The 142,138-nt window shown below is 39.1% G+C and overlaps 14 protein-coding genes across 14 annotated transcripts; 6 read left to right on the top strand and 8 right to left on the bottom strand.

Annotated features, from left to right (window-relative positions):
* The first annotated feature begins 29,872 nt into the window (after positions 1-29,872).
* On the top strand, positions 29,873-43,462 carry LOC149952718 (uncharacterized). Its single transcript, XM_090169797.1, has 12 exons — positions 29,873-29,905; positions 29,973-30,342; positions 34,031-34,198; positions 35,316-35,393; positions 35,584-35,825; positions 36,623-36,814; positions 37,458-37,595; positions 37,661-37,753; positions 37,921-38,117; positions 38,185-38,314; positions 42,417-42,599; positions 43,427-43,462. Exons 1-12 carry the CDS (start codon positions 29,873-29,875, stop codon positions 43,460-43,462), a joined length of 1,860 nt encoding a protein of 619 aa, XP_090025923.1.
* Positions 43,463-46,011: 2,549 nt separating this feature from the next.
* Positions 46,012-50,112, bottom strand: LOC149952716 (zinc finger Y-chromosomal protein-like). The gene is made up of 2 exons (XM_090168758.1): positions 49,967-50,112; positions 46,012-47,113 (listed from the first exon to the last, which is right to left on the bottom strand). The coding sequence occupies exon 2, from the start codon at positions 47,070-47,072 to the stop codon at positions 46,143-46,145; it is 930 nt and encodes a 309-aa protein (XP_090024884.1). The 5' UTR covers positions 47,073-47,113; positions 49,967-50,112; the 3' UTR covers positions 46,012-46,142.
* On the bottom strand, positions 47,122-49,955 carry LOC149952717 (uncharacterized). Its single transcript, XM_090168757.1, has one exon. The coding sequence runs from the start codon at positions 49,942-49,944 to the stop codon at positions 47,155-47,157; it is 2,790 nt and encodes a 929-aa protein (XP_090024883.1). The 5' UTR covers positions 49,945-49,955; the 3' UTR covers positions 47,122-47,154.
* A 376-nt stretch (positions 50,113-50,488) lies between the features above and the next one.
* On the bottom strand, positions 50,489-55,950 carry LOC149952715 (uncharacterized). The gene has a single exon (XM_090168756.1). The coding sequence runs from the start codon at positions 55,877-55,879 to the stop codon at positions 50,621-50,623; it is 5,259 nt and encodes a 1,752-aa protein (XP_090024882.1). The 5' UTR covers positions 55,880-55,950; the 3' UTR covers positions 50,489-50,620.
* A 14,923-nt stretch (positions 55,951-70,873) lies between these two features.
* Positions 70,874-76,733, bottom strand: LOC149952714 (uncharacterized). Its single transcript, XM_090168755.1, has one exon. The coding sequence runs from the start codon at positions 76,564-76,566 to the stop codon at positions 70,933-70,935; it is 5,634 nt and encodes a 1,877-aa protein (XP_090024881.1). The 5' UTR covers positions 76,567-76,733; the 3' UTR covers positions 70,874-70,932.
* An 11,285-nt stretch (positions 76,734-88,018) lies between these two features.
* On the top strand, positions 88,019-90,852 carry LOC149952713 (uncharacterized). The gene is made up of 3 exons (XM_090169796.1): positions 88,019-88,117; positions 88,197-90,778; positions 90,820-90,852. Coding segments are annotated over exons 1-3 (2,616 nt in total). The 5' UTR covers positions 88,019-88,116.
* A 4-nt stretch (positions 90,853-90,856) lies between these two features.
* Positions 90,857-97,300, bottom strand: LOC149952712 (uncharacterized). The gene is made up of 3 exons (XM_090168754.1): positions 96,979-97,300; positions 95,647-96,917; positions 90,857-95,585 (listed from the first exon to the last, which is right to left on the bottom strand). Exons 1-3 carry the CDS (start codon positions 97,063-97,065, stop codon positions 91,100-91,102), a joined length of 5,844 nt encoding a protein of 1,947 aa, XP_090024880.1. The 5' UTR covers positions 97,066-97,300; the 3' UTR covers positions 90,857-91,099.
* An 81-nt stretch (positions 97,301-97,381) lies between these two features.
* On the bottom strand, positions 97,382-100,925 carry LOC149952711 (uncharacterized). The gene is made up of 6 exons (XM_090168750.1): positions 100,424-100,925; positions 99,033-100,363; positions 98,450-98,965; positions 98,179-98,376; positions 97,977-98,121; positions 97,382-97,743 (listed from the first exon to the last, which is right to left on the bottom strand). The coding sequence occupies exons 1-6, from the start codon at positions 100,587-100,589 to the stop codon at positions 97,427-97,429; spliced, it is 2,673 nt and encodes an 890-aa protein (XP_090024876.1). The 5' UTR covers positions 100,590-100,925; the 3' UTR covers positions 97,382-97,426.
* Positions 100,926-101,824: 899 nt separating this feature from the next.
* On the top strand, positions 101,825-102,458 carry LOC149952710 (dynein axonemal heavy chain 2-like). Its single transcript, XM_090169795.1, has 3 exons — positions 101,825-101,946; positions 102,003-102,156; positions 102,219-102,458. The coding sequence occupies exons 1-3, from the start codon at positions 101,825-101,827 to the stop codon at positions 102,456-102,458; spliced, it is 516 nt and encodes a 171-aa protein (XP_090025921.1).
* A 139-nt stretch (positions 102,459-102,597) lies between these two features.
* Positions 102,598-103,483, top strand: LOC149952709 (uncharacterized). The gene is made up of 4 exons (XM_090168753.1): positions 102,598-102,736; positions 102,803-102,907; positions 102,975-103,117; positions 103,174-103,483. Exons 1-4 carry the CDS (start codon positions 102,614-102,616, stop codon positions 103,328-103,330), a joined length of 528 nt encoding a protein of 175 aa, XP_090024879.1. The 5' UTR covers positions 102,598-102,613; the 3' UTR covers positions 103,331-103,483.
* LOC149952708 (uncharacterized) lies at positions 103,078-106,338 on the bottom strand. The gene is made up of 5 exons (XM_090168752.1): positions 106,042-106,338; positions 105,755-105,886; positions 104,646-104,871; positions 103,879-103,962; positions 103,078-103,809 (listed from the first exon to the last, which is right to left on the bottom strand). The coding sequence occupies exons 1-5, from the start codon at positions 106,224-106,226 to the stop codon at positions 103,645-103,647; spliced, it is 792 nt and encodes a 263-aa protein (XP_090024878.1). The 5' UTR covers positions 106,227-106,338; the 3' UTR covers positions 103,078-103,644.
* Positions 106,339-106,619: 281 nt separating this feature from the next.
* Positions 106,620-114,140, top strand: Polr2A (RNA polymerase II subunit RpII215). The gene is made up of 13 exons (XM_090168748.1): positions 106,620-107,012; positions 107,081-107,350; positions 107,421-107,588; positions 107,650-108,093; positions 108,160-108,380; positions 108,561-108,818; positions 108,895-109,105; positions 109,286-109,495; positions 109,665-109,876; positions 109,937-110,192; positions 110,260-110,482; positions 110,545-111,631; positions 111,694-114,140. Exons 1-13 carry the CDS (start codon positions 106,926-106,928, stop codon positions 113,855-113,857), a joined length of 5,811 nt encoding a protein of 1,936 aa, XP_090024874.1. The 5' UTR covers positions 106,620-106,925; the 3' UTR covers positions 113,858-114,140.
* Positions 114,141-114,236: 96 nt separating this feature from the next.
* Positions 114,237-115,293, bottom strand: LOC149952706 (uncharacterized). Its single transcript, XM_090168749.1, has 5 exons — positions 115,154-115,293; positions 114,835-114,990; positions 114,679-114,760; positions 114,423-114,607; positions 114,237-114,367 (listed from the first exon to the last, which is right to left on the bottom strand). Exons 1-5 carry the CDS (start codon positions 115,154-115,156, stop codon positions 114,278-114,280), a joined length of 516 nt encoding a protein of 171 aa, XP_090024875.1. The 5' UTR covers positions 115,157-115,293; the 3' UTR covers positions 114,237-114,277.
* Positions 115,294-116,994: 1,701 nt separating this feature from the next.
* Positions 116,995-120,309, top strand: LOC149952705 (uncharacterized). The gene has a single exon (XM_090169794.1). The coding sequence runs from the start codon at positions 116,995-116,997 to the stop codon at positions 120,307-120,309; it is 3,315 nt and encodes a 1,104-aa protein (XP_090025920.1).
* Positions 120,310-142,138: the final 21,829 nt, after the last annotated feature.

Raw genomic sequence — 142,138 nt, 5'->3', positions numbered from 1 at the left:
CGCATGTATAAAAAATGGGACTAAAAATTTATGAAAAATTATGGCACAATATAAACTAATAAAATTATCAGATTAAAATTTGTAACAAAAAAAAACAGCCATACTCGAGAATTCTTTAAAAATATCAGATTTTAATTTCCTAAAAAAAAGTCCGATTTTAATTTTCTAAAAAAAAGTAAAATTTTAATTTTCTAAAAAAAAGTAAAATTTTAATTTTCTATAAAAAAAGGCAGTTTTTAATATTCTAAAATAAGTCAGATTATAGTTTTCTTAAAAAAAGTAAGATTTTACTTTTCTACAAATAAAGGTCACTGCAGTTATCAATTTCCTAAAAAAAAGTTAGATTTTAATTTTCTAAAAAAAAGTTAGATTTTAATTTTCTAAAAGAGAGTTAGATTTTAATTTTCTAAAAAAAGTAAGATTTTAATTTTCTAAGAAAGACAGATTTTAATTTTCTAAAAAGTTAGATTTTAATTTTCTAAAAGAGAGTTAGATTTTAATTTTCTAAAAAAAGTTAGATTTTAATTTTCTAAAAGAGAGTTAGATTTTAATTTTCTAAAAAAAGTAAGATTTTAATTTTCTAAGAAAGACAGATTTTAATTTTCTAAAAAGTTAGATTTTAATTTTCTAAAAGAGAGTTAGATTTTAATTTTCTAAAAAAAGTTAGATTTTAATTTTCAAAGAAAGACAGATTTTTATTTTTTTAAAAAGGCAGATTTTAATTTTCAAAAACAAAGTCTGAATCAATTTTTTTTAAAAAGTCCGGCTCAGAAAAATACATAAAAAATCAGTCTCAGAAATGATTATAAAATTATCGGACCAGAAAATTCGTAAAATGATCAGACTCGAACACTTTACTGAATAACGAATATGAAATATATCTGATGTCTACAAAACGTGGATCGAACAAAAATCGATCAGCGAGCTTTAGGTTCAAACTGCAATCAAACTTTCAAAATGGTTCCCTTCGACTTCATCCAATAAAAAGTATTTTTATGAAGTAAAAGTTCAAACAAAACGCTTCCGAAATTCCCGCGAGAAAAATTAGGTTTTGGACAGGAGACAAAATACTCCTTCGGAATACTAAAAACCAACCGCGGTGGCCCTTCGAAATTTCTGAGAAATTTGGCGACGCGAAAAAAATGACCCAAAAGAAATTTTTCCAGGAAAACTCTGGGGTTATCGCGCGCCTCCAAGCGTCCAAAAAGAGGTCCACTCTATACAAGGGTACACTGCAATGAAAAAGTTAGTCTTTTTTTAGTTACCACACACCATCTTTGAAAGACAATTATTGTACAATTAAATAATTTTAGCTACGAATTTTGGTCGTACCATAATTTTACCAGTGTGCCATTTTTTCCGCCTTTTTGCAATAATTTTAAGAGACCATACCATATTTTCAATAACTCTAATAGGACGTAGTTTATTTTCAATAATTTTCGAACACACTAACATTTTTCTCTCTTGTTCAGCCCGAAAAGGTTGCTTTTGTTTAAAATAAATCTTGACGTCGACAATGGCAATTTTTGCTCGATTTTTGGTCATTTAATCTTTAATATTAACTTTTATTTTTTTAAACTCACCAAATTCTGGAAACAAGCCTACATAATGATAGTTTTGCGAGGAATATAATAATTTGGCAGTTTGTATACCATAATTTCCATTTTTACATCTGGCAACGCTGCTACAGTTGGTCGATACCTGGCTCCATATTAATTGAAAAGACTAATTGTATTCGGCAATATAGGTTTGTATGTTGCTTAAAATTGGGTTTTTATAACAAACAAAATAGCTGATTGATATTTTTCAAGTGTTGTCAAAATGATTAAGTGCTTTAAATTTTTTTTTAATTCAGGTAAAAGTAGAGGGCAAAAGTAAGATCAAACTCGCACCTAAATATTTATAAGACTATTGACTAGTTTTTCTGAAAACTAGTACAAGCTTCAAAGTGTGTTGTAACTAATTTATATATAAATATAAAGGGGGTGTGCTAAAAATTGAACCAGGGCGAATATCTCTAAATCTGTTTTAGGTACGAATTTGAAATTTCCAGGTCGCATAGAGTGTTTAGGGGGAACACCTACTATGAAAATGTCGATGACCTTGAACCATGTCTTCATGGTCATACAAAAATTATCTCGAGAAAACCGAATTTTTTTACTAAGGGGAAAATTGCGAAAACATGTCGTGTTACATTATTGAAATTTGCTAGACAAACTCATCATGGTGGGAGTCTTTAAAGGTTGTAAAATTGGATGACCTTGAAAAGGGATCTTCTCCCTTGTACTAGTCCTACATTCTAAAAATGTTACGATAGGGGGAAACTAAATCATCCCTTCTCTAGCCTCTGGATACAGCACTGAAATGTGAATAACTGACATTTAATCATAACCTTAATTTATTTTCTAATAAAAAAAATTAGTCTGATAAACAATCGACCTTTCGTATGGGGAAAATACGCTAGTAATTAAAAATCTTAATTGGTTATTAATTAGTTCTACGGATAAGCATGATGAAAAAATACCGTTATTAGTATCTACACCACCTGATTCGGAAAATCTGGTCTTCTCTTTAATAAAAATATTTAGTTAAAAGAAAAAAGCCATCCCCTTAAGCCGTCTTTAATTATCCCAGAAACTTGGTCGCGAACGAAAAATGTCGAGTCTCTCAAAAAAAATTGTATCTAATATTGGAATTCTATCGACGGACGCTGATCCATCCCTTGATCCCATGTAGCATCTTTTTCTTTTCATCGAAGCATCTCCCTCTCTATCTAGGATGAGGGGGAGCTCCGTCGCTCCAATGAACTCAAACGGGCAAGAGGAATCTTCGGAAAAAACCTCCCAACTTCAGCCTCATCTTCGTAAAAGTGGATCAGCCGATAATGAGCAATTTAAAGGAGAGCGGCCGATCCCTCGAGTCATATTTCGCGAGTTTCGGCGTGTGAATATGGATTTATCTGATAGTTTATTTAATGATTAAGGAAAGGGGTACGGTGTGTGACTACGAAAGGCCACTTCGACTGTAAAGTGAGGTTCGAAGGTCTTTTTCAAATATTTTTCAAGAAAGATCTTTCAATAACACTTTACAAGAAGTTTGAATATTATTAAATTATATTAACTTTATGCCCTTCAACCTAACGTTTTTTTACTTCCTGTAAAAGTAAATGTTATAAAGCTCAAATATAAGTAACTTTTTACGAAACTTTAACTTGAGGTATTTTAATATAGTAACTTTTTTATACTTTTTTGATGGTGGGTGAATTGAGCTGCCGTTAAATCGCGAATATGTTTAACAGGAGTGAAGCCGACTTGAAATCCCGAAGAGTTTTAACGGCATTGAAGCTGCCCTAAATCCTGAAGAGTTGGAACAGGAGTGAAGCTGCCCAGATGTCCTAAATATTGAATAGTTTGAACAGGAGTGAAGCCGCCTTGAACTCCCGAATAGTTGGAACAGGAGTGAAGCTGCCCAGATGTCCTAAATATTGAATAGTTTGAACAGTAGTGAAGCCTCCTTGAAATCCCGAAGAGTTGGAACAGGAGTGAAGCCATCGAAAAGTCCCGAACAGTTTGAACAGGAGATAAATCATTGTGAGACCCCGAACAGTTGCACCAGAAGTGCAATCGTCGTGAGATCCAGAATAATTTTAACAGAAGTGAATCAGAATCCATCATGAGATTCCGAAGTTAATAAAACTAGGGTTGACCTCGAATGATAATGAACCCAAAATGGCAATGAACCCCAAACGGTACAAATTCTAGTATTTAATTGATAATCAAAACAACTCTTTCAAGACAAATTAATCCGGCAGCTAATTACATTTAAAAGGAAAGGCTAAAGATATAGGTCACGAAAATGGTAACAAAGTTAAAAAAGGAATTTTGCTCGAGCATTAGTTTTAAATCCTCTTTTTGGTTTTTTTAGCGAAACATTGAAATGAGCTTTATCTTCGGGAAATTTCCGCGTTAAGCCCCTGGATTTGATTAATCCTAGCGCCAGGAAGATATTTACTTAAGAAAAGAGGAATCGAAAAGATGGGCCCTACCAGAGACTTACAGCCATCAAAATAACGAAGCGGCTAATTAAAAATACAAAGAAAAGAAACGACCGAAAGGGGGCGCGGGCGTCGAAAAAGAAGTTAAAAAAAAATACCTAACAAGGTGCATTGGGAAAATTACATTAGCGGTTCGCCTACACTCGACAAACTACGTCCGCACCACCGAGTAGACGGAACTAAATTAAAAGGTACTAGTACAACCATCAGCTCTTAGCTCCGGGACAGGCGAGGAGAGGCTAAACCAAAGGTCTAACCACAATCCTCGCCTTTAACTCAATTGTGAACTGCTATATTGAAAAGAAGAACATGTTTGCGAAAATAATTCGAAGCAGCCATTTCGTGCTGAGGTTTACCAACGCAAATCTAATTTGAGTTATAAATGGAACGCTAATTAAATTAATTAGGTAATTAGGGCGTTAGGCCACTGTTGTCGCTCTTATGAAAAATATTTATTTTGATTAATTAACGCATATATTAGTTAATAAAATATAGTGGGTGAAATACGTATAATCTAGAATGTTTAACAGATGATATGTGTCCGCAACTATCACCTTTGCTATCCGGAGAGAGAGCAACCTAAGCCACGTTCACACTAGAGCCTAAAACCCAGTTTAGGTCAGTTTGAATGCCAGTTTTGACCGCCGACGATAATTCTTCGTTCACACGTGCAAAATCGCTTCACCCCGGTTCGCTTATAGCCAAGGCTTAATGCCATTTCAAATTATGGCTAGAATTTTGAAAATACTAAAATGTATCCCAAAACAATTAGTTAATCATGTTTACTATACATACTGTAATAAAATTTGACATTATTTAGAATTTTATTCCCATTATTTTGGAAATTACGAGAAATTTTACTTGCCCGCCTTGTCGTTTTGAAAGCGATTCTAAGCGAACCGACTTGGACGAGTTGCTTCCCGAACCAACACGAAGCGATTTTTCACGCTGGTTTTAGATAATCTCGACGCGACCGTGTGTTTGGGCGACATCCCTTTTTGTACTGTTAAAGGTAGGAGCTGCCGCTCCCTATCTAAATTCTCTCTGTCTAAACGAAGCGATTTTAGGGGTAAGTGTGAACGTGGCTCTAGTAACCCGGCCACCTGTTTAAAGGCATTAATAGTCACTGGATGACTTGGGCCTAGGGTAGTGCCTTGGGTATTAACCTAACTGATTATTATTATTATTATTATTTTTTATTATTGTTATTAAAGTCGGAAATACATTATGTATTAATTGGGGTAGCGGAGTGGTTAGCACTTTCACCTCGCAGCAAGAGTAGCTGGGTTCGATCCCAGTTTGTGGTGCTGGGTGAAAACTTGGAACTACTCCTGCGTTGAGTTTGAAGGTTATCTCCCCACTGGTTACAGGGGTTTTCCCACTGGTTACAGGGGTTTTCCCTCGAGTTTAGATTTTCCATTAAAACTTGTAGAGGTAATAGTGAGTGTAGGGAGCTGTTGGCTCGCGTGGCGTTGAGGGCTTTCCACCACCCTCCTACGCATTGTAACCCAACCACCTGTTTAAAGGCATTATAAGTCGCTTGGGCCTAATTAATTAAAATTAAACCAAAGCAGTGTTGCCAGACGTACGATAATTATCGTGCACGTCGATAATTTCGAGCAAATTTTTTGTGTTTTTTTTAAATTAATGTTTGTCACTAAGGGATCAAATACGGAAATAGTGAAATACATCGGTCGAAAGGTCTTGTTAGGGGCTACTTTGCAATGGAAATTTAAAAAAATTCAAGTTAGGCGATTTTTGCTATAAGCTTGAGAATTGTAACCCCCGACAGACGTTTTTCCCAACGTATGGGTCTATACTTCAAGATGTAAATGCGTTACACCAATTTTGAGTAGCTTAACGTCTTTGTCACCCCATATTGAGTATTATAGGCCATTTTGTTTGAATTCTAAAAGAAAATAAGCTGTCTACTAGACATTTTTCTGGGGGTACCAAAATGAACTTTCAAGGGTACGATTTTTCTTGTGTATAAGAAAATTCGAAATAAAACATTAACCACCAATTTTTTGATAATTCACTTTATAAGCAGTGTTTGTATACACTCTTTTTCGCGGTCTTTTCGACCCCTCTTTTTGGCCACCGGCTAGTCGGCCATTACCTGGAACCACCGGTGGGGGGTCTAGGCTCCGGTCTTTGGTCTCAGGATATGGAGAATGGGGGTTAAGGGGGGTAAACGCAACATGAACGCGCCCAGCAAAATTCCCAAAAAAAGAGTGTATAGACTCTTAAACGCGCCTTCCCAATCGACCGCCATTACCTTACAGTCTACGGGTAGGGGGATGAATAAACTGGTTTTGGGGGGATGAAATTTCTGCGGTAGAGGGCTGGCTCGTTGGTTGTCTGTACGATAATGGCAGCGCCCAGTAAACGTTTCTAAAAAGAGTGTATTGGAAAAGTATCATTTATGCCAATTGTCTTTGAAATCTGTGGAGCCATGGTAAACTAGTTGACCGATTCTGTGTGGAATGACCCTCGTACGTAAATGTAAGAAATGGCTTAAATGGTGTATTTTTTTAAACAAAAGGATATTTTATTCATCCAAATGCGTAATATTTACAAGTGGGGTTCTATGTTACTCCGTTAGCCGCGATAGAGGTTTCGGCACGATGGGCCATCTTCGGAAACGAGCGTGCAATCATATCAGGAATGAGAAGTCCGAAGGCTGCAATGATTCGTTGTCGTAGGTCTTCGATGCTCGCCTCAGGCGTATCGTCAACTCGTTCTTTGATGAAACCCACAAGAAAAAGTGCTTCAGCGTTAGGTCTGGCATGGGCCAAATAATGATAAATCCAGGACATGACTCTATGCGAAAAACCCGTCCAACAGCGCTAACACCCGACCACTATTGCCCCCTATTGAGAAAAATGTGCGATCGCGGACCTACGTCATTTTGGGGGCAACTTTTTTAGGGGCAGTTTTCAAAAATAATACACGTGGTCGTCGTAGTAAATATCCTGGAATATTTATTCACATTTATCATATCTAGTGTGGTTATTAATGTAAGTACTTTTTTTACGTACTAGGTTCATAATTAGTATAATATATATAATTATATAATAGTAAACATATACTTTCCTAGAATCGTTAATATTAATCTAAAAATGAGGGGCCAATATGGCAGGATTTTCGAATTACAACCGCCACTTATTTCCGAATTTCGACTTAGTCAACACAAGATGGCGTTCGGGAAACCGGAAATTTCTGCTTGATTTTGCTCCCAATTTTTTTTTATTTGCACCTTTTCCCCGCCTACTAAAATGGCCGCCCGTTACTTTTGGTGGATGACCGATTTAGTACGTGTGAAGGTACCAGAGGCATGTCCTGGATTTATCATTATTTGGCCCATGGGTCTGGAGACCTCGGAGGCTATTGAACGGAACCAATCCAGCGCTGAGGGAACTCGTTGTTCAGAGGCTCCACAACACATCGCCGTTGATGGGGTGGCGCACCGTCATGTTGGTACCATAGTCGTCTGTAAGTGACCAGCGGAACGTTGTCTAACGCGCCTGTTTTGTGCATTTGGATGATTAAAAATATCCTTTTGCTTAAAAAAATTAACCATTTAAGCCATTTCGTACATTTATGGACATAACTAAAAAAACTATGGTTTTTTTCAAAACCCCGTATCTCCGTGAAAAATTAGTATTTTTCTATGAAACCAACTTTATTGTACATTTTCGATAATTCGTTACAACATTTTCATTGAAGGCTTTCTTCTAGCACTTTCCCGCCAAAAAAATGAATATTTGAAAAAAGTGAAAATATTTTTAGATTTTTCTGAAATTTTTAATGTAAAGCGTTCCCATATTAAAAATTATAGTTGTAAGTAGGAAACCTTTCCGTATTTTTCCGAAAAAAAAAGTTTTCATTCAATATATTGTTTGCAAATTTTTTCGAATCTGAAAGTAAAACTAAACCTCTAGACTAGTTTAAACTGATTAACAATGTAACACTATTAATGTTTTGTAGTATTTTTACTGTTATTAGACATTTTATTTCGATAAAAAGTTTAAAACATTAGAAACCCTTAAAAAGTAATTTATGTTTCAATTTTTTACTTTTCCGCAATTCGGAAAATTTTCTGGAAATTTTTGGGGTAGGTACATTTGATCGAATTTCAATCGTCCGAACGGTGGAACAAATGTTCAAATTTCATTCGTCCGAACCACCGAAATAACAATTGTTTCAATTGTTCGAATTGGACAACTTGTTTGTTTCATTCGTCCGAATCGGTAGCATCACTTGTCTGAATTCTGTCGCTAATTAGTATTTCTTATTGCTGTTTTTATTTGGTCCGGATTTTTTTTAGTGCAAGAATTAAAAATAAAAAACAACATTGTAAATATAGTTGTTTGTTAGATTAGGTTAGGTTAGGTTAGGTTCACGTTAATGTTACTATTTTCTTATATTAACAATATTTAAAAAAACAACCAATTTCTAATGTTCGAAAAAACGGACAAACGATTATTCGAACAAATGAAATTCGCCAGTAAAGTTAACATAAATTGAACGACTAAATCACCAACAAAAGTTGTGATAAATTTTTCGGGCAAATGAAATACGTTTTCAGACATACGATCCTGTTTTCCGGCATTCGGACAAACGATCATTCGGACATTTGTACCACCGTTCGGACGAATGAAATTCGAACAAATGTACCCAAATCAAATTTTTCCGCATTTTATTTTTCCGGAAAAACAACAACTCTAAATTATACCCTAAAAATTTGGCAACTCTAACTCTTGTAGCTTTTGAGAAAAATGACCAGTCAGAGCAATTCCGGACACCCTGTATAGAAAAATGGGAGAAGTGGAGCAGTGTTGCAGAAATGATGCGGAAAATTGAAGCCAAATGACCGGGGGTCGAAAATAATTGTAACGGCCAAAGAGAGAAATAAAGCTCGGCTGGTCTTAGGGTCAGAAAGGGCGCCTTAGCTATCCTAGGGATATCGAGAAAATCTTAGCTAAGACCCGGGAGAAAAGATTTTGCCAAGCGAGGCTTAACCATCTTGCCCTCCCTTAAATTTATGTCGAAGCCTAAGTTTTCCTAATACCATAAGTTTAGCTCCCAATAAGTTGGAATTCGTCATTGATCTAACGTTAAGAGCGATTTATCCCATAAAATTAGAACCGGTATAAATGACTCCCTGTGACGATTTTTGGCCCTATCTTTTTAAATTCTTCAACTTCCGTTGGTAGCGGAAACGGCTATCTCCATGGAAACGAAATGAACAGAACCGCGCGAAGTGAGCACGTTGAGTGAAGCTAGCCCTAAAAACGATTTTTTATTTTTAAATTATAAGGGTGGTTATGAGTTTGTTGGCTGGCGAAATCGTTGATTTGGGGGAAATTTAAACGAAACAACTAATGTGTCAACATTTTGGAAGAATATTTTATTAATTTCAATATGAATAGTTATTGCCCTAGAATATTCGTAGTTTAAGGGGGGCGAATACAGTAAAAGCCTCTTTTTCGTTCAAGCTGAACGTTTCTGTTTTAACAATTACATAATTGAATTATATTTTTCTTATTAGGCTGAACCTTCCTCTAGTGCTTAAAATAATTTTGATAATTCTAATATTAATAGTTAAAGAGCTATAAGGTCCTAACTAAAGGGTAGTTTGGGCGCTTGCCCAACTTGTTTAGCTCCGGGGGTCCGAATTAAAACGTAATACCTTAACTACTTTTAAATTTAAAATTGTAAAAATTTAATTTTTACAATAAACTTCTTAAAAATTTAATTCCAATTAATTTTTTAAGCTTTGAAATGCGATTCTTTCTTTATTAAGCACTATTTGCCATTATTTTTGTCACTAAACAAGAGGCTGTTCTACACTTAAATATTAATTTTATAAGTTAAAATACAAAATTTAAAGAGTTCAGCTTGAAATAGTACAAAAGTAGACAATAGCCACTGTAGTCTTCCCCTTATAGCTTATCTCTTATCAACAACTCGCGCTAGGCTAAACGTTGAAACAAAACCGGATTTAGATTTTTCGCTATCTGCAGATGGCGACTTCAACGTCTTTGGAGAAATCGCTGTTAACGCACAGCCTTTTTACGATTCTAACTTATAGGGAGCTAGTATATTATAAACTTATGGTATTTCAGAAGACCGCTTCATTTCGGAGGAAGAAAAGGTCTGAGAAGATGAAGAGGATTCGGAGGAAGCCTTAGCGAAGGAAGCTACGAATTTATTTCAATGAGGACGCGACACAAACAAAGTCAATTAATTTCAAAAATTGAAACTTTAATAGAAAATTCTGTCCTCGAAAACAAATTCTAATTGCATTTTTGTGGGATAAATATATATTTATAAACATTGTATTCCTCAGTATTTTGAAGTTTATTTATTAAGACTTCGGCTTGAAAAGGAGCCACGGCTCGAAAGCTTGCCGTTATTGTAAATACAAATAAACCTTTTTAATCAGTCATGAAGTATCGTGTCTCTTTTATACAATTTTAATTATAATTTCACCATGACTTTTAAATCCTTCAAAATCAAAGATTATTTGGAGTCCATTCAAATCTTTTACTGAATTGATTTGAGCTGTAATTAAAAACTGTTTACCAGCTAATAAACCAATTTCACCCTGTCATGGCTACAAGCGTAAGCAGCCTTAACCGTAACGCCATCTTTAGAATCGTTGCTGAACTATCAACCCAGGCAATGGGTACGAATCTTGAGATGACGGTAGTGTATTTACAAAATGTAGTCTGCTATGAAAGGTTCGAGTGCTCTAAACATTTTAGAAATCTTCGATTGGATTTGCTTAATCATATAAACACTAAAATGAAAAATAGCTGTGTAATATAAACATAAGTAACATAAAAAAAGAAGTATGACATCACCAATTTTCCCTACGCCAATTTTTTAATTGATAGACTGTTTCGCCAATGACCATCTAAATCAATACGTGGCTAAGGACTGGGAACTCTCCGCGAGCTGTTAGCAGTTTTTGGAAGTGCCAGGTAACGGTGCCTTGGGTATTAGCCTAGCTGATTATTTTTATTATTATTATTATTATTAAATGACCGCCATCAACTTATTTCAAGGAACAGTCAAGACTTATCGAAAATTTTAACTCTTTCAACGGTAAAAATAACGTTTCTGATGGTAGTTATTCTCAACAATTAAAATAAATTATATTATTATATATTATTATTTTCGAATTTGAGACCTATACACGTTTTCAGTCGTATTTTTCGTAATTACACTAACATGGTAATAATTTTTCCAACGAAGAAAGTAGGCTATGAGAATTTATTATTGTTATTACGCGGGAATTAATGCAATTAGAAGTTTCATTTAATACGCAGAGGTATTCCTTGGTTTAAATGAAACTTCTAAAAGTAAGCTATGATGACTTTACTCAGATGAAACTTCCAATTACTCAATCATTCCGTGACAATGTAACTACCATTACCCAAAATCGTGTCATACTTATTGGTAATTACGTTACTTATGATATAAATTAAATATCCATGTGAACTAACAAGGAGACATCTCGAGGTGTTTTTCCTCGATATGTTTCAAACTCAGGGGTTAATTACAACGGTGTCTCGATCGAGAAACGGTTTGAAAGAATTTTTGGATTGCCTCCAAAATTCGTCCGTTGCTGACGTCACCCAGATGAGATCCCATTGATTTTCAATAGGATCTCATCTCAGTGACGTCACGATGTTCGTTAGCAACGAAGTTACCAACCTTAGCCCTTAGCAACCACAGCGTATCGAGGCAACCTTTTATAGCCTAAAATTTACTAACCTTGGGTTAAGTAGACGGTCATGTACCTTGAAAGCTCCTAAATCAAAAAGTTTCAATGGCCATTAGTTTTGTCATGGCAACCAAAATGTTTTTATCTCCTTGTAAGAGTACAAAATAGAAAGAAAAAAATATAGAAATATGGAAATTGAGTAGTGTTACAAAGTTGGTGATCCTTTCTAACCGTGTTTACAAAATTTGGTCTACAAGGCGGCGTTGAAAATGACTATGAAAAACCCCTAAAAAATGTTTCTAAGAAACGCCGAACATACTCTCTGGCATTTATATAAAAATGATTACCCCTGAGGGTTGGCTTCCGAATATAAGGTTTCCCCGGATAGCCAGCTTTCCAGGAAACCATCACGCAATCTAACAAACCGCTTCAGTTTAAACCCGCGAGGCTAAAAAATAATGAAAAACACCGTAGGTGTATTAAAATTTTAAAGTCCTCGTAATGAAAACGGATGCTAAATGTCAAAGTCAAATAAAACCTTGGCATTAAACCTTTAAAAAGTCTTTTAATATTATCAGGATTTTGTTTTACAACACGATAACTCCCAATCCAATTTCTTAAGCAAAACTAACCGCTTAAATATTTTATTCTTATTTTATTTTATCCAAGTATAATATACCTCTTATTGTATTACGTGTTTATAAGGAAAGAGCTAAAGTTCTAAGGCGATATGGAAAAGCTTTTGAGGAGCGAACTCCGTTGAGAAATGTACGTTTCGTTCTGACGTTACTCTAGAATAAATAAATAAAAGAAACGGTGTACGATTTGATTAAAAAAATGTTTTCTATTTACATATGACGTACGCAATCTCTGGTTATTTTCGAAAGGTAGCTTCCGGCATCTTTTATATTAAACATTATCTAGAATCTTTGTATTTGCCATTGATGACACACCAATTTGTTTTCGTAAAACTCGTATCGTTCTTCAGTCGTTAAACTTTTATTAGCCGTATGTATTTTATATCAGAAGTAAATATTTTACATCAAAAGTATATATTTTATATCAGAAGTATATATTTTATATCAGAAGTAAATATTTTATATCAGAAGTATATATTTTATATCAGAAGTATATATTTCTTATCAAAAGTATATAATTTATATCAAAAGTATATATTTTATATCATAAGTATATATTTAATACCAGAAGTATATATTTTATACCAGAAGTATATATTTTATATCAGAAGTATATATTTTATACCAGAGGTATATATTTTAAATCAGAAGTATATATTTTACATCAGAAGTATATATATTATATTTATTACAATATTCATGCCTCTATACTATTTTAATGTCACTCGCTTGAAACATGTGCCTTTGTAGGTCTCGTTCATTTTTCCAAACATATTTCAGTAGAAAATACTGCGCTACAAAATACATCTAATTATGACTATTTCAAAAAAATATATAATTTACAAATTAGTAAATATCCTTAGGCAGCGTAATTTTTACATTTTACATTTTCAGGCGAAGTTAAAGAGGATAAAAATTTCCAACCGTGATGTAGTTTATGCATCCGCGATTTGGCAGGAAATTCACTCTCATTGGAAAGTGCCTTGAGCAGGCGAAGGTGAATGTATAAACCTATTTTAATATTAAATTAGTATTACAGAATATTATAAAATAACGAATTGGTTAGGGTTGGCCGATATCGTAATTTAACCGATTCCGATACCGATACCGATACCGATTTCATGTTTCAACCGATACCGATTTTTTTTACCGATATATGGCAAATCGGTACCGATTTTTACCGATTTCCACCGATACCAATTTTTTACCGATTTCCACCGATACCGATTTTTTACCGATTTCCATGGATACCGATTTCTTACCGATTTCCACCGATACCGATTTTTTACCGATTTCCACCGATACCGATTATTTACCGATTTCCACCGATACCGATTTTTTACCGATTTCCACCGATAACGATTTTTTACCGATTTAAACCGATACCGATTTTTTACCGATTTCCACCGATACCGATTTTTTACCGATTTCCACCGATACCGATTATTTACCGATTTCCACCGATACCGATTTTTTACCGATTTCCACCGATAACGATTTTTTACCGATTTAAACCGATACCGATTTTTTACCGATTTCCACCGATACCGATTTTTTACCGATTTCCACCGATACCAATTTTTTACCGATTTCCACCGATACCGATTTTTTACCGATTTCCATGGATACCGATTTCTTACCGATTTCCACCGATACCGATTTTTTACCGATTTCCACCGATACCGATTATTTACCGATTTCCACCGATACCGATTTTTTACCGATTTCCACCGATAACGATTTTTTACCGATTTAAACCGATACCGATTTTTTACCGATTTCCACCGATACCGATTTTTTACCGATTTCCACCGATACCGATTATTTACCGATTTCCACCGATACCGATTATTTACCGATTTCCACCGATACCGATTTTTTACCGATTTAAACCGATACCGATTTTTTACCGATTTCCACCGATACCGATTTTTTACCGATTTCCACCGATAACGATTTTTTACCGATTTAAACCGATACCGATTTTTTACCGATTTCCACCGATACCGATTTTTTTGCCGATGTCCACTAATACCGATTTTTTACTGATACCGATTTTACAATTCATTATCAATGGTCCAATACTAATGTTAGCGATTTAAAACAGCGTCTCTTCCTCACCACCCCCATTTCACCATGCCGCAACTGAAGTTTGAACTTCAAACGGTCAAGGTTAGTGGCGCCATCTACCAGGACTTTAAGAAAATCGGTTTTAAATAATCGGAAAAAAATCGGGTAAAATCGGTATCGGAAGGTTTTTTTTTGATAATCGGGTAAAATCGGTATTTTAGACGCGAACCGATTAATCGGGAAAATCGCGATATCGGTGACCGATACCACGGGGAGGGGGAATTCGGGGGCGATTCCCCCTCAAAAATAAATGTTGCCTCCTCAAATGTAATTTTTATTTGCCCCCATCTGCCCCCTCAATTTAATCCATTCCCCCTCAAAGAATATTATCTGCCCCTTCATCTTAATTAGTTTTTTTAACTTCTATTCGTTGAAATTTTCCTTTTGTTGAACACCAAAAACATTTCACTTATGTTAAATTTCAAAATTAGATAACGAAAAAAATGTGCCCCCTCAGAAAAAGCTACTGCCCCCTTAACGAAATTTTTCTGGCTACGGGCCTGGCAGTCTGTCTTGTGAATAGCTCTCAGTAAAACTTTTGCATGTGAATAATAGGAAGTGTCACACTTATGTAAAAATATTATACACTTATGGTATAACTCATCCAGCATTTTTTGGATAAGTTCTAATTTTTCCAGCAAGTATACCATTAGACTATGTACTGGAATTTACTACTAACTCGAAATTTTGAAAATTGGCGTTTACTAGGTTTTGCCATTAAACAGCCGAAAGAATGCTTATGGACTATAGCCGAGGTGCAGGTCACTTCCATTTTAGGTGCGTCTTAATCATAGTAAAATGATTAAATCAGGGTAATCAAGATTAAAAAATCTAATCAAGATTAGAAAATCTAATCACGATTAGAAAATCTAATCACGATTAGAAAATCTAATCACGATTAGAAAATCTAATCACGATTTAAACGAGATTTAATCATTCTAATCATGATCTAATCTTTTTAATTAGATTTAATCATTTTAATCACGATTTAATCATTTTAATCACGATTTAATCAAAATAATCGGTTGAATCGAGAATTTATCATTAAAATCAAAACTAAAGTACGATTTAATCATACTAATCACGATATAATTTTTTAATCAGGATTTAATCATTTTAAGATTTTATCATTTTAATCATGATTAAACGTGATTTAATCAACTTAATCGTGATTTAATCAACTTAAACGTGATTTAATCAACTTAATCGTGATTTAATCAACTTAAACGTGATTTAATCAACTTAAACGTGATTTAATCAACTTAAACGTGATTTAATCAACTTAAACGTGATTTAATCAACTTAAACGGTATTTAATCAACTTAAACGTGATTTAATCAACTTAATCGTGATTAACTTGAATTTAATCCAAATAATCCCGATTAAATCGGATTTAATCTTTTGAGGGGTGCGTCGTTAATCAAGGAAGTGACCTGCCCCTCGACTATAGCTTCAGATCACCCAGAATAATCAATTTCAAAAACCACGTATTGATCGGGTTTCGACGCGAATAAGATTTATTTCAAACCCGAAACGCGCCCGAATCAGGCATGACGGAGCTATAGACGTGTACAAAGTATGGACAGTATCGCGTGACGTATGACACGGACAAAGCCCGTACACCAGCGGGGGCAAAAACTAGATGAGGAGGGCAATTTCTTTTCGTCCGGACTCCCCAAGATGGCGGGCTGAAAGCGGTTATTCTGATCATTCTCTCTCCGCGACGATACGGGGGCTTAGATAAGGACGAAGATGGACGCGTGGCCAGGCCATTTCTCATTTTTCACCTTTAATAGACTTCTTCCAGGAGGCGCCTTATACCTTCTGGGACGCCAACCCCATTCTCCCGTCACTTCGGAGAAAAAATGTCCTCTGAATAGTCGCCAGGACGGTGTCATTCCGTACCAGTACAGACGGAATTGTAACCCCAGGGAAGTATCAGAGGCGTTTTAGGATCGTGCCTGCGAACCCGACGTACCATCACGGAATAATAATAACTATTATCACAAGTATATAATATCTTTTATAAATGAAACACGGAGCTTCGTAGGCTCGAATTTGTTACCAAACCGCTGATATCATGGCTTAACATTTACCGCGTGTATTACAATGCCTGACGATTTAATATTTAAAATTTACAATGCCTGAAGCAGGAAACTATAGAGGTATACACTTGGAATGTCTAAAGTTCCATTGGGAGAAAAAGGCGGGGCTTAACTACGTCAAGTGTAAGACGTAAAGCGATATTTCAAATTCATTGGCTCGAGGTTTGACGATAAAATAATGCGTCGTCATGGTAACAAATAGGTGATCTTCCCGCGCAAAATAGACTTATAAAACGATGGATTTAAATACCTCAAATTGTTATCGTACTTAATATTTTGAAGTAATTATATTGTTCTTCGCGAAAGAAGTGTAGTGATACCTAATTTCAGGTATCTGTATGGTTATAAAAGAGATAATCAATTAAGCTAATAATATAATAACCATGACTAGGCTTAATGACGAGTTTTCGTCGAATGAGGGTAGCGAGGCGCGAGACTTTTTCTCGTGAGTTTTCCCGCTTTAAGACACGCCCGTTTCTACGAACCGTAAAAATCTTCCTTGGACATTCCAAGTGTATACCCATACCCATACAGTTTCCTGCCTGAAGTGATGTAGAAATTTTATGCACTTACGATAGTTTTTAACCATATTTTCCACATTTAATTGTTTTAAAAAGTTACGGTAATAATGAATTTCGCTCCGATTATTTTAGTACCTACTCATTTAAAATTGTCCTCTTGAGCCAAGGCCCAACAGAATATATGCGCTTTTTTTGTTTGGATTTCTTAGATGAATTTTATGCGGCAAAGAATTCTTGGTAAAAGAAATGCGTCTATTTCGAATCTTACGCTAAGCATTTTTCTGACTCAGAAAAAAAAACTGTTTTGAAAAGGTTGCCATGGAAACGAACTCACTGAATCATGAAGAACAAGCTAAACTTTAAATTTCAAAATTTGGTCGCTTTTACATTTGACTTTATTATTATTATTATTATTGAGTGGGGTGGCAAGCCAAACACTTCGACCTAAGGTCCATTGTGCATCCCCAAACTAGGTGACTTAAATAAGTCCTATTGCCGACACAAAGTTTAAAATCTGCCTGGTCGAGATGTTAGAGACGTCATACGTCTCCAACCGATGCATACCCAAATGCTCAAACCTCTGGGCTGCATAGAAATCGCAGCTACAGAGTACATGTGAGGCAGTTTCCTCCTCAGCTAGACAAGCTCTGCAAATCGGGTCATCACTGACCCCAATAAGCGTTAAATGTCTGTTTAGATGGCAGTGGCCAGTAAGTAGGCCAGTCACAATCCTAATACTGGACCTAGAGAGCGAGAGTAATTCTTTGGCTCTCTCCCTAGAAGGGCCAAGAGTGAACTCTTTGGCCTGCCTTTGACCCTCAATTTCAGACCATTGTCTGAGTTGACGATCTGACATAAACTTGGAGATCAAGCCGCGTACAAGTCCTCGGGAGATGGGGAGAGCAGGTTCTGGACCAATGAACCCAGCCCTCGCACCTTCCTTGGCCAAGGCGTCGGCCCTTTCGTTCCCAAGATGCCCCTTATGCCCAGGTACCCAACAAAGTTGAACTTTATTGTGCAACCCAAGAGTGCAGAGGAGATCTAAGCAGCTAAAAACCAGTTTAGAAAGAATACTATACTGGCTGAGAGCTCTAAGAGCGGTCTGGCTATCTGAATAAATCTGGATAACCTTCCCATGATACCCCTGATGTAAACAGTGAGCAACACAGGAGCAAATGGCAAAAATTTCAGCCTGGAATACACTAGTGTGTATCCCTAGGCTTTCATAAAAGCCAAAATTATTAGTAAGGCAATACATCCCCGCACCAGTGCCATAGTGGGTCTTAGACCCATCAGTGAACCAGACGATCTCTCCTCTGGTACCGAGGGTCAAGTGACTCCACTCCGCACGGCTAGGGAAGTTGACCTCAAAAGGTTTACTAAAGTGGAGTTTAGTAACCATCAGATCAGAACCCATTGTTAAAATCGGCATCTGATTGGAAATATCTCGAAAGAGCTTGGTGTGGCTATGCTCCCAATTATTAGCCTTCCACCAGCCATTTTGGTTAAGCCTATAGGCACCTAAAAGGGCAGCTTCCTCAATAAAAAGGTGGAGAGGAAGCATATTCAGGAGTATTTCCAGAGAAGCGCTTGGGGCTGTTCTCATGGCTCCTGTAATGCCGACACAAGCCAGCCTTTGCAGAGTGCGCAGATCAAACTGCACAGTCCTTAAAGTAACCCTTGGCCACCAGACCACAGCTGCATAAGACAGGATAGGTCTGATGATCATGGTGTACAGCCAGTACACAGCCCTGGGGCTTAAGCCCCAGGTTTTACTAACTGCACTTCTAGTTCTCCAAAATAACATTTTGCCCCTCTTGACTATGTAGTCAAGGTGTGGTTTCCATGTTAGTTTGGTATCCAGGATGACCCCGAGGTACTTCACCTCGGTGCTCTCCACTAGGTCCTTTCCAAATAAGGAAATACCCTCAAACATACCTTTTATCCTTCTACGAGTAAAAGGAACCAAGACAGTTTTATTGGGATTAACCATGAGGTTGACCTCCCTGCACCAGCTCTCAGCTGATGCTAGGGCCCTCCTCATTACGTCCTTCACTGTTACCGGGAATTTCCCAGTAATGATGATAGCAATATCATCGGCGTAACCGAAACAGCGGCATCCTCCCCTGTTCAACCTCCGAACGAGTTCATCCACCACCAGGCACCACAGAAGGGGAGAAAGAACGCCCCCCTGTGGGCAACCACGACTGGTGGAGACCATAAGGGAGTCACCCAGCAAGGAGGATGTCACTTTCTGGTCAGTTAACATAGATTTGATCCAAAGGCACAATGTGTCATTGATACCAAACCTTTTCGCAGCCTTAAGTATAACTGCGCTGGAGACCTTATCAAAGGCTCCCTCAATATCAAGAAAAACTGCTAACGCAATTTCCTTGTGCTCAATTGCTTTTTCCAGGCAGCTGCTGATACCATGCAGGGCGGTCTCAGTAGACCTGCCCTTCTGGTAGGCATGCTGCGCAGCCGACAGAGGAGAGTTTCAAAGAACCTCCTCTCTAATATAGTTGTCCACCATTTTCTCCAGAATTTTTAGGAGAAAAGAGGTAAGACTAATTGGCCTAAATGCCTTAGCTTCCAGGTAATCAGATTTACGAGGCTTAGGTATGAAGATTGCTTGAGAAAGCTTCCTGGTGCTAGGTAAATGCCCTAGAGCAATACAAGCCCTGTAGATTCTCAGCAGCATAGGGCATAGAATATCAACGCCCTCCTGTAAGAGGATAGGAAAAATCCCATCCGGTCCCGGGGACTTATAGGGTTTAAATGACTTTACAGCCCATATAAGTCTGGAATGCGTGACGACCTTATTCGCCACTGCCCAATCTTCCCTTTTGGTTCGATTGATCCTCAAAGGGCGAGTGTCAGTGTTACCATTGCTAGTGAGCTTAGAGTCCGGAAAGTGTACATCTAACATATGTGTCAGAGTGTCCTTACCGGACGTGGAAAACTACCATCTTTCAACTTAATGGTGTCAAGATGCTTAGTATTATCGTGTGCCAAAATTTTCATTAATTTGGCCGTACTGGGAACATCCGCTATGTTCTCACAGAAGTCTCTCCATGAAGCCTTCTTGTGGTAGGTGGTGAGGGTGCGTTTATAGGCATCCCAATCACCCCCCTTCTTTGCCCTATTAAAGAGCCTACGAGCTTCTTTGCGCAGCCTGCCAATCTCGTTGTTCCACCAAGGCACCAGCCTTGGCCGGTTGGCAGGCTTTGCCGGACAGTTGCGGTGATAGGAGTCGATAATGGACTGTTGAACGCGTTCAACAGCTAAATCGAAATCACCCTTCAGGAAGAAATTTAAGTCTTCCCTGAAACGGGACCAATCTGTGCCCCTAGGGTTACGAATAGCTTTACAAGCCCATACAGGTTTGACCAGAATATTAAAGCAAATGTGTCTGTGATCCGACAAAGACGGTTCGTTAGACACATGCCAGTTCTTGATTTTATCTGTGACATTTACTGTACACAGTGTGAGATCAATGACCTCACTTCTGTTAGAAGTAACAAAAGTTGGTACATTGTTCCTATTCAAAATGTGAAGTCTGGTACTAATCAGATATTCCATTAAGTCGTTACCACGCTGGTTGCAGTCTGAGCTGCGCCAGATTTCGTGGTGCGCATTAGCATCACAACCGATGACCAGCCTCCTCCCCGAACTCTCACAGTAGTTGACCAATCTGGTCACCCCCTGCGAGGGAGGGGGGAGAGCATCGTCGTATGGTAGGTATGCCGATGCCATAGTAACCTCCCCACCATCCGTGATGAGCTTTACCGTGGCAATATCCCTGGAGGTGTGCATCGAGAGCGGAAGGGCATTTGACTTTACTAACTTCCATGTCCCATCGATGGCGCGTTTTGGTCACCGTCACAGAGTTGGAAGTGAGGTAATTTACGTCACATCCCGTGAGCAAGGTTTTATTTATAAAATAATTTTATATCATACTTATAGTGATTATGTTACATATGATTGTACTAACTGAAGGTACAAACTTAACCCTATAGTAGCCCTTTAAGCCAATATCATAGTTTAATCATAATTAAGTTTAAAATCAATTTTCGCATAAGTGTGTCGACTTCACAATTATTTATTAGTTTTAATATCATATAGAAGAGAATTAACAACTCTATATTTAACAAGTCATTAAAATATATTTCGAAATTGTAAGCCTAGGGGTTTCCGCGGAGTACTTCCGTACAGTACTTATTTCAATTACCGAAAGTGAATTATCTTAAAGTACCCTCCGAGACCGATCTCTTAAATTAGACTTAAAGGTATGACACTACCGTTTTACATATTGCATTGTAGTAGTTACCCAATATTTCAGTTATTTTTAAATATTTTAAATATTTAACATTAAAAAATTAAATACTGGCTAGTTTTTTATTTTTTTTTCAAAAATAATAAATAAATAAATACTTAATTAAATAAATAAATAAATAAATAAAGAAACAGCCTTTGTTGAACACTATCTTAAAATAACAAATTTATTTGGTTTAAGTTATGATGTTCTTGGTTACCCGGGTTAGGAACTGTAATACGATTTCCTCTCACAATATTACATTACACTTTTTGACTTTTGGAAAACTGCACCTATACGTCTAAAAAGACCATCCAATATTAACTCTGTTTTAAAATCACCTATATTGTATAACCCTTTTTTAAAGTTAGATTTGTATCATCCAAAGTGGAAAACCCCGAACTATAGATTTATTGGCGACATTTTTAATCAAAACGAATTTAATTTTACAAATCCATTTTTAAATAAAGGTTTAGGGCGAGCTTTAACCCATCAGTATCATAAAATTGTAATGTTATGTAAACAAGAGTTCGATTTTAACAAAGACAATTTTCTTTCAAATACAGAATAATTTTACCTTATTATTAGAAATTAACTTACCTGAAAAACCTTTTAAGTTACAAAAAATTAGTCCAAATAATTTTAAAAAATATGTGCTTTCTCCAACGTCAATTTAAAAAAATAGAATATTAAAGGAATTTGAGGACCATGAAACTGTAAATTATTATTTAAATTTGGTGTGGTATTCTGGTTTCTTTGCCAAATAAAATTATGTTTTATGGAAAATACTAACAAAAAGTGTTACTACATCAATTTTAGCATCAACTTTTTTTTATTTAAGTTCGGTTTGTCCACTTTGTGAAAATGCCAGAGGCGATTTTAAACATTTATTTTTTAATTGTGTAATAATTCAAGTATTTTTAGAAAGTATTGATTTATTTATACAAAATTTTATTCCCAATTTTTCTTTTAATGAATTTGCATATTGGTATTATGGGAGAAAACAAGGTAGTTGTAATTTTAATGGTTATAGAGAAACTAGCAATATATTTTACATATCAAGTCAGAATGAATGTTAAAGACGAAATTACCATAAACATCTTAAAAGCGTAATTTAATAAAAAAAAACTTTATGAAAAAATGAAATAGAAATGTTCAACCAAATTTTTGAATCTGGCGTATGCGTGGTGGAGGGCGAAAACATTGTTATGAAACTGATGTTATAAAAAACGGTTCATTTGATATTTTGAATAAACGCTAACCCCGTTTGATGGGTTGGTTTAAAAAATAAAAATTAATAAATAAATAAGTAACTAAGTAAATAATTAAATAAATAAATAAATAAATAAATAAATAAATAAATAAATAAATAAATAAATAAATAAATAAATAAATAAATAAATAAATAAATAGATAAATAGATAAATATATAAATAATTAAATAAATAAATAATTACCAAAACTTAATGAATTTAAGTCATATTTTAATAAGAAACTGTTATGGTCTGCTTAACCGAATTGAATTTCTACCAGAAAAATGAAAAAGTGGTGTTTAAAGAACTTTTAAATAGCGGCGTTTGTAGCCTAGAGGTCAAAAATGTGATTTTGAATTTTCCAATGTGATATACATACAAAAAAGAGGAAACATTGTATTTGAAATGTAGTTTGTATTTGTTTTCAAATTTGGTTCAACATTTATTGTTTGTTATTTTCCGGTTTTTGTAAAGTAAGAGTTTAAATAAAAAAATAAAAAAATAGATAAATAAATAAATAAATTAATTAATTAAAGAATAAATTAAATAACTAAATAAGTAATAAGATATAGCGGTTAATACAACGGAAATTTGTAGAGCAAAAACCAGGAGAGTTTCCTCGAGTCTTTAGATTAGACATATGCCGACCTCTTTGCGTCCACGGCAGTCGAGTAAATACGGTCGGACACGTCGCCTGAAATCGGAACGTAATGGCCCGCCACCTCATTGACACTGCAGTGACGTCAGCCGGAAACGCCGGCTAATTACCCCAATCAGTGAGACCCCGGAAGAAATGGAGACCAGGCTAACAACGGATTTGGCGAAAGCGCTTCGATCAACCGCGGCGGCGATTCAACTGGGAACTAAGCAGCCATATGTTTCGCGTCTCGCTTTGTTTAAACACTGTCGCCCTATAGCTTGAAAAGCCTTAGTTAATTTAATCTTAGGTTGTCGCTTTGTATCAATGTATACAATGAAAAAATAGCGCCACCTGCTATTACACCTGACAACTACATTTGAGAGGAAATAGCAGATAATTTTGGGATTTAAATGTTTCTAAGATTAAATTTTCGGTATTTATACAAGGAGAGGATTGTTTGAGCGGACAGTTTTTAACTGTAAGAACACATAGCGCCACCTATTTCTTTATAGATTTTAATACCTACACATTTCGATAGATGGCGCTTTAGTTTGCTTTTCGCAAAATTATTTCACTTTTAAATTAGAATAGACGCATTCACATATTGCCTACGCATTCCCATATTGCCTACAGGGAAATATGCAAAAAGGGGCGAAATCCATCCGAGGTACCTTCCTATTTAATAATGTTTGAGGTAGATGGCGACACTATAAAGTTTATGAAAAATAAACTTTTTTAAAAAGTTATTAATTAATTACTAAATTATAGTACTTTAATTTCTATTAAAAATGTATAATTTTTGTAATTTAAATTAACGATTAATTTTAACAATAGTTAGCACTCTCCGCCATAGATGGCACTATAATACAATTTTAAACTATCCAATCAGGGAAGATAATTTTGTATTTTAAATCTCGACAAAACCGTTCTCCACTAAAAACTAAAAACTTTCAACCAATCGTTGAAAATCAAAATTATGACGTCATGTTGCTATCAGAGCGTCATCTACTAACAAATAACGCCATCACCACGTTACCTCAGATGAATTTTACCCCTTTAAAGTCGTCTTTGCCCGTCAAAAATTGTAAATCGATCTAAAGATATGGTCCATATTTTGGTAAAATTGAATATCTACGTCTCAAAAGTAAAATTTAGTAAATTATTGGAAACCTAATTTAATTGCGACCTTTTCAAAAGTCGTTTATCTCCTCCAGTGGCGTAGACAAGGGGCGGGGTTTCCGGGTCCAGACCCCCCCCCCTCTGGCTTACCTTTGACTTTACTAAATTTCTACCCCTTCTTGACCCCCTCTTTACATTCACATATTTCGTCCCCCCTAGAGGAATATCTGGCTACGCCACTGATCTCCTCGGTAGCGAAATTACAAAAATATCGTCCACTATGATAAGAACTTACAATATGTTGAATCTTTAATCTATTTTTAGTGTTTATTAAGCAATTAATTTTACGAATCAACTGCTTTATTTGGTTTGTCCAAATGGTTCCAAAATTAAACTAATTTCATTTGCTCTTTTTGATATTGAAATATTTCCAATTTAGTATTTAATACCATAATAGAGTCAAATCACTATAAAATACCACTGAAAATTTGCTGAAATTATGCAGTAAAGGTAACTTTGTAAAAAAAAATTGATGCGTCACTGTGATAACAGAGGGAGGCAAGGAGTTGACCAAAAAAAGGGTTTGACAGCCACAGTCTCTTTGAGTCATAACTTTGTCTGACGCGCGATAAAAGACCCAGTGTTTATCCCCGTTTTTGTTAGCCCTCATTCATCCGCTTCTAATTAAATTATATATTAAAATGGTTTTAAAATACGACTCCTTTGTTTTCCTCCATTCCGAAATTTTAAAAATTAAAATTTTCTTAAAGGGGAACGGCCAAGCTTTTCCAAATATGGCCTTATTTCCGTATCAAAAGATTAACAAGACGTTCAATATACTAACACGTACCTTTTTTGTCTTGAAAACATAGCTTTTGGCCCAAAAAGTTGAAACGAAAAATAACGCCAGGTGTTTGGGTTTGAATTTTCTCCGCCATCTTAGGGGCTGCCGCCAGCGCCCCTAACCCCGTATGAGCGATTTGCGAACTATCCTAACTTTTGAAATCGCGCAATTTAGGCTTAGGTCTCTTATAACTGGAACGCGCCGCGCGTTTACGTTGTTTTTCAGTTTCACCGATTTCTCACCAGGTGTCGCGGCGGACGCGTGGTTTTCGATTTCCCGAAATTTCTTTATTTTATTAAAAATTAACCACTCAATATATTTTGATGCGGTTTTCGCCATAAATTTTAGTTTTTAATGGGCTATAGGGATATCTAACCGGTTAAAGCTTGACCATTCCCCTTTAACAAGTTCAAGAAGTTCGTCAAATTTGAACAGTCTATCAAATATGAGCTTCAGGTATCATCCGATAGGGAAAGTTGGTAAATTCCGCTTTAGAGCTCGCGCAGTTCGAGATGGGTGGGCATTTAAGTAGATGCGATGGAACTTGGCAGTGATGGGTAAATAAGTGCGCGAAGCACAGGAGCAGATCGAGCCGTCCAAACATTAGCTAAGTACTATTCTCCGCGTATAAGCTTTTAACACAGTCATCCGAATACGCAGCCGTTAATTCGCTGATCACATCAATAATAAGGGCGAAGCTATCTCGGCATTATAGTGAAAGCCGAATTCAAATGCTAGACTCGAAATTAACCAGAGTATTATCTTAATTGTCCTAAATTGGGCACGAAATCCAACTTACGATATTACTGTTATTTAAACGCGAGTATTAATCGTTTCCAAAGTGCGAACACTATCTTTCATATTCATTACTAACGTTCGTGTTAGTATTCGCGTTTTGATGGCAGCTCTACGAACACGATGAATATAACGCATTCAAATTACATAAGGTCTAATGGAGAGATTGACCGTTCGACGTCACGAACGTCAAGCCAAATTTCCAGTGCTGTTAAAGCATTCTTAAGTTCATAAGTCTATCTGTTAGTCAAAATTGAGAAAATATAAGTTAATTTAAAGGGATTAGAAACGAAATAGATTAAATCGTGATTAAAATGAAATAATCGTGATCAAAATAATTTAATCATCATACAAATTTTAATCATTTAATCATGATTACTAGGCCACTCTAAAGCTTAGTGATCTGCCCCTCGTTCTAACGTCACTAGCGCCAATCGACTTCAGCTTCTTTAATAGCTGGCGGCGGAATAGTGAAATTATCCCTTTAATGGCACCCAATTTCATTGGCTGTGAATATTTAAGTCGGTTGCTAGGCCTAGTTTTTCACAGTTTTTTGCTTAATTTAGACTAATTAGTTTATGGATAAGATTATAATATAGGCGTATCTCTTTCGAGAGAAGTAAACGTATAAACCATTACTTCGCAGGCTCGAATCAGATTCCGTTGGGTGTTAATTTCCCGCCAAATCGCGGATATGTACAACCATAAGTGTATAATATTCTTACAAAAGTGTGACACTTATTATTCTTCACATGCAACAGTTTTACTGAGAGCTATTCACAAGACAGACTGCATTACCGGCTTCGTCGCCGTTTGGCGTCCGCTTGCTAACGCGGCCTTTGACCGCACCTCGCTAGGGGGAGATTTTCTTCACAGTCACTTCATTATTAGCTTTCAGTAAAATATTCCACAAAGTGACAAACTTATGAAACTATATTATAGACTTATGGTAACAAGAGATGTTTGCAAATCTTCATAATCATTCAGCTGTAACCAAACCATTTAAAAATGTTCAATTTCCAACAGACGGAAGTTTAGGCGTAAATGGTTACACCATAAGTCTTTACTGTAATTATGTTCCAACAAGCGTGTCAACTATAGTCGAAGTGGCTACTGATAGTTGGAATTACCGAAAACAATTCCATGGCTCAAACTCTCAATAACGACTAAATTATCAAACAAACACGTGTATTATTCCGCCTAGAGATGTAAAATGGTAAAATAACTTTAGAAAGATATTTAGATTAATACTTCTATCGTCAAACATACCCATTATTTGAGTGCTTTTATTTTATTTTATTTTATTTTATTTTATTTCTTTTAATTATTGTGCTTCTGGTTTTTACACACAATCCTAAGGATTTGTGTGTATTAGTCTCACGTACAGTGTAGCCGTTGCCGATGCCGCCGATGCCGCCGTGTCGCGCATACCTCTTCAACGGTTATAACTAGAAGAGTCAATGATATCTCGTTCGAATGTACAAACATCGCCATTGATAGTCTTTCATAAAGTTTTCAAATCGGAGCCCGAGAAGTTGGGCATTTGCCCAATTTACTATTTTCGGTGATTTCCTTTATGTGGTAGATATTTTCTTTAAAATTAAGTCCGATAACGTTAAAAAAAATATTATTGGATAGGTTAGGATTCACTTGAAATACAACTTCGGTTATATCAGTAAATATTAAATTTAAGTATAGTTTTCGGGGTTATTTACCGGACCCCAATGTTCGTGGTTTTATATTTCCGCCTGAAAGTCGACATAACGTTCCTTAATTTAAGTCCGATTTTCATGAAAGTTATATTTTTGAATAGCTGTGGTTTACACTTAACCTAGAATTGCAAATACGTTCCTTAAATTTAATTCTAAGTAAGGTTTTTTGGGCAGCGTATACAGACCCCCGCAATTTCCAACATTGTAAATCCGCGTGTTTATAGAGGTGTACGCGCCCGTTTCCCTCTGGCGTTTTTCAAGGCCGTTCAGAGTGGGCCGCACTTTCAACGTATGAGCAGAAGTAACAATTAAGTATGACACTGATCGGCCTAGTCTTCGGCGTATGACCAGAAGTAACAAATAAGTGTGATCAAAAGTAACTAATAAATGTGATCAGAAGTAACTAATAAGTTACTAGAAAAAATAAGTGTGATCAGAAGTAACTAATAAGTTACTAGAAGAAATAAGTGTGACACTCAACGGCTGACTAGTAGTAACAAATAAGTGTGATCAGAAGTAAAAAATAAAAGTGACACTGATCGAAGAAATTTTCGATGCTTTCCTAGTATGACTAGAAGTAACAAATAAGTGTAAATATGTTTATATGTGTGACCGTGGATATATTTTGGTTGCGATACCGGCGTTGCAGGTTGCTGTGAATAGCTCAAACAAACTTAACACATTAGAAGGATTGTGTGTATTCCGACCGTCGTACGTCTTGTTGACTTTATGACCATTTTTACTTTTGGGGCAATGTCTACTACGTATAATCTTTTGTTTACTGTATCGGATTTTTGTTTACTGTATTGAAATAATTTTTTGTTTACTGTATCGGATTCTGACTTAATTCATTTCCGGAAATAAAACTCTATTATATTCTATTTTATGGTAAAATTAGCGAGCTTTTTAGTAAGTTTTTAAATTTCTTCAAATTTGTTTAGGGTTTAGCTTTATTATCCCTTTTCATATTGGACTAATCTACTTATTCGCTAAATTTATCATCCTTTACAGTGCAGTCCATAGCCGTGGTTCCTTTTAACTTATTAAAGTAAAAAGCTGCATAAAATTCAGCTTTAGAAAAAAATTTCATTTTAAATATTTGTACCGAAATTAATCAATCAATTAAAACTAATTTCGTCAAAATATAATTCAATTTACTTCGAAAACACCCAGTATTTTCTAAAGTCTTATTTCTTTTTAAATTTTCGGTCCAACAAAGTTTCGTGGAGGAAATGAAGATTATTAATTTATTCCGGAATCTGAAATTTAAGTCTCTCATAAACTATCCCCCGAAAATTATTTAAAGAAAAATTAAGCGAAACTGTCAACGTTAAACCAAACTACGAGAAGGTACGAGAAAAAAATAATTAAATTAAAACGAAACGCAATTTTTTAGCAGCGCCTGTAGCCGTTAAAGTGAAAAATGATTTACTTACTTCCACTTTTCTTCATCTCGTAAAAACCAGTGCCTGGGTGGGAAAAAACAGTCCTAAGAAATTAAGTCATAAATAAACTTTCTCCGGAAGAGAAGAAATTTAAGGTGGAGAAAACACGCCCCGCTCAACAAAGAAATATTCAGCTATAAATGGTTTATTTCAACCATTAGTTTATACTTTATTTTATTCACCGAAATCAATTTTAATAAGTTTCGGAGTGAAACAGACAGTAAATTGGCGACCTAAAAAACCAATTTGTTTTTCAAGCGGCATATAAGTTGCATTAATATTGATCAGAAAGCTTTTTGCATAGCGCCTTGTAACGTAATTATAAAATAATTGCGTTAAATATAAATAATTATGAAGCGTTCAAATTTAATTTAAATTTCGAAAGCGTATATAATACGATAAAATTTCTAATTGATGATAGATGGCGGTACGTAGTGTTTAACAGTAGGCGGAGAAAATTCGATAAAACGACTTTTCTCTCATCCCGGAATCCGTCGCTATAGTAACCATTAGAGACGCGTTCGCGCTTATAAAAATACAAAATTGTCAACGAAAAAATAATAATGGAAGATAACGACGAGCAAGAAAATAATCTAGTGGGTTTGATTATTAATTTAAACGACATTAGATATAATTGTAATTAATTGACAATCCAATTTCCAGTTGCGTTTGTTAATGAACAGGATAGTTCTGAGTGGTTTGGAAACGAGGCATTGGAGCAGGGCTTTAAAAATTAAACTGGAAGCTTTCCTAGATAACCCGACGTTGGACATTCTAATCGCCTTCGTTCGGGACGATAAACTGCACGTGGATTACGAGTTCCGGGTCGAAGATGGACACGAAGAAGGGATGACATTGCCGGACGAGATGTTCTACCTCATAAAAAGCCCCCACCCTCGAGACATATCTATGACGAACGTAAACGATTGTCTGGTAAGCGGAAACATCAAAGCTCCGTATGTGGATTCCCTTTGCAATTTGCTCCACTTCGTCTACGGACCCGCACTCCTCCAAGACAAGCTCCTGCCCAAGTGTGAGTTCCAGAACTTAAATACGGAATAGGCGCCTCAATAAAACCGATTTGACGATTCGCTAAGGATTATTAGTACACTGCACCTGAACGTGCAAGCTTGGACGAATAATTACTGGACTCGAAAGCTAAGCAAAATCCCCGGTTCCACATTTTGCATCGCCCGTCAGCGCTCCTACCGAGAAAATCGCGAAATATTTCTATTCAAATACAAAACACGTGCGCAAAAATGTCGACTGCTCTGCTGTTTTTAATAGAAGTGAGGCTTTTGGAATTTTAATGGGCTTTAGATTATTCAATAATAATTATATTGGAATAAAAATGAAAGGGTAATGATTTAATTAATTTAAATAGGAAGTTCGCTTTACAGCTATTGCATATATAGTTTGTGCGAAGGTTTAAAAAGATTATAAATTTAAAAATGCCTAGTCAAAATGAAAAAAAGGTGTAAGCTTTGACGACAGTGACGAGGTACGCTAGGCCTAACATCATCCGCTAATATTGGGCACGTGTTTAGTATTTGGATAGAAATCTTTCCAATACTTAACACTATGGCGCTACAAGCGGCGCTGCCGTAAAAGCTCCAAGCGCACCATTTCGATTCGGGTCCAGTAATTATTCGTCCAAGGTGCAAGCTGATCTTTATATGGTCCTTGCTGCTTCGGCTTAAAGCGGTGCCAGATATAAGGACTGGGTTTTAAAAAGGGGAAAATATCGGCGTGGAAGAAAGATAAGGAGAGCTAACTTAACCAATTTCAAAAAAGTGGCTGGTAGCACTGCTAAAATAATTTTATCCGCGAGACAACGCGATGGCGCTGTGAATTTATAATAAATTTATAATAAAAAAGAATAGTGACGTCATCAGTTATTGAACGGGACGCTCCAGGGTTGAGAACATTGAATTGGGAATAGTACCGCTAGAATGACAAAGGCGCGTTCGGGAGTCGTGGTTTCGCGAAACAAATTCTGAAATTTCGAGTCGGCGCACTCAGCCGTCAACTCTATCATAATACGGGTGGCGCCATCTATCACTTTCAAAGTACCTTAGTACTTTTAATTCAATTGCATAAGATATAGTTCCCGCTGCTAACAGCGGATGGCGCCACCGACAAATGATAGAGCTCTGAATTTCGAAAAATTTGTTTCGCGGAAGGCAGATTGAAATTGTCATTCTAGCGGTACTATTCCCAATTCAATGGTTGAGAATCGTGGCGTTTAAATTTTTGACAGACGACAAAACCCAAATGAAAATCAAGCTCAACGCTCTTTCAACGCTTCACTGCGACGTTGAATTTGTTGAGCAACCGTTGAGAATCATGACGTCAATACTGCAGTAGAAAAAGTCGTTCAACAACTTTCAACGGTTCAACTCTAACTCCGTTGACTAGTTACTGAACGTACGACCCGAGTTGTATCTTCTTATCTTGTAAAGGCTAACGCGAAAAAAATTGTGTAAGGCCTAACGTAGTTTTTTTTGCGTCTTCGCACACCGTTTTTTATACTTTAGAAAAGTTAAAATCAGATTTAAAAGGAGTAGAAACAAAATAAGAAATAATGTGCTAACACACTCTTATGTAATTAGAGCTTAATGTAATTAGCCCCAATCACTCCAGCTGCTGGTGACGGGAATAGTAAATTCGCAGATCCACCACCAAAGTTAATAATAATAATAATAATAACCGGGTAGGCTAATACCCAAGGCACCACCTTAGGCCTAAGTCATCGAGCGACTTTTAAAGCCATTAGTTCAGGTGGCCGGGTTACAACGCGTAGGAGGGTGGTGGCAAGCCCTTCATGTGACGCGAGCCAACAGCTCCCTACACTCACTATTACCGTTAACCTCAGCAAGTTTTTATGGAAGGGGAAACCCCTTAAACCAGTGGGGAGAGAACTTGCAAACTCAACGCAAAAGGAGTTGTTCCGAGTTTTCACCCATAAAAGTTCGTACTCCCGTTTAAAGAAAGCTTCTGTCTATAAAGAATGAATGTATTAATTTTAACAATGAATATCGAACTAGGTATCATTACCCTACCATCTTGGGCTAGGGTCGGAGGGGCCTTTCCGCGTTTTACTTAATCAGTTAAGTCAATCAGGGAGACAGGCGTTGGTCGTTGACGCGATCCACAAAACGTTTTCGGAATCGCGAGTTTCAAACGGCCAAGATAATTATTTGTAATTCTAGATATTTTCGTTTAAGGAAAAGATTGGTATTCAAATTTAACAAATGAAATTTTGCACTAAGCCTTGGTAGTTTTCCTTCCAAATCGAACAACACTCTATAATTTGGAGCAATTTCTGTCTACTTTGTCGCGTTTCGAAGTTGAATATTTCCTCAACAGGAATTTCATCGGTACATTTCTCGATTATAACGTGCGTTACCTGCCAACATTTATGAAGTTGCGTTGAATAGATTATATTAAGTTTATAATATATATCCAAGTTTCTAACAATTTTTGAGTGGCGGCTATTGACTGACGTCATGATAGCTAAGCCCCTCCCATCCTAGCGACTGACAAGGAGACATCCCGAAGTGTAACCCACCGATTTTGTTCAAACTCGGGGGATTGGTAGACCTTCATGTATCATGAAAAATGCTAAAGGGAATTTATTCAATGGTCAACCGTTTTGCCATGGCAACGAAACATATTTTTGACAACAAAAAATTTAAATTTTCCCATTCAAAAGTTCAAAAATGCCAAAAATAGAAAAAATAGATAAAAATTGACAAAAAACATTAAAACTGATCAACTTTTGATCAATTTGAGGTCAAAATCCCATGTTATTTTCAATGGGAAAATTTAATATTTTGTGTTGTCAAAAACATTTTTCGTTGCCATGGCAAAACGGTTGCCAATTGAATAAATTCCCTTTAGGATTTTTCATGATACATGAAGGGCTACCAATCCCCCGAGTTTGAACAAAATCGGTGGGTTACATTTCGGGATGTCTCCTTGTGAGTGCAGACTGCCTAATGCAGTTCGATTTTCATGGTTGAAATGAATACATTCATGTACTACGTTCATGTCTAGTCTAGTTGGTAATATAGACCTCATACCCTAGATTCAAAATAACTACCTTGAGCGTTTACCCACTTGTTGCCGGAATAGTTACCACGGTAACCAACTATAGATAACACCACGGCCAACGTTGATGACGCGCTGTTCGCCGTGATAGGAAATCATAGGACTATGGCAGCGACTGATGGAGGCAGATTTTTCGGAGGTTACGTGTTAAGTGGGTACAGCGCCGGCCCTAGGGTAGAGCAAGCGGAGCGGTCGCTCTAGGCGCCAGGACAGCGGCCAGGTGGAAAGGGGTGCCAGGACAGCGGCCAGGTGGAAAGGGGCGCCAAAATTCCCTTTGGAGGCGCGGGGCGGCGTGGCAACAATCGAAAAACAATCTCGCTCTACCCTGACCAAGGGCTAGGGCCGGCGCTGAGTGGGTAAACGCTTCGATACAAAACCGTTCGAAGTTCTATATTATCTTTGGTTTTACTCAACTATGAACTGTAGTTAGTTTCTTTTGTTAACCAGGATAATCCGGTAAACGGCCAACTGAAAATATTTCATTCAATTATCCCAACTTTGCTACAAAGGGGTGGAACTAAACTAAACTAAAAGAACGAGGGTTTTATTGAAGCGACTATTACCAGGGAAAAAAATTCAAAAAACATATTGTAATTTTTGTTTCACAGATACGACCAGCAAATTATCAATCAAGCTGCACAGGTTTATGGCCAAAATGACGGGTCTGAGTCAAAAACTGAACAACTACGATTTCCATTTGTACGTTCCCAACGAATGTCAACAAATCGACGTTGAAAAAGCCGCTGCTGATAAGGAAACTGTTCTGAAGTTCGAGGGTATATGAGCGATAAAATAAGTCTGGTTTTAACAAGTGCCACAAGACCGCGACTGCGAGCGTCGACCCAAAAAAAAAGTGTATTAGGCCTAAGACCTGGAACACATACCTAAAAATAAAATTAATAAGTTAATGTTTACGTTTCATGGTTTGACACGCACTTCAAAACGTAAATATTTTCTTAAATTATGTTTCAACTTCTATTCGTGACCGAAACGAATCTAGATGGCGTAACGGCGCTAGCTTCTTCGAGGTAGCGCCTATGATTTTGCGTCTGCTACAGACAAATTAAAAGTCATACGAACGTTTATTCTTAAATAAACTTATCAAAATATAAGCAAACGATGCAAAAATTATATTAATATGCAAGCATCATTATTTTTTAAGTCAAATTGACGAATAACGATGAAGAAAAACTAAAAGCGTCTGCTTTAGCCACCACCAATGAAATTTTACCGCAGCGCCATCTCAAAGTCAGACTTGAAAGTAGAGAATCTTAATACAGAAAAATAAAAGATGGCGCCTAAAAAAATATTTGCCTACAATGCGGACTGTCAATAGGCCCTTCAATAAAACATCTTCAAGGAAATCACCAAGAAGTAATATATCAGAGATCCAGGACCTACAAGTTACTATTTACTTGGTGCTTGTTGAAATAATGAAAACTTTTCACCCGTACGGTATTCAACAAGTGTATTCTTTTAACCAGGTAGCTTTTTTTGACATAATGAAGCTTAGCAAAAACGGGACGTTCTGTTTAAAGGTGAAAAGTTTCCATTATTTCAACAAGCACCAAATAAACAGTAACTTGCACGTCCTGGCTCTTGGATATATTACTTCTTGGCGATTTCCTTGAAGATGTTTTATTGAAACGCATATTGGCTAACGGTGAACGTAGGATATTTTTCAACGAAAAAGTTCAAAACTTTGCACATTTACGAAAATATTTTTACGTTTACGTTTCATTTTCCATGACATTTTTACGGATGTGTGCTCCAGGCTTTATTATTATTATTATTATTATTATTTCGTTGTTGCTAGACGTTGAGACGTTTTTTTTTCTATGATGAAAAACCGAGGGGTAAGACACTTATGATTTTTGTGTACACCGGGAGCAGAGTTCTCGAGAGTTCTCGAGAGTTCACGGGAGTTCAAAGAGTTCACGGGAGTTCGTGAGAGTTCTAAAGAGTTCAAGGGTGAGTTCCAGAGAGTTCATTGGTGAGTTCTTGAGAGTTCTCGGGAGTTCTCTAGAGTTCAGTGGAGTTCTCTAGAGTTCAGGGGAGTTCATAAGAGTTCCAATAGCAAATGTACACCTGAGTTCTTGAGTGTCTTACCCCGGCCAGTATTAACCAAATACCAACACTATTAAAAAAACACTCCTTACAGGAGTCCTCTTGGAATGGGAGGAGCAAATACGGAAGATCTTGAGTCAGACGTACGTCAACGAGGGCAAAGAGACCAATCAAAGTCTTTCGGATGAAATACGGAAATGGAAGCGATACCGGGCCACCTTGACCGCCATACAGATTCAATTCGAGCCCAAAGGGGTCCAAAACCTGTGCGTCGTTTTGAAAATGGCCAAATCCGTTTACATTGATGGTTTCACCAAAGTTTTAGACGAAGTTGCCGTGAGTGTTTTAATTACCAGTAGCGTCACTAGGGTGGTGTCAGAGATCCTGCGCTTATAGAGATATGAAACTACCAATACCCCAGCGACCCTCTATTTTTTGACGACGGTGGCGCCCCTCGACGTCTGGGAGAAAGCTATTGCGATGCCATAAGCGAAAAATGGGTTTTCTCCCGGCCGAGTGGCGGCGTTGATGCTGGAATTTTTCTTGACGCGTTTTCTTGAGAGTTTCATATCTCTATAAGCGCAGCGACTAGCAGGATATCTTCACGTTATCGGATTTTTTTTCGTGTTTATTATTTTTTTTTATGATAGTAAGAGATTTAATATTCTTCATATGCAAAACGTTTAAGTCCGCTCGCTCTCGCTAGGAGGCGATTTTTGATCTGTGATGACGTCACTCTGTGAATTGGTTTCTGTAAAATGTTTCCCAAAGATATACAAAATATGAATGTAAACTTATGGTAACGATTAAAGGGAGTATGAACTTCCATTTTTATGGTGGACCAACAAATTTCACAGTTCTGCCACCAGGTTTAATATAAGCTAGGGATGATTGTCGATAGTTATTTTGACAAGTCGTAGCGAGTGTTAGCAGATGATTTTTCAATTTAGTTCATACTCCCATTATGTTCCTTTGTGAAGGATGGTACAAAAGATCGACACAATGAGTTACCACTCCGGGTACCACCGCCCATAGTAACGCCACTGTTAATGACATATCTTCCATCGATAAGGTTATGGTGACGTTAGCTACCATAACAACCATATTAACGCTGTGATTTTTACGCCAAATAGAAGAAAATGAATTTGGCCGGCCAAAATTACAAGTCACTGAACGTCCTAGAAGAGCCGTGTTCCAAGGCGACGAAGACATCACTGGCAGATCTTCATCTAGATTTCCCCACTCTCTTGCGACTTGTGTCCCAAATTATAGATGGATCCGACAATTACGCAAACCCCAAAGAAGTTGTACAACTCTTGCAAAAGGCGAGTTGTACAACGTAATCATAATCACTTAAGTGTGTCAGTTAAACTTTTCCAAAATTCTAGAATTTGTGTTTTTGGTAAACTTCAGAATTAGTCATTGGGCGAATGATCATTTGTATTTGGTTGCGTACTTTGGTCGCTAGAGGCGCTTATATTTTAGGGGATGACGTCAATAGACGCTTCAATAAAACATCTTCAAGGAAATTGCCAAGAAGTAATATTTCCAAAAGCCATGACCTGCAAGTTACTGTTTATACGGTGCTTATTGAGGTAATTGAAACTTTTCATATGTAAACAGAACTTCGGGTTTTCGCTAATCCTAAATATGTAAAAAAAGCTACCTGGTTAAAAGGCAAGGTTAGTAAAAAATGCTTCTCGCACTATAGGTTAAAAGGGAACACTTGTTGCATACCGTACACCTGAAAAATTTCCATTAATTCAACAAGCACTATACAAATAGTAACTTGCAGGTCCTGGCTCTGGGAAATATTACTTCTTGGCGATTTCCTTGAAAATGTTTTATTGAAGCGGCTATTTAACGACACTCTATACAAAAACTGTATTTCGACCAACTGACACACTAATGGAAAAAAATTATAAACTTAATATAATCTATTCAACGCAACTTCATAAATGTTGGCAGGTAACGCACGTTATAATCGAGAAATGTACCGATGAAATTCCTGTTGAGGAAATATTCAACTTCGAAACGCGACAAAGTAGACAGAAATTGCTCCAAATTATAGAGTGTTGTTCGATTTGGAAGGAAAACTACCAAAATGTTAGTTCAATCCATCGTTAACCAACACATGACATAGATCAATTCTACTTGCGTTTATTTTTCAGGATGAATTCCTAAGCTCAAAAGCTGGTGTCGATCCGCAAGACGTATTCGTCTACATCAATTGCCTGATAGAACATTGTCAAGACCTGATCGAAGTAAATTACGATTAAGGTATCTTTTCCCTGAACACTGGTGTATTGCGGAGCAAACCTATCTGCAGACGGAAATAGGCCAATTTTAGACCAAATAAAATTTTTATTTTATTATTATATATTATATTATTATTATTAATAAAAATTATCAAAATTTCGAATTTTTATAGGTTTGTAATGGCGTCGATCACTTCATACGTCAAACGTCCATTATTCCGTCTGAGATGCAAAGCACCAGGTCAATTAAAATTAATGAAGAATTGAAATCGTTTGAAAATGATTTCATACGATACTCGAGTACTTTAAAGAGTAATAAAGATTACGCGTTGGATGTTTATACCAATAAATGGTTCGAACATATTCAAAGGTAAAATAGCCAAAATAAATAAGTGAGTAAAGAAATAAATATTCCTTAAAAATAATAAAATTAACAGATTCAAAATGGATATTGTCAACTTAGAAATGAGGATTGAGAATTTGATAAGATACCACTTCACCGAAATGGTATGCGTTGAAGAAGCTATCGATTCTCTGAATCTTTTCAAACATTTTCTGAATCGTCCGGTAATTATTATCAAGAATGTATACAGGTTAGCAGAGAATATGCAGCCGCCACTATATTCCCTGAAGACATTATCTGTCTACACGGAGAGAAAGGGGGAGGGGCATTGATTTTCTTCTGCGATTCACGACCCACTAGCCTTACTCGGAAAAGGAGGGATAAACACGAGGAAAAACGGAGGGGCGTGGTTTTTCTTCTTGAACTCACGGCCTCTCTCATAGAAGAAAGGGTGATAAATTGAACGGGGAAAAACGGCACAGGGCGTGGCTTTTCTTCTGGGACTACAGACCCCCCCTTACCCGGAGGAGGTGGGATAATTTACACGAGGAAAGACGGAGGGGTGTAGCTTTTCTTCTGGGACTACAGACCCCGCCTTACCCGGAGGAGGAGGGATAAATGACACGAGGAAAGACGGAGGGGTGTAGCTTTTCTTCTGGGACTACAGACCCCGCCTTACCCGGAGGAGGTGGGATAATTGACACGAGGAAAGACGGAGGGGTGTGGCTTTTCTTCTGGGACTACAGACCCCGCCTTACCCGGAGGAGGTGGGATAATTGACACGAGGAAAGACGGAGGGATGTGGCTTTTCTTCTGGGACTACAGACCCCGCCTTACCCGGAGGAGGTGGGATAATTGACACGAGGAAAGACGGAGGGATGTGGCTTTTCTTCTGGGACTACAGACCCCGCCTTACCCGGAGGAGGTGGGATAATTGACACGAGGAAAGACGGAGGGGTGTGGCTTTTCTTCTGGGACTACAGACCCCGCCTTACCCGGAGGAGGTGGGATAATTGACACGAGGAAAGACGGAGGGGTGTGGCTTTTCTTCTGGGACTACAGACCCCGCCTTACCCGGAGGAGGAGGGATAATTGACACGAGGAAAGACGGAGGGGTGTGGCTTTTCTTCTGGGACTACAGACCCCGCCTTACCCGGAGGAGGTGGGATAATTGACACGAGGAAAGACGGAGGGGTGTGGCTTTTCTTCTGGGACTACAGACCCCGCCTTACCCGGAGGAGGTGGGATAATTGACACGAGGAAAGACGGAGGGGTGTGGCTTTTCTTCTGGGACTACAGACCCCGCCTTACCCGGAGGAGGTGGGATAATTGACACGAGGAAAGACGGAGGGGTGTGGCTTTTCTTCTGGGACTACAGACCCCGCCTTACCCGGAGGAGGTGGGATAATTGACACGAGGAAAGACGGAGGGATGTGGCTTTTCTTCTGGGACTACAGACCCCGCCTTACCCGGAGGAGGTGGGATAATTGACACGAGGAAAGACGGAGGGGTGTGGCTTTTCTTCTGGGACTACAGACCCCGCCTTACCCGGAGGAGGTGGGATAATTGACACGAGGAAAGACGGAGGGGTGTGGCTTTTCTTCTGGGACTACAGACCCCGCCTTACCCGGAGGAGGTGGGATAATTGACACGAGGAAAGACGGAGGGATGTGGCTTTTCTTCTGGGACTACAGACCCCGCCTTACCCGGAGGAGGTGGGATAATTGACACGAGGAAAGACGGAGGGGTGTGGCTTTTCTTCTGGGACTACAGACCCCGCCTTACCCGGAGGAGGTGGGATAATTGACACGAGGAAAGACGGAGGGGTGTGGCTTTTCTTCTGGGACTACAGACCCCGCCTTTCCCGGAGGAGGAGGGATAATTGACACGAGGAAAGACGGAGGGGTGTGGCTTTTCTTCTGGGACTACAGACCCCGCCTTACCCGGAGGAGGTGGGATAATTGACACGAGGAAAGACGGAGGGGTGTGGCTTTTCTTCTGGGACTACAGACCCCGCCTTACCCGGAGGAGGTGGGATAATTGACACGAGGAAAGACGGAGGGGTGTGGCTTTTCTTCTGGGACTACAGACCCCGCCTTACCCGGAGGAGGTGGGATAATTGACACGAGGAAAGACGGAGGGGTGTGGCTTTTCTTCTGGGACTACAGACCCCGCCTTACCCGGAGGAGGTGGGATAATTGACACGAGGAAAGACGGAGGGGTGTGGCTTTTCTTCTGGGACTACAGACCCCGCCTTACCCGGAGGAGGTGGGATAATTGACACGAGGAAAGATGGAGGGATGTGGCTTTTCTTCTGGGACTACAGACCCCGCCTTACCCGGAGGAGGTGGGATAATTGACACGAGGAAAGACGGAGGGGTGTGGCTTTTCTTCTGGGACTACAGACCCCGCCTTACCCGGAGGAGGTGGGATAATTGACACGAGGAAAGACGGAGGGGTGTGGCTTTTCTTCTGGGACTACAGACCCCGCCTTACCCGGAGGAGGAGGGATAAATGACACGAGGAAAGACGGAGGGGTGTGGCTTTTCTTCTGGGACTACAGACCCCGCCTTACCCGGAGGAGGAGGGATAAATGACACGAGGAAAGACGGAGGGGTGTGGCTTTTCTTCTGGGACTACAGACCCCGCCTTACCCGGAGGAGGAGGGATAAATGACACGAGGAAAGACGGAGGGGTGTGGCTTTTCTTCTGGGACTACAGACCCTGCCTTACCCGGAGGAGGAGGGATAATTGACACGAGGAAAGACGGAGGGGTGTGGCTTTTCTTCTGGGACTACAGACCCTGCCTTACCCGGAGGAGGAGGGATAAATGACACGAGGAAAGACGGAGGGGTGTGGCTTTTCTTCTGGGACTACAGACCCTGCCTTACCCGGAGGAGGAGGGATAAATGACACGAGGAAAGACGGAGGGGTGTGGCTTTTCTTCTGGGACTACAGACCCCGCCTTACCCGGAGGAGGAGGGATAAATGACACGAGGAAAGACGGAGGGGTGTGGCTTTTCTTCTGGGACTACAGACCCTGCCTTACCCGGAGGAGGAGGGATAATTGACACGAGGAAAGACGGAGGGGTGTGGCTTTTCTTCTGGGACTACAGACCCTGCCTTACCCGGAGGAGGAGGGATAATTGACACGAGGAAAGACGGAGGGGTGTGGCTTTTCTTCTGGGACTACAGACCCTGCCTTACCCGGAGGAGGAGGGATAATTGACACGAGGAAAGACGGAGGGGTGTGGCTTTTCTTCTGGGACTACAGACCCTGCCTTACCCGGAGGAGGAGGGATAATTGACACGAGGAAAGACGGAGGGGTGTGGCTTTTCTTCTGGGACTACAGACCCTGCCTTACCCGGAGGAGGAGGGATAATTGACACGAGGAAAGACGGAGGGGTGTGGCTTTTCTTCTGGGACTACAGACCCTGCCTTACCCGGAGGAGGAGGGATAAATGACACGAGGAAAGACGGAGGGGTGTGGCTTTTCTTCTGGGACTACAGACCCTGCCTTACCCAGAGGAGGAGGGATAATTGACACGAGGAAAGACGGAGGGGTGTGGCTTTTCTTCTGGGACTACAGACCCTGCCTTACCCGGAGGAGGAGGGATAATTGACACGAGGAAAGACGGAGGGGTGTGGCTTTTCTTCTGGGACTACAGACCCTGCCTTACCCGGAGGAGCAGGGATAAATGACACGAGGAAAGACGGAGGGGTGTGGCTTTTCTTCTGGGACTACAGACCCTGCCTTACCCGGAGGAGGAGGGATAATTGACACGAGGAAAGACGGAGGGGTGTGGCTTTTCTTCTGGGACTACAGACCCCGCCTTACCCGGAGGAGGAGGGATAAATGACACGAGGAAAGACGGAGGGGTGTGGCTTTTCTTCTGGGACTACAGACCCCGCCTTACCCGGAGGAGGAGGGATAAATGACACGAGGAAAGACGGAGGGGTGTGGCTTTTCTTCTGGGACTACAGACCCTGCCTTACCCGGAGGAGGAGGGATAAATGACACGAGGAAAGACGGAGGGGTGTGGCTTTTCTTCTGGGACTACAGACCCCCCTTACCCGGAGGAGGTGGGATAAATGACACGAGGAAAGACGGAGGGGTGTGGCTTTCTTCTAGGACTATGGACCCCCTCCCCCTTACTGACAGAAGGAGGGATAAATGACACGAGGAAAGACGGAGGGGTGTAGTTTTTCTTTCGGGAATCACGAACACATATTCTGTTCCCCTGAAAACATTTTTGTTATTGTTAAGCCACCGGTGGTTGTGACTAGTTTAATCATATATTTAATTTGAGTAATTACGATTTTAGTTAATCGCCAATCTGCTAACCGTCAAGGTGGCGGAAATGTACCGTCATTTCGAATTCGAATTGGAAGAAGCGAAGATAATGATCGGCAAAGATCAGAACGATATTCGTGGAGATAGACCCAAATATTCTGGTACCGTTATGTGGCTTGATTTCACCGTCTTACGACTAAGCCGGAAGTGGGAGGTAAGGGTTAGTTCGTTAACCTTAAAGACACTTTACGCCTTTTTCAAACCTAAATCAACTATCGAACATAACGCCTCAAGCGAACTTGGTGCTGTGTGTAGCTTCCAGGTGATGAGGAATCTTCTGCGCCAGCTAATGAGACCAGTAGCGGCGCTAAGGTTTTTTCACAGGTGGGCTAATTATTTTGTGGCCCCTTAGAATTTTGTAGCCCTTAGCGGGAACCTTGGATTGACCATATTTCGCAAAAATGGTGAAATCTAAAAAACCCCAGATTTTGCAGGAAGCGAGAAGAGCAAGGTCGTTTTATTGTTGCGGCTCTCGTCGCGTTTTCTGGACCCCCTACTGACCTTGTATACGACCTGGAGGGGACACGTGCATGCCTGGGATATTTCCTTTAATTCCCTTAAGCCCTTTTCTTTTCAACTTTCTCTATTTCCGCTCCCTACTATCTTTTTGAGTAAACGAATTGATTTTGAAAGATGTTTTTCCAGAAAAACGTTTCTTGGCAATAAAACAAATTTCTAGAGATAAAGAAAATTCTTAAATTAAAATATGTGGCCTCTTAATTATGTGGCCCTTTTAATATAAATATGTGGCCCATCTCAAAAATGCAGGGGGGCTAAAGCCCACTTCAGCCCACCCTTAGCGACGCTACTGAATGAGACCAAGGCCTATTGAAAATTAAAACGCTTTCCTAATGAAAATTACCGCTTAGTTCAACGAAATAATGACCAAATTACTGCAGCAGAATATAATATTGCCAGTTGTAAAAACTCTGAAGGAATTTACTATGAAGTAATATATTGAAAACGCGTTTTCTTTGGTAGCTTGGTTATCAAAAAGATATAGTAGCTGAAGTATAGCGTTTCACCATGAATGTATTCATTTCAACCATGAATATCGAACTGCATTAGGTAGTTTGACCTCAGTCGCTAGGATGGGAGGGGCTTAGCGCAATCCCGGAAAAGTTTTGTAGATCGAGTCAATGACAATCACCTGCCTCCTGATTGGCTCAAGAGATTACATAAAGCATATGATAAAACGCAGAAAGGAACCGCCCATCTTAGCCCCAGATGGTAGAAAGGGTAATGATATAGTTCGATATTCATGGTTGAAATTAATACATTCATGGTTTCACTTAATTATTCGAGGTGAATTTAAGAAACCATGTATTTAATAAGTCGATTTCTAAAGTCAGTGCGCGAAAATTTGCCCATCTTCTGAAAACTTACTTCCCCCAAACTCCAAAACTAAAGGGAACAGAAGACGAGTAGTGAGTCTTCACAAGATTGGGGAACAACGTTTCACCCGGATTTACATATGTATACACTTGGAACACAAGGAGAACGCAGCTAGCCTTTAAACACGCTAACGAAGGGTTGTGTACGAATTTCATTGGACGAGCATCACGAGCCTTTACGCTGAACGTTTTACGGGCGGGGGGGAAGACAATATCCGAATTTTTCCCTTCCGACGGCAGCAGGCGCTAAAGTGTCTAGCCAATGAAAAACGTACACAAGAAAATCCACGAATTTTGACGGGTTGCGTTCTCCTTGGGTGGGGTGCTGTGTTTGTTGCTCCTAGGTTCAAGTATCCATTCAATTTCCATTGCCTCCGTGCGTTTTTCAGATTCTAAGAAGCGACGCAGCGTAAATAAAATAAGGTCACTCACTTGGAAAATAGACTTACCAGAAAACTTTAAGAAACCCCGATTAGCTCATACACTGATGATCTTGGATAATTTGTCATATTATTCGTGAATCTGCTCTAGCTCTGTTTAAAAACGCGTATTTAGAGCAAAAGGCTTAATGTCGACTGGGAGCCGGGTCTAGCTTAGCGAAATCTCCGCCATAAACCGCGCGCATCCCCCTGATAATCTTTACATTCCAAAGGTGTTTCTATACAGTTTCCTGGTTTCACCCACTGACTTTCTAAATCTTCTATTTGACGTATCATTTTCAGAAATTGACGAGCGCGCGTGGGCTCGAAATCGACGAAATTCAGACGGGGATCGAGCTTAAATTTAAAGAGTTTAAGAGAGAAATTGAAGAGGCCAAAAACGAAGTTCACCGGCAATGGATATGGGCCACAGAAAAAGTAAAAACCACCACAAAGCGAAGTAACGCGCACGAATATTTAATAATTAATCCTTCCCTCATTTGCATATCGAAGACGATCCCTTTTAAAATGGACATCGTAGTTCTAAATAGAAGTTTAATCCTATCAGGACTGATCGAAGTTAACATCGATAGGTAAGTACACGGTTTAATTCTATATCGAAAGGTAACCATTGAGCTAAGCATACTAGTAGAAGAATCAGTCTATATTTATGATCAGTTGATCGAAATAATTAGATAGCTATGTGTGAGTGACGTAGAAATGACGTCATATCCAAAAGGATAAAAGCCTCTAGCGATAAAAATACGCAACTTCCATGTTTCTAGTGGATCAACAAATTTTACATTTCTTCCACCAGGTTTAACAGAAATTAAGGTTGATGGGCGCTAGTTACGTTAAAAAGAAGTCGTAGCGAGTGTTTTAGCAGAAGATTTTTCAATTTAGTTCACACTCCCTTTAAGCAAAAGCGACAGCCTGCACGTGCTCACATGTGATAACGATGCGAAAGCACTTATTACGGCCAATCACTGATTAATCTACCTAAACATTCGGAAAATGTATATCATATAGGGAACTGGCACACTTCTGTGAAACATCATTATAAACTTTTGGTCCGAGTTAGTGATTTAAAGGAAGTATGAACTTCATAATTCCGCCACCAAGTTTATCTGTAGCTAGTAGATGATTTTTCGATTTAGTTCATACTCCCTTAAAGGGAATATAACCTCTGGTATTTCTGTCGCCCTCCGAGGGTTCCAATATTTTCCGCTGCCTCCCATGGCTTTTCACACTTGCGGCGCTGATAATCGTTGATTGTGAAGGGAATAAAGGAAATTGATGGGGTCTTCCATAAAGAACGCGTTGGAGGTTCTATTCCCTTTAAAATGGCAAATGAAAAAAAATCGACATTACCATGTTTAACGCCAGGGCATAGTGTTTTAAATTAGAAATGGAGACTCTCCATGAACAAGTAAATGTAGAAATATAATCAGAAGAAAATTCTTAACTTCTGATATGATGCGTAGCTGATTCTTTACTTCTGGAAAGTCAGGGCCACACAGGGGTTTAACTAGGTTCCAGCTCCAGAAGCAGCGCAGGAAAAATTATCACCAAATGATTGGCCAGATCTACAATCATAACTTCATAAGGTAAGGAAAAGGAGGAGCCACTCTTTTTTAACCCAGATTTTCCACCTCTGGTGTGGCCCTTTAAATATACTATACTTTCTGCAAGATCAGAGTTAAGTAAATTAAGCTTATAAAATTATACTTGAAAGAAAAAGTCAAAATTCGTGTAAAAATAATTGTATTCGAAATCTGAAAAACGTACGAAAAACAATATACATAAACATCATACAAGGTCAAACACGAAATAACATCAAAAGTAAATAACAATTGAATTCGTCAAAGTAAAACGCTATCAGATCTACTGGGGTACTACGTGATTGCGAAGATGGGCTTTTAAAGTACTTTTATGAGTGAACATCTTATTGCAAATTAAACAGGGGTATTGAGATTGGGCACCACCTTGTTCCTTGTTCTTCTGCATGAGTTGATGTCCTTTGCTATTGAGATGCACTTGCATTAGACGAGGCAGTTTGAACGTTTTGCTACAAACATCGCATTTTAAATCAGAAAAGATGGCAGAATGGGTCGAGGAGTGTTTGAAAAGTTGGTCTTTATCTCGAAATTCCTTATTGCAAATGGCGCATTCGTAGCATTCAGCCATGGGCGAAATTTTTCCCAATTCCTTCATCTTCATTCGCTCATGATCCATGGTTCTCAAATGCTTCCGCAGAGCGATATGCTCCCTAAAAGTAACTTTGCAAGTGTTGCAGGAAAAGAGTTCGTTCTTCTTGGCGAAATGAACTTGAACGTGGACTGACAAATTGAATCGATTCTTGAAAGATTTATCACATAAATGACAACTATAAGCTTTTTTCTTATCGGCATTTTTTGAGGTATTCAAACTGGGGCTATCCAAGGTTCTGTCATTCCCCAACAGGGTTACATCCAACATGGAATAGTCCTGTCCATAGTCTAAAAGTTGGTTTTTTTTCTCATTTCGGGCGTGAGATTCAAAGTGGATTTTTAACGAAGGTAGAGCGGTAAAAGTTAGCCCACAGACATTGCAGGGCCACGGTTTATCTGACATTTTTGGGCATTTTCCATCGGTGGTATGATTTGTTAGATCTCTCTTTTGGTGAAAAATCGAGTTACAAATTTTACAAACGTTACTTTGAGTTTTAAGTTTATTATGGATTCGGCTATGGGACCGCAAACCAAAGGCAGATTTAAATTTGCGGTCGCAAGTTTGGCATGCAAATTGATTTCCATCCCAAATATTATCACCCATTTTCAGTTTGAATTTTTAATAAAAGTTTTCAAGAATTTTTCCTGTAAAATAAAGAAAAAGCTAAATGAATAAGTATTTCTTGTTAATCGTTAAATTCGGAATCACTGAAATATACAATATTGCTTGTGTCGCGATTTCTAAGAGAGCGTCTGGTAAAAACATTAGATTTATGATTGGAGTTTTGTTGGGAATTAGTTTGATTATTTAAAGGTTTAGATGCGGTTTTTCGCGTAGATTTGGCACTATCGGATTTTGCTATTTTCATGTCACTTTCTTTGGGATATTCTTCTTCCGTTTCTGAAGAATTGCAGTCGGTTTTGTCACGTTTACTTTTCGTTTTACCACGTTGTCTATTCGCGGTGTGATCATGATCCTTTATCGATGGTTTGGAGCAAATGTCGTTATTGATGTGAGTTCGGTATCCGCCATAGCTTTTAAATTTACGTTCGCATTTGGCGCAAGCGAACTTCTTCTCTTGGGAATGGGTAAATTGGTGGGTTTTGTAGTGGCTTTTGTCGTTGAAACTTTTCCCGCAAGCATCACAGGTGAAGGGCCGTTCTCCAGTGTGCGTCCGTTCGTGTCTCTTGAGGCTGCTGGTGCGACTGAAACCTCGGTTGCATTTGGAACAGAAGAACCTCTTCATATTGTACTTGTTAAAAGGCTTCTCGATTCCATCCTTCGGTTTGCGAGAACTGTCGATGAAAACCGGGTTGTCGCTTAAGTCATCCATATCCGAGGACTCTGCGCTGTGGTCGACCAGAGATACGTCAACCTGACTTACATTTTTCAAAGATTCGATAACCTCCGCTGGTCGATCGGTGTAAGATCTCATGGTAACAACGTACAAGGAAGCTGAGGAATTAGCTTCAGCTACAGCTTCTTCCGTAGGTGGTTGGAGCGCCTCTACCCCTTTGCTCCTTGAAAGATTTGAATTCGAAACAGTACTTTCCACCATAGTTATTGACAAAGGAAATTCATTTTGTTGGTATGGAGCTTCTACAATTTCTAACCGTTTATCATTAACTCGCTGTATATTGCACATATTAGGACCAGGAACATTAAAATCGTTCTGAAATATTTGGTTATGAACGATATTTTCATTTTGACCAATTAATGGGGTCTGTTGGATATTATTGGTGCAGAAAGGGCCCACGGAGATAAAGGTGTGTCTAGAGACGGGTTCTTCGCTGTAGCTGCACGCCTGTTGGCTAGGAGGAACTGGAATGGCTATGGAGGGATTCGGAGGTTCAGTAAAAGTAGAGTGCGCCAAAGGGTAGAATGCTGGGTCACGATGGTTGTTCGTTTCATTCCTCATTATCACGGGTATGGCTTGCGGGTTGGGCTCTATTTCGTTTCCTTCTTCTTTTTCAACTTCTGTATCTGAATCTATCTCAACTGGGGGTTCATCGGGACAATCTGCATCGGAATCTTGGCTAATCTGAGTAATTGGTTCTTTCTGTTTGGACTCTTCTTCGTCGCTACTGTATTGGGGATGATTGTACAAAATATGTTTCTTTAATCGACTCTTCACATTGTAGGCTTTGGGACATTTCTTGCACTTGAATTTCAATTCATTCGCGTGCATTCTCATGTGATCTTTGAAGTGACTGCGTTGATTAAAGCCTCGGTTACATTCGACGCAGTTGAATGGTTTATCTTTGGAATGTCCGATGCTATGAATTCTTAGACTACGATTTGTCATGAAGGATTTATCACACTCTGTACATTGAAAAAGCCTAGGTCTGTCCTTCTCGTGAGTTTTTTCATGCGTGTTTAGATTTGCCTTAGCTGAAAATGCTCGAGAACAAGTTTTGCATTTATAAGGCTTTGCCCCTGTGTGTAAATTCAAATGCCATTTTAGTGTGTTTGATTTATTGAAAGACTTTGCGCAATAAGTGCAAACATAGGGTTTCTTGTTTTCGTGTATGAAAAGATGTTTCTTCAGATCACCACTAAAATAGAAAGATTTCTCACAAATTTCGCATTTGAAATTTTTTAAAACTATAGTCTGTCCTTTTTCATCTATGTAGATACCATTTATAGAGTGTTCACGTAGAATGTGCACTTTCAAACCTCTCTTGGTGAAGAAGCTACAACTGCGGGAATATCGTACTTGGCATATCAGACATAGAAAGGGTTTTTCACCGGTATGCCGTCTCTGATGAGAAAGTAATTCAGCTTTAGTTTTGTAGCTTTTATCACAATTTTCTAGACCACAAACGAATGTTTTTTCTTTTATATTAGTTGTTCTGTTTGATTTTACAGCAGGTGCTCTTCTTTTTGGGCATTCGTTTCCGCTCTTATTTGTATGTTTTCTCCATCCATTGTAAGATTTAAAAGTCATTCCACAGCCTCGCTCACACCGATATTTATTTTCTATCGAATGAGAGTCCATATGACGCTTAAAATAGCCATTATCTCGGAATCCTTGATTGCATATCTGGCAAGTAATAATTCTCTCCCCAGTATGTTTTCTCTCATGACGTTTAAGATATGGTGTTCTGCTGAAAGTCTGAGGGCAAAAACGACAAGGGAAACGTTTTTCATTCTGGTTGATGGTTACCCTTCCAGTATCTGGCAATGGTTTTTGAAAAATGTCAGATTTGTGATACGCATCGTGTTTGGTACTTGGAAGAAAGTTATTCGCGAAACTGATATTAGCAGAATGAGGATGGCTGGGTTGAGAATGAATGTGGGAATGAGTTACAGGTACAGTTGGATGTTGGATTTGTGCTGCTTGGTTGTTAATATGGTTAGGAATAGGAGGATTTTGGTTTGGATGAGAATTGCCACAAGGAATTGAACCCAGTTGACCATATTCATACGGTTTAAGTCCACCAATTAAAACGCTTTGGTCACTTGTATCCCACATTTCTAATTTGTATTTTACTTACTAATTACTGGTATATAGTGTAAACGCAAACAACCCAAAAACAATAGAACAGTATAATAGTAACAACTTTATTTTAAATGCCTTTGGCAGTAACAGGCTTAACTTAGAGCCGACGAATTTACGAAAACAGAGATCGTGCTGCCATCTAACACAATTTATTAAAAATATCCCAAAAATAAAATAACTGTGGCGTCATCTAGTGATAAAGAAATCAATTATTTCTACGCACGAAAATTTGAAAGAGTGATTCTCAGATATGCAACGTAGCGAATTCATATTAACCCAAATCCCGAAGATTTTTCAACTTAGATTTTAGAGAGTAATTCTTCCAAAATTTTGCACATGCAAGACCCAAAACGCTAACACGTTGAATTTACTAAAATGTATGTTGTACTCAAGTTTTTAATGTCTGAAGTTTATCTTGGACCTCTAAAAATGGCCAACAAGGATCGTTTTAAAATTTTCTGCATGAATAAGACTTGTCTCAATCTGCATAGGTTTATGGATACAACACAACAACATATTTCGCATAAGTTATTTATTCAAAAAACAAGCTATTACCATTCATAAAATTAATATGCACTGTAAGCAATACTTAACCCGTTATTATAGGAATTAGATTAAAACAATTACAGCTATCAATCGGTGCCACCCTTCAATCTGATTCTCTGAGATTTTCCGGTTTACAAGCTCTAGATGGCCTAGTTTTTGTGATTCGCTTCGTAATTTGTTCATTATTATCACTGTCCTCGCCACTACCAATACTAATTTTCGTTTCATTGTTCAAATCACCATTGTCTTCCGAACTACTACAGCTACTAACTTCTTCACGAGATTTAACGATTTTTCTCGTCTTTCGAACAGGAGTTATTTTTTTAGTTGAGTTCAATCCTTTCTTCGCAGATTTTACGTTGCTCCTTTTCTTTCGAACCGCTGGTCTTTTTTTAGTTGATTTGGAGCCTTTCTGGGCGTCATTCTCTACCAGCTTTTTCAAGGTTTCAATTTTATCCAAGCATTGGGAATGGTTATTTTCGTAATGGGTAAGGAGTTGTTGCCGATTGAAATAAAAAATGGTACACTCTTGGCAAGAGTAGGCCGATTTTCGTTTTTCGCTATTAGCGGTCTTGGGTTTTGGTTTAGCACCCTTAATGTATCTCTGAATTTGTATTCTTTTAACCCCTTCGTGAACTTGTTTCATATGCTTTCGCAGCCCTCTGGGGTATTTGGTACTAAAGAAACACAAATGGCACTGTTCCGGTTTAGAGTCCAAATGGGTAAACATCTTGTGCTGTTTTAAGGCGCCCTTCATTTTAAAGGTCATCGTACATTCGTCGCAAGCGAACGGTCTTAAACATTCGTGAACGGCACGTACGTGTCGCATCAAACTGTAGTTGCAATCGAACGTTCTCTTGCACTGATCGCAAGTTTTGTTTGTATCAATACTTAACTCCTCGATTTTATCGGTACGAGAAGGGTGCTCTTTCTTGTAATGTTTCAATAGGAACATTTTACCCTTGTAGTAAGTCGGGCATTCGTCGCAAAAAACCACTTCGCGTTTAGCCCTTTCAATCGCTCTCCTTTTAGCTTCATCGCTAATTTTAGGTATAGTTTTTTGCTCCGTTTTTGATGAAATTAGGATAGGTTTAGAGGTATCGTTAAATTTTGGAACAACTGGGTCATCTTCACCAATAATGGATTCATTTGGTTTATCCACGATAGTAGCTTTCTTAGCGTGCGAATAATCCGTGACGGTACTTTTCTTAGCGTTTGAAATATCCGTGAAAGTTTTCTTACTAACCGACACCGGATCGTCTATCGAACTGTCCGAATCAACGAAATTGCAATCGGGAATACCAAAAGAACCACCGTCCTCAGAATCGCTTTTTTCATTCGCGTCATTGACGGCATTGACGATATTTCGTGTATGGTTTTCGTAAGGAACAGGGGGGTTAACGTGATAATTTTGGTAAGCACCTATGAATCCGAAATTATTAGGAGCGGGAGGGTGTTGAATAGGTGGTTGGTTGTTAACGTGGCTAGCGACGTTTTGCACCGGAGTCGGGACAAAATTAGACAAACCCAACGGAGCGAAATTGGTGGACATCGAGGGGTTTGGGTTGAAATTTAACGGTCCAGCGTTTGCATTTGAGTAGTTTTGGGGAGGAGGAACGGTTTGGGAGAAACCAGAGGGGACGTAATTATGGGCGTTGTGTAAATGGTTATAATTGCCTTGGGTAGAAGGACCGTTGCAAAATCTATCGTATTCCGATAAGTGTGTGGTATGGTAAACAGGATTCGCGGGTTGAGCGCCGAAAGCTAGACTGTTGACGTGAACTTCTCGGGGTAAATTCTCGAAAAAGCGGGGACAGTCGACGCAGGGGTTTGAAAAATGGTGTTCCGCGTGTGTGGCGTAACAGGAGTTATTTTTATGGTTGACATTTTGGCTCTGCACAAATATATTTTCCGTTTGGAAATGTCCTACGGTGGGTGAATTATTTAAACATCTAACATCCTCGTGCCTAGCCCTAGAAGGTGCTCCCAAATCATGTACGGCGTTGGAATTATTTTGACTGCTACTTAAACTACTCAAAGCGTCGTCTAAAATATCGTTGGCAGTTTCCATGGCGTGTTTGCTGGGTTGATGATACTTCTGTTTGGAAGAAGGTTCAGAGAGACCCGAGATTATCGAGCTATCAGTGGTTTTCGACTCGATGGTTTTAGACGGATCTTTTATACCGTAAACTTTACGGGCGAATTCGGGATCCGGGAGTTTCGGAAGGATAGACTTTTCGACTAATTTTGGAAGAACGGAAGGAATAGGAAGCCCAAGAGAATCTGGAAAAATGTACGCCGACGGACGAACGGCGAGATCGCTATCGTCAGATTTAAAACGTGGGAGCGTACATTTTGGTATTTCTTCCCGGGGGAAAATTTCGTAGTAGTCTGGATGAAGTTTGGATATATGCGACTCTAAACCGACATACGTAAAATAAACCATTTTGCAAGCTTTACAGACGAACGTTTGTGGCGATTCTTTTTCGTTGCTCACATTTTCAGCAATTTCGCTAGAAGGTTCTTTAAGATCGCCTTCTTTAGATAAATTAACTTTTTCTTCATTAACAATCTTCGGTGGACTTATTGTCGCGTTCTCTTTGGGTTTGCATTTTAAATTTTTAGATTTAACATTTTCTTCCATACCACTTTCGACATCTGTGGGATTATATTCTTCGTCAGATTCCCTATTGGAAGAATAATTCTTTCTTTTTTTATGCTTTTTCGTTGTGTGCTCTTCGAGTTCTTCTAACGATCCGAAAATCGTTTTCTTTTTCACATTGTTGCAGAAAGCGCAACTATAGAAATCGGGTAAGGGTCCTCTGAAATTCTTTATATACTTTTCGGTTTCATTATCATCATCTTCGGAACTGTCTTCTAGATTAAATGACGTATCGAGGATTCTTACGCGTTTTGGACGCGTTTTCTTCACTTCCAGAGTGAGGAGATCTGGATCGTTAACTATCATACGCAGTTCGTCGTCTTTGTACCACTCGTCGGAGCTACTAGATTCGTCCGAAATATCCAAGTCGCTGGATGGAATCGACAAGGCGTTGCCCTCCGAGAAAGTTTCTTCGACGTCCAAGAGATTGTCTCGATATTCTTCAACAAAGCGGTGGTGTCTCTCGGTAATGTGTCTTTCGTAGAAGATTCTTAGGGCGAATGGAACGACGCATATTTTGCAGATAAATCCAGCTTTCTTGAACATGCTGTCATTTTGAGAAAAGAATTCGTCCGTAACTTGGTATTTCCGCTCCTCATCTTTCTTATTCAGACAATACAGAACTTCTTCTGGTATGCATATACAATCGCATTCCAAACTCATATGAGCATATACGCGGCTTATTTCGGACGTTACGAAAAAACACCGTTTACAAACAAATTCTTGCATTACAGTTACTTCCTCCAAGGACTTATTTGTCAAATTGTTATCCTCATCACCTTCCAGCGACGGCGGATCGTCGAAGTAAGAAGGATGAAATCTTAACATGTGGGAATCAAAAGAATGTTTCGAGTGATAAGGAGTGTGACATACTCCGCAAAAAAATGGCTCATTATTCAGCTTGGAGGTGGATATTTGAGTGAAGTAGGGGTCTTTGCATCCGTATGTTCGTCCTTCTGTTTTGGTGTTTACGCAAAGGAGAGTTTCGTCCAGAAGATTAACATTAAAGTGTTCTTTTGAAAAGTGCCTGATTAAATCAATATTCCCGTTGAAGATGAAGGAGCAGATTTTGCAAACGTATTCGTAAATTAAAGTCTCGTGCGCGATTTTATTGAAACTGACGACGCCATTATTTTCTTTCTTTTCGGATGATGTTTTTGATTTTGACGTACATTTTTCGACGTGTCTAAGCAATGAATGCCGAAAAACGAATCGTTTGGTGCAAAGCTCGCATCTGAATTTCTTCTCCGTGTCCGGGGTTTTGTACCGATGACTCTTCTTCAAGTGACTTTGATATTTGGTTTCATTATCAAATCCTAAGTAACATTGTCCACACATGAACGGATGTTTACCGACGTGAACTTCTAAAGCGTGGCTTTCGAATTTATCTTTGGTACAAAACAACTTACGGCAAGCTCGACAATATAGTGGATTATGGTAGTAATGAGCCGACCGTATGTGACAATTCAAATTAGATCGAGCAGTCACCCTTACTGGACACATTGGGCATTTGTATTGGCGGTTTCCAGTGTGAGAATTAATATGAGCTATATAATTGGGTTTTCCGCGAATACCTTTACTGCAAAAAGGGCAAATTCTCTTTTGAAGTTTACCACGGGAAACATTTGGGGCAATATTAGCACCATGCTCCTTATACTTATGGTATCTTAAATGATTACTTCTTGTAAATTCTTTCAAACATATTGTACACATAATTTTGCCATCTTCAGATCTCTTGTGAGGCGGATTACTTTTTTTGATAGTACGATCTTCGGGAGGATCGCAATTATGCACCAATTTAAGATGGTCAACAAACTGTTTATCGTAATGGCATCTCTTATGGCAAATGTGGCACTGCAACCGATTGCTATGCTGATAATCTAAATGTCTACTCAGTCCGTAAGAAGTAGTAAAATTTGATGTACACAAATGACAAAGAAAATTCTTCTGCGGCTCCTGTTGGGAAGAGAGGGTACGGAAACGCTGTCCCTTAAGGGTCCCATCGCAAGTCTTTGAGTGCTCAGTCATTTTTGCTTTTCTCTGGTAATGTTTCCCACATTTTTCGCAATCATAGCCAGGGGAACTTACATGCTTATCTCTAATGTGACGAGATATGCTCTTCTTTCTTAAAAACATTTTCCCGCATATTTTACAAGGATGGCCCTTGATAGTTTCAGATGATTTGTTATGCACCTCTGATACATGCTGGTCTAGTAAATATTTTCTATTGAAAGATAGCCCACATATATCACACGTTAAAACTTTCAGATTTTCACCATGCACGTATTTCATATGATCCTTCAATGACTTTGCATTTTTTAACAATTTCTCGCATATATTACAAGTTGAAGCTCCCGTATGAGTTTTTAAATGACCGAGTAGAGTGTTTCTTCTTTTAAAGGTTTTTCCACAAGTTTCACACTCGTGATTTTGGCCATCTCCATCATGCGTTATTAAATGCTGGGCCAGAAGGTGTTTATTCTTAAAAGATTTATCGCATTTCTCACATTGTAACTCTGGGTGGCATTTAAAGTGTGCGTTTAACTGTTCCTTGGTATGAAAATTGGCAAGGCATCGTTTACACTGAAAAGCGTATTCCTCCCTTTGCTCGATGGAAGGTTCCCAAGTAGGATCATCAATGTCGAAGTTCTCTAAGGGACGTTTACCGTTCATTTGTATTAAATAATTAGAAATAGACATTTTGTCTATCAGCAAAGCTACATAGAGCTAATTACAAACGCTGTTCCGCTAATAGGCCTTAGATTTATGGATTTATGCTCCCAGGACGTTTTGTTTTGGTCAATATTGACGTTTATCGTTCACAGATAGCGTTAGTAGTAGGCAACGGCGCGAATTTTAAACAAGTTTTGACATTAATACCGTCTTTCGTAAAAGCCAAGTAGATAATTTTACCCAAATTTTATAATTGAGAATAGTTCGAGTTGGTGTAGCATAGCTGGGGTAAATAAAAACAATTTATTTATTCAATCTAATCAGTTACGGACCGCAAAGCTAGAGCAAGCTGTGCTGTCTTTCTTGGAACATTACTAAACAAAATTATAAGGAAATAAGATATAAATTGAAAAAAAAAACACAAAAAGTACATGACAGCAAACTATGATCATAATACTAAAGTAACGACAACGAAAAGGTACCAAGTAAAAACTGTAATCTCAAATCGCAATCTAAATTCCCAACGAATTTTCCTTGGAGATGACTTAAAATTCCAACCATATTCGTTCACACGGGTAGGACCAAATACACGAAGATAAAAGTGGTTACCGGTTTCAATGCGATACAGATCTGTAGATGAAGCTTATTGTCGATCATTGTATCAATTTATTATGGAGGGGAAACGCACCGGCGTAGGAACGGGGGGGGGCAGGGGGGGGGACGAATACCAGCATCTTTCAAAGCTGATTCAATAAAACATCTTAAATTGCCAAGAAATAATATTTCCGCGAGCCAGGACCTGCAAGACTCTGTTTATATTGTGCTTGTTGAACTAATCGAAAATTTGCATCTGTAAATAGAACGTGGTGTTTTTGTTAAGCCTTTACGTCAAAAAGCTACCCGGTTAAACGGAAACACTTTTTGCATACCGCAGTAACCGCACAAGTAACTTGCAGGTCCGGGCTCTCGGAAATATTACTTCTTGGCATTTTCCTTGGAGAGGTTTTATTAAAGGGAATATAACCTCAGGTATTTGGTGTGGAACACCAACGCTTGCAGCTTTGGCCGCTCTTTCCTTTGGCTTTAAAAATTTTTGGCGCCACTGTACAGGGAAATTTCAAAAATTGAAGGGGTCTTCCATAAAGATTGCTTTGAAGGTTATATTCCCTTTAAAGCGTCTATTGGTCCCTGGTGTGATATGGTATGAAATGCCTTGCTGAGATAAAGATAGATGGCCCCTTTTTTCTGATTTTTTCTTTCGCGCTTCGTATTAAAACGTAGATAGATGGCGGTAGCATTTCCATGGAGTGCTAAAAAATCAATAAGCCTGCAAGCCTCCTCCGTGGCTTCCTTAGTTCTCGAAGCTCTCACCAGGCGACACTGTTTCTAATTTTGACCCTCATTCCCTCCCACCTTTTACTTCGCGCGTAACATTCATTTCAAAAACGATTAGATTGACATACTTTGGGTAATAGGGACTTGGCAGTATGACTTATATAATACGCCACCCATGCTTTTTCCAATTGGGAAAAAAAGATTACCAGCATGGCTTCCATAGCCAAAGGTACGACGTGACGTCATGTTACCAAGTATATTTTGATAAAGAGACGGTATTTACATAGTTCTCAAAGCCAGTCGGCTCGCAAGCTGTCTGATAATAAGAGGTCCCGGCGTGTCGGCTTTAATGCACCACTGTTAGTGGCCATCATGAAATTGGAGTACAAGATCTTATGGATAGTAAACCATGCCGTGAAGGATGAGGGATGTAAGAAATCGTTCTTAGTTAGTAAGAATAGGCGTGGTTCAGGCGCTGTTCTAGCAGTGGTGTAGCCAGGATTTTGATTCGGGGGGGGGGACCATTGAAAAAGTAAAAGAATAAAAATATTTGTACGTACGACCATACGTTTCGGTGGGGGGCATGTGTCTCCTCCTGGCTACGCCACTGGGTTCTAGGGAGTGAACTAACCGGCCAGTGCACACCCAAAAATTTCTTATTTATGTAAACTTCCGTTCCATTTCCTCCCTCACCCCTATTATTTCCTGGCCCACGTAAAAACAATTTTCGTTCGCTGACTCTAGTGACCTGGATGTATAGACAGTTGCACTGTATTGTGAGGGTCATTGTGCATTCAAGCCTTGAATGGGAGTAATTTTTTCGAATTTCTGATGCTAACGTTTTACCATGAATATATCTAGCTATGAATATACAATAGCAATAGCCTCTCTAACCTCCCGCTAAAATTTGGGTTGGGCTTATCTAGTCACGTGATCGATCACATCTGCTCCGACCAAGTGAGGAGCATGCCGTCATTTCCTTCACTCTCCTGATTGGCTGAAAACGCTTCACCGGTCTCGAAAGTTGTCACCCAAATCAAATCGTCATGATAGAAGGGCTATATCGTAGGGTTGGATATTCATAGCTAGATATATTCATGGTTTTACTTTATTTTCTGCCTGTTCTGGAACTAAACGTGTTCACATATTTTCTCTATATTAAACTATTATCTTTCTACGTCATTTGAACAGCTCCTAACAGTTAATTAGTCTGCAGAGGCGGGCAGAGTCAACCGTAAATTTCGTACTTTACTGACTTTACACACATTTTGCCATCAAACTTTGGAGCCCCTTTAAATATCGAAAGTCCTTCATATATTTCAGATACGTCTCGATAATTATATTTATTTATCTCTAGCCCAAAGCGAAATTGTTTGTTTGAAATTAAATAACAACCCCTTAATCAATACGAATTTATAAAATCTTTATTTAACTATATGGTCTATTGTCAGATGAAATAATCGTGACTTAAACGTATTCAACGGGCACCATCAATCATCAGCTTCTTTAAGATTTTTAGGTTTACAAGCTCTCGACAGTCTGCTTCTCGGGATCGGATTGCTAATTTGTTTTTTCACATTGTCACTTTTATCATAACTAGCAGTTTTGTGTCCCGTTTCGCTGACCGAGTCTGAACCGCTTTCCGAGCAACTTATAACTGGGAGAGATTTCACGTTTTTTCTTTTCTTCGGAATCGGAGCGCGACGTAATTGTTTGGAAGATTCGGGCCCATTTCCATGAATATTAACAACGTGGTTTTCTAAATCTGCCCGGGTAGGAAAGCCCTCGTTACAAACGGAGCCAAGATTCTTGGCGTCATCCTCCACCTGCTTCTTTAGGGTTTTAATTTTATCTAAGCACTGAGAATGGCTCTTTTCATAATGAGTAAGGAGAAATTCTCGATTGTAATAATAAGTGTTGCACTCTTCGCAAGAAAAGGGCTTTTTGGTCTTTCCGTCAGGTTTCTCAATTTTACAAGCTCCCTTTTTGGCTCTGCCCTTTTTTTGGGTGCTAGGGTTCTCATGTACCTTTCTCTTATGTTCTAATAAAGCGTAGCTCTTTTTGCAACTATAAGTACACAAATCGCATTTCTCGGGGTTCAAATTCAAATGGGTTAACTTGTGTTTTTTCAAACCGTTCTTGTCTTTGAATGACTGCGTGCATTCGTCACAACTAAAGGGTCTTACATTCAGATGGGTAAACTTGTGTTTTTTCAAGGCGTCTTTCTCTTTAAATGACAACGGGCATTCGTCGCATTTCCAAGGTCTTAGATTTTCGTGGACGCCATTGACGTGACGCTTCAAAGCTGCATTGGAATCGAAGGGCTTATTACAAATATAGCAATACTTATCCTTTATGTTAATTTTAACTTGTTCGGTCTTCTCCTCAAGAGCTTTAATTTTATCGGTACACGTAGGATGTAATTTCCTGTAATGTTTCAGTATAAGAGGTTTAAACTTATAGTAAGAAGGGCATTCGTCGCAAAAGAACACTTTGCTTCTAGCCTCTTCTAATATTTTCTTGTTAGTTTCTACGCGAATCTCTTTCTCGGGTTTTTCCTCCGAAGACGGGTAATTCTGAGTAGGTTTGGGTGTGGTGGAATTGGGACTGCTGGTAGACGTAACTTTTGGATCATCGGGACCATCAACAAAATTAACAACCCTAAAATCATTTGGTATACCAGTATCCGCAACAGAACCGTTTTTAGCGTGTGAAATATCCATATAGGTTTTTTGACCATCCGTCACAGGGTCATCCACGGAGCTGTCTGAATCCGCGAAATTGCAATCGGGGATACCAAAAGAACCGCCGTCCTCAGAATAGCTTTTTTCGTTGGAACCATTGGCATTATTTGGAGGATGGTTTTCATAATTAACAGGGTAGTTTACGTAATTGTTTTGGTTAGCATTAATGAACCCGAAACTACTAGGAACAACAGTTGTATTTGGAAACGCGTTAACGTCATTAGCTACGTTTTGCATCGGAGTGGAGACAAAATTGGACATCGAAGGCTTTGGATCGAAATTTATCGTTCCAGCATTTGGTGTGGCGTGATTTTGAGGAGGAGGAGGAACGGTTTGGGAGAAACGTGAGACAGTGTAATTTTTAGCATTTTCTAAATTGGTATAATGTTTTGAATTATCCGCGTTACAAAACTTTTCGTATTCCGACAAATGCCTATTTTGATACACGCGCACTTGATTAGGTTGCTGGGCACCGACTGTAAAATTATTCATATTAAATTCTCTGGGGAGATTCTCGAAAAAACGTGGGCACTCCATGCATGGGTTTGAAAAATTACGAGCAGCGTGAGTGGGGTAACATTCTGTATGTTTTGCATTGACATTTTGTCCTTGTGCGATTTTATTTACTGGTTGAAAATTTCCTATGGTAGTTGAAGTATTTAAACACCTAACATCATCCCCAGTAACCCTGGAAAGTTCAACCAGCTCATGCTGAGCGTTGGAGTTAGTCTGACTATTGCTAAGACTGCTCAAAACTTCGTCTAAAATGTCGATGGAAGCTTCCAATTCCATGGAGTGTTTCCCCGGACGAGCCGGCGGCACCTGTTTGGAAGACTGTTCAAGGTGGATTGCACTATCGGTGGGTTTTGAGCTAATGCCGTCATTTTCAGCCGGCGTTTGGCCAGATTTTTTGGGGGGTTCTCTTATGCCGAATATTTTACGAACCAATTCGGGATTGGGAAGTTTCGGAAGTACGGGCTCCGCGACATCGGGCGGTTCTAAAGGCAACACCGCGATGCCGTCATCGTTTCTTTTGAAAAGCGGGTAACTGAATTTTGGAAATTCTACCCGCGGAAAAACGTCGTAGTAGTCGGGATGTGTTTTAGAGATATGATTCTCTAGATGTTTCGGAAAGAAGTAAGCAATCTGGCAAACTTTACAGGCGAAAGTGAGTGGCTCTTTTTTCAAAGTCTTCTCCGCTACTACCGGCGCTGTTTCTTTAAGATCTGCTTCGTCAACGGATGTCGGTGATTGCTTTGACACATCTTCGGAATTTCGTTCATTATTTACAGCAGCTTCGGTGATTTCCTCAACTTTTGACTTTTCTTCGCTTTCTTTAACTTTCGGTTTATTTGACTTTATTGGGATAATTTTCAGGTTGGGATTTCTTTTCGTATTTTTTGACCAAGTGCCGTCATCGCTAGGGACGTATTCCTCGGAATTTTCATCTAGGTCGCTTTCAGTTTCAGGTTCGTAGTCAGAATCACTACGGTTGTTTGAACCTTCCTTTAGTTTGGAATGCTGTTTCAAATAATGTTTTTTCAGTTTCTCAAGAGAATTGCAAACCGTTTCCTTTTTAAGCCTTTTGCAAAACGCGCAAGTGAAAAAATCTGGCAACGGTCCATTACAATTTTCTGTAACGGTTGTGTTGGATTTTGATCTAGAACGTAAATTTATTCTTCGACCTGTCTGCGGGCTTTCATCTTCTGAGCTATCATCTTCTTGAGATAATGTAACGACACTTTTCCCTCGATTTCGTTTGTAATTCCAGTGCGAATTCTTTACTTCCTGTATAAATTTATGTTTATCCTTCAGTATCGTATCGAGTTCTTCGTCTTCGCACCCGTCGTCGGAGCTACTAGATTCGTCCGAAATATCCAAATCGCTGGATGGAATCGACAAGGAGTTGCCCCCTGAGAAGGTTTCTTCGACATCCAAGAGATTGTCTTGATATTCTTCAACAAACCGCGGGTGTTTCGTAGTTATGTGCCGGTCGTAGAAGATTCTGAAGGTGAATGGAGCTACGCATATTTTGCAGATAAAACTAGCTTTCTTGAACATGTTGTCATTTCGGGAGAAAAATTCGTCCACAATTTCGTATTTCCGTTCGTCATCTTTCCTGTTCAGGCAATAGAGAACTTCGTCTTCTTCGCATAGGATGTCGCATTCTAATCTCATATGGGCATACTGGTTGGTAATTTCGCACGATACAAAGAAGCAACGTTTACAAGTGTATTCTTGGACTAGGGTGACCTCTTCCATGTAAATCTCTGTAAAATTATCAGCCTCATCGCCTTCCAGTGTCGGGGGGTTGTCGACGTACGACGGATGAACCTTTTCCATGTGATAGTTAAATCCATTCTGTGAGTGATACGGCCTGTAGCACACCTTGCAAAAAAATGGCGCTTTGCCATGCAGCAAATTGAACCTCGGAGTGTGATAGGGGTCTTTGCATCCGTATTGCCGCCCTTCTCTCTTGTAATTCATGCAAAGAATCGTCTCGTCGGAAGGGTTGGCTTTGGAGTGTTCTTTTGAAAAGTGCCTGATTAAATCTTTATTTCCGTTGAAGACGAAATAGCAGATTTTGCAAACGTACTCGTAAATCAACGCATCGGATGTAGTTTTATTCAAATTTGTCATAGAGAGAGGTTGTTCCAATAGCGTCGACGATTGAGTTTTATCCGAAGAACTTTGCGGGTTTGAATGGCATTTTTTAATATGTTTCTTACACGATTTTGGATCGACGAATCGTTTGGGGCAAAACTTGCAAGAGTATTTCTTGTCTTCGTCGGGTATGTCATAGGGATGCCCCCTCAAGATATGGCTTTTATATTTGGCTTCGTCATTAAATCCTAATAAACATTTGGGGCACGTAAAAGGGTGTTTATTATCGTGAACCTCTTGACGATGTGCTTCGAATTTCTCTTTGGTACAAAACAAAATGTTGCAACCTCGGCAGTAAAGCGGATTTTTGTTGTAATGACTTTTCATGTGCAGATTCAAGTTAGATTTGGCCGTCACTGCAACGGGACACAAGGGGCACTTAAATTGACGATACCCAGTGTGTGAGTTAACATGGGCAACGTAGCCTTGTTTGGAAGTGAACCCTTTGCTGCAAAATGGACAAATTCGTTTTTTCCGCTTGTATTTAGACGTTTGTCCTAGGTGCGCCTTATCCTTGTGATATTTCAAACGATTATAATTGTCAAATTCCTTTGAACATATCGGACAAACTAGTTTGCCATCAGCCGAAGTCGTGGCTTTCTTGCAGATTCTATTCTGAAGATCTTCGGGGGGGTCGCAATTGTGTTTCTTTTTGAGATGGTCAACGAGCATTTTAGGGTTCTGAAAACTTTTCTTGCCACAAAGGTGGCACAAGAGACGTTGTTTCTCGGATTTATCCCAGTGAATGTTTTCCAAATGTCTTTTCAATGAATGAGAATTAGAAAAACCATTGGAACATAAATGGCATAAATAACGTTTGTTGGGTTGTTCGGAGTGAATATTATCCAAATGTCTATTCAACGAATGAGAATTAGAGAAACCATTTGAACATAAATGGCAGAGATAAGGCTTGACTTTCTCTACAGGCGTCTGCCCATCACAAATTTTAATGTGATTATTAAAATGATCTTTCCTTTTGATATTTTTACAGCATTTTTCACAATCGTAACCAGGGAAATCTTGGTGATAAAGTTGTATATGTCGGGCTAACAGTTTCTCCGTTTTCAATGTTTTGCCACATGTATCGCAACGATACCCAGTAGTATTTTCTGGATTTTCAGACCTAGTTCCCTCAGGTGTATGGTTTAGACAATTTTTCCCATGGCAAACTTGAACATGTCTATTAAGATGGTTTTTCCTTTTGAAATTTTTAGGGCATTTTTCGCAATTGTATCTTCTAAAATTAAGATGTACATTAGATAGATGCCTTTTTAAATGTACTTTTCCTTTGAATGTAGTCCCGCATATCTCACAAGGATGTAACTCGGGATTATCATTATGCAGTAATTTCATATGTTCTTTGATATAAAATCTATTCTTTAACATTCTACCACATATCTTGCAAGGGTATGATGGTCGATTTTTAGTATGTAATTTCCCATGCTGAAATAAGGCATCTTTTCGCTTGAACAATTTACCACACTTCTCACATTTAAAATTGGGATTGTCTTTGGAGTGTACTAGTAAATGCTGGGCAAGATAATGTTTATTCTTGAATATTTTCCCACATTGCTTGCAAGGGAAGTCAGGATGGCATTTCATGTGGTCTTTTAGAAGCTCTTTCGTATGAAACTTGTATCGGCATTCGTGACATTCAAAAGAGTTTTCTTCCCTTTGCTCTTTGCCAGGATCATCTACGTCAAAGCTTTCGTTGGGATGTTTACCGTTCATTTGTAATAAATAATTAGGAATCGACATTTTGTCTATCGGAAAAGACAAGAATTTATTTATAATCGTGGTTCTACTTCTAAGCCTAAGACTGTCTCTCACTTTGTTTTGTTTTGGTTAATAGCACATTTACGTTTATGGTTCACAGATAGCGTTAGTAGTTGCTAACGGCGCGAGTTTTAAACAAGGATTGAAACTAAAACGAGTTTTACAGTCCTCTGTAGAAGGCTGGGACGTTCTTTTTGGTTTTTTTCAGTCGCAAAAATTAAAAATTCACAATTTTTTTACAATGCAGATCGTAAAAATTATTTTTGCCTCCAATCTGCGTACCGCGATAAATGTCGTAATATTACACAGAAAGATTGTAAATTTTCAACATATAGTTTCGGAACTATACTTAAATAAGACGATTGAAATTCGGTATAATTAAATAAATCGCTGAATTTACGGTGAAATTTTGGTGCGAACGGTAATTAATGGTTGGTTGAGCTATATTAAGATTTTAATACTTTAATCTTCTGATATTCTGGTTCCCGAATCGAGACTGACACCAGCTCATGTAGTTTTATCCTCATTTTATTATGTAAATACAGGGCCGGCTCAAGAAATTTTTTTCACCCGGGCAAGGGGGATTTTTGGCGCCCTCTCATTTTGAGGCTAAATTAAACTACCCCCCCCCCCCCGTAAAAACATTACCGTGTCCATGTTATAAATTTACCGTTTTCATAACAATAAATAATCTCTTTCTAAATACTTTGTGTAAACATATTTAATACCTTCTTTATGGTACATGGTCATTTTACATGGAGTTTGAAACACTAGGTAAGGTGGCAAGACTAGTATACCTTAAGTACTTTACTTATAATGTCCATGCTGAATAGGATTATCATTAATATATAGGTTGTCCTAATTTGATCGGCCCAGGCGTTTATAAGAAAGGACCCTTTTCTTTTGGAATTTTCAGAAAAATCGTTAAATTTTTCACCGTTTTGAAATTTTTATTTTTTGAACGATAATTATAATTATTATTGAGAGGGGGCGGGGAGGCATGAATGCCCAACCATGCACTTCGACCCTAGGTCCATTGTTCTCCCCTGACCTATGACTTAGAAAAGTCCTATCTCCGACACAAACCTTAAGATACTTTTGGCTGGCATATTAAAGAAGTCGTTAGTTTCCAATTGATGCATCCCAAGATGCTCTAGCCTTTGAGCCGCATAAAAATCGCAGCTACAGAGAACGTGAGAGGCACTCTCCTCCTCGGCCTTGCAGGCCCTACATAGTGGGTCATCGCTGATACCAATAAGATTTAAATGTCTGTTGAGCTGGCAGTGACCTGTAAGCAGGCCAGTAACCCACCTTATACTAGATTTTGAGAGCGAAAGCAGTTCTTTCGCCCTTTGCCTAGAGGGGCCAGGAATAAACTCCTTAGCCTGTCTTTGGCCATCCATCTCGAGCCAGAGCTCAAGTTGATGGTTAGTCATGTACTTGGAGACCAGGCTGCGTATCAAGCCACGGGGGATAGGGACAGCAGGTTCTGGCCCACAGAACCCAGCCGTCGCACCCTCCCTGGCCAAGATGTCAGCCTTTTCATTCCCATGATACCCCTTATGTCCTGGGACCCAATAAAGTTGAACCTTATTAAGCGTACCGAGATTGGAAAGGAGATCCAAGCAGCTAAGAACCAGTCTGGAAGAAACACTAGACTGGTTTAGAGCTTTTAAAGCAGCCTGGCTATCCGAACAAATTTGGATAACTTTCCCGCGATAGTTCTTCTTAAGACAGAAGCCAACACAGAAGCAGATAGCAGAAATCTCTGCCTTAAAGACACTTGCATAAATCCCAAGGCTCTCGTAGAAGCCGTATTTGGTCGTTAGGCAGTTCATCCCTGCGCCCGCACCTAAATGGGTTTTAGACCCATCGGTGAAATAGACAACTTCCCCTCTGGTACCGAGGGTAACATTTGACCATTCTGTGCGGCTAGGGAAGTTCACGCCGAAAGGCTTACTAAAACGAAGTTTAGCAGCCATGTTATCAGAACCCATTGAAAGAACAGGTAACCGACTGGAAATATCCCTAAAAAGCGTAGTGTGGCTCTTTTACCAACTATTGGCCATCCACCACCCGTTTTGGTTTAGCCTATAGGCACCAAAAGTAGCAGCTTCCTCTATAAACAAATGTAGAGGAAGAATATTCAGTAGAATTTCTAGAGAAGCAGTTGAGGCTGTTCTCATAGCTCCTGTTTTGCCAACGCAAGCTAGCATTTATAGCAATTATATTTAATGGGTAACTTATTTACAGTAAATAAGTTACCCATTAAATATAATTTTCATGAGTATAAATGTGATTCAGTTATAACAAAGATAATTTTAACTCGTACCCTAGAGTTTTTAGCTAAATATTCTTAGTAGTTATTGAAATACGCCCTAACAACCATTAGCCCCAGTTTTTCATGTGGCGCGTTTACGTAATTCGCCCCCCTTGAATAAAAGTTGAATATCTTTCTATCTAACCATTAGAAATCAATGCGAATTTAGTTACTAGGGTAAATTGAGGTACAGAACGCAGTAGTCGTGTTAATATTTTTGTAGATTGAAAAATGTTTGAGTTAAAGGCGAAAAAGTAGAAAATATTGTAGTTTTCAGGGGTAACGTACAAAACACTATAAGATGATGTGGAAATGTGATAAGTTAACATTTTAAGAAATACCTAGAGAGATTACGTACGGAGCTTTCCAGTGATACCAAAAAACATAAACTTATTGGATTTTGACGTAATTTTCCAAAAGAAATACCGATTTTTGATATTTGGGCATTCCATGTGAAATCAACACACTCAAAAACCTCACCATCTCGGATTTTAATGAAATTTTGGATATAGATAGTGCCTAGGGATATCAAGGAAAATGTTAAGTGTTATTGAATTATATCAAACGGTTTTCAAATTACGGCTGTTTAAAATGTTCATAAAATGGCAAAAATGACATGACTGGTATATTCTCTAACCCCCATAGCAGCTGTTCTAATTAAGCTACAGAGTTGCTAATACACCATATAATTTTTTTTAAATATATTTTTCAAATTATTTTTTAATTTGTTTTTTTTTAAAAGTGTGTCATCAAAATTAACAAAAATACAGTGAATAGTTTGTATCAACGTTAAATGATTGGCCGAAGTGGGAAGGGAGGTTCATGGGTTCATAGTGAAACATTATTTAAAAAACAATAGGTTTTTAAAAATATAAATATTCATATATAATAAATACATATATTCATATATAATAAATACATATATTCATATATAATAAATACATATATTCATATATAATAAATACATATATTCATATATAATAAATACTTATATTCATATATAATAAATACATATATTCATATATAATAAATACTTATATTCATATATAATAAATACATATATTCATATATAATAAATACATATATTCATATATAATAAATACATATATTCATATATAATAAATACATATATTCATATATAATAAATACATATATTCATATATAATAAATACATATATTCATATATAATAAATAAATATATTCATATATAATAAATACATATATTCATATATAATAAATACATATATTCATATATAATAAATACATATATTCATATATAATAAATACATATATTCATATATAATAAATAAATATATTCATATATAATAAATACATATATTCATATATAATAAATACATATATTCATATATAATAAATACATATATTCATATATAATAAATACATATATTCATATATAATAAATACATATATTCATATATAATAAATACATATATTCATATATAATAAATACATATATTCATATATAATAAATACATATATTCATATATAATAAATACATATATTCATATATAATAAATCCATATATTCATATATAATAAATACATATATTCATATATAATAAATACATATATTCATATATAATAAATACATATATTCATATATAATAAATACATATATTCATATATATAAATATTATGTGTACATATCATGTTTACATATATGCATATATTTACTTACATTATAATCTATACATATATGACCCAGAGTAAATAATTGAAAAGCTATTTTTCCTAGGTATTTGATATTTTTAGATCGCATAGTACGCGCAGGGGGTCATGTTAATTTGTTAATAGGAAGCTAAGAAAACTAACACCAAAAACTAGAAGATCACGAATACAAATGTTCAATGACTAATTGGAAACATTAAAATTTATTTAAATTAAGCTTAGATTAGGTAGGTTAAAAAAATTTCGATCTAAAAATGTAAATTTGTTAATAGGATGCTAAGAAAACTAACAACAAAAACTAGAATATCAAGAATACAAATTTTCAATGACTAATTGACAATATTAAAATTTATTTAAATTAAGCTTATATAGATTAGGTCGGTTAAAATAAATTTCGATCTAGAAAGTGATGGCGAACACTTTTCGAATCGGAACCAACCTTCCAAACCTAAAGGTTTTCGAGATACATTTTGAATGACCTTGAAGACATAGTTCAATCTAAACTGAATTTTAATTACATTTTATTTTACTTGAGTGAATTTGTCCTCAAAATGTTGATAACGTAGCACAAGTATTTTCTAAATGATTAACACCTAATTGTGATCTCTTGTAGATTTTTATTTAGGGCCTGCTTGTTTTTTGATGTTTATTTCCTTGGGTTCCTATTGAGCAATTTACATCAGTTCAGAGTCCTTTGGGCATAAAATGCGAGGGCGCACACCTTTCTATTTGGAACTGAGTCTCTTAACCCAATGGTTCTCAAGACAAATTTGGTTTCATCTAATGGTCCCTGCGCGTGCTATGCGATCTAAAAATATCAAATAGTGGATATTCTGTATAAATTATATACATATATGTATAGATTATATTGTAAGTAAATATATGCATATATGTAAACATGATATATGTACACATGCGTATATGTATATATAATATTTATATATATGAATATATGTAGTTATTAAATATGAATATATGTATTTATTATATATGAATATATGTATTTATTATATATGAATATATGCATTTATTATATATGAATATATGTATGTATTATATATGAATATATGTATTTATTATATATGTATATATATGTATTTATTATATATGAATATAAATATTTTTAAAAACCTATTGTTTTTTAAATAATGTTTCACTATGAACCCATGAACCTCCCCTCTCAGTTCAGCCAATCATTTAATGTTGAAACAAACTATTCACTGTATTTTTTTTAATTTGATGACACCCTTAAAAAAATCAAATTAAAAAAATAATTTATATGGTGTATATCATTGGGAAGGGCATACATAGCTGAGTAAAATGACACCATTAGCAACTCTGTAGCTTAATTAGAACAGCTGCTATGGGGATTAGAGAATATACCAGTCATGTCATTTTTGCCATTTTATGAACATTTTAAACAGCCGTAATTTTAAAACCGTTTGATATAATTCAATAACACTTAACATTTTCCTTGATATCCCTAGGCACTATCTATATCCAAAATTTCATTAAAATCCGAGATGGTGAGGTTTTTGAGTGTGTTGATTTCACATGGAATGCCCAAATATCAAAAATCGGTATTTCTTTTGGAAAATTACGTCAAAATCCAATAGGTTTATGTTTTTTGGTATCACTGGAAAGCTCCGCACGTAATCTCTCTAGGTATTTCTTAAAATGTTAACTTATCACATTTCCACATCATCTTATAGTGTTTTGTACGTTACCCCTGAAAACTACAATATTTTCTACTTTTTCGCCTTTAACTCAAACATTTTTCAATCTACAAAAATATTAACACGACTACTGCGTTCTGTACCCCAATTTACCCTAGTAACTAAATTCGCATTGATTTCTAATGGTTAGATAGAAAGATATTCAACTTTTATTCAAGGGGGGCGAATTACGTAAACGCGCCACATGAAAAACTGGGGCTAATGGTTGTTAGGGCGTATTTCAATAACTACTAAGAATATTTAGCTAAAAACTCAGACTTAGTCGTTTCTAATAATGACCAAACCGTGTGCAAAATTTTACAAAAATCGCTTGACCCATGGTAACATCATTGGGTGAATGAACTCCAATATTAATTCCCAAAAGTTGATAATTTTGTCTAGTAGCCACCGCCGTATTCGGCCATTGGCTAATTACGTTCCTTTGAGGCCCAAGGAGCAATTATGTGTTTTTATTTATTTTTTATACGTAGTTTGTGAGACGACAATTCAATACAATCAATCGATTCAGGGGCATGTTTCCCTGTACATAACACCCATTGGAAAATGCCTCCAGCCTATGAAAGAACATATATAATTTCTATAACTGTATACTACTTGCAAAGATGTCTACTATTTCCTTCTGATAAAATTAATGTATCTCTTCCTCTCTCCGTTTCTTACTCCAACCCAAAATGAAATTGTTTGAAATGGCTTCTTATTTAAAGGATTGCGTGGTTTATAAACTTCTTTATACATTTTTTATTTCATTATATGTTAATTTACAAAATATGACGGTCAGGCGAAACCATCATGACTAAAAGTATGCAGCTTATACAAATCAATCATCAGCTTCTTTAAGATTTTTAGGTCTACATGCTCTCGACGGTCTGCTTCTCGGGATCGGATTGCTAATTTGTTTTTTCACATTGTCACTTTTATCATAACTAGCAGTTTTGTGTCCCGTTTCGCTGACCGAGTCTGAACCGCTTTCCGAGCAACTTATCACTGGGAGAGATTTCATGTTTTTTCTTTTCTTCAGAATCGGAGCGCGACGTAATTGTTTGGAAGATTCGGGCCCATTTCCGTGAATATTAACAACGTGGATTTCTAAATCTGCCCGTGTAGGAAAGCTCTCGTTACAAACGGAGCAAAGATTCTTGGCGTCATCCTCCACCTGCTTCTTTAGGATTTTAATTTTATCTAAGCACTGAGAATGGTTGTTTTCATAATGAGTAAGGAGAAATTCTCGATTGTAATAATAAGTGTTGCACTCTTCGCAAGAAAAGGGCTTTTTGGTCTTTCCGTCGGGTTTCTCAATTTTACAAGCTTCCTTTTTGGCTCTGCCCTTTTTTTGGGTGCTAGGGTTCTCATGTACCTTTCTCTTATGTTCTAATAAAGCGTAGCTCTTTTTGCAACTATAAGTACACAAATCGCATTTCTCGGGGTTCAAATTCAAATGGGTTAACTTGTGTTTTTTCAAACCGTTTTTGTCTTTGAATGACTGCGTGCATTCGTCACAACTAAAGGGTCTTATATTCAGATGGGTAAACTTGTGTTTTTTCAAGCCGGTTTTCTCTTTAAATGACAACGGGCATTCGTCGCATTTCCATGGTCTTCGATTTTCGTGAACCCCATTGACGTGGCGCTTTAGAGACGCCTTTGAATCGAAGACCTTATTACAAATATAGCAAGCCTTATCCTTGTTACCCTTGGATTTTTCGGTAGACTCTTCAAGTGCTTTAATTTTATCGGTACAAGTTGGGTGAAATTCCCGGTAATGTTTCAGTATGTAAGGCTTAAATTTATAATAAGAGGGGCATTCGTCGCAAAAGAACACTTTACTTCTAGCCTCTTCTAATATTTTCTTGTTAGTTTCTATGCGAACGTCATCCTTAGGTTTTTCCTCAGAGGGCGGGTAATTCTGAGTAGGTTTGGGTGTGATGGAATTGAAAGTGAAGGTATCAATAATTTTTGGATTATCGGCGTCATTAACCCTACATTCATTTGGTTTATTAGTATCCGCGACTGAACGTTTTTTAGCATCCGAAATATCCGTGAAGGTTTTCTGACTACCCGTCACTGGATCATCCACGGAACTGTCCGAATCAGCGAAATTGCAATCGGGAATACCAAAAGAACCACCGTCTTCAGAATCGCTTTTTTCGTTGGCGTCATTGATGGCATTGACATTATGGGGAATATTTCGAGGATGGTTTTCGTAAGGAACAGGGTGGTTAACGTTATTGTTTTGGTAAGCATTAATGAACCCGAAATTACTAGAAACAACAGCCGTATTTGGAAACACGGATACGTTGTTAACGTGACTGGCAACGTTTTGCACAGGAGTGGGGACAAAATTGGACAAACCCAACGGAGTGAAATTGGTGGGCATCGAGGGCTTCGGAGTGAAACTTACCGTCCCAGCGTTTGGGTTGGCGTAATTTTGAGGATGATGAACGGTTTGAGAGAAACCCGAGGGGACGTAGTTATGGACATTTTGTAAATTGGTATAATGGTTTGAATTATCAATGTTACAAAACCTATCGTATTCGGACAACTGTCTATTCTGGTACAAGGGCATTTGATTAGGGGGCTGGGCACCGAATGCAAAATTATTCATATTAAATTCTCGGGGAAGATTCTCGAAAAAACGTGGGCACTCCATGCATGGGTTGGAAAAATTATGTGCAGCGTTAGTAGGGTAACATTCTGTATTTTTATGATTGACGTTTTGTCCTTGTACGATTATATTTACTGGTTGGAAATGTCCTACGGTAGTTGAAGCATTTAAACACCTAACATCGTTTCTAGTAACAATTAAAGGTTCGCCCAGCTCAGGCTCAGCGTTGGAATTAGTCTGACTATTGCTAAGACTGCTCAAAACTTCGTCTAAAATGTCGATGGAAGCTTCCATGGAGCGTTTCCCAAGACGAGCCAGCGGCGCCTGTTTGGAGGACTGTTCAAGGTGGATTGCACTATCGGTGGGTTTTGGGCTATTGCCGTCTTTATTAACCGATATTTCGCCAGTTTTTCTGGGGGGTTCTCTAATTCCGTATATTTTACGCACCAATTCGGGATTGGGAAGTTTCGGAAGTACGGGCTCTGGAAGATCCGGAAGACTAGATTTCGGTTGTTCCGCGGCATCGGGCGGTTCTAAAGGCAACACCGCGATGCCGTCATCGTTTCTTTTGAAAAGCGGGTAACTGAATTTTGGAAATTCTACCCGCGGAAAAACTTCGTAGTAATCGGGATGCGTTTTCGTGATATGAGTCTCTAGATGTTTCGGAAAGAAGTAAACCATCTGGCAAGCTTTACAGGCAAAAGTGAGTGGCTCTTTTTTCGAAGTCTTCTCCGCTGTTACCCTCGCGATTTCTAGATGATTGGCTTGGTCAGCGGATGCCGCTGTTTTCTTCAACATATCTTCGGAATTTCCCTCATTACTTACAGGAGCTTTGGTGGATTCCTCAACTTTTGACTTTTCTTCACTTTCATTATGTTTCGGTTTATTTGACGTTAATGGGATAATTTTCAGTTTGACTTTTCTTTTCGTACTTTTTGACCAAGTGCCATCATCGCTAGGGACGTATTCCTCGGAACTTACTTCTGGTTCACTTTCAAGTTCAGGTTCGTAGTCGGTGTCACTACGGTTGTTCGAACCTTCCCTTATCTTGGAATGCTTTTTCGAGTAATGTTCATCCAGTTTCTCAAGAGAATTACAGATCGTTTCCTTTTTCAGCCTTTTGCAAAACGCGCAAGTGAAAAAATCTGGCAACGGTCCTCTAAAATGTATAGCAGTTGAGTTCGATTTTGCCTTAGAACGTGTATTAATTCTTTTACCACACCGCGGCCTTTCTTCTTCTGAGCTGTCATCTTCTTCAGAGGATCTAACGATCGTCTTGCCTCGAGTTCGTTTGCGTTTCGAGTGAGGCCTCTTCGCTTCCCTGATTAATTTATGTTTATCCTTCAGTATCATATCCAGTTCGTCGTCTTGGTACTCTCCGTCGGAGCAAATAGATTCGGCCGAAATATCTAAATCGCTGGATGGAATCGACAAGGCGTTGCCCCCCGAGAAGGTTTCTTCGACATCCAAGAGATTGTCTTGATATTCTTCAACGAAACTATGGTGTCTTTCTGTAATGTGTCTTTCGTAAAAGATTCTGAAGGCGAAGGGAGCTACGCATATTTTGCAAATAAAACTAGCTTTCTTGAACATTATGTCATTTTGAAAAAAAAAATCGTCTACAACTTGGTATTTCCGCTCCTCATCTTTCTTATTCAGACTATACAGAACTTCGTCTTGTTCGCATGTCATGTTGCATTCCAATCTCATGTGGGCATACAAGTTGGGAATTTCGCACGTTACAAAGAAACAACGTTTACAAGCGTATTCTTGAATTAGGGTGACTAGCTCTTCCATGGACTTCTCTGTCAAATTATCAGCCTCATCGCCTTCCAGTGTCGGGGGGTCGTCGACGTACGACGGATGAACCTTTTCCATGTGCGAGTTAAATCCATTCTTCGAGTGATACGGCCGGTGGCACACCTTACAGAAGAATGGTGCTTTTCCATGCTGCAAAATGAACCTCGGAGTGAAATAGGGGTCTTTGCATCCGTATTGCCGCCCTTCTCTCTTGGTATACACGCAAAGAACAGTCTCGTCGGAAGGGTTGGCTTTGGAGTGTACTTTTGAAAAGTGCCTGATTAAATCTTTATTTCCGTTGAAGACGAAATAGCAGATTTTGCAAACGTACTCGTAAATCAACGCATCGGATGTAGATTTATTCAAATTTGTCATAGAGAGAGGTTGTTCCAATAGCGTCGACGATTGAGTTTTATTATCCGAAGAACTTTGCGGGTTTGAATGGCATTTTTCAATATGTTTGGTACACGATTTTGGATCGACGAAACGTTTGGGGCAAAACTTGCAAGAGTATTTCTTGTCTTCGTCGGGTATGTCGTAGCGATGGCCCCTCAAGATATGGCTTTTATATTTGGCTTCGTCATTAAATCCTAATAAACATTTGGGGCACGTAAAAGGGTTTTTATTATCGTGAACCTCTTGACGATGTGCTTCGAATTTCTCTTTGGTACAAAACAAAATGTTGCAACCTCGGCAGTAAAGCGGATTTTTGTTGTAATGACTTTTCATGTGCAGATTCAAGTTAGATTTGGCCGTCACTGCAACGGGACACAAGGGGCACTTAAATTGACGGTACCCAGTGTGTGCGTTAACATGGGCGACGTAGCCGGATTTGTAAGTGAATCCTTTGCTACAAAATGGACAAATTCGTTTTTTCCGCTTGTATTTAAACGTTCGTCCAAGGTGCGCCTTAGCTCTGTGATATTTCAAACGATTATAATTGTCAAATTCCTCTGAACATATCGGACAAACGAGTTTGCCATCAGCCGAAGTCGTGGCTTTCTTGTAGGTTCTATTCTGAAGATCTTCGGGGGGGTCGCAATTGTGTTTCTTTTTGAGATGGTCAACGAGCATTTTAGGGTTCTGAAAACTTTTCTTGCCACAAAGGTGGCACAAGAGACGTTGTTTCTTGGATTGCTCCGAGTGAACATTGTCCAAATGTCTGCTCAACGAATGAGAATTAGAGAAACCATTGGAACATAAATGACACAAATAAGGTTTCTTGGGTTGTTCGGAGTGAATATTATCCAAATGTCTATTCAACGAATGAGAATTAGAGAAACCATTTGAACATAAATGGCAGAGATAAGGCTTGACTTTTTCTACAGGCGTCTGCCCATCACAAATTTTAATGTGATTATTAAAATGATCTTTCCTTTTGAAATTTTTACAGCATTTTTCGCAATCATACCCAGGGAAATCTTGGTGATAAAGTTGTATATGTCGGGCTAACAGTTTCTCCGTTTTCAATGTTTTTCCACAGATATCGCAAGGACTGCGAGTGCTATTTTCTGGATTTTCGGAGCCAGTGCCCTGCGTTTTCTGCTGAAGGTGTACGTCAGCTATATGCCTATTTAAGTGTCTCTTTCTTTTAAAAGTAGTTCCACATATCTCGCAAGGATGTAACTCAAGATTATCATTGTGCATATATTTAATATGTTCGTTGATACCTAATCTATTCTTTAACATTCTTCCACATATCTTGCAGGGGTACAATGGTCGATTTTCAGTATGTAATTTCCCATGTTGAATTAAGGCAGCTTTCCGCTTGAACAATTTACCACACGTCTCACATTTAAAATTAGGATTGTCTTTGGAGTGTACTAGTAAATGCTGGGCTAGATAATGTTTATTCTTGAATAATTTCCCACATTGCTGGCAAGGGAAGTCAGGATGGCATTTCAGGTGGTCTTTCAGGAGCTCCTTCGTATGAAACTTGGACCGGCATTCGTGACATTGAAAGGAGTATTCTTCCCTTTGCTCCTTGCCAGGATCATCTACGTTGTAGCTTTGTTTACCATTCATATGTGGAATGTAATTAGGAAACGACATTTTGTCTTTCTACAATGTTACATTTACTATTCACATACATTCACTATTTACTGATGCATTACTACTAAGCCTTAGACTCTCAAACTGGAGGAAGTTGTTTTTATGAAACAATCCCCAAGAGATAGCGCTGTATGAGTAGGAAACGGCGCTAATTTTAAACATAGTTTCAATTTGTATTTCGAAAACAACCCAAAACATTTTTCTTTTCCAATTAAAACGACTGCGTGGTGAAATTAATACTGAAGGATGTACTTTAATACTTTATATTTTATTACTATCTTGAAATATCAGTTTCAGCGACTCTCGCGGAATGGTCTCGAATTCTCGATATTTAGAAAATCCTTTTTTTACTGTAGAATCGGTAGATCTCAAAATGCATAATAATTATCAGCTAGGCTAATATCCATGGCCACTTTTAATGCCATTCATTCAGGTGGCCGGGTTCTCCCAGGAAGAAGAAGAAAATAAGCATGACTGAAGCCTTCACAAAGAAGGCCATTTTTTTACCACTACCTACCACAAGGTAGAACAACACATTATTATTATTACCATAAGTAACATAATACCCCTAAGTATGACATTAGGAAAATTTTCTACTACATCCTTTCTTCACAGTGACGTCCAAATTTTTTCGAAATAGCGCCACTCGGTAGCGGCGCCATGAACTAATCTAACCCAACTTCCGGGAACGTGATTCCCGCGGTTTTGAAAACAGTCATTTTTAGGCTTAAGGCGTATAGCCGCACTAATTTCGTTTTCGCCACGGAAACTTTAACAACGGAAGAAATTAAAGAAATTGTATGTATTTTCCCCAACAATATTAAATCTTTATATCGGGCAAATGGTATTATATTAGAAATTCACCAACAACTCGAAATTTGTGGATCACTAGTGTAGTATATTGAGAAGATCAATCTCTTTGATGTTTATCAATGTTACGCACCAAATACTGTAGACGTTAAAAAACCTTCAGCTTGTTACGTTTTTAATGTAAAAAGGTTTCTCATTTAGTTTACGAATATTTGATTACAATTTCTTCCAGATTTTTACCATTATAATTTGACTTGTATTTTGTACCTGGATGAATGCCTGGTTTTGTCCGCTGTGATCAAAATAAAACTGAATTGATGAATTAAAATGTAAGAATTAACCTTTTTCAAACTTATGGAATAACTTTTATAATTGCTAATTACGCAATAAAAATATTTTTTTCAGTTCAAACTTTGAAAATGACCCTAATAATATTTAGTATTTAGGTATAATTTTCCGATAGAGTTAGGCCTAATAAGTCGACTACCATAACGGACATTTTATATCTTACATTTCGTACCTCATAATATTTTGTAGCGCTATATGATTGGCTAAATTTGAACTTTTCGATGACCAATAAAAAAAATCAAATCCCAAAGAGTATTAAACTTCCGGGTTACAGAGTTGCTAGTCGTTTTTCTGATTTATCGTTGGTGAAGAACGGATGTAGTAATAAAAAATGCATGAGCAAGGCTACAAGTGTCATACTTAGGGGAATTATGTTACTTATGTTATTACTACTACTACACTTCGGGTAAAATAATAGTATCACGCGGACGTTTCTTCTTCAATAAACGTATAGAAATTTAAGCAAACGATGCAAAAATTATATTAAAATGCAAGTATCGATTTATGAAGTAAAATATTTACGAATTAATTAAGATGAGGAAAAACTAATAGCGTCTGCTTCAATGGTGAATCAAAGAGGGCGAAGCAATAGTTTTCAGTCGCGAATAGAGCATCACAAATTGATCTCGATAACACTTCAACTAATTCTGACTTCAATCATATGGAAAACGCTAATAAATAGCATGTCCCATTTGAGTGCCCAAAGATTGATCCAGATTTGACAGCTATATCAGTATTGCACAGTAAGGGATGCTAGGTAGAACCGCTCCCAACGAAATACGAAATTTTTACAAACCTGCATATCGTCTGCTATCATTTGGGTTTTATGAGCAGGTTCAAAAGTGTAGCCATATGACGTCATTTTACTTCAATTCTGTCTGGACGAAAAAAAAACGATTTGGAGTAAGAAGCGAGTAGTTAAAGGTTAAAGGTTATTTATAAAAAGCTTGCCCAATGCCCGTCATGTTTTCGTGAAACGAAATTTAATCAGACGACAAAGCTAGATTACTCCCTTTACACCTCCTTTCGAGGAGGAGTAAAAAGTGTAACCTTAGAGCTCTGGAACAAGCGAACAAAATTCGGGACAGGGTAAATCTTACCCCGAGTACAGGCGAATACAACGTCTTAGGGTTTACACTTTTTGTCCCCGGACAAGCGGAAAAAAACCACCTAGTCAAGCAAACATTTTCGTATTCTATTGGCGATCCGAGTGATCTTAAAGTAGCTTCGCAAACTCTTCCGTGAATGATCAGTTCAAAATACAAAACTGAGTTATGATAAAGTTTTATTGTCTAAATAGACGAAACTGTTTAAATTCAAATATTTATTGCTCATTAAAATTCCATATCTTTAACAACAACCATTTTTCGCGTTCTTTAAAGTTTTTAGATTTACAAGCAGGGCCGTAACCAGGAGGGGGGGGGGGCGGTCGGGCCGTGCCCACCCTGGACCGTATGGTTGTATGTACAATTTTTATTTTTTTTTTATTTGTTTCCATTGCGTGCCCACCCTGAAATTAAATCCTGGTTACGGTGCTGTTTACAAGCACGAGTTGATCTAACAGGAGCGACTGCCTTTCCGTCGCTACTACTTTATCCATCATCTGACCCAAATTCACTTTCACTTGTACTAGTCACGTAAACCAGACGCTTGTTAATCTTTGAACTTTTAGCGGCTGGTTTACTCTTCTTTTCAACGACCATCGCATTTTTTCTTTTTCCGAGTTTAAATTTTTTCTCACTTTCCTCTACTTCTTTATCGTTTTTGTGGAAATCGCGACGATGTCTCTTCAATTCGTGTTTCGTTCTAAAGCTCGAATCGCAATCCGAACACGGATGCTTCTCCAAGTTATCGTGAAGGTTTTCTTTATGTTTATGCATATTCCGAACAGTACTGAAGGTCTTGTAGCAAACTGGACAGGTTACTTTGTCGAATTCGCCGTGAACGAATTTCTTGTGGGTACTCAGGGTCCCTTTGCAACTAAACGTTTTTTGGCAAACTTCGCACGTAGAGAGATCGGCCTTACGATGAACTGTTTTCACGTGGGTAAACATGTTGCATTTACTACTGAATTCTTTGTCGCAAATGTTACAAGTGGCTTTGGAGGACCAGACATTTTTGCTGTCGCCTTCGCCTAAGTCTTTGGTTAATTCATCTATCTTTTCGTAGCATTCTGGATGTTGATCTTGATAATGTTTAAGCAAGAATCGTTTCCGAAAGTAATAAACCGTCGGACATTCTCCGCAAAACAAGGCTTTACTTCGACAGTCCGCCATCTTCTTTTTAGTTTCTTCGTCTAGTTCTTTTTCATTCTCCGGAGTCAACGTATTATGTTCCTGACGTTTCGATGTCTTACACGTAACGTCTATTCCGGTACCCGCGTCTTTATGAGCGTTGGGTTTTCGCGTCTCATCGGTTGTTTCGTCGTCCACGGGTTTGCCGCGTTTATCTTCATTGGGAGTCTTAACCTGTATGACGGGATTGTCACAACTCCCACTATCAGAATCACTTAAGTTACCACACGGTATATCGTAGAGACCTTCATCAGAGTCGCTTTCTGCTCTTTGGGGTTCAACTACGGCGGTGCTTTCGGTGTTACTCTCCGTGTGAGCTAACGACGTCGAGTTAACGGCATTATTCTGGTGTGAAATCGAGGCCAAATAACTTTGAATACAAGTGTTTTGATTAACGCTGTGAAATGCCGAAGCGTAGTTCGGGGTAAGTTGTTGATTGGATAAAGGTATTTGCGAGGAATTAACTGTCCCGATGGAAGGGTTCGAGAAAGGTCTAGGGCCCTGGAAATCGCAATTTAGTACGTTGGGGATGGGTTGTTGATAGGAAACCGACGAAAAATTAGACATCCTTTCATTACCGTATCCTATATTCGGGTTTAAATTACGGATATTGACCGAATTCAAACAGTTTTGAAACGGTATTAGATGAGACAAATTAGAAGGAACTTGATTGTACGCTGACGCGTTTACGTTCGAATGAGCGTGTCCATTGAAAAGGCCAGAGTTCTGGGGCGTGGGAAAGTAATTTGGATGACTAAAGTCACTATTAAATGGCGGAATATTGGTGGTACTCGATGAGGGAACGTTGTTACTGCAGGAAGGCGTACCAAAAACATTATCCCAGTCGCAATGATGATCTTTATTATGAACCATAGTGTTATTAGATACTGAAATGGAATTGTGCACATTTTGGTTGAATAACGTCGAGTTATGTTCGCATCCAGTAATATTGTTTAGATCTCTCGGAACATTATCGTAGGCAGGATGTCGCTGTACAGTCGCGAAATTATTTTGACTATTTTTTGCAGTGGATAGGTTTAATTCGGATTCAAAATTACCAGGCTCTACGCTCTCAGAAGCGTTACTCAGTATGTCATCTAAAAGCTGATTCGCCGCTTCGAGGGAGCATTTTCTATTTTGCGGTTCGGTCACGATGGATTCGTCATTTTCCACACGGTCTTCTTCGACGACCCTGGGAGGGCTTCTGATCCTGTAGATTCGTCGAACCGTATCGGGATCAGGAAGGTTGTTTCGAGATGTTGGCTGTGGTTTCTCCAGTTGGCTTTTGTCAAAATCGGGGTGCAAGTTCACGACGTGCTTGATCATGTGCTTTTCGCGAGTGTACATTTGGCCGCATACCGGACAATCGTGGATAATGGACGATTTGAAACGTGATTTTAAATCGCAGCGGGTCAGAACGGACGGGTTGCACGTGGATATAGTGTCTGGACTCTTTTCAGTTTCTGGAACCACCGTTGACTTTGATTCATCAGTTTTAGCGGCTTCCCCGTTATTGTTGGGTAATTTATCAGAATTGTCTTCAACGAGGTCTATTTTTCTCGGTATCGCTGTTTTGATAGGGTTAACGTCGCTTTGTGGCATTGAATTGTCGTCAAACGTCTGAGAAAGAACTTGCTTATCCGAAAATCTGGGAGCTATGGTCTTTTTCGGGGACTTTGAAAAAACCTGACCGATATCAGCATTTTTTAATCGAAGCACCTTGTACTCTTCCGTAGTGCCAGAGAACATTAGTTTGTCAAGTTCAGTTTTGCTCTTCACTATTTTGACATCGGAGTGACTTCGCTTCAGGTGTCCTAGTAAACTCGTTATTTTGAAATAAGCTGTATCACAAAGTTTGCAAAAGTACAACATTTTCGGTTCGAACCTTTTACTGAAGTCGGCGTTTGTTTGACTATGGCTCTTCTCGTTTTCAGGTATTTTTACACCATGAGAATTTTCGAGGTGGCAATCGTAGTCTTCGGGGTTGAAGAAGACCGAGGTACAAATTTTGCATTCGTATCTCACATGGGGATGGGCTTCGACACAATGATCTTCCAAAGCGTCGAACGAATTGAAAACCTTGCCTTTCTCGCAGCGTGAGCATTTGAAGAAATCGGGAATAGGACCTTTGAAATTCGTAATTGAACTGTCGTTAAATTTAGTTTTTATACGAGCACTCCTCCTCCTCCTATTCAAAGATTCGGTTTCATCTTCCACAATACTATCATCAACCTCACTCGGCCCGGAAATTTCGTCCTTATCCGCTGATTTCAAAAGACAAGAAATGTCTTCCAACTCGTCATGATCTTCCAAATCAACATCGGAACTGTCGAGATCGTCAAAAGTAACATCAGATTCGACAGTAGACGTCGAGAGCGCGAAAATATCTTCAAATTCCAACAAGTTCTCTCTGTATCGCTTCGCAAAACTAGGATGAATAATGTGAATATGCTGTGCGAAGCCTTTTATCGTGGTGTATGGCGAATTATAACAGACTTTACACAGAAATTTAGCTTTCCTAAGTACGTAATTCTCTTTTCGGAAAAAATATTGATCAACTTGATTGTATATCCTATCCTTGTCTTTGAAATTTAAGCATCGAAGAATTTCCATTGATTCAAAGTTGATGTTACATTTCAATTTTACATGACTAAATATATTGCTTACATCGGACGCTACAAAGAAGCATCTTTTACAAATAAATTCTTCCACAATCTCCACATCTTCGGTTAAAATTTTAGGTTGTTCAATAGTAAAGGATTTTAATAATTTATCCGGCACCTTTTTCATCGATTGTAGAGCGTCATCTTCATAGGATTTGCAAATGTCTTGTTTCAAAATATTAAACAACAACGGATGCATTGTTTGAATGTGACATTCAAAAACGTTCCCCGATCTTATAGATTTATGGCACGCTTTGCAATAGAATAAGTATGTAGTAGGAATTGAGACTGAAGTGAAATAATTGTCCTTTGTGCCGTATTGTTGACTATCAGATATGATATTTATACAAACAAGCGTTTCATTCAAAGTATCCATTTCAGGATGTTCTTCTTCAAAATGGACATTTAAACCAGCGTTTGTAGAAAATACGCAAAGACAAATTTTGCACAGATACTCCTGAATTGCTTCAGTTGCTCTAATTTTATCCTCATGAAGACTTTTGCCAGAATTAGGTATTTGATCTGAGGTGTTATTGGTCTTATTACCAAAAGAATCTCTTTTTGTTTTGCCTTGGCACCTTTTAAAATGATTTTTAAACCCGTCTTTATTAAAATACCGCTGGTTACAGGCACTGCATAAAAACTTTTTTTCTTCATCAGTAGCGTCTTTCCTATGACTCCGATCAATGTGAATTTTATATTTTTGTACATCATGAAATCCCATATAACACTTTGGACAAACGAAAGGAAATTTTCCAATGTGAAATTCTTCAATGTGAGTCTTGAAATTTTCTTGAGTAACAAACAATTTTCTACACCCACGGCAGAAAAGGGGGTTTTTCTTGTAATGAGTGATCATGTGTAGATTCAAGTTAGCTTGAGAGGCAAATGCTTTTAGGCAAAGATGACACTTGAACTCCAAATTTCCAGTATGGCTGTTTAGGTGATATCTGAAAGCAGTTGATTCCACAAACCATTTATCGCAATAAGGGCATTCCTTCCTGAATAGCCCGTGTTGATTAGCTTTGTGTATTCTCAATTTCCTGGCATCAGGAAGCTGTTCCTGACATAGGTCACATATGAGAAGACCTTTTTCGGATCTTTTAGCTGCTACAATCATCTTTACTTTTTGAGGAATTTTGCAATTATGCACCATTTTCAAATGCTGATCAAAATATTTTTCAAAATTGAATTTCTGTTCACATAAATGACACGAAAAATGGTGGTTTTCTGGATGCTTTCTTCTAATGTGCGATTTTACAGCTTTTTCTTTTGAGAATTGCATGGAACAAATGTGGCAGAGATATTCTCCAGATTCTTCAGGCTTGCAAGCAGATTGGTTCTCTCTCGAGGAAAAGGTGTAAGTTTTTCTTAGTCTTGGTTTACCACAATATTTACGTTGATGGGTTCTTAGAACATATACAGTCTTAAAACATTTCCCACATCTGTCACACTTTGGTTTATCACTTGGTTCTTTGTCGTGATCTTTTAAATGATTGCTTAGCAATTGCTCATCCTTAAACCTTCTATAGCAAAAACAGCATTTGAATTTATAGTCTCCTGAATTATGGCTTGACAGATGAACGCGTAATTGAGATGGAAGTCTGAATTTTTGATCACAGTGTATGCACAGAAAACACTCTTCAAAATGGGATTTCCAATGAGAATATATATATGTTGCATTTTTAAAGGTCTTATCACAACGATAACATCCATAAGTTCCATCCACCAACTTTTTGATCCTCGGTTCAGTTTCTTCCTCAATCTTTTCATTGTGGTGTTTGGTCAAATGTGAATTCATTCCTTTAGTACCAAAAAATGTTAAGTTACATCGTCTACAGGAGTACGGCTTCTTTATATCATGATATATTTTCAAATGTTCAATGTAAGCCTTATTGAATCCAAAATCTTTGTTGCAGTCTTTGCAGAAATATGATGATTCTGGATCACCTTCTTTTCGTTCATAGTGGTTCTGTAGTTTTTCATTAACTACAGAGTTTGATATATTTAATTTATTATTATCCATTGCGTGGATATTATATAAATTGAAAAAGAGGAGTTAGCTCTAAGCGTTATCAAAACCAGCAGCAGACGCAGCGTTGCCAGACTTGAAAAACGAAATAGCCGCGGGAAATTCAAAAATTAATAGTGTAAATAATGAAATTTGAACTATCTACAGGCCAAAACTATTCGCTCCATAGATATAAGAAATGTATATAAAGGTCTAGATAAAATATTTCAAAGAGAGTGAATACTTAGGTGACAGCTAGCAGAAACGCGTAATTTCTCCAGGCTATCCTTATAAGACGCTATCTATCGGTAAGAAAGCTCGTGCTATCGTCGCGAGAGCCATTGTCTCCTGCTTAAAAATTATACTAAAAGTCACCAACAGATGGTGTCTAAAGACTACGGCCTGCGGAAAGGTCAAGCACTTAGTACTAAAATGCTAAGAGAGCTCGAGCTCTTGGTCACGTGCCTTCCTCGGTGTCTGCTAGTTGTCAATTCCGTATTTTATGTTAGGCTTAGACGCCCCGAAATTTATCTAGACCTTTATATACATTTCTTATATCTATGATTCGCTCGCTTTGGGACGAAAAGAGTACACCTTTTACCATAGAAATCTCATAGGTAACTAGAATGCTGCCGTGTAACTGGCAAATGGACCAAACGCCGTGGCAGACGATAGCCAGATCTCAGCCAATCAGAGCTCAAAGAGTGGTTCTGCCAAGAATTTAATGTCACCAGAGAGAATGACCTCACCTAGCTCCCGCGATAGTAGCGGAACCAAGGAGGATTATTTTCCTCCTTGGCGGAACCACTCTACGGCCTCTCATTGGCTGAAGGTTCAAGGCGAACTGGCGTCAAGCTCGGCCGTAGGCGGCAGCATTCTAGTTACCTATGAGATTTCTATGCCTTTTACCCCAAACTACCAACTTCTTCCATACTATAACAGCCATAGAAATCTCATAGGTAACTAGAATGCTGCCGTGTAACTGGCAAATGGCCCAAACGTCGTGGCAGACGACGCCAGATCTCAGCCAATCAGAGCTCAAAGAGCGGTTCTGCCAAGAATTTAATGTCACCGGAGAGAATGACGTCACCTATCTCCCGCTATAGTAACGGAACCAAGGAGGATTATTATCCTCCTTGGCGGAACCACTCTACGGCCTCTCATTGGCTGAAGGTTCAAGGCGAACTGGCGTCAAGCTCGGCCGTAGGCGGCAGCATTCTAGTTACCTATGAGATTTCTATGATAACAGCCAAACTGTATTTTGAAGTTGCTCGTTATTTCCTAAAAAATTACTCCAAAACTAGCGAATAGTTTTCGCCTGTAACGTCCTTGGTATAACTGAATTTATTAAAAATTAGTTATGAACCCAAAATCGTCGAACCCAACCAGCCGAAGCCGAAGTTCTCCGAACTGCCATAAACAAATAAAAAACTGACGAGACTGGAAAAAACATCTTAAAGTGTTAGTTGCACGAAAAATCGATAGTAATAAAAACGAATGAATGCGAGCTTGTTTTGAAGCCCAGGACGTTCTCTTTCCAAAAATGTCATGGTCGAAACAAATTTCCAAGCCTAAGTGTATTAACTTTTAGTCCGAAACTGACCTTTTTCGCTCCTCAAAATCCTGAAATTTTCGGCGAATTTATCTCCTCCGTAGCACGAGCAATTTGGGGCAAATCAAAGCTGTAGTTTATTCCTAAAATAGAAGGAACTGAAGTGGAGGGATTCTGTTTACTTGTAGAAGTTTTCAAACCAGAGGTTTTTAATCATAATATTAGGCTTATTATCGACAGTGGCGGCGCTAGGGGGTAGGCCAGGTAGGCCACTGCCTACCTGAAAATTTTTGAGGGGCCCCAAAATCACCCTATAAGGGGCCCCAAATTGATCTAGAAAGGGTCTCAAAATTGTCCCAAGAGATAAAATTATTTATAAATAACAATGAAACAATTGTCGATAATGTATTTAGAAATTTTTTAGGTATCTCCTAGTAAATAAAACCAGTTCTGTTATATTTGGACTCGTTTTACTGTTGTTAGAACTTTTTTGTTCGTCATGTACATCAGTACTTTATTTTATTGAAGCATTTCGTTGAGAAAAGGGGGGTCCCGGGTCGGGGGCCCATTTATTTGGTTTGCCTACCCTCGCGAAAATTCCTGGCGCCGCCACTGATTATCGAATTAAAAAATATTTTTTTTACGGGCGCGCTAAGCGGCACGCGTGACCCGACGTTTAACAAAAAATTTACGAGGAGTCTTCGGTTTCATATCGTTTTTCTACTACGTAGGCTTGTGTATGCCTATTTCAATTACTACCGCGTAGAACTTTTTCCTAGGTGTTAAATCAACCCGCTTTTAATCCAAGATGTAAAGAAATGTATTACAAACAATTAGCCAATGATACGCTTCGCATTTTCTGACGTCATGGGTGCCGAGAAAGTCTGGAAATTCGCCGAAAAGCTCGATTTCCACCATTTCGTCGAAATGGTAGAAATCGAGCGTTTCGGCGATTTCGACTTCTTTTTATAATAATTCAAAGACCACTAAACCGATTTTGATGAAATTTTCTGTATTTACTATAAAATGTTTTGCTCTTTCTAATGAAGCATTAATTAGCCATAGCTAAAATTTCGTGCAACCAACACTTTAAACTAAAATTATTGAAATTATGGTACACAACTTTAAAATTATTGTAAATACGCGTATAATATTGTACAAGCCTAAAATTATGGTACAACCAAAATTTTAAGCTAAAATTATTGTTTTGTACAATAATTATAGTACGTCTGGCAACGCTGAGCAGACGATACTTCGCTTAATGGGAGGTTGGGCTATACCAAAGACTATATATACGCTTGAAAGTGTATATATAGTCTTTGGGCTATAGAACTCCTTAACATAATTTATGAAAAAAATATCGAGCGGAATATACAAACGCCGCAACCAAAAATGGCTGAAGTACGGCGTTTATTCTTCGAAAGTTTACTATTATAAAGATCCCTCCAAAGTTTGGCCTCTTTTACTTTTTCGCGTTGTTTAATATTCTACCATAGACAATATATATATATATTGTACTCGTGATATTATCTTTAACCCATTTTTACTTTTTACTGTTTAATTGACGCTTATTTGTGTAATTTGTGTTCTGTACTTCTGTTCTTCTGCTAGGCTCCACTACGGAGCCAGTGACTCTGTTCCATAGAGTGTATTTTCATACGGAAATAAATAACCTATAACCTATATAATTATATTGTCTATGGTGATATTCTTATCGTCTCAATAATCCTTATCGAAGATGGCCGTAGTTTTATTTAAAAAAATCAAAATTACAAAACACGACTACACGAGTGCCTGCAAGCTGCTGCTGTAGCAGTTACCGAGGCTGCCGAAAAAGTTCGAGACTAGATCTCAGCTGTGGCTCATTAGTAAAGTAATTTGAACTTAAGTACTAATGGATACGTTAGATAGTAAAAGTGTTCAGTTAAATGTGAAGTCTACTGAATCTGCAGTGCATTTTGGCAAACGTTCTCATGAAATAGATGATGAAGAGTGGGAAAATGACGACCCAACGTCTAGTGATGCAGGGAGCGAAAAATCTGAAAATGGATTTGTAAATAAATTCCTTGAATTCTCAAAAGCGTCATATGATAAATATTTGGACAGGGGAGCGCAGTTTGTACCAGAAAAACCTATTGAGTCACCTCAAAATATTCTTGATCAAGAAACAAAAGCCACAAATGTTTGGTATTGCGAATTATGCCCTACCTTTTACATGCATGGATTTCGACTAAAAATACACTATCAGGAAGTTCATCCAACCAACCAGGCTGTAATTGACAAGCTTACAGCGTTATTAGTAGAAGAGAGTCGTAAAAAAACACATCAATATAAAAAGCCAACAAAGTTAAATTGTGAAATTTGTCACAAAATTTATTACCGTAAAAGGGAATTGATAAATCATTACAATGAAAAGCATCCTATATTAGAAGAAACTGAAGATGAATCAGTTGCAGATATGCCAGATGACCCTGTCTATGCTTTTATGGAAAATATGGTAGAAGCACCTATTGACAGTGGGGAAAATGTAATTGAAAATACAGTGGAGAGTCCTAAAGAAATCATCATGGAAAACATAGCTATTGGTTCAGAAAATAATGACTTTAAAACATCAGCCCCAGATCAGAAGAAAATCTCTCCTAAGCCAACAACTAAACATAATAATTCAAAGACACCTATATTAGACATTAATGAAAACACAACTGCAACTACACCAGTAAAACGCGAGAGTAAAAGGTTGCCTAAACCAAAGAAATTTGAAAATTTTATTAGGGAGCTTCAAACCAATGTCTGTAGTAAAGTGGTAAAAAGTAATGCTAAGATTATAGATACAAAATTTCCTTTTAAAAATGAACACCAAACTAGGAAAGTAACCAGAATTAAAAGGGACAAATTGTATAATTCAAAAGCTTTGCTTAAACTTTCACCATCAAATCCAAAATTGGTTAAGCAGCCCAAAAAAAGCAACAAAATTAGCAGAAAAAGTTCCAGCAAATCTCAAAAATCAGCGGTTAAGAAATTGCCAACTTTGATAACTACCAAAACATCTAATATTACCAATATGTCACAGCCTAGAAGTTCTAATTATAAAATAATTAAACCATTCATTAGAAATATAGTTGCCCAAAGAATTGCTGTCTCACCGAAACAAAATGACAATATAAATCACCCCAAAAATTGCTCATCAAAAATATCTCCGAGGTTAAAATTAAAATATTCTTCAAAAGATGAATTAAAACTACTTAAACATAATCAACCCAAACAAAAAAGGCGAATAAGCAATAGAAAAAGCAAACCTGTCATGTTAGAGGAATACGTTTACACATTAAAAGAGAATACAGCTAAACAAACAGAGGGTACCTTGCCAGATACCCAAAATAGGACCAAAGGCAAAGCTAATATTTCTGCTAACAGCCTGAATTCATCAAAACGTACAAACAACAGTGAAAAAACAGAGGTCAATAAGAAGTCAACTATTAAAAACCACACTCTAACTATAAATGAAACTACTACAGTATCAAATAGAAAAAGGAAGCCAAAAATTTTGCCAGATTTTGTCTACAATGATGCTTTAATCTCAATAAATCCTCCTGTAAGAGATTCTGAACTACCAAAAGGAGCGGATACTAATGTTAGCAGTTTGACTAAAATTAAAACAGAACCAAAACTATCAAGAAACTATTCGCATTCGCAGGTAGAAGCTAAAAAAATTAGAAAAAACACTACAAATAACCAATCACCCATATTGAATACTAATAAAAAATTAGTAGGCAATTCGAAGGATCTTTCAAAAATGGATAGTATCAGTGTTGAATCTGAAAAAAGTTATGATATACCATTATCAGTAAACGTGGATGATGTTTTACCATTGCTTACTCCAAAATTAGAAACTATGCCATTTCCCACAATGGAGGAAATTTTTCCTAAACGTTCTGTTAATCATTCACAAAGTAATTTCAAATATGCCCAATTATATCACTTGCCTGTATTTTCCACCATGGAATCACTGCACATTTTTGATAAACCCGAAAGCCATGATGTAAACCCACCAGTTAAGAAAAAGAGAGGTAGACCAAGGAAGCCAATTAATGTTGAAGAAATATTATTAAAAATGAAATTAAATGCATCCCGTAGGGAAAAAATTAATACCTCAAAGGTAAACAAACCCTCCCACACATTTTCTAAAATGAAGAAAGCTGTATGTGGAAAAAGTTTCAAGTTTCTAGATATTAAGGTTGGAAATCCAAAATTTTCTAGTCAAAAAGGTGGTGATATTAAATCAAAATCACATTTGAACAAAAAAACAAATAAAAAATCTAATTCGATGGCTATTAAACACAAAATTGCAAGAAAAAGTGAAGGTGATAGTATTTCTGGATCACCGAATGTTAAAAATTCTAATTCGGAGGGTATTAAACACGAATTTGCGAGAAAGAGTAGTCCTCACTCTTTTCAATATTTTTACGATAATAATATTGTAAATCCTATGTCTATTGTAGTTCAGAAACTGGATGAAGAAATTTATAAAAGAGAAGTAAATAAATAAAAACATTCTGAAGAAAAAAAAAAATTAAGCTAAAGCTTGGTGTGAGAAAACTACACTTGTAATGAAATTCACAATATTTTTACATGTTAACTTTATATTATTAATGGTCATAGTCTGCAACAATTAAAATCACTTTCAGTTCTGTTAATAGTACCTTTAATAATTATAATAAAAAAAATTACCATTATGGCATCTATGTTTAAAACTAAAATACAATTTTACCGGAATACCAGACAATACAAGCAATATTTTTTTTTTCATTAAGTGATAATAACATCTTGAGAGCTAATGTTTGGAAAGTTTTGGGAATTAGTCTTTGGAAGCCTCGGTATCACTAGCCTCAGCGTCTCCCAAGTCCAATCTTTCCAAAGCAATACCCACAGGTTTAACGATTTTACGTTTGTGAAAATACTTGTCAGATTTACCACCTGTCTGGTACGTTTTATCCCCATCCTTTCCCTTTCTTTTTCGATTCTTACCTTCCGGAGGTACTTTTTCGGTTACCCTTGATTCTTCATCTTCCTTTGTGTCCCTAATTTTCTTAATTTTTACCTTGATAGCTTTATTAGTTTTTTCCTGGGAAACTGAGGATTCAATGATTGTTTCTTCCTCCTTTTTGGAAGGAGTTATTTTCCTTGCCCTTTTCCCTTTCTTAGTAACTTCTGTTATTTCTTCCATATCCTCATCGGAAGGATTTTCATCAATAAAGCTGATCACATTTCTTGGTTTTCTAGTGCGGGTAGTGGGTGTTGGTATAACTTCTTCTTCGCCCTCTGTCCCTCCATTTTCACTACCACTCGAACTGTCTTCCACTTTTCCCTTAGATTTCTTTTTCTTCGCCAGACCAGCTCTAGTAGATGCCCGTCGTTTAGGCTTTTTCTGTTCCTTCTGGAACTGATTACCATCCTCTTGGACGCATTTAGTAACTCTCTGATGGGCCAGTAACGAGGTGGTTGATTTGAAATTGGCATTACATGTGAAGCAAACAAAAGCTCCCTCCCCTGCTTCGCTATGTACTTTAGCCTCGTGTCGTTGTCTGGAGTATAAACTGCTGAAACTTTGGGAACAGATTGAACAATGAAAGGGTTTTATTTTCATGTGAACGATTTTAATGTGATTCTTAACGTAAAGTTCTCGGACAAACGTCTTGCTACAGAACTCGCACGTAAAACGATCTGAAGATGTTTTTGGGGCATTTTTCTCCTTTATAGCTGCCACTAAAACTTCAATGTGTCCCAGGGCATCAGGGTGTTCTATGTGACTATTTGTGTAATGTTTTAAGAGTCTAGCATGGGATTCAAATGTCTCTGAACATATTTTGCAGGGGAGAGGTTTCCCATCCTCATTTACAGTATTTTCAGCAAAATTTTTGGAGTTGACAATTTTTACAGCTTTTTCCAATTCATACTCCTTCCAGTATTCAGGATGTTCCTTTTTATAGTGAGTGCTCAAGAAATGGTCTCTCAAGTAGTACATGGGACATTTCTTACAAAAAAACGCTTTGCTTCTGACCTCTGCCAAATTATCCACATCTTTTCCCTCAGCCGCATCGCCATCATTTGCAGCATTTGTCTTAGAAAACTGAAGAAATTGATCTTCATACTTATTACTTCCTTTCTCTTCTGTTGGAGCATTAGATTTAGAAGTATCTTTGTTTTCAGGTGGTTCCTTAAGTTTTGGATCATCACACGTATCCGAATCATAGTTGATTGCAAAGCCAGTATCAGGGATATCAAATGGATCTTCACCATCCGAATCTTGGTGTGAACGATTAACAGAGGCATTATTACTTCCACTGTTTGGTAAATTCTGAAAGCTTGGATTATTCTCCATGGGTCTGATATTGTTCTGATCAGAATTGAAAAGGGTTGTAGGTTGAGTCATGGTATTTGCTCCTCCATAAGTGTCCATACCATAAGGAGCTACAGGGTTATTTATGACATTTTGCGGTTGTCCAATGACTCTATCCCAGTACGAGAAGTCTGTCACGTTGTTCATCGAAATATCGAAATAAACGTTTCTTCCTCCAGCGTTTGGTTGAGAGGCTTGAGACATTCCTTCGACTCTTGTATGATGAGCTGGGTTTGGCATGTGTGGTTCTCTCTGAGGTGGTGGATGGTTGTCTAAAAAGCCCAAACCATCACATGGATTTTGATAGGTAGGATAGTGGGAATGAGAAGCATTGTGAGAGTGGGAATGAGGAGCATTGTGAGAGTGGGAAGTGGTGTTCTGTACCGAATTATTGGTATGATGACCTAAATGATGTTGCTGCATATAGCAATTCTGGAACCCAGTAGGTTGTTGAACGTTACCAATGATATTTCTATTTTCAATCCCATGAGTAGGCCCTACATGACTCATGGAATTCCTATTTTCCATATTGTGAGAGGTTCCTTGGTACAAACAATTATTTCTGTTAGGTGGAACAGAGTGATTGAATGGAATGACAGGATCCAAATTGCGGATACCAGCATTATGTGAGGGAATTTGATTGTTCGTGTGCAGGGGCGGAACATTATTGCCAGAGTTATTTGTTAAGTTTTGACTGACAACATTGGTCTGATGCTGAATGCTTGTACTATTCGAAGAATTGACAGACACATTTGAGTTTTCCAAGTTGTCAGACTGATTTTCCGGCGCAAAAGTATGACTATTCGCCTGTAGCTGTGCTTCAACTATTTCAGTTGCGTTAGAGTCTTGATTATCAGCTGTACTAGTTTCTTTAGTATCAGGTTTGGTTCTAGCTTTTATGTACTCTTCATAATAATCGGGATGATATTTCTGATAGTGATTAATTAGATTAGATTGCATCAAATATGGCATAAGACAGAGCTCACAATAATAATCAAAAGTATCTAATTGCTGGGAATCCATATTCGCATCATGATAATCAGGATGCCATTTTTCAATGTGCTTTTCCAAATACATTATTTTCTTGTATTCAATTTTACACAATTTACATTGAAAAGTTTTTTTATCTCCAGCTTCATCTTGATTTTCACTTTTATTCAACATACGTTTTGCCCTTTCAAGAAGTTTTTCACGAGATGATTTAGATGGCAATGAGGTTTGTTCCTGAGATTTATCTTTATCGACAGTATAATCAGGATGAAACTGCTCCATATGGCGAACCCAAAAAATTTCTTTTGAGTAAGAAATTGGGCATATTGGGCACTTATATTTAGTCAACCCCAATAAAGCATCTTCTGCCATGTTAGCTTCGGTTGTTATTTCTTCAGGGCTTTGATTGGGGTAGTGAGGATGATATTGTTCAATGTGTTTTTCAAGAGCAGTTTTCAACACATAGACAGTTTTGCAAATTTTACATTGAAGCTGGCTTGAAACTGCTTTTGAAGTTCCTTTACCATCAACTTCCGGATAATTAGGATGGTATTTCTCAATATGCTTATTCAAATAAAATTGTCTGGCATAGGAAATATTGCACACTTTACACCGTAGATCAGTTTCCTCATTTGATTCTTCATTCATTTCAACCAGATTTCTACTGAGACGAGCACTCTTTCTGGTAGGTGGTGTTACTTTCACTGTGACTTTCTTCTTTGATTTCGCTTTGCCATAGTCTTCATCCGATACAGAATCATTTTCTGATTCCACTTCTTCTTCGTCTTCACCTCCTTCTTCCTCTTCTTCACCGTCATCATCTTCAGAAGCTTCACTGTCTTCAGTTTTGGAGTTGCCATCATCTGAATCAGAGTTTGCATCGCTTTCCATAGATTTCTTAGTAGAGTTATTTTCAGTTTGATTGCTTTTTCTCATAAATCTACTGTGGGTCACATAAGGTTCCACACTCTCAGGATGACATTTCGCAGTTTCTTCAACAAGTTCTTGAATTCTTTTCTTGAAAGAAGCATGGTATTTGCCAACATGAGCTGTTAACAAGCTCATAGAATAGTAAGGGATCATGCATATTTCGCAGAAGAAAGTAATGAGCTTAACAAAAATTTCAGGTTCTTTAGATATTATGTCATCAGTTTTTTCATAATCTCGGGGCTCATCCCTGTTTCTCAAGCAGCAAACATATCCCTGGGGGAGATTGTTATTAGGATGCTTTGTTGTGACGTGTTCCTCTACTTTATCTTTGTCAGGAAAAGCAAAAAAGCAAATTTTGCAGACAAAGTCCTCCATAACTTGCACTTCACTGACATTTTCTGGGATTTCTACATCTTTTGTTTTAATTCTTGGGTCCCTTTTCGGGGGCATCCATTTTTCTACATTTTCCGTACACCATGTATAGTGCTTTCTCAATGAAGAAAAGTTAGAGTAGGACCTGGGACAGAATTTACAAACGTATATGGGATTGCGAGGTCTACGACATATAGCGTAATGCTTCTTCAGTGTTCTTGGCTCCGCGTAGGATCTTCTACAATAATGGCAGGCGTACTTCTTTTCCAATGGTGGCTTGTGAAAGTTTGATAGATGAGATTTGTAATCAGATTCTTCATCCTGTTTGAAGCCTCTGTAACATTTTTCACACATAAAGGGAAATTTTCCTTCGTGTTCCATTTTGTGAATATCTTTAGCTTCCTGAGTCGCAAATATTTTATTGCAAGGGGAGCACCAAAGAGGGTTGAACCGGTAATGGCTTCTGATAATGTGAATGTTCAAATTAGCTCTAGCTGCGAATGATACTTTGCACCAACCACAAGCGTATGGCTTAGCTCCACTGTGAGTGTTCAGATGAGTTTTGTAGTTTAATTTTTCCACAAATCCTTTTCCACAGACTGAACACGTAATTCTTTTATCATCATGGTACTTTAATCGATGGTGATAGTACCTTGTAAACAAATAAATGTGTTAAAAATTTTAAATTTTAAAAATAATAATAATACTATTACCTCAAGACTTTGGCAAAAGACTCCTCACAATCTGCACATTCATAAAGTCCATTTTCAGACCTTTTAGCATCATTCCTTATTGGGGTTTGATTGTGAGCCTCTTTTAAGTGACCATTCATAAGTTCTTCACTCTCAAAATGTTCATCACATAACCAACACGGAACTGTCTTATCCTCCATGTGGCTTCTGAGATGAATTTCAAACTGATTCCTGCTGGTAAATGAGTGACTGCAGTGTTCGCATAAAAATTTTGCGTCTATAAATGCGGCGTGCTTGGATTGGCGGGATTTACGTGTTTGTCCTTGGCCATTGGGCAGTCTAATTCTTTTCTTCTTATTCATCTTAGCTTTTTTAGTTTTATCTCTAATAATTTTGGGCTTGCGTATAGCTTCACATTGATGTTTCTTAGAGCAATGGGCCTGTAGATCCTTTAATTTCCAATAACCTCTAGAGCACACGTGACAATTGTAAGGTTTTATACCCTGATGAACAACTCTTTGATGAATCTTAAGAGAAGATTTAGTTGACACTTTAGTGGAGCACAAATCGCAGCTAAATTTCTTCTCTGGCATCGGTTTGGGTCGCCTTTTAGGAATTCGCGAGTGTTTTTCCAAATGTTGTTTGAGATTTTTTAACTCATAAAAGGACTGATCACAAATGTTACATGTGTGCCTTTTTGGAAAATGTCTCAATCTATGATTATACGCTTTAAACAGCTTATCAAAAGTAGCGTCACAAATAGCGCAACCAAACAAACCATCTTCAAGTTTAATAACTTTGGTTTTTCTGGGGGCTTCAATATTGTGTTGTCTGCGGTGGTGATGTTGTAATAAGCTCTTTTTAGCAAACTTGTCATTGCAAATGTGGCAAGGATACACTTCAGTTTCCTTATGATAATGCCGCAAATGTTCCGTAAGCATTTCCTCATGCTCAAATCTCTCTTCACATCCATCACACTCAAAATATGAGTGCTTGGTAGGAACCACCAACTTTTCTGGTCTTGCAAATGTTCGCACTGGGTTCTGAACAATGTGACTCTCAGACTGATTATTGCTACTTGCATTGCTGTTGTTGTTATGGTTTGAGAAACCGCGAGCTAGGCCGTGATTTGAAGGTAAAACGCTTGATGAAGTCACAACAGTCGGAGGTACTGGTTGATTTTCAATATAACGGTTGTTAGAACTGTTTGGCAAAACTCCAATTCTATTAGATGTATCAAAATTGACAAGAGGATGGTGGTGATGATGATGATGATGATTTTGGTGCTGGCTCTATAAAAATTAATTAAATAATAAAAATTAAGGGAGACTACTTGGTCAACCAAAAACTTACAGTGCCAAGGCCTATAAGGGCCGAATAATTTATTCCCTCTTGGGTAGGTTGATTTAAAAAATTTGGAACAATGGTGGGCCATTCCATATTGAGTAATTAAAAAAATTCTTAATTTAATCAAGAAATCTAGATGATCAATAATTTACTGGCATGATGTTCAATGTTGTTGGTGCAGCTTGGACTAAGCCTACATATCCCTTTTTCATAAGCTTCTCTCGCCCTAAAAACATCAACGAATTTCCAACAAAAAAAAACATTCCACCTCCCCCACCCTAAATTTTTTTACAGCCCCTCAGTATAGTATATACATGAGGTTTCCAAAAAAAAGTATATACATTGGATATGTTTAGAACTAGGCCTATACTAATTTTTTTTTTACTGAAATAAGGAAACACAATTTTAAAATGGGTTAAAAAAGAACGTTTTATTCATATACAAACATAAAATATTATTTTTTTCTAGGTGTTCGTTTACGTCTCTTGTTCTGCATATATTCATCATCAGAATCATCATCAGATTCCTCTGTTATTTCTGTAGAGTCAATGTCATCTTCGTCCATTTCATGTAATATCACTTTCTTCGGCTCCCTAGTTTTACGTTTACTTCTTGGTTCTTCTTCAAATTTGTTTAATTCCTCATTATTTCGATCATCATCATAGTCTAATTTTTCAAAATTATCCACTTTTTTAGGTGGTCTTCCTCTTCTTTTCTTTTCCGTAGCTGGTTTTCCAGTGCAGCCTCGTTTAATATGTCTTTTCCAACCATCTTTAAAAAATATATATAAATTAGTGAAGGGTAAAATTATACAAAAAAGAAAGATTCAGAAAGAAAACATCGTAGCTATGTGTTTTTCTAATGTTAAAACTAAGAGTAGAAACTTATCTTCAAATAAAATGTCAGCTCTATTGTCTAGGAATTTGAGTAATTTTCAACACTTAAAATATTGGATTACTATCAATCTATCTATTCGCTTATATGAAAAGTATACGAGTAAGTACCTCTGTATTTAAATTTAGTATCACACGTCTCGCAAGTAAATGCCCTTTCATCTGAATGAACCAACTGATGCCTTCGTAGATGTTTTTTTGTTTTAAAAGTTTGAGTGCAGGAATCGCAATTATAAAGTCTGTCCCCGATATGAACCTATAATTAAAAGAGTTTTATGTCTTGGAATCTAAAATATTCACTTAAAGCACAAACCTGAGTGTAATGAAGCTTCAGATTAACGCGATTGGGGAAAACTTTAGAGCACAAATCACACACTATTAAATTTTCTTTCTTCTTCGTAACTTTTGGTTTTTTCTTCGCAAGTTTCTCAGCTTCTATCTCTTTAGTTAGCTGTTCAATCTTCGCTGTATTTTCGGGATGCATTTTTGCATAATGTTTTTTCAAGTGAATCTAAAATTTAAAATAAAAAATATACATTAGTAGTTACAATAACGGATAAAAACCAAAGACAATTTATTTTTACCTTCATTGAATAGCAAGAGAGGCAATTATCGCAATAAAACACTTGCAATTCATTCGGTACATCAGTGTATAGATTATCAACATCATCATCAGCATTGTCAGCGGTAATATCCATTTTTGACACATCTGGAGAAATAACTTCGCAATGATCCGAGGCTGAATCGTCAAAGTTATCAAAGTCGTCATTTGCACCAAAATTATCATCAGAATCAGATTTATCAAAATCCAAGGCATCTTCAATAGGAACGGGGTCTTTCTTGGATTCAACAACACTCGTTCTTCTTGGCCTACTACTAGACGGTGTGGGATCTGGTATAAGATCTTCAGTATTATCATCCTCCAAGCCCTCAATAAAATTTTCCTTTAGGAACTCTTTTTCTATTGCATTCTGCTTTGTGGCTACAGTATGATTTTTATTAATCCCACCAACGATATTATCCAATTCATTTTTGGGAACTGGCATTTCTTCCTTGTACAATTCTGGGTGAATTTTGGAGATATGTTTCATTAAATGAATCTGTAATAAAAAAAATATTTTTAATTACTTTTAAAACATGTTTGAAAGTTAATTTTCTATACCGTACCTTCATGGTGTAGGGTATTAGGCACAATTTGCAAACATAGCCAAGCATTTTTGGCAAAGTGATATTCTTTTTCCTGAGATTTTCTTTGTCCAATCGTTTATTAACCAATTCAACCTCTTCTTCATACTTCGGGTGTTTTAAAGAAATGTGTTTATCTAACAAGAGTTTTTTGGAATATGAAGCGAAGCACACTTTGCACAGAAAAACACCACTTTCTATAACTTTCTCTGTTAATTTTTCAAGATCGAAGGATTCTTTAACCATCTTTAAGGCTGACGTGCATTTGGTGGGATCCAATGCTTTAAAATCACCCTGGGTTTCAGGATGATACTTTTTCAAATGTTCTTTCAAACTATTACGTTGAGAGTAAGAAATACGGCACTTGCTGCAGGCGTATGGTTTAGTTTTAGGATTTTGTCTGTGATGGTTGACCAAATGTGTGTTATAGTGAAGTACGTTACTAAATTGCCTTTTGCATTTTAAACAGTAGTTGTCTTTTCTATCGGTATATTGATGATTTCTACAATGATATTTCAGATAGAGTTTGGAGATGAAGGATTTCTCGCACAGATTGCACTGAAACGGTTTTTCAGTTGAATGGATCTTCTCATGGCTGGTTAGGTTAGATTTGGCACAGAAACTTTTATTACAAACTTTGCAAACATAAGGCTTGCGTCCCAAATGGATATTTAAATGCAGAGACAAATTTGTTTTCTTATGAAAGGCTTTGTTGCAGAAAGTGCAAAAATGGCGCTTGGGAAAATGCAATCTACGATGAGAGCTTAAATTTTTTCGTTTCTGAAACTCTTTAGCACATATATCGCAGTTGAAAGTCAGGCCCACTGGTTTAGAAGTTTTGGGTCGGCCTGATTTTGCATATTGATAGGTCAGTTTAGGGTTTTTTACGTCATGAACTTTGCGTAGATGAGATTTGAGAGAACCTGTTGATATGAAAGCTTTGCCACAACTGTCGCAAATGAAAGGCTTTTCCCCTGTATGGGTTCTCTTGTGATTCTTTAGTTGAAAACTGCTAGACAACTGTTTTCCACAGTCCTCGCACAAATAGTCCTTTTTCTTGAAGGGATCTCGAAATTTCTTGGTCTTTTTTGTTGGTTCTGGTTCTACAGCATTGACATTAGGCATAAGATTGCTCGTAATGTTAACAGCACCATTATTTGTTAAGTTGGTCATGTTATTTGTGATATTGTGATTTGTAACAAGATTGTTTCCAGGAACATTATGATTGAGGTTCATATTCATATTATTTGCCATATTATGATGACTGTTATTGGTGTTGTCATTAGAAGGGGTGGTGTTAAAGTGATGCAAAGCTATAATAAACAACAGTTTATAATATTTGTTACATATCCCTGAATTATATAATTGCTTACCAATATCATGACCCATATCCATTGGAATATGGTTAGTCGTAATTGGTATTGCGTATGTAGTAGGTGCTGGCCCTGGTGGGGCTTGAACTCCCATACACAACATATTAGCGGAATTGTCTTCTGGGCATTTATACCGATCTATCATACTATTTAATACGTACGACATATTTACTTTAAAACTCAATATAAAAGATATTACTAATGTACTGAACCGTTTAGCACTACCAAGGCTTACGGCACTAGCTCGGGTGACAGAAAGCGCATTCCTTACCCAATTTTAGAGGTAATTTATTGATATTTTATTTTGGAATAAGTTAATAACTAAGAAGAATAGTACTATATTAGGCCCGATAAAATCAATAGGAATCTTTACTAGAAAAATATAAAATAATTTCCTTTGAAAGCCATTGCCGCCATTAAATCTAATTTATTCTTCTACACCCACGGTAGGTAGTTGGTAGTTTCGACAAGGTTTCAACTTCCTCCTTGTTTTTTCTAGTCACTACTTTGACTTCACTAACACCCGAAACCTGATAAGCTGATATATACTATGATTTATCTTTGGAATGTTTGGTAAAGTTATGGGCCGCTGTTGTCTGTCTTTTACAGAAAAGTGTTTTTATGGGAAAAATTATTGCAACCATGTACTAATTAATAATTAGTCCATGTTGCAACCATGGACGCAATTATATGGCGTCCATGTTGCAACTGAAACCATAATTAAATAACTAAAACAACATAAAATATTATAAAACCACAATTAAAATGTTTACTAAATGGAAAATAACATTTTAAAAGCATACCAATTTCAAAAAATATAAGAATGTTTTATATTATATTTTGTATTCATTTTCATCATTATGAATAGCTTTTTGCCTTAAGTTACTAATTAAACTTCAGAATGAAAAACCATTAACAAATGGACGAAATAAGCCTATTGATTGATTGATTCAAAAACAAAAAAAATCTTAGCTTGTTCTTGAATTATAAAAACTACAGCTCGTTACATGATTATTTTTTCGTAGCTTCTAATCTATTGCAATAAGTAAGGTTAATAAATTCTATAGATTGGGAAAAATAAATATAACGCTTTCTATTCCGTATAAACCGCCAAAAACGACGCAAAAGCCGAAGCGTATTTATGACATTCAGACAAGGTCGCCATCTAACTATAAACTGCTAAACTACAAAAGCGCTAAATTTAAATTTTGAAAAACATTAATACTAATTTGGGCTTGTTTCTAGTTTTGCCTGTATTCTCAATAAAAATAACTATTTTCGTGCTTGCGGTCTTGTTAAAAAAAATCTTAATCCAAGATTAACAATGGATTAAGGTTGTCTATGACATGTTTTATCCATCTTTTTTTTTGATCTAGGAATTTCTTGAAATTCTTAAAGGAAATGGATTATTGGGAATTTCTAGAATATGATATACCTGAAACTTTCACAAATATGTTGACTAAACATGAAAATGTGCAAAGAAAGTTAAGAAACTTAGAATTAATAGTACACGAATACAACAGGTATAAAATTGGTTTTAGTTATCACATGAATTAAAACCATAATTACTTCAAAATAGGACAATATCTTCTGTATCAAAAGATGAACAGATGCTTTTTCAAATACCAGTGGAAAAAAGTGAAGAAAACATAATCACAGGATTATCAAAAATTACCTGGAATAATTTAAAATTAGAAGAATATACAGGAGAAACAAAATTATCCATAGAAGAAGTATTTAATTCCCACTTAAAAGTTAAAAAAGCTTCAAAAATTAACCTACAATATAATTTAAGCTGCAAGATATTATTAGTAGTTATAAGGAAATCAACACAGAACTACTCCAAAAATGCAAAGAAATAAAATGCATAAAGCTATACGCACAAATGGGAGAAATAACTTCAGTTGATGAATTTTTAAAAATACAAGTTGTCAATTTATTATTTCCAAAGGGCATTGAAAGAAAATTATTAACAGTTATTGGTTTCAGGATAGCTACATTGCACTTCAAAAAGAACTTTTGTCCAATCTTTTAGACAGCTTTAAATTAAAAGTTAAAAAAGTATTTGAATTAACACAATTAGAACAAGATCATGTAAGAGATCTAATTAATTTAAAGACATTAATCTTGTTGTTTGAAAATAAATTACATTTGCAGCCAACTCCTCCGTGGACTGCTTATAGAAACAAAATGTATACTTTATTATGTGATTCGCTGAAAACCACAATAGTTAATAGCTCGGAAAAAATTGATGAGATATTATTGGGGAATAAAAGTATATTTTCTGGATCCATTAAGATAATTAAACGAGAAGTATTTCTTTATTAACCTTAAGATCTTAGAAAATAAATGTAATTTATTTTTCATCTATTTTAACAGCTTGTCATGATTCCTAACAAAAAGGAGTTGGAAAAAGCTTTTCAAGAGATAATTGACTATGCAAACATAGAGAAAATTTGCGGGGACAATGATATTAACTTTACAGTAAATTTAAAATATTTCCAAAAAAAAATAAGTAAAGTCTAACTAATTAACTAGTGATATAATTTAGATTCCAGATAATACTGAAAATTGTCTGACAACTTTGAAGATACTAGAAAATAAACTAAGTTATGCAAATGTATACTTAGAATCTTGGCAGAAGTTTTCATACTTATGGGATGAAAATGAGCACGCGAGATCAGAGTTACCGAAGTAAGGGTTAACCAGATATTTATATATTGTTTATGTTAATATTAACCAATTTTCAGCTCCGAATCACTGATGGAAACAAAAATAAATATACAAACTATTCCAAATATAAAGAAATTAGGGTTTATTGAGATAGATGTGTCACCTTTAAAGGAGGAGCTTATTACTTTGCTTAATGCGAAAATGGAAAGAGTTCAACAAACTATTGTAACATAGCTATTATAATTGGCTTTAAATTATCCCTTGGAGTTAGCTTTTTATTTTCTACCACAAAATCAAAAAACAGTAATGAATGCGCTGATATTTAATTTACACGACACCTTAGAAGAAATAGGGGCCTACTAAATTGTTAATCATTGTTTTGAATTTGCAGCACTTTTCGCAGCAGAATACAATATTGTATAAATTTTACCCGCATACGTATGAAATATACAATTTTCCACGCACTGCACGCACACACTGTTTATATATTCATTCAAAGTAGCATCATTTAATTGTCAAAATAAACTAAGTTTTACTTCCCAACTGTCTTACGGACCCGGCTTTAAACTAAAGGATAACTTAGGTCTCACTTTTCCCTTGTTTAAGATCACTTGCTGCTCTTCCTTCACTTTTTTCTCTTGATCCCTTCTCAATTTTTGACACTGTTCTTCAATTCGTCGTTGCTCTTCAACCATAGCTAACCGTTCTTCAGCCTGATGATATACAAAAAAATTTAGCATTGAAATGCATACTTATAAGTAGTAACACTGGGAAATGCATACCATTTTCTTTTGAGCTGCTTCCATTTTGCGATTATTTTCTTCTATAATCCTTTCGAGCTCTTCACGTTTTTTACGTTCCTCTTCCTTTAAGAAAATATTGGATAACAATGTCAATAAAAGGATTTAAACTCAGTCTAGGCTGTTCCAGAGTACAATACTTCTCCCATTAATAGATTTTATTGAATAGAATAGTATTAAAATTGTCAAATGTTTTTGGGAGAAGCTTTTGACGCTGGAACTTTAGTCGTACATATTTTACTACAAATCACACTTTGACACTTTGGGAGTTGGTACTACTGGCAGATGATAATTAGTATAAAAGATATACTAATTCTTGCTAAGAAAAATCCTTCTAGACCCTTTAATTTTCAAGTAAAAATGGTCAAATAAATGATTATAAAATTCTTCTTTGCTAATAATTATATTTCATATATTGTTAAATATAGACACAAAAATATTATTATCTTAAACTAATTTAAGTAGTTGATGTGTTAACTGTTCAGTATTGAGCCAAAACCAAAAGTTTTTCAAGGATTATAAAAATTGATTATTTTTTTCAAGAAACATTAATCAAGCCATGGATGTAAACCATTTTCAACTGTAAAATGTATTTTTCCAAAAGTAATGTTTTTTTACATTTGAACTGTACAAGGCCCAATACTAACAAAATAGTTTTTACACCCTTAACAATAAGAAAGTCATTTGAATTATCTGATAATCCAATTAACTACCAAATTCTAAAAAATTAATAAAAACAATGTTCTTACATCTTTCCTTTTCTGTTCTTCAAGTTCTTTTTGCCGCCGCCTCTCTAGTTCTTGTAGCATTTGTTTCTCCATGAGCCTTTTGGCTTCCTCGACCCGCCTTTTTACCTCCTCTTCAATGGCATCTTTCCGTTTCTCCAATTCTTCTTGTACTCTTTTTGCCACAATCTCTTCGACCCTTTTGGCAGTTTCCTCTTCGATGACTCTGGATTCTTGTTCCCTCTGACGCCTGTTTTCGTAGACGGAGGGGTAATGTGCGGGGTTACATGGAAGAAAACACCCCAATTCCGGGCATGTTAGTAATATTTTGAAAGTGACTGGGCCATTAAAAACTTATTTTTCAGGCCCATCAAACTAACAATATAAATATATACAGCCCTTAATACGAGGTAAAACTAAAAATATTTTACACACTTGATGCATATTATTTTAGCAGTAAAGGTTGAAAGTTCAAGTATTTATGTGCGTAAAATACTCGAACTTACAAAAGGGCATAATGCCTGAAGATTCTGTTTTAATACCAAACCGTAAAATAAGCCTTTGTGTGAAAACAACATAAAACAGAAATAAAGAAATAAACCACTAGAAATTCATTTTCTCAAAAGAATAGAAAAAGGGCCGTGCTACTCACCAACTACCTCCAATAATCTACTGCCATTTTTTCCAGAGTACCGAGAGCTGATGAAACTTCGTAAATTGTCCTATAGACGGTATTATTTCCAAATATTGCACACACAATTGAGCGAATATTCTTAAAGCTCAAAAGCTTTTTTATCATAGGGAACGCTCCATGATTGATTTTAAAGGATGACTGATGATACGCAGGCTCTATTCTATAAAGCCTTCTTCAAAAAGTTATTGAAAAATAACCTGGCCTGCGCTAACTAAACGTTCAACTCCCATGGAATATTCCCTAACAACAATTCCTCGTTTTAAGTCAATAAGACTGAAAAAAATTCTGCTGCCACTGTCAGCTTTCAACACCTATACCCGTATCATTTGTTGTAACAATTCATCAAATCGTTTGTAAACATATTTGACTATAATTTTTGCAAAAATTTAACAGTCGTTTCATTTTAAAAAGATGATTGTCGGCAGGCAAGATAACCTACCGCTGTCTTTCCAGCTCCGCCAAACGTTCAACTTCATCCAGCTTCTTTAATTTCTTCCTCGATACATGGGCAATGTGACTATCAATTTCAACACTGCTATTGCTGCTAACAGATCGTGTTCTGGACCTTTTCCTAAAAGAAAAAACACAAATCATATGGAAATTAAACACCCCTGGAAGTAGGCTGCCTACTAGAGCTTGATACCAAAAAACCAGACAGTGTCACAGTGAAGACCCCCTTTCTATACGGTTTACACAAAATAAACGCAAGAACTTAATTTTACATACCATGTGCGAGAAATCTTATCTATGGATCGACTTCTTGATCGTACACCATCGACGTAGGCAATGTTAACATTGGATCTTATGTGATGCCTTTCACGATCCCTACTCTTTTCTTTGGAATACGATTTATGTTTACTTCTACTTTTATGCGACCTACTACTAGGCGATTTACTTCTTGAACGACCCATATTATTTGAAATACTTATTATAAAATATTTTAAGAGCCTTAAGAGATAATTAAAACGATTGTAATTCTAGGTTTTCTCGAATTAAAATGGCGTTGCTCTTTCTTTCACGCCTTTTGGAAAATTTAACTATTTGGTAGTTCCCACCCCATGATGATGTGATGACATCGTTTCTGACCAATAGACAAATGACCAATAGAATGTTTGCTGCTACAGTAGTATTTAATTATTTTTTCCATACGGCCAAGCCCGCTAATAGTGTTTTACTAGGTTTATGAAAATTTATGGCCGTGTCTTCCCGTTCTTTCGTGATTTCACTTTTGAAACCCCGGGAATCTACTGGAAAAGTATAAATACCGAGCTCAAAAGCCGTCGCGTTAGAGATTTCTCGGTGGATTCGTGTCTTTGGAACAATGTTACGGAAACGCCATTTTGTGCACTTCCTGTTGCGCAAGGATTTCTCGTAATTCTTGTATCTAAACAGTGAGTTTACGATTATTTGAGAGTTATTTTCCGATTGTAAACAATCATGTAATAAAATAAACATAAAAAATTCGAAACCTTAGGCTAACCTTACTTAGGTGAGCCGAATTAGGTTAACGGTAATTCCTTTCGTCCTTCTACATAGGGGAGAAAGTTAATAACTCCCCCATATATTGAGCAACATTTAAATTTGATACCGAGCTAATTAAAACTAGCGAAATGTCTGGAATAATAACATCAGACTCCAAAGCTCCTGTTCTGGAAGTAAAACGGGTACAATTTGGAATTCTAAGTCCGGATGAAATCGTAGGTTTTATTTTCTAAGCCCACTTGCCCATAGTGTTGCCTAACTTATAGTTTCATTATCAATGTAGCAACGTATGTCTGTAACTGATGGAGGAATTAAATATTCTGAAATTTACGAAAGTGGAAGGCCAAAACTTGGAGGGCTCATGGACCCGAGGCAAGGGGTGGTAGATCGACTTTCAAGATGCCAAACTTGCGCTGGAAATATGACTGAATGCCCGGGTCATTTTGGTCATATTGAACTAGCAAAACCAGTCTACCACGTTGGATTTATGACCAAAATTATCAAAACTTTAAGATGCGTTTGCTTCTATTGCTCCAAACTTTTGGTTTCACCAGTGTGTAACAACTTAAATGTTTATTAATTCGTTACTTGAAAACCATTTTAATTATTTATTCTCTCTTCAGACCAACCCAAAAATAAAGGATATTTTAACAAAATCTAAAGGACAACCTAGGAAACGCTTAGCTCATGTGTATGATTTATGTAAAGGAAAAAATATTTGTGAAGGGGGTGATGAAATTGATGCTAAAATGGCTACTGACAGTCAAGCAACGGATGAACCAAAGAAAATGGTAGTTACTTACACCATAAAGTTTCCATGGATATGGTATAAAAAAATTCCTCATCTTTCAGGGGCATGGAGGTTGTGGACGTTATCAGCCAAGCATTCGTAGGAGTGGTTTGGACTTAACAGCCGAATGGAAACATGTTAATGAAGATTCGCAAGAAAAGAAGATACCCCTTACAGCAGAAAGAGTTTATGAAATATTCAAACACATCTCAGATGAAGAATGTTTCATCTTGGGAATGGATCCTAAACAAGCTAGACCTGATTGGATGTTGATAACTGTACTTCCTGTGCCCCCATTGCCAGTTAGACCAGCAGTAGTTATGTTTGGTTCGGCCAGAAATCAAGATGATCTAACGCACAAACTGGCTGACATTGTCAAAGCAAACAATGAACTGATAAGAAACGAGCAAAATGGAGCTGCAGCTCACATTATAGCTGAAAATATCAAAATGTTGCAATTCCATGTCGCCACGTTAATTGATAATGAACTTCCAGGATTGCCTAGAGTAAATTAAAATTTAACAATGAAGATTATAGATTGTACACTATAAATTTTACCTTTAATATTTCAGGCTATGCAAAAATCGGGGCGGCCTCTGAAATCAGTTAAACAAAGATTGAAGAGTAAGGAAGGTCGTATTCGTGGTAATCTTATGGGGAAACGTGTGGATTTTTCCGCCCGTACAGTCATTACACCAGATCCTAATTTGCGTATCGATGAAGTTGGAGTTCCCAGATCCATTGCTCAAAACTTGACTTTCCCTGAAATTGTTACTCCATTTAATATCAATGCGTAAGCTGCAATTAGAATATATTTTGTAGAATTTTCGTACAACCTATGATGACCTAAAAAAATAATGACCTCAAATGATCTCAATTATATCAACTCCAATTTTTTTCTGATTTTTAGTTTTTAGTAAAAATATTTCTTGGGTTTAAATTTTGCACTACAATTAACTTGGTTTACTTTCAGAATGCAAGAACTTGTGAAAAGAGGCAATAACCAATATCCAGGCGCCAAATATATCATCAGAGACAATGGAGAAAGAGTAGATTTGCGTTTCCACCCAAAGCCTAGCGATCTTCACTTGCAGTGTGGCTATAAAGTTGAGCGTCATATTCGAAATGGCGACATTATCATCTTCAATCGTCAGCCAACCTTGCATAAAATGTCCATGATGGGGCATAGAATCAGAATTCTTCCTTGGTCAACGTTCAGAATGAATCTCAGGTTTTGTATAGTTCATTCACCTTTTTTTTTTACATTTCTAATTTCAACAAATAACTGACGTCGCTTTATACTTTAGTGTAACAACTCCGTACAACGCTGATTTTGATGGAGATGAAATGAATTTACACGTTCCCCAATCTTTGGAAACCAGAGCAGAAATCGAACAATTGGCCATGGTACCTCGTCAGATCATCACACCTCAATCCAACAAGCCCGTCATGGGTATTGTACAAGATACCCTGACTGCTGTGAGAAAGATGACGAAACGGGATGTCTTCTTGGAAAAAGTACTTTTTTTTTTTTTTATATATATCTTATGTAAAATTATGATGAAATCTATAGACTAATGAAAATTTTTGATTTCATAACAATACTCCAATTTTTTCCTGATCAATATAAATAGAAAATATTGGATTATTCCATATTTTTGCCAGTTGTTAATGGTCCTTTTTTTTTTAAATCTTAAGGAACAAATTATGAACATCTTGATGTTCTTACCAATTTGGGATGGCAAAGTGCCAATGCCAGCCATTTTAAAACCCAAACCGTTATGGACTGGAAAACAAATTTTTTCTTTAATTATTCCTGGAAATGTGAACTTGATCCGTAAGCACAGTACTCATCCTGATGAGGAGGATGATGGCCCGTACTGCTGGATATCTCCTGGAGACACTAAAGTAAATCTAAGGGTGTAGGAATGTTTTAGATATGGAAGGGGGCCAGGCAACTCTTAGCTGAAATATTAGGAATGAGTAATGCACCCCCACCCCCTTCCTGTTCCTCCTTCCCTGTAACAGTGTATTTTTTTAACACTTTTCAGTAACTGAAAATCTCAATCCATATTAGGTTCTGATTGAACATGGCGAACTTATTACGGGAATTGTGTGTAAGAACACTGTTGGAGGGTCTAGTGGATCTCTTATGCACGTGGTGTTTGCCGAACTTGGTCATGAAGTGGCAGGAGCTTTCTACGGACACATTCAAACGGTTGTTAACAACTGGTTACTTTTAGAAGGACATACCATTGGTATTGGAGACACAATTGCTGATCAGCAAACGTAATTATTCTTCTCTTTTGAACAAACTAGTTGCAATGGTTAATTCTTAACAATTTATAGCTATAAAGACATTCAAATGACTATTCGTAAAGCCAAACAAGACGTGATAGATGTTATTGAAAAAGCTCACAATGATGAATTGGAGCCTTCGCCCGGTAATACTCTGAGGCAAACTTTTGAAAACCAAGTCAACAGAATCTTGAACGATGCTCGTGATAAAACTGGTGCCAGTGCCCAGAAATCTTTATCAGAGTTTAATAACTTCAAGGCTATGGTGGTCTCGGGAGCTAAAGGGTCAAAAATTAACATATCGCAGGTTTGTGCCATTATTTAATAGCGTTTATGAAATTCCATCACGGTATTAACTTGTCCTTTTCCATTAGGTTATTGCCTGTGTAGGTCAACAGAATGTTGAGGGCAAACGAATTCCTTTCGGCTTTCGTAAAAGAACGTTGCCCCATTTCATCAAAGATGATTATGGTCCAGAGAGTAGAGGTTTTGTAGAGAATTCATATTTAGCCGGGTTGACGCCTTCAGAGTTCTTTTTCCATGCCATGGGTGGTAGAGAAGGTCTCATTGATACTGCTGTCAAAACTGCTGAAACTGGTAATTTCACATGTGATTTAAAAGAATATAGTTCACCAATTCTAAAATTGCTTTTTTTATAGGTTATATCCAACGTCGTTTGATAAAGGCTATGGAGAGTGTCATGGCTACATACGATGGAACTGTCAGAAATAGTACGGGCCAGGTCATTCAGTTTCGTTATGGTGAAGATGGCTTGGATGGTGTTGCTGTTGAATTTCAGAATTTACCCACAATCAAACCATCAAACAAAAGATTTGAACTTAAGTTCAAATTTGATATTCAAAATGAAAGACACTTGAGAAGAATTTTCACTGAAGACATTGTCCGCGAACTTCAAGGCAGTGCAAGCACACTCAGTGAGTTGGAAAAGGAATGGGAAAGACTGAAGAAGGATCGAGAAATGTTGAGACAAGTATTCCCTATGGGTGACAACAAAGTTGTTCTACCCTGCAACTTGCAAAGAATGATCTGGAATGCCCAAAAAACTTTCCACGTAAATGTCCGAGCACCCACTGATCTGAGTCCTTTGAAAGTAACCCAAGGTGTAGAAGAATTAGTTAAGAAGTTGGTTATTGTGCAAGGTGAAGACAGACTAAGTGTTCAAGCCAATGACAATGCGACATTCCTATTTAGAGCTCTACTGAGATCCACACTTTGCTCTAAAAGAGTAGCTGAAGAATTCAGACTGTCAGCGGAAGCCTTTGATTGGCTACTTGGTGAAATTGACACCAGATTTCAGCAGGCTCAAGTTCAACCCGGAGAAATGGTGGGGGCTTTAGCTGCTCAATCTCTGGGAGAACCAGCCACCCAAATGACCCTGAACACTTTCCATTATGCTGGTGTGTCAGCTAAGAATGTAACCTTGGGTGTACCTCGTCTTAAGGAAATCATTAACATATCCAAAAAGCCCAAGACTCCTTCGCTCACTGTTTTCCTGACTGGGGCGGCTGCCAGAGATGCTGAAAAAGCCAAGGATGTACTCTGTCGCTTAGAGCACACTACACTGAGAAAAGTTACAGCCAACACTGCCATTTACTACGATCCTGACCCTCAGAACACTGTAATTAGTGAAGATCAGGAGTTTGTCAATGTCTACTATGAAATGCCTGATTTTGATCCATCTAGAATTTCTCCTTGGTTGCTTCGTATTGAGCTAGACAGAAAACGGTAAATTATTTAGTTCACATTTATTTTTAAGATTTATATCTCTTAACCTTTTAATTATATAGAATGACTGACAAAAAACTAACCATGGAGCAAATTGCTGAGAAAATAAATGCTGGATTTGGAGATGACTTGAACTGCATTTTCAATGATGATAATGCCGAGAAACTGGTTCTGCGTATACGGATCATGAATAATGACGACAGTAAATTTCAAGAAGAAGAAGAACAAGTTGACAAAATGGAGGATGATGTTTTCTTGAGGTGTATTGAGGCGAATATGCTCAGTGATATGACTTTGCAGGGAATTGAATCTATTGCCAAAGTCTATATGCATCTGCCTACTACTGATAACAAGAAGAGAATCATTTTAACTGAAACTGGAGAATTTAAAGCAATTGCTGAATGGTTGCTTGAAACTGATGGGACTAGTCTAATGAGAGTTTTGAGTGAACGAGATGTTGATCCTGTTCGTACTTATTCTAACGATATTTGTGAAATCTTCTCAGTCCTTGGAATTGAAGCTGTAAGAAAAGCTGTGGAAAAAGAAATGAACCATGTAATTTCCTTTGATGGTTCATACGTAAACTATCGTCATTTGGCTTTGCTTTGCGATGTCATGACTGCAAAGGGACACTTAATGGCTATCACACGTCATGGTATCAATAGACAAGATACCGGAGCACTTATGAGATGTTCCTTTGAAGAAACTGTAGATGTTTTAATGGACGCAGCGTCTCATGCTGAAGTAGATCATTTGAAAGGAGTGTCAGAAAATATTGTTGTTGGCCAACTGGCCAGGATGGGCACTGGAGTATTTGACTTAATGTTGGATGCCAACAAATGTAAACATGGTATTGAAATTTTGATGGACAGACCAGGACCATTGGGTGGACCAGGAGTCTTTTTTGGAAGCGCCGCAACACCATCTAGTTCTATGTCTCCTCAGATGACACCCTGGGCTATGGGAGCTACTCCAATGCACCCCGCTTGGTCTCCAGCTTTGGGTAGTGGTATGACACCAGGTGCAGCAGGGTTCTCACCGTCAGCTGCCAGTGATGCGAGTGGATTTAGCCCAGCTTTCAGTCCTTCTTGGTCACCACAGCCTGGTTCACCTGGAAGTCCAGCATCATCACCTTACATTCCTAGTCCAGGAGCCATGTCTCCAAATTACTCACCATCCTCTCCGGCATATGCTCCTTCATCACCATCACTGACTCCACAGTCTCCAAGTTACAGTCCTACAAGTCCAAGTTATTCTCCAACGAGCCCTGGCTACAGTCCCACCAGCCCAAGTTACAGTCCCACCAGCCCAAGTTATAGCCCAACCAGCCCTAGCTATAGCCCGACAAGCCCAAGTTACAGTCCAACATCTCCTTCTTACTCGCCAACAAGCCCGAGTTACAGCCCCACATCTCCAAGTTATTCACCAACCAGCCCGAGTTATAGCCCCACTTCACCATCTTACTCTCCAACCAGTCCAAGCTATTCACCAACTAGCCCCAGTTACAGTCCAACTTCTCCTTCTTATTCACCAACTAGTCCTAGCTACTCTCCAACAAGTCCAAGCTATTCTCCTACGAGTCCAAGTTACAGTCCGACTTCGCCTTCATATTCCCCGACTAGCCCAAGTTATTCACCAAGTTCACCAAATTACACACCGACTTCTCCATCATACTCTCCCACATCACCTTCTTATTCCCCAACAAGCCCAAGTTACTCCCCTAGCTCACCAAATTATTCCCCTCAAAGCCCAAGTTATAGTCCGGGAAGTCCAAGCTACTCACCGAGCAGTCCCAAATATTCGCCAACTTCACCATCTTATTCCCCAACAAGTCCTAGCTATTCTCCTAGCTCTCCCTCTTACACTCCAACCTCTCCAAAATATAGCCCTGCTTCTCCTTCGTATTCCCCCTCAAGTCCCAAATATTCACCCGCCAGCCCCTCTTATACTCCAACCAGTCCGCAATATAGCCCATCATCCCCGCAATATAGTCCTACTTCACCCCAATATAGCCCATCATCCCCACAGTATAGTCCGTCTTCACCCCAATATAGTCCATCTTCTCCAAAATATTCTCCAACTTCGCCTACATATTCGCCCACTTATTCCCCTTCTAGCCCCAAAGGTTCAAGTTACTCACCAGGTTCCCCAAATTATTCGCCAACCTCCCCTTCTTATAGCCCAACCAGTCCCAGTATGATGGAGGAGGACAGTGATAATGAGTAATATTAAACTAAAAATAAATGTCTTGTATTGTCTGATATATAGACAAAAAACTTTATATTTTTTAAAGTGAAATGGGTGTGTGTAATCCCCATTCTTTTTTATGTTTACATAAAACATTTAATGGTATTGGTAATTAAAATTTTAAACTACACTGTAAATAGTTTTCCAAGTAATTTTATTTTTAAATGGAGAGTATCCATTTCAATTTCTTTGAATTTAAGAAGTAATGAAAAATGTTCTATAAATGAATAGATTTTGTATCATGTAAAATATATTGTTAATAAAATTGATTTAAAATGCCCATCTGCATTATTTTTATCAATACACTTTTGGGGTCCCCTTGTAAATCCTTAAAATTCAATTTAATAAGGAACACTAGTCAACATTTAAAAATATTTAATAAAAACAAAAAGTATGAATTCAATAGAGACAAGTTTTTTTCATAATCCTGAGAAATTCTTCTTTGTTTACTTCACCATCCCCATCTCTGTCGGCTTCACTTATCATTTCCTAAGAAATTAAAATTTTAAATTTATGAAAGCTTTTCAATAAGGTATAAGTGTACTTGGAGTTCATCCTCAGTCAAATTTTCTCCCAACTCTTTGGCAACTCGTTTTAAGTTCCTAAATGAAATCTTTCCTGTGTTATCATCATCAAATAATTTAAATGCTTTTAATATTTCTTCATTGATATCTTTCTCAGCCATTTTGGTTGCGATAACCATTGAAAAGTCTTCGTAATTAATTTTCCCTGGAAGATGACAAATATATGGATTACAATACTTTTTCAATTCGAACAATATATACAGCTGAGAAAAATACCAGTTCCATCTTTGTCAATTTCGGCAGTCATGCTTTTAATTTCTTCCTTTTTGGGCTCAAATCCTAGGGCTCTCATCGTAAACTTAAAGAGTACCAGAAAGACAAATGTATGATCTTCCAAAGATAATATAGGATTATTTAGATATCTATACATACTTTTAAGTCTTTGCAATCTATGGTTCCAGAACCATTTGTGTCAAAAAGGGAAAATGCATCTTGAATATCTTTTAGCTGTTGTTCCGTTAACTCTGGTTTAGTTCCACTCTTTTTCTTTGCACCACTATTTGCATTTGTCTTCTTAAATGTGGAAGACTGAAATTTACAAACCATTGGCTCAATTACCACTTTGCAACCATAAAAATCAGAAGCACAAGTAGATGAAAGGTTACAACTTTACAAAAACTTAGTCCATGCAGTGACAATACCAAGGCTTAAAATAAGAAACCATTACAAATGCAAAGAGATAAATAGTCACCATTTCTTAGTTGATAACTAAAAGTAGCTTTAAAATCGATAATATTTAGCACACTTATGAGGTTATTAGGAAACAAAATCATTTAGGAATGCAAACGAAAAGGTGTAAAATTCTAAACACGGGATTCAAACGAAAAAATGCTTCGCAGAAAAAATTTAATAGATAACGCCATCTATATTTTTTAGGCGCGTGATTTGAAGTTGAGTGATACGTTGCTTGCTCCCTAATTATCTTCGTTTTAGTGTTATTTAGTGAGGTTTTTGTAATTTATTTGTTGAGAGAGTTTCCTGATACGTCCATTTTTCTTTTACTCTGAACAAAAAGGTGTTTTTCTTGGTTTTAAAAAAGTTTTCGATAGTTCTGTTAGTTAGGCTTAGCGGAGTTACCGCTGTAGCGAAGGAAGAGCGGCCCGTGCCAAAAGCACGGGCTAAGAGGCGCCATCCTGCAGTGGTAGGGTATTAGGCTTAGTCTTAGGTTGTTGTTGTCTTTATATCTTGCAAATAAAGGGCGAAAATGAATTCGAGTAAAGCGGACGTAACAAATGAGGACTTGTGCTATCTATGCAAAGAGGAAGATGCTCCTAAAAATAAAGGCACGGGGAAACCGAATACATGGATTGATTGTAGGCTTTGTAAGCAGTGGTTTCATGTGGAATGTGTGGAGCTGCGCATAGGGGATGCCCGTCGGCTAAAGGATATGTGGGAATGCAGTAACTGTTTCAAGAAGGATTGCTCGGTATATAGTCAAGGGCCCTTAGTGGCTATTCGATCGGTGGCAACCCGTTCCCTAAGCCAAAGTCAGCTTAGTCAAAGTCTAGTGAAGGAGCAGTTGCAAGAGCTACCATCTGCGAGTCACTCCGGGATTGTGGTTGGAACTAGCGGCGATCTGATTTTGGGTGGAACTAAAGATACTCTTGCTCTGGGGGCTATGTTCTCTAGTCTGGAGTCTTTGATTGTCTCAAAGTTTTCCATCATGGAAGAGCGGTTGACGGATGTACAATCTATCTTTTTGTGTGAACTGGATAGACGTGATTTGGTTAACAGAGAACGTTTCGAAACCATGGAAAAACGACAGACTGACCAGGAGGACTATATCAGCGGTCTAAAATTACAGGTGGAAGCTGTTGCAATTACAATACAGGAACGTGAAAATGAATCCAAGGCAATGCGTGACTCGATTTCGGCTCTCTCGGGACAAGTTGATACGCTAAAGGGTCAGACTATGAAATTTAAAGACTCTGACACTGCTCTTGTTTCCAAGGAAAGTGATGTTGTGGATGATCTAGCTACTAATTTAGTCGCCTTTGGTGTGGCATTTGATGATCTGGACTCACCTAGTGGCGCTGAAAATTGGCTTCGGAAAAATTTGGGCATTGATGAAACTGTTCATTTCAGTGTCAAATCGTGCCAACGCTTTGGTAGAAGAGAGGATAAAAAAGACAAACCGGTGTTGATCTGCTTGGACAGTGCTGAAAGTAGAAAGTCCATACTTCTTGTCGCCAATAGGTTGAGAAACCATCAAGTACCGGAGTATAGTCGCGTTAGACTAGCGCCCGATCGCTCTAGGGAGGAAAGAACATTCTCCGAATTTCAGAGGTGGCGAAAAAACCGTTTCCAAACTAACAGAGCTGTCGGCAACCTCAAGGATGGTGATGGAAAAAACTTGACTCCTGGCCTGCCTTCGGGGAATCAGGTTTAGGAATTCACGAAACCCCGATTTCCAATGTGGGATGCCGTTTGGCTACCCGAAGGACACGCAGGGGAATTCGTAAAAAATATAGACTTGTCCGATCTCTTTTGGCAAATAGTGTAAATAGTTCTTTAAAATTTGGTTTTCTTAATATGCAGGGTGCTTCCATACAAAAGTGGATGGAAATCGATTCAATTTTTAGTAACAAACAATTAAATTTTTTGTGCCTTTCTGAGACTCATTTGCGGGAGGGGAACCTTCCTCCTCCATTAAAGGGTCTCACATGGTTCGGTTTGAATCGTAAGGGTCGTGAGAAGAAAGGTGGAGGGTTGGGAGTTCTGTGCCGAGCTAGTGAATCTTGTAAACTTGTTAAGTCTTGTTCAGAGCATATTTGGTTTTCTCATGAAAGGTTCCCGGATCTTGTCATAGCTCTAGTGTATTGTGCTACGGGTAAATGTAGTGGAGTTTACAATCATAAAATCTACGACTGTTTAGCTAAGGATATTGAGGAGTTTCGGGCTAATGGTGTTCTTAGTTTTTGCATCGGCGGAGATATGAATGGACATCTTACTGAATTTAATGGTTCGGATTGCTATAACGGTAAACTTTTGAGAGAATTTGCAGAAGAACAAAGTTTTACCATAGGGAATTTGTTAGACAATTGTGTTGGTCGCACTACTAGAAGTAGTAGGAACAGTAAGTCTACCATAGACTACGTCCTCTTTAGTGCTAACGTTGTCGATAATGTTATGTCGATGGAAATTGACGAATCTGGATCAGATAGCCTTGGTAGTGACCATAACTTGGTTTCCGTTTCACTTCAGCCTCGTTCCAATTTAAAAGCAAACAACGATCAACCAAAAACTGATTCAGTTCCTGACGGTGTACCAGTGAAGACATTCTGGGACTTCGATAACGAGACAACTCTAAAGGCTTACAGTGACGAAATGGAAGAGTGGGTGTCTACGCTAACTGCTCAACCCTCGTATGGTGATTTTGTGGAGGCTATGGAAGCAGCAGCGTGGAAAAACTTAATAAAAAAATCACCTAGTGTCATTTTGAAGAAAGGTATTGTGCCAAAGAAATGGTGGGATAAGGAAATTGCTGATGCCATTCGTGCCAGGAAAAGAGCGTGTAAGGATCATAGACAGGCGAAATCTCAGGGCTGCACGGTGGAAGTGGTGCTTACAAAGTGGGTCTATTATCTACAGAAGAAAAATGAAGCTAAAGAATTGATAAGAAAAAAGATCCAACTTGTTAATAAACGTATTGAGAATGATATTATCAAGGCTGGCAAAGCGCAGGGGAAAAAGTTCTGGAGGTATATTTCTAAAATGCGACGTTTATCCTCCCAATCTGATTCTGGATTAAAGGGTTTTCGGTCTAAGTCTGGTATTCTTCTGTATGAAAAATCCGTCATGCAAGCCCGAATTCAAGAATATATAGCCGACATGGAGGCAACGCTATTGAGTCGTCCTACTGTGACGGATAGCCAAGCGCACTCCGTGGTGAAAGTTCCAACTGTAACTCCAGCCGAACGCCTTAATGAACCATTCTTACTACCGGAGTTTTTGGCCGTTATTAAAAAATTACAACGGGGTAAAGCAGCTGGGATGGATGACCTCTACGGGGAACTAGTTCTGGCTCTTGGTTCTTCAGCTCTTCAATGTCTGTTGTCCATCTATAATGAAATCCGAAAGTCTGGCGATATTCCTAGTAGTTGGAAGGAGTGTCGAGTCAGCTTGATTCACAAGGGAAAAGGGAAGCCCGAAGATGATTTGGATTCCTATAGGCCGATAGCCGTTACTTCTATTATGTATAAGGTGTACGCAATTTTGTGGAAGGAACGTCTTGCTATTTATATGGAGTTGAATGGTTTTTTAAACGAGGCGCAATATGGGTTTCGACATGGTCGACGAATTGCTGATAATTTGTTCGTGTTAACACAACTTATTGAACTTTACCAATTAAAGAAGCGTCCGCTTTATTGCGGTTTCCTGGATCTACAGAAGGCCTATGATAGTGTTAGGTTACCCCAACTTTGGATGGCCTTGAAGAACATGGGAGTTGATTCTGATACGATAGACAGCATTGAGCGCTTGTATGCAGGAAGTAGTTGTGTCTATAAAGCGCAAGGAGTTAACACCACTCCTATGAAGACTTCTGTCGGCCTTCGTCAGGGTTGTCCATTGTCCCCCCTACTGTTTGTTATCTACATAAATGGATTGGCTGATCGCCTGGAGTGGTCCCCTCATGGTGCTTTTGTGAACGGGAAATATGGACGTCGTTTGAGCTGCTTGCTCTTCGCAGACGATGTTCTCTTGTTGGCGGATTCAGCGGGAGGCCTTCAGGAATTGTTGAATACTTGCACCTCTTTTGCGGAAGAGTGTGGATTGCGCTTTGGGAGTGATAAGTCTAAGGTTTTGATCTTTGGGTCAGAGGATGGAAGCGATACGTTCACTTTGCATGGAGCTAAAATTGAGGTCGCTACAGAGTACACGTACCTAGGAATTATTTTTTCTTCAAACGGAAATGGATATTCGGAAGCCTACGAACGGAAGTTGGTGTCTAAGGCGACGAGTCTCCGATGGGCAGTGAAAAATTTGGCGAAAAATTCTTATAACAACTACTCTGTTGGGCGCACTTTATGGAAGTCGGTGGCGGTTCCCGCCCTTACGTATGCAAATGAGGTGATGGCACTCTCGAAAACTTCCATTGCAGCGCTGGACTATGCACAAAGAGAAGCCGGTAGGAGTGCTTTGTCTGCGGGTCCCTGTACTCCGAATGCTGCTATTAAGGGGGAGCTTGGTTGGAGCACTATGCGTGAGCGTGAGGCGGTCAGCAAATTGAAGTACTTGGGTCGGCTGATGTTGATGCCAAGCCACATGTTTCCTGGTATCGTGTTTCGGGCCTTGCGTCAAGAAAATGTTAGTACAGGTTTTTTTCGGCGGCTAGAACATCTTGACAAAATTTACGGTATTGGCACTAAAAGGAGTGAGGCTACGAACGAACATCAATGGGCCACTATTGTAACAAAGGACGTGCGGGAATCTGCAAGCAAACTGTGGAAGACTGAAATAAGAGAGAAGCGTAGCCTCTGCCTATATCAGTTGAAAAGTGTTCCAGCTCCAGAGCCCTTCTACGACGGATCGTGGCAGAGTGGCCTACTTTTTGATGCCCGTTGTGGTGCTTTGTTAACTGGTCAACGACAGGCCCAACTTTTCGGTGACTTGCCGGCATGCAAACTATGTAACCATGAGGTCGAAGACCTAAGTCACATCCTTCTGTCGTGTCCAGCTTTGGAGAACCATCCGGGAGTGTCGGAATGGCGGATGGATCACTTACACCTCCCTACAGAGGTGCTTATAGGCTTCGGTAATACTGGTTCAGATGTCCATCAGGTCAAATGGATTCTTGGGTTGTGGAAGAAGGCCAAGGACGCTTGGCGTCGTTTGAATAATAATTAATCGGTTTCCTTCGCTCTTATAGTATTATCAGAAATACATGTATTTCTGGTATTATATATCTGTATTTTTATTTATATGCTTATTTTGAATTGAGTTTTTGGCGGGTTTTATTTCTGCTTTAAAATTCTGGATTGGGTCTTTGGTATTTCCTGGATTATATTCGATGCTGGTTTTGTGTATGTATTTTGTATTTTTTTCGACTGTGCTCCTCGTTTGTGAGTGAGCCGCCCTGTTCCAAAAGGGTTGTCAGTAAATAAATCTTAAATCTTAAATCTTAATAAGAGACCATGGAGAAAGCCATAGAGATAGAAAAGAAATAGAGCGAAGATTACCGCGTTAAGGCACCCTGGTTTTTGACCGGGAAAATTCACCCCTACCCCCCTCGCGCAGAATTTGCAACACCATCTATCCTTCCTTTGTATTGAAATCAGCTGCAGTTAAAGGGATCCATCACTCACAACAGGGGAGGCATAGGGGTAACTTAAAATCCAGACTTGCAGTGTGCTTCAAAACCAGTTTTTTTGTGACGTCTATGCCCTCCCCTGTTGTGAGTGAGGGATCCCTTTAAGATGTCTACGAATAAAAATGAAATGGATGAACTTTGCTCTGTAAAAACGAGGATTGCCCTATTAACAGAGGCACAAGGAAGAAGAATACTTGGATACAATGTTGTGCTGCTGATTGCCTTAAATGGTTCCATGCTGAATGTATTCCCATTGACCCTTCGGATGTAAGTGGACTCAAAGATAACTGGAAATGTAATAACTGTACATCCGGTACTTGGGAGAACTAACCCAAAGCGGGATAATCACAAGGCATCGATCACATCAATCACAGCTTTCGCTAAACCAGCCTCACTCATTGGGAGAATTAAAGAATTCAATGGTTGGGAAAGAAAAATCTCATTGGGAAATTGAACCATTCTCAATGGCCTCTATGAAAGCTCTAGTGGAGGCAGTAATGGAAGGAGTCATCGACAGAAAGCTGCACTCCTGGCAAGAAGAACAAACTGCGCAAATTCAAGCCCTAGCTACTCACCAAAGTGAAACCAAAAGGAACTGGAAGCTAAAATAGACTTTCTGGGAAAAGATTGGGATGCAGCCATAGCAGCCAACGCCACTAATACCGCCAAAGACTTGGAAATAATTAAGGACGAACATAGTCATCTACAGAAGAAAAATCAACATTTACAGGTAACCATTGAGGAGCTCAGTGGCGGACTGGGTCTAATATTTTGGGCTGCCAGAAGACAAAGGGCCCCAGCTTTAACAACTATAACGCTATCATGTTTGAGGGGCCCACTTCATGAACGGTCCGTGGGGCCCACCCATAGAAATCTCATAGGTAACTAGAATGCTGCCGCCTACGGCCGGGCCTGTCGCCAGGTCATATTTAATCACATGGTACCTTTCAGCCAATGAGAGGCAATTTAGTGACTACGCTACGCCCACGGCCAACTTTGATTTCTCGCGCATCTCTCGCGCTACAGCGGCCATCTCATTCGTTGACGTTTCTGTGTTAACCTATGAGCAAAAGATGTGTATGACGTCAGCGCCCCTAGCGGATTATTATTTTTAGTATAGTTTTTACATTGGGGACAATATATAACCACCGAGCGTGGCGCTGAACTCCTACACATTATAGTACAGTTTATAGGGGGAAAATCCTTGCTCGCGGAATTTCGACGAATGTGTTGGCCGTAGTAGCGCGAACAGCGCGTGATCAAAGTTGGCCGTGCTACGCCCGACGCGTAATCTATCGTGGAATAAATTTGAAAGCTGCAGACGATGCCTTCGACAGCTAAGCTCGGGAAATTCGCATAGGATTATCATGGGTTTTTCTTCGATTATTTCGCTTTTGAGTTCTTAATTGCTTTACAAAAATAATGTAAATATGACGGTAAATATATCAAGTTTTTAATATTTTCTTTTAATATTTATAAATGTAGAATATTTTGAGCTATTTGGAAGTAGTTAGATCCATTTCTTTCGTTGGTGCGCTTTGAAAACATTAAGCCTAGGTCAATCTGCTTGGAAGCCACCGCGTTTAACGCGTTAATAATTGTCACAGCCAACTTAGATCCACTGCTACTCGCACTAGAAGGCCCCCCAGCTTTAATTTCCTCCCATGTTAACGACCGTATGAGGAAAAGCCGATTTACGCGGGAAAATTCCGCTTGGCACGCTAGGAACCGGGACAACCCTTCTAATGTTATCCTACGGGGAAAATTTTTCGAAACAGTCCCACTTTTAGGAACCTTTTCCCTTATCTTTGCAATATTGTTCAACGCTGAGATTTTAATATGATTTGAAGTAAGGTTTTAGCTTTATTTTAAGACTATGTTTGTAATTTTCCGATCTTTGGTTCGCGTACAATCTTCTTTTAAAATCGACCAAAATTTTATGGCGAGGAATTGACTCCGTATCGAAAATAAGCCTCGGCGACATCTTACGCGCCTGATTGAAAACTAAACATAAATTCCACTAGTAAGTATTTCAAACTCTGTATTAAATTTTAAAAACTTGTCTTATATTAAATTTCATAGTTTTACAAATTGAATTTAATTTCTTGTAACAAATTTCACGTGAAATATAAAAGTGTTTTAGATAAAATTTAAAGTTTCAAAACTTTTCGAATAACTGGTTTGTATTGTAGGTGTTTAACTTTTTAAATTTTTTTATAAATATTGTGTATCAAATGGTCCAGAAGAGGAGGAACTAAGCGATTCATAATGGTTTTATCCAATTTCTCAGTGTGTTGTTGCTTGTTACTATCACAAATTAATACAAAACACTGTATTAGCTTAGGTTGTATCAGAGACAGCAAACTTTAGCCATTTGAAATAATGTTTTGAACAGTTTAATAATAATAAAACGTAAAAATTTAAGTAATAAAATATTAACTAAAGTAACAAATAGAACCCAAGTTGTATTATCAGATAATCTGAGATATTTTATTTTGTGTTCTTAGCTTTACATTTTTTAATCTCGCGCCGCGCAAGATGACGCCGAAGCTTATTTTCGATACGGAGTCAATTCCTCGCCTTAAAATTTTGGTCGATTTTAAAAGAAGATTGTACGCGAACCAAAGATCGGAAAATTACAAACATAGTCTTAAAATAAAGCTAAAACCTTACTTCAAATCATATTAAAATCTCAGCGTTGAACAATATTGCAAAGATAAGGGAAAAGGTTCCTAAAAGTGGGACTGTTTCGAAAAATTTTCCCCGTAGGATAACATTAGAAGGGTTGTCCCGGTTCCTAGCGTGCCAAGCGGAATTTTCCCGCGTAAATCGGCTTTTCCTCATACGGTCGTTAACATGGGAGGAAATTAAAGCTGGGGGGCCTTCTAGTGCGAGTAGCAGTGGATCTAAGTTGGCCGTGTAATTGTAAACGAGGTTTTTCCAAAACTTGATTTACTTGAACCTTGGAGGAATAAAACAAGTATACAGGAGTTGCGGAGAGCTGCGAAATCGGTTACGTCAGTGACCGTGAACTCGCGCGAGACGGAGGGGTTCAAACGCGACTAGCGCCAACTGCATACGGAATTTTGCAACTATTATCATTTTACAGCATTGTTTTCACGTCGTCTGGTTTGTTTTGAAACATTTCTAAATTCTTTGCGCTTTTTTCCAAAATGACTCGTATTTGTTTGGAGGAATAAAACAAACCAGACAACGCGAAAACAATGATATAAAACGATAATAGTTGCAAAATTCCGTATGCAGTTGGCGCTAGTCGCGTTTGAACCCCTCCGTCTCGCACGAGTTCACGGTCACTGACGAAACCGATTTCGCAGCTCTCCGCAACTCCTGTATACTTGTTTTATTCCTCCAAGCTTGAACGACGTAAAGCAACTGCGTATCAATCCTTGCTAGTATTGTGTGTGATTACGCTGGGTTATTATTTAGGGCTCTGGGTTTTTTATATTGAGATCTTAAATGTATTTACTTATTTATAAAGGTAAGAAATGTTTAATTTATTATTTGTTAAATCTTATCTAGTAAGTGATTCGGTAGAAGAAAGCATTAATTTCTAAATGCACTGTATAAATTCTTAGGCTTGTGGCTAGGCCTATAACTTGTCCAAAAACAATAATTCCTCTTTTATAATAGTCATAGTCATCATAGTCATAACCCTCATAAGAAATAACCCTCAATAGTCTTGGGGTTATTTGCCATGCTTATAGTAACCATGCTCTGATGAAATTTTGGATTTTAGAATCAATGTGTAGGCCTACAGATGGTATATACATTTATAATTAGTTGAAAACAACATTACAATAAAATGGTTTGTAATAATTTTGCTTTTAATAATTTATATAAGTACAATTTCTCCAACTATTAAACCAAACAAGTTGAGAAAAAATATTAAGAAAGTAGAAAAGTTCGAAAAAAAGGAAAAAATAATACCTATTATAATTAAAGAATGTAACTTTAACGATTTGAATATTCTTTGAGAATTTTGGCCCATTCGTAGTTATTTAAACTAAGGTTGAGGAAAAGAAGGGAGCGATTTACTAGAACGTGTTGCGATTTCAATCGGATATGCAGTTATATTTAGTAGAATACAACATAACATCACAATAAAACAGGTAAGAAATAATATTGTTTTTAACAGTTGCTTAATTTTTTTCTTAATATCAAATCCAAATTTTCCACAAATGAATTTAAAGTTCCAAAATAAATATAATGAAATTCAATTTACAGTTGAATCTAACAGAGATGGGTAAAATCGTGATCCCTCTAGACTCTCTCACTCTCCCTCAAGAGGGAAATTGCGAGTAAAAAGAGTTGCGTTTTAAGTTCCCTCTCCCTCTTTCTAGTGAGGGAACGAATTGTAGAGGGATTTTTCCCCTCTTTCGACGCTCTTTGCGATCTCCCTCTTTCGAAAGAGGGACCCTCCTATTAGAGGGATTTGAGAGAGGGAATGAAGCGTCCCTCTCGTTTCCAACGCTCGCTCGGGAGAGGGTATATTCCCCTCTTTCGACGCTCTTTGCGATCTCCCTCTTTCGAAAGAGGGACCCTCCTATTAGAGGGGTATTGAGAGAGGGAATGAAGCGTCCCTCTCGTTTCCAACGCTCGCTCGGGAGAGGGTATATTCCCCTCTTTCGACGCTCTTTGCGATCTCCCTCTTTCGAAAGAGGGACCCTCCTATTAGAGGGGTATTGAGAGAGGGAATGAAGCGTCCCTCTCGTTTCCAACGCTCGCTCGGGAGAGGGTATATTCCCCTCTTTCGACGCTCTTTGCAATCTCCCTCTTTCGAAAGAGGGACCCTCCTATTAGAGGGATTTGAGAGAGGGAATGAAGCGTCCCTCTCGTTTCCAACGCTCGCTCGGGAGAGGGTATATTCCCCTCTTTCGACGCTCTTTGCGATCTCCCTCTTTCGAAAGAGGGACCCTCCTATTAGAGGGGTATTGAGAGAGGGAATGAAGCGTCCCTCTCGTTTCCAACGCTCGCTCGGGAGAGGGTATATTCCCCTCTTTCGACGCTCTTTGCGATCTCCCTCTTTCGAAAGAGGGACCCTCCTATTAGAGGAGTATTGAGAGAGGGAATGAAGCGTCCCTCTCGTTTCCAACGCTCGCTCGGGAGAGGGTATATTCCCCTCTTTCGACGCTCTTTGCGATCTCCCTCTTTCGAAAGAGGGACCCTCCTATTAGAGGGGTATTGAGAGAGGGAATGAAGCGTCCCTCTCGTTTCCAACGCTCGCTCGGGAGAGGGTATATTCCCCTCTTTCGACGCTCTTTGCGATCTCCCTCTTTCGAAAGAGGGACCCTCCTATTAGAGGGGTATTGATAGAGGGAATGAAGCGTCCCTCTCGTTTCCAACGCTCGCTCGGGAGAGGGTATATTCCCCTCTTTCGACGCTCTTTGCGATCTCCCTCTTTCGAAAGAGGGACCCTCCTATTAGAGGGGTATTGAGAGAGGGAATGAAGCGTCCCTCTCGTTTCCAACGCTCGCTCGGGAGAGGGTATATTCCCCTCTTTCGACGCTCTTTGCGATCTCCCTCTTTCGAAAGACGGACCCTCCTATTAGAGGGGTATTGAGAGAGGGAATGAAGCGTCCCTCTCGTTTCCAACGCTCGCTCGGGAGAGGGTATATTCCCCTCTTTCGACGCTCTTTGCGATCTCCCTCTTTCGAAAGAGGGACCCTCCTATTAGAGGGGTATTGAGAGAGGGAATGAAGCGTCCCTCTCGTTTCCAACGCTCGCTCGGGAGAGGGTATATTCCCCTCTTTCGACGCTCTTTGCAATCTCCCTCTTTCGAAAGAGGGACCCTCCTATTAGAGGGATTTGAGAGAGGGAATGAAGCGTCCCTCTCGTTTCCAACGCTCGCTCGGGAGAGGGTATATTCCCCTCTTTCGACGCTCTTTGCGATCTCCCTCTTTCGAAAGAGGGACCCTCCTATTAGAGGGGTATTGAGAGAGGGAATGAAGCGTCCCTCTCGTTTCCAACGCTCGCTCGGGAGAGGGTATATTCCCCTCTTTCGACGCTCTTTGCGATCTCCCTCTTTCGAAAGAGGGACCCTCCTATTAGAGGGGTATTGAGAGAGGGAATGAAGCGTCCCTCTCGTTTCCCACGCTCGCTCGGGAGAGGGTATATTCCCCTCTTTCGACGCTCTTTGCGATCTCCCTCTTTCGAAAGAGGGACCCTCCTATTAGAGGGGTATTGAGAGAGGAAATGAAGCGTCCCTCTCGTTTCCAAGGCTCGCTCGGTAGAGGGTATATTCCCCTCTTTCGACGCTCTTTGCGATCTCCCTCTTTCGAAAGAGGGACCCTCCTATTAGAGGGATTTGAGAGAGGGAATGAAGCGTCCCTCTCGTTTCCAACGCTCGCTCGGGAGAGGGTATATTCCCCTCTTTCGACGCTCTTTGCGATCTCCCTCTTTCGAAAGAGGGACCCTCCTATTAGAGGGGTATTGAGAGAGGGAATGAAGCGTCCCTCTCGTTTCCAACGCTCGCTCGGGAGAGGGTATATTCCCCTCTTTCGACGCTCTTTGCGATCTCCCTCTTTCGAAAGAGGGACCCTCCTATTAGAGGGGTATTGAGAGAGGGAATGAAGCGTCCCTCTCGTTTCCAACGCTCGCTCGGGAGAGGGTATATTCCCCTCTTTCGACGCTCTTTGCGATCTCCCTCTTTCGAAAGAGGGACCCTCCTATTAGAGGGGTATTGAGAGAGGGAATGAAGCGTCCCTCTCGTTTCCAACGCTCGCTCGGGAGAGAGTATATTCCCTCTTTCGACGCTCTTTGCGATCTCCCTCTTTCGAAAGAGGGACCCTCCTATTAGAGGGGTATTGAGAGAGGGAATGAAGCGTCCTTCTCGTTTCCAACGCTCGCTCGGGAGAGGGTATATTCCCCTCTTTCGACGCTCTTTGCGATCTCCCTCTTTCGAAAGAGGGACCCTCCTATTAGAGGGGTATTGAGAGAGGGAATGAAGCGTCCTTCTCGTTTCCAACGCTCGCTCGGGAGAGGGTATATTCCCCTCTTTCGACGCTCTTTGCGATCTCCCTCTTTCGAAAGAGGGACCCTCCTATTAGAGGGGTATTGAGAGAGGGAATGAAGCGTCCCTCTCGTTTCCAACGCTCGCTCGGGAGAGAGTATATTCCCTCTTTCGACGCTCTTTGCGATCTCCCTCTTTCGAAAGAGGGACCCTCCTATTAGAGGGGTATTGAGAGAGGGAATGAAGCGTCCCTCTCGTTTCCAACGCTCGCTCGGGAGAGGGTATATTCCCCTCTTTCGACGCTCTTTGCGATCTCCCTCTTTCGAAAGAGGGACCCTCCTATTAGAGGGGTATTGAGAGAGGGAATGAAGCGTCCCTCTCGTTTCCAACGCTCGCTCGGGAGAGGGTATATTCCCCTCTTTCGACGCTCTTTGCGATCTCCCTCTTTCGAAAGACGGACCCTCCTATTAGAGGGGTATTGAGAGAGGGAATGAAGCGTCCCTCTCGTTTCCAACGCTCGCTCGGGAGAGGGTATATTCCCCTCTTTCGACGCTCTTTGCGATCTCCCTCTTTCGAAAGAGGGACCCTCCTATTAGAGGGGTATTGAGAGAGGGAATGAAGCGTCCCTCTCGTTTCCAACGCTCGCTCGGGAGAGGGTATATTCCCCTCTTTCGACGCTCTTTGCGATCTCCCTCTTTCGAAAGAGGGACCCTCCTATTAGAGGGATTTGAGAGAGGGAATGAAGCGTCCCTCTCGTTTCCAACGCTCGCTCGGGAGAGGGTATATTCCCCTCTTTCGACGCTCTTTGCGATCTCCCTCTTTCGAAAGAGGGACCCTCCTATTAGAGGGGTATTGAGAGAGGGAATGAAGCGTCCCTCTCGTTTCCAACGCTCGCTCGGGAGAATGGTATATTCCCCTCTTTCGACGCTCTTTGCGATCTCCCTCTTTCGAAAGAGGGACCCTCCTATTAGAGGGGTATTGAGAGAGGGAATGAAGCGTCCCTCTCGTTTCCAACGCTCGCTCGGGAGAGAGTATATTCCCTCTTTCGACGCTCTTTGCGATCTCCCTCTTTCGAAAGAGGGACCCTCCTATTAGAGGGGTATTGAGAGAGGGAATGAAGCGTCCCTCTCGTTTCCAACGCTCGCTCGGGAGAGGGTATATTCCCCTCTTTCGACGCTCTTTGCGATCTCCCTCTTTCGAAAGAGGGACCCTCCTATTAGAGGGGTATTGAGAGAGGGAATGAAGCGTCCCTCTCGTTTCCAACGCTCGCTCGGGAGAGGGTATATTCCCCTCTTTCGACGCTCTTTGCGATCTCCCTCTTTCGAAAGAGGGACCCTCCTATTAGAGGGATTTGAGAGAGGGAATGAAGCGTTCCTCTCGTTTCCAACGCTCGCTCGGGAGCGGGTATATTCCCCTCTTTCGACGCTCTTTGCGATCTCCCTCTTTCGAAAGAGGGACCCTCCTATTAGAGGAGTATTGAGAGAGGGAATGAAGCGTCCCTCTCGTTTCCAACGCTCGCTCGGGAGAGGGTATATTCCCCTCTTTCGACGCTCTTTGCGATCTCCCTCTTTCGAAAGAGGGACCCTCCTATTAGAGGGGTATTGAGAGAGGGAATGAAGCGTCCCTCTCGTTTCCAACGCTCGCTCGGGAGAGGGTATATTCCCCTCTTTCGACGCTCTTTGCGATCTCCCTCTTTCGAAAGAGGGACCCTCCTATTAGAGGGGTATTGATAGAGGGAATGAAGCGTCCCTCTCGTTTCCAACGCTCGCTCGGGAGAGGGTATATTCCCCTCTTTCGACGCTCTTTGCGATCTCCCTCTTTCGAAAGAGGGACCCTCCTATTAGAGGGGTATTGAGAGAGGGAATGAAGCGTCCCTCTCGTTTCCAACGCTCGCTCGGGAGAGGGTATATTCCCCTCTTTCGACGCTCTTTGCGATCTCCCTCTTTCGAAAGACGGACCCTCCTATTAGAGGGGTATTGAGAGAGGGAATGAAGCGTCCCTCTCGTTTCCAACGCTCGCTCGGGAGAGGGTATATTCCCCTCTTTCGACGCTCTTTGCGATCTCCCTCTTTCGAAAGAGGGACCCTCCTATTAGAGGGGTATTGAGAGAGGGAATGAAGCGTCCCTCTCGTTTCCAACGCTCGCTCGGGAGAGGGTATATTCCCCTCTTTCGACGCTCTTTGCGATCTCCCTCTTTCGAAAGAGGGACCCTCCTATTAGAGGGATTTGAGAGAGGGAATGAAGCGTCCCTCTCGTTTCCAACGCTCGCTCGGGAGAGGGTATATTCCCCTCTTTCGACGCTCTTTGCGATCTCCCTCTTTCGACGCTCTTTGCGATCTCCCTCTTTCGAAAGAGGGACCCTCCTATTAGAGGGGTATTGAGAGAGGGAATGAAGCGTCCCTCTCGTTTCCAACGCTCGCTCGGGAGAGGGTATATTCCCCTCTTTCGACGCTCTTTGCGATCTCCCTCTTTCGAAAGAGGGACCCTCCTATTAGAGGGGTATTGAGAGAGGGAATGAAGCGTCCCTCTCGTTTCCCACGCTCGCTCGGGAGAGGGTATATTCCCCTCTTTCGACGCTCTTTGCGATCTCCCTCTTTCGAAAGAGGGACCCTCCTATTAGAGGGGTATTGAGAGAGGAAATGAAGCGTCCCTCTCGTTTCCAAGGCTCGCTCGGTAGAGGGTATATTCCCCTCTTTCGACGCTCTTTGCGATCTCCCTCTTTCGAAAGAGGGACCCTCCTATTAGAGGGATTTGAGAGAGGGAATGAAGCGTCCCTCTCGTTTCCAACGCTCGCTCGGGAGAGGGTATATTCCCCTCTTTCGACGCTCTTTGCGATCTCCCTCTTTCGAAAGAGGGACCCTCCTATTAGAGGGGTATTGAGAGAGGGAATGAAGCGTCCCTCTCGTTTCCAACGCTCGCTCGGGAGAGAGTATATTCCCTCTTTCGACGCTCTTTGCGATCTCCCTCTTTCGAAAGAGGGACCCTCCTATTAGAGGGGTATTGAGAGAGGGAATGAAGCGTCCCTCTCGTTTCCAACGCTCGCTCGGGAGAGAGTATATTCCCTCTTTCGACGCTCTTTGCGATCTCCCTCTTTCGAAAGAGGGACCCTCCTATTAGAGGGGTATTGAGAGAGGGAATGAAGCGTCCCTCTCGTTTCCAACGCTCGCTCGGGAGAGAGTATATTCCCTCTTTCGACGCTCTTTGCGATCTCCCTCTTTCGAAAGAGGGACCCTCCTATTAGAGGGGTATTGAGAGAGGGAATGAAGCGTCCCTCTCGTTTCCAACGCTCGCTCGGGAGAGAGTATATTCCCTCTTTCGACGCTCTTTGCGATCTCCCTCTTTCGAAAGAGGGACCCTCCTATTAGAGGGGTATTGAGAGAGGGAATGAAGCGTCCCTCTCGTTTCCAACGCTCGCTCGGGAGAGGGTATATTCCCTCTTTCGACGCTCTTTGCGATCTCCCTCTTTCGAAAGAGGGACCCTCCTATTAGAGGGGTATTGAGAGAGGGAATGAAGCGTCCTTCTCGTTTCCAACGCTCGCTCGGGAGAGGGTATATTCCCCTCTTTCGACGCTCTTTGCGATCTCCCTCTTTCGAAAGAGGGACCCTCCTATTAGAGGGGTATTGAGAGAGGGAATGAAGCGTCCTTCTCGTTTCCAACGCTCGCTCGGGAGAGGGTATATTCCCCTCTTTCGACGCTCTTTGCGATCTCCCTCTTTCGAAAGAGGGACCCTCCTATTAGAGGGGTATTGAGAGAGGGAATGAAGCGTCCCTCTCGTTTCCAACGCTCGCTCGGGAGAGAGTATATTCCCTCTTTCGACGCTCTTTGCGATCTCCCTCTTTCGAAAGAGGGACCCTCCTATTAGAGGGGTATTGAGAGAGGGAATGAAGCGTCCCTCTCGTTTCCAACGCTCGCTCGGGAGAGGGTATATTCCCCTCTTTCGACGCTCTTTGCGATCTCCCTCTTTCGAAAGAGGGACCCTCCTATTAGAGGGGTATTGAGAGAGGGAATGAAGCGTCCCTCTCGTTTCCAACGCTCGCTCGGGAGAGGGTATATTCCCCTCTTTCGACGCTCTTTGCGATCTCCCTCTTTCGAAAGACGGACCCTCCTATTAGAGGGGTATTGAGAGAGGGAATGAAGCGTCCCTCTCGTTTCCAACGCTCGCTCGGGAGAGGGTATATTCCCCTCTTTCGACGCTCTTTGCGATCTCCCTCTTTCGAAAGAGGGACCCTCCTATTAGAGGGGTATTGAGAGAGGGAATGAAGCGTCCCTCTCGTTTCCAACGCTCGCTCGGGAGAGAGTATATTCCCTCTTTCGACGCTCTTTGCGATCTCCCTCTTTCGAAAGAGGGACCCTCCTATTAGAGGGGTATTGAGAGAGGGAATGAAGCGTCCCTCTCGTTTCCAACGCTCGCTCGGGAGAGAGTATATTCCCTCTTTCGACGCTCTTTGCGATCTCCCTCTTTCGAAAGAGGGACCCTCCTATTAGAGGGGTATTGAGAGAGGGAATGAAGCGTCCCTCTCGTTTCCAACGCTCGCTCGGGAGAGGGTATATTCCCCTCTTTCGACGCTCTTTGCGATCTCCCTCTTTCGAAAGACGGACCCTCCTATTAGAGGGGTATTGAGAGAGGGAATGAAGCGTCCCTCTCGTTTCCAACGCTCGCTCGGGAGAGGGTATATTCCCCTCTTTCGACGCTCTTTGCGATCTCCCTCTTTCGAAAGAGGGACCCTCCTATTAGAGGGGTATTGAGAGAGGGAATGAAGCGTCCCTCTCGTTTCCAACGCTCGCTCGGGAGAGGGTATATTCCCCTCTTTCGACGCTCTTTGCGATCTCCCTCTTTCGAAAGAGGGACCCTCCTATTAGAGGGATTTGAGAGAGGGAATGAAGCGTCCCTCTCGTTTCCAACGCTCGCTCGGGAGAGGGTATATTCCCCTCTTTCGACGCTCTTTGCGATCTCCCTCTTTCGAAAGAGGGACCCTCCTATTAGAGGGGTATTGAGAGAGGGAATGAAGCGTCCCTCTCGTTTCCAACGCTCGCTCGGGAGAATGGTATATTCCCCTCTTTCGACGCTCTTTGCGATCTCCCTCTTTCGAAAGAGGGACCCTCCTATTAGAGGGGTATTGAGAGAGGGAATGAAGCGTCCCTCTCGTTTCCAACGCTCGCTCGGGAGAGAGTATATTCCCTCTTTCGACGCTCTTTGCGATCTCCCTCTTTCGAAAGAGGGACCCTCCTATTAGAGGGGTATTGAGAGAGGGAATGAAGCGTCCCTCTCGTTTCCAACGCTCGCTCGGGAGAGGGTATATTCCCCTCTTTCGACGCTCTTTGCGATCTCCCTCTTTCGAAAGAGGGACCCTCCTATTAGAGGGGTATTGAGAGAGGGAATGAAGCGTCCCTCTCGTTTCCAACGCTCGCTCGGGAGAGGGTATATTCCCCTCTTTCGACGCTCTTTGCGATCTCCCTCTTTCGAAAGAGGGACCCTCCTATTAGAGGGATTTGAGAGAGGGAATGAAGCGTTCCTCTCGTTTCCAACGCTCGCTCGGGAGCGGGTATATTCCCCTCTTTCGACGCTCTTTGCGATCTCCCTCTTTCGAAAGAGGGACCCTCCTATTAGAGGAGTATTGAGAGAGGGAATGAAGCGTCCCTCTCGTTTCCAACGCTCGCTCGGGAGAGGGTATATTCCCCTCTTTCGACGCTCTTTGCGATCTCCCTCTTTCGAAAGAGGGACCCTCCTATTAGAGGGGTATTGAGAGAGGGAATGAAGCGTCCCTCTCGTTTCCAACGCTCGCTCGGGAGAGGGTATATTCCCCTCTTTCGACGCTCTTTGCGATCTCCCTCTTTCGAAAGAGGGACCCTCCTATTAGAGGGGTATTGATAGAGGGAATGAAGCGTCCCTCTCGTTTCCAACGCTCGCTCGGGAGAGGGTATATTCCCCTCTTTCGACGCTCTTTGCGATCTCCCTCTTTCGAAAGAGGGACCCTCCTATTAGAGGGGTATTGAGAGAGGGAATGAAGCGTCCCTCTCGTTTCCAACGCTCGCTCGGGAGAGGGTATATTCCCCTCTTTCGACGCTCTTTGCGATCTCCCTCTTTCGAAAGACGGACCCTCCTATTAGAGGGGTATTGAGAGAGGGAATGAAGCGTCCCTCTCGTTTCCAACGCTCGCTCGGGAGAGGGTATATTCCCCTCTTTCGACGCTCTTTGCGATCTCCCTCTTTCGAAAGAGGGACCCTCCTATTAGAGGGGTATTGAGAGAGGGAATGAAGCGTCCCTCTCGTTTCCAACGCTCGCTCGGGAGAGGGTATATTCCCCTCTTTCGACGCTCTTTGCGATCTCCCTCTTTCGAAAGAGGGACCCTCCTATTAGAGGGATTTGAGAGAGGGAATGAAGCGTCCCTCTCGTTTCCAACGCTCGCTCGGGAGAGGGTATATTCCCCTCTTTCGACGCTCTTTGCGATCTCCCTCTTTCGACGCTCTTTGCGATCTCCCTCTTTCGAAAGAGGGACCCTCCTATTAGAGGGGTATTGAGAGAGGGAATGAAGCGTCCCTCTCGTTTCCAACGCTCGCTCGGGAGAGGGTATATTCCCCTCTTTCGACGCTCTTTGCGATCTCCCTCTTTCGAAAGAGGGACCCTCCTATTAGAGGGGTATTGAGAGAGGGAATGAAGCGTCCCTCTCGTTTCCCACGCTCGCTCGGGAGAGGGTATATTCCCCTCTTTCGACGCTCTTTGCGATCTCCCTCTTTCGAAAGAGGGACCCTCCTATTAGAGGGGTATTGAGAGAGGAAATGAAGCGTCCCTCTCGTTTCCAAGGCTCGCTCGGTAGAGGGTATATTCCCCTCTTTCGACGCTCTTTGCGATCTCCCTCTTTCGAAAGAGGGACCCTCCTATTAGAGGGATTTGAGAGAGGGAATGAAGCGTCCCTCTCGTTTCCAACGCTCGCTCGGGAGAGGGTATATTCCCCTCTTTCGACGCTCTTTGCGATCTCCCTCTTTCGAAAGAGGGACCCTCCTATTAGAGGGGTATTGAGAGAGGGAATGAAGCGTCCCTCTCGTTTCCAACGCTCGCTCGGGAGAGAGTATATTCCCTCTTTCGACGCTCTTTGCGATCTCCCTCTTTCGAAAGAGGGACCCTCCTATTAGAGGGGTATTGAGAGAGGGAATGAAGCGTCCCTCTCGTTTCCAACGCTCGCTCGGGAGAGAGTATATTCCCTCTTTCGACGCTCTTTGCGATCTCCCTCTTTCGAAAGAGGGACCCTCCTATTAGAGGGGTATTGAGAGAGGGAATGAAGCGTCCCTCTCGTTTCCAACGCTCGCTCGGGAGAGAGTATATTCCCTCTTTCGACGCTCTTTGCGATCTCCCTCTTTCGAAAGAGGGACCCTCCTATTAGAGGGGTATTGAGAGAGGGAATGAAGCGTCCCTCTCGTTTCCAACGCTCGCTCGGGAGAGAGTATATTCCCTCTTTCGACGCTCTTTGCGATCTCCCTCTTTCGAAAGAGGGACCCTCCTATTAGAGGGGTATTGAGAGAGGGAATGAAGCGTCCCTCTCGTTTCCAACGCTCGCTCGGGAGAGGGTATATTCCCTCTTTCGACGCTCTTTGCGATCTCCCTCTTTCGAAAGAGGGACCCTCCTATTAGAGGGGTATTGAGAGAGGGAATGAAGCGTCCTTCTCGTTTCCAACGCTCGCTCGGGAGAGGGTATATTCCCCTCTTTCGACGCTCTTTGCGATCTCCCTCTTTCGAAAGAGGGACCCTCCTATTAGAGGGGTATTGAGAGAGGGAATGAAGCGTCCTTCTCGTTTCCAACGCTCGCTCGGGAGAGGGTATATTCCCCTCTTTCGACGCTCTTTGCGATCTCCCTCTTTCGAAAGAGGGACCCTCCTATTAGAGGGGTATTGAGAGAGGGAATGAAGCGTCCCTCTCGTTTCCAACGCTCGCTCGGGAGAGAGTATATTCCCTCTTTCGACGCTCTTTGCGATCTCCCTCTTTCGAAAGAGGGACCCTCCTATTAGAGGGGTATTGAGAGAGGGAATGAAGCGTCCCTCTCGTTTCCAACGCTCGCTCGGGAGAGGGTATATTCCCCTCTTTCGACGCTCTTTGCGATCTCCCTCTTTCGAAAGAGGGACCCTCCTATTAGAGGGGTATTGAGAGAGGGAATGAAGCGTCCCTCTCGTTTCCAACGCTCGCTCGGGAGAGGGTATATTCCCCTCTTTCGACGCTCTTTGCGATCTCCCTCTTTCGAAAGACGGACCCTCCTATTAGAGGGGTATTGAGAGAGGGAATGAAGCGTCCCTCTCGTTTCCAACGCTCGCTCGGGAGAGGGTATATTCCCCTCTTTCGACGCTCTTTGCGATCTCCCTCTTTCGAAAGAGGGACCCTCCTATTAGAGGGGTATTGAGAGAGGGAATGAAGCGTCCCTCTCGTTTCCAACGCTCGCTCGGGAGAGAGTATATTCCCTCTTTCGACGCTCTTTGCGATCTCCCTCTTTCGAAAGAGGGACCCTCCTATTAGAGGGGTATTGAGAGAGGGAATGAAGCGTCCCTCTCGTTTCCAACGCTCGCTCGGGAGAGAGTATATTCCCTCTTTCGACGCTCTTTGCGATCTCCCTCTTTCGAAAGAGGGACCCTCCTATTAGAGGGGTATTGAGAGAGGGAATGAAGCGTCCCTCTCGTTTCCAACGCTCGCTCGGGAGAGAGTATATTCCCTCTTTCGACGCTCTTTGCGATCTCCCTCTTTCGAAAGAGGGACCCTCCTATTAGAGGGGTATTGAGAGAGGGAATGAAGCGTCCCTCTCGTTTCCAACGCTCGCTCGGGAGAGGGTATATTCCCCTCTTTCGAGGGAAATTCGAATTTCAATGCGGTTTTCTCACTTTAACGACCGCGTTATTCGAATTTCGGTAGGTTTTCCTATCTTTAAACCAGACGGAAAATATGATGTAATTTCAATTTAATTACAATCGAATTGTATTATGACGCCTAATTTCCAACGAATATTGTATAAAAATTTGTTTTCTATAGTGACGTGTTATTATAGATAAATAAAATAATATCAAAATTGTTAAATATAAAAATAAATGGTGTTGCAGAGGTAACCATTTTAACGTCATTGTTCATGAGAGAAGAAATTAGGCTTTCCTAGGAAATATTATCTCGAAACTAATTGTCAATAATTAGTGAAGAGTTCAGAACAAATACTGCTTTTGTAAGATATATATTATCAGATGTGGATAATCCTTATTTTGGGAGGGACAGTGCCGGATTAAGCTATTTTTCGACCGGAGGCCAAGATAATGTGTCCCTAACTGTTTCAAAAAACAAAACGAGTAAACGACTATACCCTAATTCCAACGTTTATAAAGGGATTGGACAAAATAAACTGTTTTCGTAAACTTTTCCCCTTAAAGGGCATTCAAAATATCGGTTTACTCTGTAATAGCAAAATAGAAGGTCACGCTTAACATAAAAATATTGAAATAAAATACTTATAAAGTATTTAAAATATTTGTATTTTAAATACTACCTAAAACTTCTGTCAACTACTCATTTAACTAAACGAATGGAGATATCGCTGGCGAAATTTTACAAAGTGTCTAGACCAGTGTGCCCCCGACAGCCTTGCGCCCGGGGGCAGGCCCGACAAGAGAGGGGGGAAGCCGGTACAAATTAACGGGGCCCGTACAGCATTAGGGGGCCCGCGTTTAAACTCTTGTACTATGCTTCTTCCGTGAAAAATCGATATTTCAAGAAATATGCTCTCTTTTGGGGCCTGGAAGTACAATGTTAATAATATTAATAATAATAATCAGCTAGGCTAATACCCAAGGCACCACCTTAGGCCTAAGTCATCATGCGACTTTTGAAGCCCTTAATTCAGGTGGCCGGGTTACAATGCGTAGGAGGGTGGTGGCAAGCTCGCATGCCACGAGATCGAGCCAACAGCTCCCTACACTAACTATTACCGTTAACCTAGACAAGTTTTTATGTGGGGAGAGAACTTGCAAACTCAACGCGGAAGGAGTTGTTCCGAGTTTTCACCCAGTGCCACAAGCTGGGATCGAACCCGGCTCCTCTTGCTGCGAGGCGAAAGTGCTAACCACTCCGCCACCCCACCTTATGTTACCGGAGCCCGGGCCCACTCTCGGCGGCCCTGCCCGGGGGCCAGTGCTTCCTAGGCCCCCACCTTAATCCGGCCCTGGGGAGGGGCGTAGTAACGTTTTAGAAGTTGAAGGGGGCAAAGAGAAGCTTATTTCAATTTCCAACATTTTGCCACTTACATAAACGTTTCCGACCCCGTGGTTTTGTTTACATTATTCCGTAAGCAGAAGCATCAAGGAGTAAGGCGAAAGGTAAATCCGGAGACGTTGCAATGGGGCAATTAATCGGTTAAGAGGTTGTATGTGAAATTCTGGGACAATTTCATAACATCATTTTATTATGATTACCAACGATAAATTTATTACCTTTCGTCGCTTTTATAGAGGAGGGTGGTAGCGAAATGTTTTGACTTTAAAATTACCGTAAGCCTATTTGAACTTAGTGCTATTACCAATCTTTCGCGGAAATATATTTTAACTAACTAATTAAGCTTATATGACCTTTATATGACTTATTGTGCTGTCGTCCAATAAATCACTGATCCGTTTTTGCTAACTCAGAATTTTGATTTGAAAAGTTGACTCGTGTGAAAAGGCCTTAACTTCTAAAATTATTATAACTCGCATCAATTCAATCAATTTTAATTTATTTTGTTTATTTTTAAGTACAGTCCCGATCAAAAGTTTGACATTTTCATTTGGCTGCCATTTTGTTACCATTGTAGCTACTAAATCGCTTATGGCCTCTTTGAAAATGAAATCGCGGTAAAAATCACTCTCAGCTGCAAAAAAGTGCTGGACCAGTTGGATTTCAAGTAAAACCGGAAATAGTGAAACACCCCGAACGTGACGTCACTAATAAGGGGTCAAATTACTTTGCGACTAATATTGATCGACGCATGACACCGCTCAGAAAACAAAAAAGGTTTAGAAATAAAAATCGGACAAGAACTTCAAAAGTTAATAAAATAATTGTGCCGCGAAAAAACCAGAAAATTAACCCTAACGTCAACTTTTGAGTGAAACAGATCAACTTAACTAAGACGCAGGCGTCAATATAGGGAAAACAACATGGATCAAAACCATAAACTTTTATACTTTACCTTAAAATTCTGGCGTCAGAAGTTATTACAATAACGATCGTCTTGTCGTCGATTCTTTAATTTTGGGTCTGGTTCGCTCTGTCTTGCCGTGTTTCCGCTCCATTAATTGCTCGCCGAATATTCTACTGTCAGTCCATCGGTGGTTTGAATTCACTATTATGCTACTGAACTCCTTAAGCCTAGTTTTCACTGGCCCTTAACGCGCCGAAATTTGGTTCGCGTTGCTTTAACTTTGCGTTATTAACGCTAACGCTCGCGGTAACGCCGCACTTGTAACGCACTTCGACACTTTCCGTGGTTTCTATTTTTCCGCGCCGCTACCCGGAAATTTGAAGCGTTGGCCAATCAGAAGTTACGATACCACGTGACTAATGGACAAAAAAACATGTTGAAAAATCTAGAAAATTACCTAAATAGGAATTTAGGAAAGCTAGTGGCTAAGCTTGTAGTTCGTAATACAATATTGGAAAGGTTATCGTTTAAAGATCAAGAATTATTAATCGATGAGGTTAGAAATTATCAGTTTTTTACTACAAGGCCCATAAAAAAGCCTTTCTAGCAGACGACAGAAGCGATTAAACTTCTGCCGCGTTCTGCGGTAAAGAGAGGATATTGCAGCGCTGCCGCGATCATCTACAGAATTTCCGCAAACTGAAATCCTACCGCAAAATGTTTTGGGCGCGTTATGCCCAGTGAAAACAAGGCTTTACTCTGATTTCGTTACGTCAGTGTTATTTTCAAAATTCTTCAATCCATTTTTTTTCCTTTTCAAGTTTGTCGTCATCTGCTATTTCATAAATAACAATTATCTTCCAGAACAAGGTTGTATTAACAGGGGCGAACCTGAAATTTTTCTACTCTATTTTATATTTCTCAATGCACTTGAAGAAATTTTCTTAACGTAATTTTTTCTTCGCAAATTCTTCCGAAATTATGATTCGTGGCTACCCGCCCCCTTTCCACGGACGCCCCAGTGTATTTCAGGGCGAATTGAATTTCATAATTTTTCTCTATTATGAAACGGCAATCGACGGAGATTATGAGCTGAGCGCGTGTTAGTATGTTTCCTCGAAAACAGCTTCAAAATCCTCAGATATGAAATCCTGGGTAAGCTATTGTTCGTTGGCTACAACATGTTCGATTGTGCCCAAAGCCCAAATCCATTGATTGTAAAGCGCGAAATTGTTAATGGTGAGCGTTGGCCGCCAATTGCTTTTCGCCTGTAATCACCTTAAAAATTAACTCGTTAGAAGAGTATAACTTCCTCATTGATATGATTTTCATTGTGCGAATTTTTAAAATACGCTTCAGATTTTGTATAAATTTAGTTGTTGAATCATGGGCCCAAAATCACACTGCGCCTAAGGGCCCCTGCTGCTAGTGGAAGGTGTTTGTTTGGTCTATAATAAATGTTTTTTGCTTTTTTTCGTTAAGTGGTGTGATTTTTCGAGCTCTTGGCGCAAAATATTATTATTTTTTTGTTTTCTATATTTGCAGGTAAAGTTTGATTACTTTTTATAAAACTATAGGTTGTGGGCTCACGTCAATTTCTACTGTGGAATGAAGCATAGGCTTCTTAGCTGCGTCATTCGTTCGTTTCACTTAATTACTCGCATATTTAACTATATTTTTGTGAAAGGGAAACGAACGAATGACGCAGCTAAGAAGCCTATGCTTCCTTCCACAGTGACCTATAGGTTTATAAAAAGTAATCAATCTTTACCTGCAAATATAGAAAACCAAAAAAACAATAATATTCTGCGCCAAGAGCTCGAAAAATCATACCTCTTAACGAAAAAAAAAGCAAAAAACATTTATTATAGACCAAACAAACACCTTCCAGTAGCAACAGAGGCCCTTAGACGCATTGTGATATTGGGCCCATGATTCAACAACTAAATTTATACAAAATCTGAAGCGTATTTTAAAAATTCGCACAATGAAAATCATATCAATGAGGAAGTGATACTCTTCTAACGAGTTAATTTTTAAGGTGATTACAGGCGAAAAGCAATTGGCGGCCAACGCTCACCACTAACAATTTAGCGCTTTACAATCAATGGATTTGGGCTTTGGGCACAATCGAACATGTTATAGCCAACGAACAATAGCGTACCCAGGATTTCATATCTGAGGATTTTGAAGCTGTTTTGGAGGAAACATACTAACACGTGCTCAGCTCATAAATTCCGTCGATTGCCGTTTCATAGTAGAGAAAAAGTATGATATTCAATTCGCCCTGAAATACACTGGGGCGTCCGTGGGAAGGGGTCGGGTAGCCACGAACCAAAATTTCGGAAGAGTTTGCGAATCTAGCATCATTAGAAAAAATTACGTTAAGAAAATTTCTTCAAGTGACTTGGGAAATATAAAATAGAGTAGAAAAATTTCAGGTTCGCCCCTGTTAATACAACCTTGTTGTGGAAGATAATTGTTATTTATGAAATAGCAGATGACGACAACCTTGAAAAGGAGAAAAAATGGATTGAAGAATTTTGCAAATGACACCGACGTAATGAAATCAGAGTAAGGAGTTCAGTAGCATAACAATAAATACAAACCACCGATGGACTGACAGTAGAATATTCGGCGAGCAATTAATGCAGCGGAAACACGGCAAAACAGAGCAAACCAGAGCCAAATTTAAAGAATCTACGCGAGACGATCGCTAATGTAATAACTTCAGACGCCAGGTAAAGTATAAAGGTTTATGGTTTTGACCCATAATGTTTTCCGTATATTGACGCCTGCGTCTTGGTTAAGTTGATCTGTTTCACTCAAAAGTTGACGTTAGGGTTAATTTTCTGGTTTTTTCGCGGCACAATTATTTTATTAACTTTTGAAGTTCTTGTCCGATTTTTATTTCTAAACCTTTTTAGTTCCACATCGAGATATATATATCGAAGTGGGACTATTGCTATGGACGGATTGTCGTTAAGTGTTGTTGTTTGTGTGTTTGTTGTGGAAAAGTGACGACACGGTAGATGGAGCTGCGAAAAATAATTTATTAATATAATTTATATTGCTGGCCTGGCCGGGGCTCGAACACAGATAGCCGCTCGCCGCGTATTCTCCTACATCCGACGCCTCTAACAACTGCGCTACACCGCTCTGCACAAAATTACTCTGAAAATCTACTCTTTCCTTGCAACGCGGGGGGGATTTGACAAGTCGCAATTCTCGTTCCTTTTTCCGGGTTTTTTTACGTAT

The sequence above is a fragment of the Leiobunum rupestre genome, chromosome 3 (genome assembly GCF_980474605.1).
Source record: "Leiobunum rupestre chromosome 3, qqLeiRupe1.1.hap1, whole genome shotgun sequence".
Classification (NCBI taxonomy): Eukaryota; Metazoa; Arthropoda; class Arachnida; order Opiliones; family Sclerosomatidae; genus Leiobunum; species Leiobunum rupestre.
The sequence above is the reverse complement of the archived record's forward strand: the minus strand, read 5'-3'. Positions and strand labels throughout refer to the sequence as shown.

Excerpts from the sequence above, each read along its gene's own strand:
- LOC149952716 (XM_090168758.1), bottom strand. The coding sequence starts at position 47,072 with ATGGGTGATAATATTTGGGATGGAAATCAATTTGCATGCCAAACTTGC.
- LOC149952711 (XM_090168750.1), bottom strand. The coding sequence starts at position 100,589 with ATGTCGTACGTATTAAATAGTATGATAGATCGGTATAAATGCCCAGAA. Across the intron at positions 100,364-100,423 it reads GGATATGGGTCATGATATTG|CTTTGCATCACTTTAACACC; the intron begins GTAAGCAATTAT and ends TGTTTATTATAG. Across the intron at positions 97,744-97,976 it reads TACTAAATTTAAATACAGAG|ATGGTTGGAAAAGACATATT; the intron begins GTACTTACTCGT and ends TATTTTTTAAAG.
- LOC149952713 (XM_090169796.1), top strand. Across the intron at positions 90,779-90,819 it reads AAGAAATTTATAAAAGAGAA|CTAAAGCTTGGTGTGAGAAA; the intron begins GTAAATAAATAA and ends AAAAAAATTAAG.
- LOC149952718 (XM_090169797.1), top strand. The coding sequence starts at position 29,873 with ATGGAAGATAACGACGAGCAAGAAAATAATCTA. Across the intron at positions 34,199-35,315 it reads AACTGTTCTGAAGTTCGAGG|AGTTCTCGAGAGTTCTCGAG; the intron begins GTATATGAGCGA and ends CACCGGGAGCAG. Across the intron at positions 42,600-43,426 it reads GACTAAGCCGGAAGTGGGAG|CTTGGTTATCAAAAAGATAT; the intron begins GTAAGGGTTAGT and ends TTTCTTTGGTAG.
- LOC149952706 (XM_090168749.1), bottom strand. Across the intron at positions 114,761-114,834 it reads TAGATTGCAAAGACTTAAAA|TTTACGATGAGAGCCCTAGG; the intron begins GTATGTATAGAT and ends GTACTCTTTAAG. Across the intron at positions 114,608-114,678 it reads AATTGACAAAGATGGAACTG|GGAAAATTAATTACGAAGAC; the intron begins GTATTTTTCTCA and ends GTCATCTTCCAG.
- LOC149952712 (XM_090168754.1), bottom strand. The coding sequence starts at position 97,065 with ATGGAATGGCCCACCATTGTTCCAAATTTTTTAAATCAACCTACCCAA. Across the intron at positions 96,918-96,978 it reads CCCTTATAGGCCTTGGCACT|AGCCAGCACCAAAATCATCA; the intron begins GTAAGTTTTTGG and ends TAATTTTTATAG. Across the intron at positions 95,586-95,646 it reads TCTTTTGCCAAAGTCTTGAG|GTACTATCACCATCGATTAA; the intron begins GTAATAGTATTA and ends TTTGTTTACAAG.
- LOC149952714 (XM_090168755.1), bottom strand. The coding sequence starts at position 76,566 with ATGTCGTTTCCTAATTACATTCCACATATGAATGGTAAACAAAGCTAC.
- LOC149952715 (XM_090168756.1), bottom strand. The coding sequence starts at position 55,879 with ATGTCTATTTCTAATTATTTAATACAAATGAACGGTAAACGTCCCTTA.
- LOC149952717 (XM_090168757.1), bottom strand. The coding sequence starts at position 49,944 with ATGTGGGATACAAGTGACCAAAGCGTTTTAATTGGTGGACTTAAACCG.
- Polr2A (XM_090168748.1), top strand. The coding sequence starts at position 106,926 with ATGTCTGGAATAATAACATCAGACTCCAAAGCTCCTGTTCTGGAAGTA. Across the intron at positions 107,013-107,080 it reads TTCTAAGTCCGGATGAAATC|CAACGTATGTCTGTAACTGA; the intron begins GTAGGTTTTATT and ends TTATCAATGTAG. Across the intron at positions 109,877-109,936 it reads ACAATTGCTGATCAGCAAAC|CTATAAAGACATTCAAATGA; the intron begins GTAATTATTCTT and ends AACAATTTATAG.
- LOC149952710 (XM_090169795.1), top strand. The coding sequence starts at position 101,825 with ATGGATTATTGGGAATTTCTAGAATATGATATACCTGAAACTTTCACA. Across the intron at positions 101,947-102,002 it reads ATAGTACACGAATACAACAG|GACAATATCTTCTGTATCAA; the intron begins GTATAAAATTGG and ends ACTTCAAAATAG. Across the intron at positions 102,157-102,218 it reads CAAAATTATCCATAGAAGAA|CTGCAAGATATTATTAGTAG; the intron begins GTATTTAATTCC and ends ATATAATTTAAG.
- LOC149952705 (XM_090169794.1), top strand. The coding sequence starts at position 116,995 with ATGCAGGGTGCTTCCATACAAAAGTGGATGGAAATCGATTCAATTTTT.
- LOC149952709 (XM_090168753.1), top strand. The coding sequence starts at position 102,614 with ATGTATACTTTATTATGTGATTCGCTGAAAACCACAATAGTTAATAGC. Across the intron at positions 102,737-102,802 it reads TTAAGATAATTAAACGAGAA|CTTGTCATGATTCCTAACAA; the intron begins GTATTTCTTTAT and ends CTATTTTAACAG. Across the intron at positions 102,908-102,974 it reads ACAATGATATTAACTTTACA|ATTCCAGATAATACTGAAAA; the intron begins GTAAATTTAAAA and ends GATATAATTTAG.
- LOC149952708 (XM_090168752.1), bottom strand. The coding sequence starts at position 106,226 with ATGGGTCGTTCAAGAAGTAAATCGCCTAGTAGTAGGTCGCATAAAAGT. Across the intron at positions 104,872-105,754 it reads GCGGAGCTGGAAAGACAGCG|GCGTCAGAGGGAACAAGAAT; the intron begins GTAGGTTATCTT and ends CTACGAAAACAG. Across the intron at positions 103,810-103,878 it reads AAGCAGCTCAAAAGAAAATG|GCTGAAGAACGGTTAGCTAT; the intron begins GTATGCATTTCC and ends GTATATCATCAG.